Here is a 144179-nt window from a genome sequence, read left to right as displayed (position 1 = left end):
ATTGTGGGCAGGGGGAGGTTTGCAGACAGCAGGGTGAGAGAGGGTGTTTATTGGTGTTTATTTGAGGGCCCCCCTACACAAGGCTTCTCAGAAGCCTAGCAGAGGTTTTCACATGTCTTACAGCACACAAGGTCATCCGCTGCACTCACAGGAATGCCATTTAACTTTGCCTTTCCCTAACCCAGGTGCCACTCCTAATAAAGGCCACAGCCTTGGAATCAGGATGAAGCTGGAGGCTGAAGGAGCCAGGCACACTCAGGAGAGGGCAAGTAGCCGCCTTGGTGGGATTTGGCCCACATAACTCTGGACTCACACTTTGGTTTTGGTTTTCTTCATTGTAGCTGACCGAGAGGCTGACAGGCCATCACGGGGCCCTCTGAGGCAGACTCATTTCAGGTGCAACGTGGATTCCCATCACCGATCATGCAAAAGATAAGTTGGGGGCGACAGCCTGGAGATGGGAGAGTAGCAGATTGGGAGTTCCTGGGGCAGATTTAAGGATTAGCAGAGGGAAAGGCAATCTTCTCCAAGGGCCTCTTAGGACGGCTAAAGGGAGAGGCTCTACTTTTGATGGCAGCTTTCAGGCGGGCAGTGCAGAACAGCTCTGGTCTGTGTCTTGTTGTCCGGTGTGCTGTGTTCCCTGGTGTGTCTTTGGGATCCCTGTGGTCAGAGATCTCTGCCTTCTCCCCTTGAGGCCCTCACCACAAGCATGATGTGTTGTGTTTCGTGTCCCCCTGTTTGTCACGTTCTGTGTCACGGGTGTCTGCACACATTTGTGCCGGAGCTGTTTTGCCCTGCTGCATGGCCTGCTGCAATGGGACGAGTCCTGGGAACTGCAGTTTGTGGGGTGTTGGCAGGCTCTAGATGATATTCCTAGATAGACACAAGGTGTTTGGAGCTGTGAAGTTATCCTGCAGCCCTTTGACTTTTCTCCTCACTTTCTTTCAGACACAGAAGGATAAAATCCAGGGCAAAATCCCTCCACCCATCCCGGGTGAAGAGGTTCCCCCTAGCAGGTCAGTCACTGTTTGTCTCTGCACGGGGAGTGTGAAGTGTGACTCTGTTACAGCACTGTTGTTTTTCTTTTTAGGAAATAAAGCTGGATATCAGCAGTCAAGATGAGGTGGGCAAGGTGAGCATTGAGTAGGGTACAGAAGCAGTGCTATTGTTCGAGGCTCACTTTCCAGTGCAACTCTAAGCATCTGTTCCTGTTTCTGTGCTTTAGGCAATCCACTCAGAGCGCGCCAAGCCCCAGTCACTGACCGGCCGACGCCCCGGGTTCGTGCTCTCCCGAGGCCTGCGGAAGTATCACAGGACTCAGCAATGAAGCCTCTGCCTTTTCTATTTAAAGGTGTCACCAGGATAGCCTTGGGCAACTGCCGAGGAGTTGCGGTGAGTCGGGGCAGCAGGGCGGAGGAGCGAGGGTCTGCTCAGGTTTCAGCCCTGGGAAATCACCTCATCTGCTCCTAACCTAGACGTCCCCTGTGACGACGGCGTCGGTCTCTGAGTGTGCCCGAAGCGTGCGGTCCGAGCAGCCGGGCATTCCTGGGAGCACGGTGAGTAGCAGACTGGTGGGGTTTGGCTGATGTGGTGCCAAGACCAGGCACTGATGTTTGGTTTTGTTTAATACAGCTGTCTGAGAGACACCAGCCCGGTGCCAGCAGGACCTTCCCAGCTGACGAGGTGGCCTTTCTTTGCACCTGACACGGACTGGCATCCCCAGATGTCTGCGAGATAAGTAGAGGGCTGTGACCCACAAAGGGGATGAAAGCGGGGTGCTGGTTTGGGAATTACTGGGAGGGGTTTTTGAGTCCACTTAGGAGGTGGGGGGTGTCCATGAAGTGGCCCCTTAGGCCCCATAAAAGCAAGGTCTCACTTTTGATCACAGTGCGGACGTGCACAGGGCAGAGCAGTCCCAGTGTGTCTCGTGTCGCGTGTCTGTTGTGCATTATGTGTTGTTTGTGTATCTCATGTCTTTTACCTTAGCCCTTTCCAGGGGTCTGTCAGAAACCTTGGCATCATTCTTAGCATCTGTGATCTCTGCATTCCTTGGTCCGGCCCCCAGGCCATAGATGCGATTCTGATACCTGTCTCAGCTCCCCAGTCAAAAGCTCTCTCTTTGGAAGCATCCAGTCAGATGTCTTGTCAGGTCTTGTTCTGAGCTGTATGGACAGCTCTGACCCACCTGGATCCATTGTGGTGGATTAGAACTTGAAAGAATGTGAGGGCAGGGAGAGGATTCTGACTGTAGGATTGCTAGGCATCCATCTTTGCTGTTCTTGGAATAAATCATTCAGTTAGCATCTTCTTTCTCCAGGATTCTCTGAGCCTCATCAGCTCACCATCGGTCTCAGCTTGGTCATCTCCTTTTGCATTCTCTCAGTCCTTGCAGCCATTTTCCTTGCCAAGAGGTTTGTGTCTGTGTTGTGTCCCCATTGTCTGTCACGTCCTGTCCTGTGTCACGGGTGTCTGCACACATTTGTGCTGGAGCTGCTCTGCCCTGCTGCCATAGCCTGGTGAAATAGGAGAGAGCCCGGGGACTTGGAATTTGTAATGTGGGGTGTAGTTGGACTCTAGATGGGTTTTGTTGATGGACCCAGGATATCTGGAGCTCTTACCTTATCCTGCAACAGTGTGGCTCTTGTCGTAACTTTTTTCAGATTCAGATGGATTAAATCTGTGCCTGAGGGCCCCATCCCGGGTGAGGGGATTCCCCTTAGCAGGTGAGGCTGCATTTGTCTCTGCAGCAGAAGTGTGTATGGTGACTCTGTTACAGCTCTGTTCTTTGTCTTTCTTTTTAGGAAGTCAATCTGGATACCAGCAGCCAAGGTGAGCAGTGGAGAGAAGTGGTTGTTATTGCTCAGCTCTCAAGCAAAACAATTTTTCAGCAGATTCATCATGTCACAAGAGGCATGTGCCCAGTGTGAAGGATGATGTTTGAGATAGAGGCTTCAGGTGAGTTGAGGATTGTGACTGGGAGAGGGAGGGTGAGCAGGTATCCAGTTAGGAGTTATTGTGGGCAGGGGGAGGTTTGCAGGCAGCAGGGTGAGAGAGGGTGTTTATTTGTTTATTTGAGTGCCCCCCTACACAAGGCTTCTCAGAAGCCTAGCAGAGGTTTTCACGTGTCTTACAGCACACAAGGTCATCCACTGCACTCACAGGAATGCCATTTAACTTTGCCTTTCCCTAACCCAGGTGCCACTCCTAATAAAGGCCACAGCCTTGGAATCAGGATGAAGCTGGAGGCTGAGGGAGCCAGGCACACTCAGGAGAGGGCAAGTAGCCGCCTTGGTGGGATTTGGCCCACATAACTCTGGACTCACACTTTGGTTTTGGTTTTCGTCATTGTAGCTGACCGAGAGGCTGACAGGCCATCACGGGGCCCTCCGAGGCAGACTCATTTCAGGTGCAACGTGGATTCCCATCACCGATCATGCAAAAGATAAGTTGGGGGCGACAGCCTGGAGATGGGAGAATAGCAGATTGGGAGTTCCTGGGGCAGATTTAAGGATTAGCAGAGGGAAAAGCCTTCTTCTCCAAGGGTCTGCTAGGACAGCTAAAGGGAGAGGCTCTACTTTTGATGGCAGCTTTCAGGCGGGCAGTGCAGAACAGCTCTGGTCTGTGTCTTATTGTCCGGTGTGCCATGTTACCTGGTGTGTCTTTGGGGTCCCTTTTGCCTTCTCCCCTTGAGTCTCTCACCACAAGCATGATGTGTCGTGTTTTGTGTCCCCCTGTTTGTCACGTTCTGTGTCACGGGTGTCTGCACATATTTGTGCCAGAGCTGTTTTGCCCTGCCGCATGGCCTGCTGCAATGGGACAGGCCTGGGGAGTTGAAATTTGTAATGTGGGGTGTACATGGGCTCTAGATGCTATTCCTAGATTGACATAAGGTGTTTGCAGCTTGTGAGTTGTCCTGGTGGTGTTTGACATGTGTTCTAACTTTCTTTCAGGTGCAGATGCATTGCATCCATGGCAGAGAGTCAGGGTTAGGAGGTGTTGGGCCTTCCTAGGAGCGCGGTGAGTAGCAGAGTGGTGGGGATTTGGCCGATGCGGTGCCAAGACCAGACACTGATATTTGGTTTTGTTTAATATAGCTGTTTGAGAGACACCAGCCCTGTGCCAGCAGGACCTTCCCAGCTGACGAGGTGGCCTTTCTTTGCACCTGACATGGACCAGCATCCCCAGATGTCTGAGAGGTAAGTAGAGGGCCATGACACACAGAGGGCATGAAAGTAGGGTGCTGGGTCAGGACTCCCTGGGAGGGGAGTGTTTTGAGTTGGCTCTGGAGATGAGGGTAGCCAAGAGGGCCCCTTAGGCCTCATAAAAGCCAAGTCCCGCTTTTGATCCCAGTGCTGAGGTGCGCAGGGCAGAGCAGTTCCGGTGTGTCTCGTGTCACTTGTCTGTTGTCCATTATGTGTTGTTTGTGTATCTCATGTCCTTTACCTTAGCCCTTTGAGAGGCCTGTCAGAAACCTTGGCACCATTCTTAGCATCCGTTATCTCAGTATTCCTTGGCCTGGCACGCGTGCCATGGAACTTTTGACTCGGGAGCTCGGACAGGCATCAGAAATGCATCTCTCTTTGGAAGCATCCAGTCAGATGTCTTGTCAGGTCTTGTTCTGAGCTGTATGGACAGCTATGCCCCGCCAGGATCCATTGTGGCTGATTAGGACTTGTAAGAATGTGAGGGCAGGTAGAGGCTTCTGAGTGTAGGATTCTTGGGCATCCACCTTTGCTGTTCTTGGAACAAATCATTCAGTCTAGCATCTTCTTCCTCCAGGGTTCTCTGAGCCTCATCAGCTCACCATTGGTCTCACCTCAGTAATCTCCTTTTGCGTCCTCTCAGTCCTTGCAGCCCTTTCCCTTGCCAAGAGATTTCTGTCTGTGTCTTGTGCCCATTGTTTGTCCTGTCCTGTGTCACGGGTGTCTGCACACATTTGTGCCGGGGCTGCTCTGCCCTGCCGCGTAGCCAGGTGCAATAGGAGAGGGCCCGGGGATGTGGAATTTGTAATGTGGGGTGTAGTTGGACTCTAGATGGGTTTTGTTGATGGACCCAGGATATCTGGAGCTCTTACCTTATCCTGCAACAGTGTGACTCTTGCCCTAACTTTTTTTTTTCAGATTCAGATGGATTAAATCTGTGCCTGAGGGCCCCATCCTTGGTGAGGGGATTGTCCCGAGCAGGTGAGGCTGCATTTGTCTCTGCAGCAGAAGTGTGTATGGTGACTGTGTTACAGCTCTGTTCTTTGTCTTTCTTTTTAGGAAGTCAATCTGGATACCAGCAGCCAAGGTGAGCAGTGGAGAGAAGTGGTTGTTATTACTCAGCTCTCAAGCACAACAATTTTTCAGCAGATTCATCATGTCACAAGAGGGATCTGCCCAGTGTGAAGGATGATGTTTGAGATTGAGGTTTCAGGTGAGTTGAGGATTGTGACTGGGAGAGGGAGGGTGAGCAGGTATCCAGTTAGGAGTTATTGTGGGCAGGGGGAGGTTTGCAGACAGCAGGATGAGAGAGGGTGTTTATTTGTTTATTTGAGGGCCCCCCTACACAAGGCTTCTCAGAAGCCTAGCAGAGGTTTTCACATGTCTTACAGCACACAAGGTCATCCACTGCACTCACAGGAATGCCATTTAACTTTGCCTTTCCCTAACCCAGGTGCCACTCCTAATAAAGGCCACAGCCTTGGAATCAGGATGAAGCTGGAGGCTGAGGGAGCCAGGCACACTCAGGAGAGGGCAAGTAGCCGCCTTGGTGGGATTTGGCCCACATAACTCTGGACTCACACTTTGGTTTTGGTTTTCTTCATTGTAGCTGACCGAGAGGCTGACAGGCCATCACGGGGCCCTCCGAGGCAGACTCATTTCAGGTGCAACGTGGATTCCCATCACCGATCATGCAAAAGATAAGTTGGGGGCGACAGCCTGGAGATAGGAGAGTAGCAGATTGGGAGTTCCTGGGGCAGATTTAAGGATTAGCAGAGGGAAAGGCAATCTTCTCCAAGGGCCTCTTAGGACGGCTAAAGGGAGAGGCTCTACTTTTGATGGCAGCTTTCAGGCGGGCAGTGCAGAACAGCTCTGGTCTGTGTCATGTTGTCCGGTGTGCTGTGTTCCCTGGTGTGTCTTTGGGATCCCTGTGGTCAGAGATCTCTGCCTTCTCCCCTCGAGGCCCTCACCACAAGCATGATGTGTTGTGTTTCGTGTCCCCCTGTTTGTCACGTTCTGTGTCACGGGTGTCTGCACACATTTGTGCCGGAGCTGTTTTGCCCTGCTGCATGGCCTGCTGCAATGGGACAAGTCCTGGGAACTGCAGTTTGTGGGGTGTTGGCAGGCTCTAGATGATATTCCTAGATAGACACAAGGTGTTTGGAGCTGTGAAGTTATCCTGCAGCCCTTTGGCTTTTCTCCTCACTTTCTTTCAGACACAGAAGGATAAAATCCAGGGCAAAATCCCTCCACCCATCCCGGGTGAAGAGGTTCCCCCTAGCAGGTCAGTCACTGTTTGTCTCTGCACGGGGAGTGTGAAGTGTGACTCTGTTGCAGCACTGTTGTTTTTCTTTTTAGGAAATAAAGCTGGATATCAGCAGTCAAGATGAGGTGGGCAAGGTGAGCATTGAGTAGGGTACAGAAGCAGTGCTATTGTTCGAGGCTCACTTTCCAGTGCAACTCTAAGCATCTGTTCCTGTTTCTGTGCTTTAGGCAATCCACTCAGAGCGCGCCAAGCCCCAGTCACTGACCGGCCGACGCCCCGGGTTCGTGCTCTCCCGAGGCCTGCGGAAGTATCACAGGACTCAGCAATGAAGCCTCTGCCCTTTCTATTTAAAGGTGTCACCAGGATAGCCTTGGGCAACTGCCGAGGAGTTGCGGTGAGTCGGGGCAGCAGGGCGGAGGAGCGAGGGTCTGCTCAGGTTTCAGCCCTGGGAAATCACCTCATCTGCTCCTAACCTAGACGTCTCCTGTGACGACGGCGTCGGTCTCTGAGTGTGCCCGAAGCGTGCGGTCCGAGCAGCCGGGCATTCCTGGGAGCACGGTGAGTAGCAGACTGGTGGGGTTTGGCTGATGTGGTGCCAAGACCAGGCACTGATGTTTGGTTTTGTTTAATACAGCTGTCTGAGAGACACCAGCCCGGTGCCAGCAGGACCTTCCCAGCTGACCAGGTGGCCTTTCTTTGCACCTGACACGGACTGGCATCCCCAGATGTCTGCGAGATAAGTAGAGGGCTGTGACCCACAAAGGGGATGAAAGCAGGGTGCTGGTTTGGGAATTACTGGGAGGGGTTTTTGAGTCCACTTAGGAGGTGGGGGGTGTCCATGAAGTGGCCCCTTAGGCCCCATAAAAGCAAGGTCTCACTTTTGATCACAGTGCTGACGTGCACAGGGCAGAGCAGTCCCAGTGTGTCTCGTGTCGCGTGTCTGTTGTGCATTATGTGTTGTTTGTGTATCTCATGTCTTTTACCTTAGCCCTTTCCAGGGGTCTGTCAGAAACCTTGGCATCATTCTTAGCATCTGTGATCTCTGCATTCCTTGGCCTGGCACCCAGGGCATAGATGTGTTCCGGATACCTGTCTCAGCTCCCCAGTCAAAAGCTCTCTCTTTGGAAGCATCCAGTCAGATGTCTTGTCAGGTCTTGTTCTGAGCTGTATGGACAGCTATGCCCCGCCAGGATCCATTGTGGTGGATTAGAACTTGAAAGAATGTGAGGGCAGGCAGAGCACTCTGACAGTAGGATTCCTAGGCATCCATCTTTGCTGTTCTTGGAATAAATCATTCAGTTAGCATCTTCTTTCTCCAGGATTCTCTGAGCCTCATCAGCTCACCATCGGTCTCAGCTTGGTCATCTCCTTTTGCATTCTCTCAGTCCTTGCAGCCATTTTCCTTGCCAAGAGGTTTCTGTCTGTGTTGTGTCCCCATTGTCTGTCACGTCCTGTCCTGTGTCACGGGTGTCTGCACACATTTGTGCCGGGGCTGCTCTGCCCTGCCGCGTAGCCAGGTGCAATAGGAGAGGGCCCGGGGACTTGGAATTTGTAATGTGGGGTGTAGTTGGACTCTAGATGGGTTTTGTTGATGGACCCAGGATATCTGGAGCTCTTACCTTATCCTGCAACAGTGTGACTCTTGCCCTAACTTTTTTTTTTCAGATTCAGATGGATTAAATCAGTGCCAGAGGGCCCCATCCTTGGTGAGGGGATTCCCCTTAGCAGGTGAGGCTGCATTTGTCTCTGCAGCAGAAGTGTGTATGGTGACTCTGTTACAGCTCTGTTCTTTGTCTTTCTTTTTAGGAAGTCAATCTGGATACCAGCAGCCAAGGTGAGCGGTGGAGAGAAGTAGTTCTTATTACTTGGCTCTCAAGCAAAACAATTTTTCAGCGGATTCATCATGTCACAAGAGGCATGTGCCCAGTGTGAAGGATGATGTTTGAGATAGAGGCTTCAGGTGAGTTGAGGATTGTGACTGGGAGAGGGAGGGTGAGCAGGTATCCAGTTAGGAGTTATTGTGGGCAGGGGGAGGTTTGCAGACAGCAGGGTGAGAGAGGGTGTTTATTTGTTTATTTGAGTGCCCCCCTACACAAGGCTTCTCAGAAGCCTAGCAGAGGTTTTCACGTGTCTTACAGCACACAAGGTCATCCACTGCACTCACAGGAATGCCATTTAACTTTGCCTTTCCCTAACCCAGGTGCCACTCCTAATAAAGGCCACAGCCTTGGAATCAGGATGAAGCTGGAGGCTGAGGGAGCCAGGCACACTCAGGAGAGGGCAAGTAGCTGCCTTGGTGGGATTTGGCCCACATAACTCTGGACTCACACTTTGGTTTTGGTTTTCTTCATTGTAGCTGACCGAGAGGCTGACAGGCCATCACGAGGCCCTCCGAGGCAGACTCATTTCAGGTGCAACGTGGATTCCCATCACCGATCATGCAAAAGATAAGTCGGGGGCCACGGCCTGGAGATGGGATGATGGGAGAGTAGTGGGTTGGGGTTTCTTGGGGCAGATTTCAAAATTAGCAGAGGGAAAAGCATTCTTCTCCAAGGGCCTCTTAGGACAGCTAAAGGGAGAGGCTCTACTTTTGATGGCAGCTTTCAGGCGGGCAGTGCAGAACAGCTCTGGTCTGTCGTGTTGTCCGGTGTGCTGTGTTCCCTGGTGTGTCTTTGAGGGCCCTTTTGCCTTTTCCCCTCGAGGTCCTCACCACAAGCATGATGTGTCGTGTTTGATGTCCCCCTGTTTGTCACGTTCTGTGTCACGGGTGTCTGCACGTATTTATGCCAGAGCTGTTCTGCCCTGCTGCATGGCCTGCTGCAATGGGACCAACCTGGGGAGTTGGAATTTGTAATGTGGGGTGTACATGGGCTCTAGATGCTGTTCCTTGATTGACATAAGGTGTTTGCAGCTTGTGAGTTACCCTGGTGGTGTTTGACTTATGTTCTCACTTTCTTTCAGGTGCAGATGCATTCCATGTGTGGCAGAGGGTCAGGGTTAGGAGGTGCCGGGCCTTCTTAGGAGCGCGGTGAGTAGCAGAGTGCTGGGGTTTTTGCTGATGTGGTGCCAAGCTCAGGCACTGATGTTTGGTTATGTTTAATCTAGCTGTCTGAGAGACACCAGTGTGGTGCCAGCAGGACCTTCCCAGCTGGAGGTGTGGCCTTTCTTTGCACCTGAGACCGACTGGCATCCCCAGATGTCTGAGAGATAAGTAGAGGGTTGCAACCCACAGAGGGGATGAAAGCGGGGTGCTGGGTCAGGACTCCCTGACGTGGGTGGGGGGTTTGAGTTGGCTCTGGAAATGAGGGTAGCCAAGATGTGGCCCATTTGGCCCCATAAAAGCAAAGTCTCACTTTTGGTCGCAGTGCTGAGGTGTGCAGCAGGGCAGAGCAATCCGGGTGTGTCTCGTGTCGCATGTCTGTTGTGCATTAGGTGTTGTTTGTGTATCTCATGTCTTTTACCTTAGGGGGGAGCCTGTCAGAAACCCTGGCATCATTGTTAGCATCTGTGATCTCTGCATTCCTTGGCCTGGAACACAGGCCATAGATGCAATTCTGATAGCTGTCTGAGCTCCCCAGTCAAAATTGTTCTCTTTAGAAGCGTCCAGTCAGATGTCTTGTCAGGTCATATTCCGGGCTGTATTGGACAGCTATGCCCCACCTGGATCCATTGTGGTGGATTAGGACTTGAAAGAATGTGAGGTTAGGTAGAGGCTTCTGACTGTAGGATTCTTGGACATCCATCTTTACAGTTCTTGGAATAAACCATTCAGTTTAGCATCTTCTTTGTCCAGGATTCTCTGAGCCTCATCAGCTCACCATCGGTCTCAGCTTGGTCATCTCCTTTTGCATTCTCTCAGTCCTTGCAGCCATTTTCCTTGCCAAGAGGTTTCTGTCTGTGTTGTGTCCCTATTGTCTGTCACGTCCTGTCCTGTGTCACGGGTGTCTGCACACATTTGTGCCGGGGCTGCTCTGCCCTGCCGCGTAGCCAGGTGCAATAGGAGAGGGCCCGGGGACTTGGAATTTGTAATGTGGGGTGTAGTTGGACTCTAGATGGGATTTGTTGATGGACCCAGGATATCTGGAGCTCTTACCTTATCCTGCAACAGTGTGACTCTTGCCCTAACTTTTTTTTTCAGATTCAGATGGATTAAATCAGTGCCAGAGGGCCCCATCCTTAGTGAGGGGATTCCCCTTAGCAGGTGAGGCTGCATTTGTCTCTGCAGCAGAGGTGTGTATGGTGACTGTGTTACAGCTCTGTTCTTTGTCTTTCTTTTTAGGAAGTCAATCTGCATACCAGCAGCCAAGGTCATCAGTGGAGAGAAGTAGTTCTTATTACTCAGCTCTCAAGCAAAACAATTTTTCAGCAGATTCATCATGTCACAAGAGGGATCTGCCCAGTGTGAAGGATGATGTTTGAGATAGAGGCTTCAGGTGAGTTGAGGATTGTGACTGGGAGAGGGAGGGTGAGCAGGTATCCAGTTAGGAGTTATTGTGGGCAGGGGGAGGTTTGCAGACAGCAGGGTGAGAGAGGGTGTTTATTTGTTTATTTGAGGGCCCCCCCTCCCAAGGCTTCTCAGAAGCCTAGCAGAGTTTTTCACATGTCTTACAGCACACAAGGTCATCCACTGCAGTCACAGGAATGCCATTTAACTTTGCCTTTCCCTAACCCAGGTGCCACTCCTAATAAAGGCCACAGCCTTGGAATCAGGATGAAGCTGGAGGCTGAAGGAGCCCGGCACACTCAGGAAAGGGCAAGTAGCTGCCTTGGTGGGATTTGTCCCACATAACTCTGGACTCACACTTTGGTTTTGGTTTTCATCATTGTAGCTGACTGAGAGGCTGACAGGCCATCACGAGGCCCTCCGAGGCAGACTCATTTCACGTGCAACGTGGATTCCCATCACCGATCATGCAAAAGATAAGTTGGGGGCCATGGCCTGGAGATGGGATGCGGGGAGAGTAGTGGGTTGGGAGTTTTTGGGGCAGATTTCAAAATTAGCAGAGGGAAAAGCAATCTTCTCCAAGGGCCTGTTAGGACAGCTAAAGGGAGAGGCTCTACTTTTGATGGCAGCTTTCAGGCGGGCAGTGCAGAACAGCTCTGGTCTGTGTCTTATTGTCCGGTGTGCCATGTTACCTGGTGTGTCTTTGGGGTCCCTTTTGCCTTCTCCCCTTGAGTCTCTCACCACAAGCATGATGTGTCGTGTTTTGTGTCCCCCTGTTTGTCACGTTCTGTGTCACGGGTGTCTGCACATATTTGTGCCAGAGCTGTTTTGCCCTGCCGCATGGCCTGCTGCAATAGGACAGGCCTGGGGAGTTGAATTAGTAATGTGGGCTGTACTTGGGCTTTAGATGCTGTTCCTAGGTTGACATAAGGTGTTTGCGGCTTGTGAGTTACCCTGGTGGTGTTTGACATAAGCTCTAACTTTCTTTCAGGTGCAGATGCATTCCATGTGAGGCAGAGGGTCAGGGTTAGGAGGTGCCGGGCCGTCTTAGGAGCGCGGTGAGTAGCAGAGTGGTGGGGTTTTGGCCGATGTGGTGCCAGGCTCAGGCACTTATGTTTGGTTTTGTTTAATATAGCTGTTTGAGAGACACCAGCCCTGTGCCAGCAGGACCTTCCCAGCCGATGAGGTGGCCTTTCTTTGCACCTGACACAGACTGGCATCCCCAGATGTCTGAGAGATAAGTAGAGGGCTACGACCCACAGTGGGGATGAAGGCATGGTGCTGGTTTGGGAATTACTGGGAGGGGTTTTTGAGTCCACTTAGGAGGTGGGTGTTTTTCATGAAGTGGCCCCTTAGGCCCCATAAAAGCAAAGTCTCACTTTTGATCACAGTGCTGAGGTGTGGAGCAGGGCAGAGCAGTCCCGGTGTGTCTCATGTCACTTGTCTTTTGTGTATCTCATGTCTTATTCCTTAGCCCTTTGAGGGGTCTGTCAGAAATCTTGGCATCATTGTTAGCATCTGTGATCTCTGCATTCCTTGGCCTGGCACCCAGGCCATAGAACTTTTGACACGGGAGCTCAGACAGGTATCAGACTTCCATCTCTCTTTGGAAGCATCCAGTCAGATGTCTTGTCAGGTCTTGTTCTGAGCTGTATGGACAGCTATGCCCCACCTGGATCCATTATGGTGGACTAGGACTTGTAAGAATCTGAGGTTAGGCAGAGGATTCTGACCATAGGATTGCTAGGCATCAAGCTTTGCAGTTCTTGGAAAAGATCTTTCAGTTAGCATCTTCTTCCTCCAGGGTTCTCTGAGCCTCATCAGCTCACCATCGGTCTCGGCTCGGTCATCTCCTTTTGCATTCTCTCAGTCCTGGCAGCCGTTTTCCTTGCCAAGAGATTTCTGTCTGTGTCTTGTGCCCTTTGTTTGTCACATCCTGTCTGTCCTGTGTCACAGGTGTCAGCACACATTTGTGCTGGGGCTGCTCTGCCCTGCTGCATAGCCTGGTGCAATAGGAGAAGTCCAGGGGACTTGGAATTTGTAATGTGGGGTGCAGGTGGGCTCTAGATGGGATTTGTAGATGGACGCAGGATATCTGGAGCCCATAAGGTATCCTGCCGCCCTTTGACTTTCATCCTGACTTTCTTTTAGTTGCAGAAGGATAAAATCCAGGGCAGAGCCACCCATCCTGGGTGAGGGGATTCCCCCGTGCAGGTCAGTCACTGTTTGTCTCTGTAGAGGAAGCATAAATGGTGGCTGTTTCAGCTCTGCTCTTTGTCTTTATTTGAGTCAAGGCAGAGAGCAGGTGTCAAGGCTGAGTGGGCAAGGTGAGCATTGAGTAGGGTACCGAAGCTATTGTTATTTCTGAGGTCTCAGTTTTTGGTGCTGCTCTAAGTATGTATTATTCCTATTTTTATTTTAGATTTTCTGCTTGCCATCTATCCTAGCCCAGCATGCCCATGCCAGGTGGGTGCAAGCTTAAGGTATTGGTGTGGCATACTTGTCAGGGTTGGGAGGTTGTGTTTTCACAGTATCTGAGCATGCTTTTCTGCTTTGTTTCTTTGCAGGTGCTGTCGCTGCCCTAGGCATGCCAAGGAACAGAGGAGGGCAGGTGACTCGGGGTTTATGCAGGCTGACTCATAGGCGAGCGTTATGCAGCAGCATGCTGGGCGTGTCCGTTTTCTTTTTGCAGGTACCTTCTGGGCAGCCTCTGGAGTCAAATCAAGACTTGAGGTGAGCTGGGGCAGTGATGCAGAGGACTCCCGGGGATTACTGTTTTTGAGGGCAGTAGTCACCTTTTCTGTTTTGTCTTAGGTACCCTGGGGAGGCTCGTAGCCACAGCTTGGAAGCGGCAGCACCGAAGCACACACGTTGAGAACATCTCAATGTCCCTGTCTGACCGATGATGGCTTTTGTCCGCTCGTCTTCCAAAAGCTAAATGTCAGGGCCAGTGGTTGGGAGAAGGGGAGAAGCCTTTCCTATCACAGGAGGCAATCTGATGTCAGCTTAGCGGAGAGGCCTGTAGTGGGACAGGCTCCCTGGAAGTAAAGGGAGAGGGTTTCTCCTCAGCCTCACCAGAGCCTTTGCTGGGCAGGGCAGTTCCGACCCATCTCCACATTCTCATGAACTTTGCGTCATCTGCCTTCCTCGACTCGATGTCGTCACGGCTCTTTCCCCCGAGGAGCTCGCCTTCAGGTCCGGAGCTATAGCCGCGGTCACCCGGCAGTCCGCTTCCTTCTCTAGGCTTGCTGAGCCTCTTGGGCATTCTCTTAACTGCTTTGGCCCTAACTTCCTTTAATGAGTTACATTTCATCATCACGTGGTGTCATCATACGGCTTCCTTTCCCTTGGCCTCTGGCTTGTCTTGTGCTAGGACTCTCGGGTCCCTAAGGGGAAAGTGCCAAGCAGTAGCAACTTGTCTCTGTGTTATGTCATCTGTGTCTATGTTATGGTGTCTGTGTTACATAGTCTGTGTCCATTGTCTTCCACGTCACAGGCCTTTGTTACATCTCGATGCTTTATCGGCACTCTTCTGTGCCATATAGGCCGTGTTCTACTCACATTCCTTTCCAGATATCCCTTATTCCAGCATCTTTACATTTTTATTCGTTGAGACAGGAATGTCTCACAGGGACAAGATGTTCTCATCCATCTTCCTTCTCACTACCAGCTTTGGTAGTGCCTTTTTTTCCATTTTCTTGGACTTCTAGAGGGAGCATCTTACACCCTCCTCACGTGACTGCAGTAGTTCTATAGGTTCCATCTTCTCCAAGGGTATAGGGCTCAATCAGTCATCTTCTAGAGAGTTACCTTAAGTTGTGGTTTATATTGTATGTTCCTATGTTGGCTTATACTGTATGTACTTATATTGCATGTACCTGTGTTGGTTTATATTGTGTGTACCTATGTTGGCTTATACTGTATGTACTTACATTGCATGTACCTATGCTGGCTTATACTGTATGTAAGTGCATTGCCTTATATTGTCTGTACTTACACTGTATGTAAGCATGTCGCCTTATATTGTGTGTACTTACACTCTATGTACACTTGCACTGTATGCGTCAGCTTATATTGTGTGTACTTACACTGTACCACTTCTGATCGGAGCTGGCCTGCCCTGGCCTGTAGTCACAGTTAGGTGGAACAGTTATAACAACTTTACTGTTCATCTGTGTTTTGTGGGATTTTGGGTAGAAAATTTATCAGTCCAGAGTGGGGACAAGTCCTAGCTGTCAGATAGCCACTTGTTGATCCTTCCTGTCGTATAAGGTCCCCGAGGCTGCTGATTTCCCCAGGATCTGCCATTTACCTCAAGGAGCGGCAGCCAGAAGATGAGTCAAAGCACCTTCTTCAGCATCTCAGGTAAGGGCCGCAGCGAGCATGTAAGTGGAAGGAGTGTGTGAGTGTGTGTGAGAGCACGTGGCTGTGTCTATCTGCTCATCTCTGCGTGTGTGAGTGCATGCTCACTGGATTTAACCTTGTGTATATGACTTTTGCTTTTCAAGTTTTGCAACTTGTTGTTAAATTGAGAATAAAAAATCCCCAGCTGCCTCCCACCCTGGCTGTTGTTTTTATATTTTTTTTGGTCCCGGCCTAGTAAAAACCCAGAAAAATACCCCAAGATAAGCTAGAAAAGACCCAAAAAACTCAGTAAAAAAGCCCGTGATGGGCAAGAAAAACCCAGAAAAAATGCAGGAAAAACCCCAAGATGGGCAACAAAAAAACCCCACAAAAACCCAGGAAAAAAACTTCAAGATGGGCAAGAAAAATTCAAGAGAAAACCCAGAACAATCCCAGGGAAAAAACCTCAAGAGGAGCTAGAGGAAACCCAGGAAAAAAAGCTAAAAAACCCCAAGACGGGCAAGAAAAATCCAAAAAAAAACAAGGAAAAAAACCCAACATGGGCAAGAAAACCCAGGGAAAAAAAAAACAAGATGGGCAAGAGAAAGACTCAGGAAAAAAAAAACAAGATGGGCAAGGAAAAGATAAACAAGAAACCCAGAAAAATCACCGAAAAAAACTCCAAGATGGGCAAGAAAAAACTCGGAACACACCCAACGAAAGCCAAGGAAAAAAACCCCAAGATGGGCAAGAAGAATCCCAGAAAAAAACACAGGAAAAAACCTCAAGATGGGCAAGAAAAACCTGTCGTAAAAGGTGCCGTAAAGCGCGACTGTCGTAAAACCGGCCGTAAAGCGCGACTGTCGTAAAAGGTGCCGTGAAGCGCGACTGTCGTTAAAGGTGCCGCAAAGCGCGACTGTCGTAAAAGGTGTCGTAAAGCGCGACTGTCGTAAAACCGGCCGTAAAGCGCGACTGTCGTAAAAGGTGCCGTAAAGCCCGACTGTCGTAAAAGGTGTCGTAAAGCGCGACTGTCGTAAAAGATGCCGTAAAGCGCGACTGTCGTAAAACCGGCCGTAAAGCGCGACTGCCGTAAAAGGTGTCGTAAAGCGCGACTGTCGTAAAACCGGCCGTAAAGCGCGACTGTCGTAAAAGGTGTCGTAAAACGCGACTGTCGTAAAACCGGCCGTAAAGCGCGACTGTCGTAAAACCGGCCGTAAAGCGCGACAGTCGTAAAAGGTGCCGTAAATCGCGACTGTCGTAAAGCGGCCGTAAAGCGCGACTGTCGTAACAGCTGCCATAAAGCGCGACTGTCGTAAAAGGTGTCGTAAAGCGCGACTGTCGTAACAGCTGCCGTAAAGCGCGACTGTCGTCAAAGGTGTCGTAAAACGCGACTGTTGTAAAAGGTGTCGTAAAGCGCGACTGTCGTAAAACCGGCCGTAAAGCGCGACTGTCGTAAAAGGTGCCGTAAAGCGCGACTGTCGTAAAACCGGTCGTAAAGCGCGACTGTCGTAACAGCTGCCGTAAAGCGCGACTGTCGTAAAAGGTGTCGTAAAGCGCGACTGTCGTAACAGCTGCCGTAAAGTGCGACTGTCGTAAAACCGGCCGTAAAGCGCGACTGTCGTAAAAGGTGCCGTAAAGCGCGACTGTCGTAAAACCGGTCGTAAAGCGCGACTGTCGTAACAGCTGCCGTAAAGCCCGACTGTCGTAAAAGGTGTCGTAAAGCGCGACTGTCGTAAAACCGGCCGTAAAGCGCGACTGTCGTAAAAGGTGTCGTAAAGCGCGACTGTCGTAAAACCGGCCGTAAAGCGCGACTGTCGTAAAAGGTGTCGTAAATCGCGACTGTCATAAACCCGGCCGTAAAGCGCGACTGTCGTAAAAGGTGTCGTAAAGCGCGACTGTCGTAAAAGGTGCCGTAAATCGCGACTGTCGTAAACCGGCCGTAAAGCGCGACTGTCGTAAAAGGTGCCGTCAAGCCCGACTGTCGTAAAACCGGTCGTAAAGCGCGACTGTCGTAAAAGGTGTCGTAAAGCGCGACTGTCGTAAAAGGTGTCGTAAAGCGCGACTGTCGTAACAGCTGCCGTAAAGCCCGACTGTCGTAAAAGGTGTCGTAAAGCGCGACTGTCGTAAAACCGGCCGTAAAGCGCGACTGTCGTAAAAGGTGCCGTAAAGCCCGACTGTCGTAAAAGGTGTCGTAAAGCGCGACTGTCGTAAAAGGTGTCGTAAAGCGCGACTGTCGTAAAACCGGCCGTAAAGCGCGACTGTCGTAAAAGGTGCCGTAAAGCGCGACTTTCGTAAAACCGGTCGTAAAGCGCGACTGTCGTAACAGCTGCCGTAAAGCCCGACTGTCGTAAAAGGTGTCGTAAATTGCGACTGTCGTAAAACCGGCCGTAAAGCCCGACTGTCGTAAAAGGTGCCGTAAAGCCCGAGTGTCGTAAAAGGTGCCGTAAAGCCCGACTGTCGTAAACCCTGTCGTAAAGCGCGACTGTCGTAAAAGGTGCCGTAAAGCGCGAGTGTCGTCAAAGGTGGCGTAAAGCGCGACTGTCGTAAAACCGGCCGTAAAGCGCGACTGTCGTGAAAGGTGTCGTAAAGCGCGACTGTCGTAAAACCGGCCGTAAAGTGCGACTGTCGTAAAACCGGCCGTAAAGCGCGACTGTCGTAAAAGGTGCCGTAAAGCGCGACTGTCGTAAACCCGGCCGTAAAGTGCGACTTTCGTAAAAGTTGTCGTACAGCGCGACTGTCGTAAAAGGTGCCGTAAAGCGCGACTGTCGTAAAAGGTGTCGTAAAGCGCGACCGTCGTATAACCGGTCGTAAAGCGCGACTGTCGTAAAAGGTGCCGTAAAGCGCGACTGTCGTAAAACCGGCCGCAAAGCCCGACTGTCGTAAAACCGGCCGTAAAGTGCGACTGTCGTAAAAGGTGTCGTAAAGCGCGACTGTCGTAAAACCGGCCGTAAAGCGCGGCTGTCGTAAAAGGTGCCGTAAAGCGCGACTGTCGTAAAACCGGCCGTAAAGCGCGACTGTTGTAAAACCGGCCGTAAAGTTCGACTGTCGTAAAAGGTGCCGTAAAGCGCGACTGTCGTAAAACCGGCCGTAAAGCGCGACTGTCGTAAAAGGTGCCGTAAAGCGCGACTGTCGTAAAACCGGCCGTAAAGCGCGACTGTCGTAAAAGGTGCCGTAAAGCACGACTGTCGTAAAAGTTTCTAGACTGCGTTCTAGGTAGGTTCTAGACTGCCTTCTAGGTATGTTCTAGACTGCGTTCTAGGTATGTTCTAGTCTGCATTCCAGGTGCGTTCTAGACTACGTTCTCGGTATGTTCTGGCCTACGTTCTAGGTATGTTCTAGACTGCGTTCTAGGCTACGTTCTAGGTGCGTTCTAGACTAGGTTCTAGGTGCGTTCTGGATTATGTTCTGTGTGTGTTCTGGATACATTTCTAGGTATTTTCCAGCTGTGTTCTAGATACAGTTCTAGGTACGTTCCAGAATGTTCTAGATAAATTCCATATATAGTTCTATGTATGTTCTGTATATGTTCTGTATATGTGTTAAGTATGGTTCTGAATACACTTCTAGGTATGGTTCTATTTTATATAGAATTATGTATAATATATATTCATAGTATATAATAGATAAAATATATAATTCTATATAATATATATAATACTATATATAAAGTATATATTCTATTTACAAATATTAATTGGGTTCACTCCAAGGATGAATTGAATTTGGCTGCTCAGTCATGCCACAAGCCGGTCCTTCACCTGAATGGATGTGCTTGCTTGAATGCTGGCCAGTGCCTGATGGCTGGAAGGCAAATGAAACTTTCCCTCACAAAACTGTGCAGTGGTATCATGGGTTGGCTGGGAAAAAATAATGTAATTTCCTATGCCCGTTTGAGTTACTGATGATTATTTTCAGATTCAGAATAGAAGCATAAATTGTCAAAGCAAAATACCAGCTGAGAATTCTCTGAGGAAGAAGGAAAAGCCAGGCGTTTTTATCATCCCTAAAAGTTTGTGTTTTGAAGAATCCAAACATAAACTTAACTTTTGAGCATTTATGTTTATACAATTCATTGTACTCACAGGAAACAACATTAGGAATTGATTACCTTCATAGCTGTGTGGACTAAGTTGATTCCAGTCATGTACAGAGCTTGTGGCATTTTACTTCTACAATTTTAATTGTTATCCCAACCTCAATTTGAACCTGAAATGTCACCAGACAATCCTTTTTAGGTTAAAATAGAAAATAAAATATTGGAGCCTTTTGACTTCAGTAGTCTAACTCTGCTGAGTTTTCAGGATCCATCTGTAAATTAGTTTGGCTTTCAGCTTCCACTGTCCATAACATGTTCACTGTTCATGATTTTAACTTCAGACAGGGAACTGATGTTCAGGCAAAAATGGATGGTTTAACACATAGCTCTAGATATAGCTCTAGATATAGCTCTAGATATATAGAATTAGATATAATATATATTAATAATATATAATATATAAAATATGTGATTATATATAATAATAGATATAATATTATATGTAAAGTATATATTCTATATAACATATATTTCTATGTATACTATATATTTCTATACATATTTTCAACTGCTTCTCAGATGAAAATGATTCAAGAACACTCCTCTTTCCAGACCAGTGACAAAATTGGATTTTCAGCAGAACAAAACACATGTGAGCTCTCAGGTGGGGAGCTCCTGAGTCCTGAGCCCCCAGCTGATTCCAGTGCTGCCTTCTGTCTAATCCCAGCCTGTGTTGGCAACCTGCCCTCCCATTTCAGCAGAAATTCAGAGAGGTGAGCTGGAATCACTGGGCACAGCACAGTGGCTGGAGCTCATCAGCCTGTTCCATACAGAAACCAGCTCTAGCAGAGTTATTCTGCTCCTGTGGTGTGCTCAGCTGGCCTGAGGTGAATCAGTCTGTTTGAATGGATTGCCTGGGAGCATCATGCAGTAATAGTCTCAAAGTGCATTGTCACCATATCCTTACCTGCTCAAGGAAAATTCCCTGGAGCTTTGAGTGCTAAGAACATGGAGTTCATGGAGGAATGGTTTCCTTCAGGCTCTCTGGTTTCCCCATATGTTTTTGGTGGCAACTGGTTCATGGAGAGGATGAGAAACAAGTATGATGTTCTGTAGAAAAAGGTTAATTAGTTCTGTTGGTCTCTGACTATATTTCTGTTATTAATCTGTTTTAGTTAGTAATTGGGCAGGTCACCTGTGCATAGGACTGGGAGTTGTTATAACTCCTCTAGGTGAGGCTGTAGCATGTTTCTTCAATCCTTGGCATAGAGAGGAGTCAATACCATGTTATTTAATGGAGGCTGAAGAGTGTTTGTGCTCCTAAAATATTTGAGACAAGGAAGATCCTATCCATAGTGATTTGATAAAGGACAGGGATCCTGCCCTTTCTGTCTGTCAGTGCTGACTCGCATGTGTTTGCTATTTGCACCATACCACTGCCTGTGTAGCTCTTAAGACCCCCTTAGGCATCCAGACACAGTCTGTATCTCAAACAGCCTAAAAATTCAATGATGGGATGAATTCTTTTGGAGAATATTTTTCTCTTATTAGGTTCCTATCTCAAGTGAACAAACTGCTTGATTTACAGCACTGTTGTTTGAGAGGTTCCCTTTTGTAGCTGAAGATTCGTGTAATTGCTACTTTGCAGCAAATAAAAAAAATTTCTCTGGTTCAAACTGCAATTTGACTATTTCTGCTGTGTAGAGCCCATTATCAGAGCCTTGATGAGGCGCAGAACAGATTTGGATGAAAATGATGAGATTTGGATGAAATGGCCCTCCATCAGGGCAGGCTACAAAGATCCTCCTCTTTGAGGTATTGGCCCTTTTGATGCATAAAATGCATGAAAATTTGCTTGAAAAGTGCAAGTTGATGAGTAAAAGAGAATTCACAGTAATTGTAGTGAAATGAAAAAAGAAAACAAGGCAAAAGCATTGGAAAGAATATGTTTAATTGCATGTAATTACTTGATGTGGGTTTCAGTCAGGGAAAAAAGGAGAAAGGAACGTGCTAAATAGCGCTGGTGTGGCAATTACTCTTTGATGATTTTCTCAAATGACTGAATTTTGTGTATTATTTAAAAAAATAAAGATACAGCAACAACAAAAAAAACCAGGAAAACCACACACACTACTTTATGTCGTAAGAACTTTGCTGTATCAGTCAAAATGCTCTGCCACGTCTTTCACCTCATGATTTTTGCATGTGTAGACAAAATGAACTTTGTTTCCTGGTAATGCTGTGTCAACATGCTAGGTGGGATGCAAGTTTAATAATTTTAACTATCAGGGTGTGAGTAAAACATTGCCTGGGTTATCTGATAGCCTAAGCACTTTGAGATGGAACTTCTCAGTTGAACAATTTTTTGACATGCCAGGTTTGCTGACAAACAAATCTGAACGAGTTGCAGTCTGGTGAAATAAAAACACAAGAGAAGCAGAAATAGAGGTCCAATAGAAGTGGGACAAGGTTCCTAGCACTAATTCAAATGGTTTTGTCTCTAAACAAGTAATCAGACTGTGGTGGTGTTTGAGGGTCCCCAGGACAAGGAAAGCAATGACATCTGATAATGCCTCATCTTCCCTGAGGAGGCTTCCAGTAAGGAAAGGACAAATGTGGGAGTCTCGGGCTTCCCTTCTGGGAAATTGAAAATCGAGGAAGAAAACTAGATAGGGACAAAGAAAACTGATGCTATCCTTCTGATAACAGAACTGAACTCATAAATGAATTTAGGACTGGTCCTCAGCATCTTTTAGGATTCTGTCAATGCACCTGTGACTGAGACTGGCAGTGATTGCTGTGCTGGGCAAGAAAACTGGAAGTGAATTCCAAAATGTTGAGGAACCAATCCAAGACTTTTTAACATGTGAATAAAGGAGGTATTTCCCTTCTCTATCAGAATAGTTTCTTTGACTATACTTATTAGAGTTTTCCCAGGTACAAAAATACAACTTCATTTCAATGTGAAGGATTAGTCAAGGTCCAGCTGTATTTTGCTTGGAAAAAAATTCTGCCTGCTATATCTGCCCCAGAACAGGCTTATTGGTGGAATTCTCTTCTGCAGATGTGGCAATTTTGGGGGGGGCTGGTTTTGGTCCTAATCTGGATTATTTCTTCTGGGTTTTGTGATAACTTTCACAGATAGGCAGGTAACTGGTAGTATTCTCCCAGTCTAAGTAGGTTTCTAGGAAAATGGAGTAGTAATAAAAATGTAGGCATAGCAAGCTAAGGAAAGAAAAGACCTGTGCTGCATCTTTGTAGCCTTTTTTTTTTATTTCACTGTGATGGAACACCACTCAGCTGAGTAGGGAAATATTGTCCAGTTCAGACTGTAATTGAGTAGAATCTGACTTATTTGGGGCTGAACACAAAAGTGAGGATAAATCAAGGAATTAACAAGACCAAGACAACAGACTCTACTTTCCAAATCCCAGAGTGCTAGTGCTGGAAAGTTTATTGTAATGGAATTTCAAGCCGGGATTTCCAGGCTCAGGAGGTTTAGTTATTTTGGATGCATTTCAGATCAGCAGTGCCTACTTGGCATGCTGTCTGCTCCTGTTGCAGCATTCAGTTTTGTGACAGGTTCTGTGTGAGAAACAAGAATGGCCCATATCAGCACACCTTGGCAGCTTTATTTCAGCTGTAGCATTTTCAAGGAGAAGTTCCACAGCTGTTATTCCTTGTAACCCTGGGCCGGTGTCTTTGCTTGGAGTGGTTGAAAAGGACGTGCAAACTGAAGGCTCTTCCCCATAGAAAGGTGTCAGCTCAGCTGCTCTCGCTCCCAACGTGTGCAGAGTTACAAACACAGAGCCCTGGGGCAGCAATGCCATCAGCTGGCAGTTCAGCAGTTATAGTTTACCACAGGGGATGGAATGGTTTTTTTGTGAGGGTTATCTTATCAAGGCGCTCGCTGGGGGACCCATCTGTTTCTGCTCATGTGCTTCCAAGGGTGACGTTTGCTAGCAGGGCCAAAACCCCCCAGGGAAACTGCATGTGAGCACAGTTCTCAGGCGTAACCCATTGTAACTGCATTTGCTCCTGTCTGTGGTCTGCAGAACTCATCTGATAGGGAGTTTCTTTCCCAGTACTTTGGGTGAGTAGACTCACTCTAAATCCTGCTTCCTCTGTTTCTGCACTAGGGTTCATCCAGCACTGAGTACTGTGGGAATGTGTAAAATCAGAGGGGTTTGGGAAAGCTGCAAAAGGCAGGCCTCAGAGACAGCAGAACTGTGATCAGAGCTGAGCAGCAGCCATGAGATTGGTCAGCAGAAAAACTATTTAAACTGTGGAAAAGCAAGGACAAATAGAACAATGGTCTGTGTATTAACACTCGCCTAGAATAACTCCCTAAGCTACAGGAAGTTTATCTAGCAAGATATTAGGAAGTTCTAGGCTTAATACTGGAGCTCTGTGCATTGTGTTTAAGGCTCACAAGCAGGTATTGTATTTGAAATAAGCAAGCATTGTTTAAGCAAAGGTACCTGTGCTTACAGTGGTTGGATAGAGCTACTGTCAATGTGCTTTTGCTTTGTGTGATTGGGCAAAAAACTGATAAAGTGAGTTGTGACATTGAGTTCTTGGTCTGCTGCCTGGGATGTGAGCTGGTGGCATCTTCCCATTGCTATAACCATGGAATGAGGCTGATGCTGGAAAATCAAACGGCTCAAGGATGTTCCCAGCAGCCCTGCCCTGTTTGTGATTTGTGCACGGACCCCTGCCAGTGTCAAGTACTTGGCACAGAGCTATGGTGAGAGGCACTGTGAAACTCCTGATCTCCTGCCTTCCTGCTTCCTCCCCATGTCCCTGATCCCTGAAAGCGTTTAGCCGTGACAGCACTTCTCTTCACTTTAGCCATGACAGCACTGCACTTCATGTCCTAACAAGTGTTGGTTGCACAGAGGTAGTGCTGAAACTGTTGATGGTGCTGTTATTAGATGACCCCTGACACTCACCAACTAACTGAGAAACTGGAGACCATGAATTTCCCATTTCTCCTGAAGTCACTTTCTTTCAGAAACTGCTGCACAGTCTTCCACACAACGCATTACTTAAAGGCGGAGATGAGAATTCAGGGAGTGGGGTCTGACTTCCAGCTGAGGTAATTGTGCAAGGCTACTGCCAGGGAAGAAGCGAGGCAATCCTGGCTGGATTGAAAGCTGCCTCACTGTGAGCAGCCCCTGAACCTGGAGAGAACATCTGGGTGCTCGTTAGGCTGCTGAGAGGTGGGTCTGACAGCTGCTCCTTGTGTGCATAAAGACACAGAAAGCACACAGTCCTGAGGAAGGGAAAGCTGGATGTTAATTGGCTCCGAGTGACTTCTGGTGCCAGGAATGCTCAGCATGGGATGATGCTGGGGATGTAAATGGCAGGAGAGAATTAATTGCATATTGTGAGTGAGGAAGGACTGTGGTGCTCAGAAATGAGTTTAGCTCGTTTTGTTGGTTTTCTGGTAATTTTTCTACTTTGGGTTAATTTTGTGGTAGTGATTACGCCTAAATATTTTTCCAAGTCTGAAATTAGTACTGTGGTTATCTGTTGAAAAAGTTCTTAGTCTCTTATCAGATTGTTTTTGTATATATATTTGTATATATTTATTTAATTTAAATAAATATAAGTAAAAAAATATATAATACAGAAAATATATATCTATTATTATATTAGAAGGTATTCTCTCTAATATATATAATATCTATGAATAAAATAAATAAAAATATCCATATAAATATCATTATAATTTTGAAAAATAAATTTACTTCCTAAATTTTAAATCTGGTTCAAATAAAGGGGTGTCCTTGGTTTTTATTTGGTTAGAGGCAGGAGTTTTATTTTAAGTAATATAAGTAATATAGAAATGTGGATTTTAAGATAGAAATATATAATAAATATATAAAGAGAAATTGCTAAAGTATGAATATAAATTTATATATAAATATATGTAAGTAATATGAAGAGTTGTAGTATAGAATATATATAACATTATACGGCAATATAAATTATAAATGGGAATATAAATATCAAAATATGTAAATATAGTTTAAAAGAAATGGAATGTTTTGGCTTTTACTTAAGTAGAGGCAGGGGTTTTATTTTGAATAATATATGTCTTCCAGAAGTAAAAATCTTGACGCAGAAACATTTAATCAAATATAAAAAATATGAATAAAAATATATAAAAAATATAAATAACTACTCCCATCAGATGTAATATAGAATATAAATTTATTTCTAACTTGACATTGGTAAAGATAAATGTATAAGTAAGCAATATACATTAATATACATTATAAATACAAATATGAACATAAACATTGAACATTAGGATAAAATCTATTTAAATATTGTTTAAAACAAAGGGTTGTGGGTTTTTTTATTCTTATTGTGTTAGAGGCAGGGTTTTTATTTTAAATAATACGAATGTAGATATTATTGTCATATATTTCTAAATATTGAGATATACAATCAAGATCTAAATATATATATAAACACAAAATATAAAGAAAAACAAATAATAGGATGAGATGTAATGAAGAATGCAAATAACAGTATACATAAGTATACATTTTAAATGTAAATGTGAATATGAACCTGAAAAATAGAATTTTAAAAAATATTTAAATACAGTTGAGAAGAAAAGGGTTGTTTTTGGCTTTAATTTGGATGGAGGCAAAGGTTTTATTTTAAATAATCCAAGTGTTACAGGAGTAAAAATCGTAACAGAAATATATACTTATTATGTAAAAATATGTATAAAAATACACAAATAAATTTAAGTTTTAGGGATATATGCAATATGGAATAGAAATGTATTTATAAAAAGAAATGTATAAATGGACAGTGTACATCAATATACATTGTAAATAGAAATGTGAATATTAATATGAAAAAATATTTTAAAAAATACCTAAATATTTTTTAAAAGAAATTGTTTGGGTTTTTTTTTTTTTTTTTTGTTGTGTTTTGTTTTGTTTTGTCTTTTATCCTATTAGATTAGAGGCAGAAGTTTATTTTTCCTCTTCCCCGTTGTTTTGGGGCATTTATTTCAGAGCAGTTTTCGGCGGGGGCCGCCCCTGTTCTTTTTCGCCGCCTTCCCTGCCCGCAGCCCCGAGGCGCGCTGCGCCCCCGGCTGGGGCGTGCGGCAGTGCTGCCGCCTTGTGGGCAGAGCGCGGTACTGCAGCCCTGCACCGAGAGGCCGCCACCTTGGGAGTGGCGCGTCGCGGATGTCGCGGACTTTTAATTGACCTTCTCAGCATGGCGGCGAAAAGGGCGGGGAAGTGGAGGACCGGGATGGGTGTAACTGGACTGCCTGCATGGAATACCGACGTCATGGCGGCCCCGACGGATTTTTCTGTGGCATTTCATGTGTACCCGACACATGCTGTGGGCTCAGTGGCACCGCGGGCGGGCGTATTTTGGCGGGTTTGTGCCAGGCATCTGGGTTAAACGCCTCGCTGTGCCGGGGTCCTCTGACGGCCGCCTTCCCGCCCTGAGGGAGCCGAGCCGGGCCGAATTGTTCCTAAGAGCCGAAGAGCCGAGTGTGGCCGGAAACAGCCGAGTTTACCCGAAGAGCCGAGGGTGGCCGAAAACAGCCGACTTGAACCGAAGAGCCCAGGGCGGCCCAAAATAGCCCAGTTTACACCAAGAGACCATGATAGCCGACTGGAACCGATAGCCGAGTGTAGCCGGCACTGGCCGCATTTAGACCAATGTGCCCAATATGACCGAGTTTAGCCGAACCATGCCGAGTTCGGCCGAAGAGCCGAACCGAAACGACTTTAGACCAAGAGCCGAACCAAGCCGAATTCAGCCGAGTTTCATTCAACAGAACCGAACAACGCCGCAGCGCTGTGCCTGCAGTGCGCCTGTGCAGGCGGCAGGGATCGCTGTGCCTGCAGTGCGCCTGTGCAGGCGGCAGGGATCGCTGTGCCTGAAGTGCTCCGGGACAGACGGCAGGGGGCGCTGTATAAAGAAAGTAGAAAATATCAACTCTCTATAAGAAGAATTAAAAGCTCTATGTCATGTGCAGCAGTAGAAAATTTCAGGCTCCCAGGGAATAAATAGTTTTCTTTAAATCAGTTTCGTTTTGGAGTTTTTTTTACTCCCAGGTAGCCTGAAAGTTACTACTGCTGCTTTTTTATTCTAAAGCTAGAAAGGAAAACCAAGATTAGAAATACAGGGAAAGAAAGAAAGAAAGTAAGAAAGAAAAAGAAAAAAAGAAAATAAGGAAAGGAACTGAAAGGAAGAAAGAAGGAAGGACAGGAAGGGAGGAAGGAAGGAAGACAGACAAAAAAAAAATCAAAAACCAGGAGGGCAAGGAGAAACCAAGGGAAAAAAAAAAAAAGATAAAGAAAAAAAAAAACCAACAAAAAACAAACCCACAGAAAAAAAACTCGAGATGGGTGAGAAAACCCCCCCCAAAAAAAACCAAGATGGGCAAGAAAAATCCCAGAAATACCACAGAAAAAGAAAAAAAACAGGAAAAAAAAACCAAAACCAAAAACAAACAAACAAAAAAACCCAAACAACAACAACAACACGATGGGCAAGAAAACGCCCAGAAGAGAACCCCAAGATGGGCAAGAAAAATCCCTGAAAACAGACCAGGGAAAAACCCCAAGATGGGCAAGAAATAAAATCAGAACAAAAAACCAAGATGGGGAAGAAAAAATCCAGAAAAAAAAAAAAACAAAAAGAAAAAATAAACCCAAGGAGGGGGCAAGATAAAACCAGAAAAAACACCAAGATGGGCAAGAAGAAACAAAGAAAAAACCCAAGAAATGCCAGAAAAAAATCAAGGAAAAAGGGAGTAAAAGACCCAAGAAACAAGGCAAGAAAGAGAGGCAATAAAGGCCACAAAAACTCAAGAAAAAAAAACAAGAAATGCCAGAAAAAGGTACGAAAACGGTTCTGCCAGGTGCGATCAAGGTGAGCGGGTTCAGTTTCAGGTCCAGGAGATGAACAAGTGTCAGATTCGCTTGGGGCACTGCTGTGCAATGCAGCTGTGACAGGATTTATGTTTAAATACAGTTTAAATAAATTGGGGATTGTTTGGCTTTTATTGGGGTATAGGCTGGAGATTTAATAAAAAATATAAAAATAGAAATCCAAATATATCATATATATGTCGATATCAATAAATATGTAATATATATAAATATAAGTTAAAAATATATTGTGTCAAAAGAATATATCTATTATTATATAAAAAGGTATTCTCTCCAATATATAAAATATCTATAAATAAAACAAATGAAAATTACAAATATAGATGTGAATAGAATTATGACAAACAAAATTAATTTTAAAATTTTAAATGGGGTTTAAATAAAGGGGTGCCTTTGCTTTTTATTTCGTTAGAGGCAGGGGTTTTATTTTAAATAATATAAGTACTATAGAAATGTAAATCGACATACAGAAATATATAATAAATATATAGAGATATAAAGATATAATATCAAACTATGAATAGAAATAGAAATCTATGTAAGTAACATGAAGAGATGCAATATACAATATAATTTTTATTGTACAGTAATATAAATTCTAAATATAAATGCGAATATAAATATGAAAAATAGGGGGCTCAGAGCAGCCCAGGTGTGAGTGTGAGGATGATGGGGGCTCGGAGCAGCCCAGGTGTGAGTGTGAGGATGATGGGGGCTCGGAGCAGCCCAGGTGTGAGCTGTGAGGATGATGGGGGCCCGCTCCTGCTGGGGCGAGGCTGTTTTAGGGGGAGGCTTTGCCTCAGCTCCCTTTTGCATGGAGCTGCTGAGTGGAGGGGTTTGTGGGGCGCTCCCGGCGCTGTCTCATGGAAGGACTGCGAGAGCTTCTCACAGGGTCGGGGGGAACGCCTGGATCCGCGCTTGGATACGTGGAGCATCGCTTAAAGGAGGCGCCGAGGGACGAATCTTGGTGCCGGGGAGCAGCGGCTGAACAGGTGAGCCCGTGTGGGTTTGGAGCGGGGAATTTTCTCCTTCCCCTTTGCAATTTCATCTCGCCAGTCCCTCCCCGGATCCCCAGGAAAAAAAATGGGGCTTATGAGCACAAAAGGAATTAAGGAGAAGGAAGCAGCTACTCTTCTTTTATTGTCTGCGTTTGAGCTGAGGGGATCCCTCTTCACTTGGGGTTTTAAGGGTGTTGATTGCAGGAAAAGCTGCCTTTTCCAGGCTGTTACGGGTATCCCGGGGGTGACAGGGAATCCCTGCGTTCTATTTTAAGGGGAATGGGAAAAGTATTCTTGTGGTGTTATGGGTTTGATTTGAAGGCAGCCACCCCATTTTCATCACCCTCGGGTTTAAATGGAGGGGGCAGCCCTGGTGTCCCTCCTTTTCAAGGGTTGGAATGGAGGTCGAAATCGCCCTTTCCCATCAGTCGAAGGCTTTCATTTGAGGAGCGCCCCTTCTTTTCTGCTCTCGTAGGGGACGAAACTGAAGGGGAGAAGGCATTTCTTTGCCCTTGTTGAAGTGAGGTGAGCCCCGCCGGCGGCGTCAGTTTCGGGGTTCGGCTGCGGGAAGCCGCAGCTCTGGCAGCGTTTGCAGGGCTGCAATGGGGCTGTGCCGCTGCATCGGAGGGCGCTGCTCATGCCCGCGGCCCGGCCCGGAACGTTCTCGCTCGGGAGCGCCGCTGGCACGGCCCGGGCAGCTGCCGGGGCGCACGGGGGATTTGGCGCGGCCGGGCCGGCCGAGGGCGGCAGTGGCGGAGCCGTGCGGAGCCGAGGGGAGCCGGGCCGGGCCGGCCGAGGGCGGCAGAGGCGGCGCGGGCGCTGCTGCGCCGGCCCGGGCGGTGCCGGCCGCTCCGTCCGCTCCGGGCTCGGGCGCCGCCGGTAGCCCCGGGCCCGGTGCCGGCCCCGGCGGGCAGAGGCAGCGGGCGGGGCTCTCCGGCGTGCAATGCTTTTTACGGGTCGTAGCGTGAAGCAGCGGTTCGCATTTTAATTCTGTTGCGGCGGCTTTTATTAGCGTGAGTGTGTAGTGTTTGTTTTGGGGGGCTTGAGCCGTGTCGTTCATACCAGCGGGTTTTAAGTCTTGATAATTGCCTGTGTGTTTATCGTCTTCCAGAGCTTTTATTTATTTGATTTGTTTGATTGTAGTGTATGTTTTATGGTTACGGGTAATTTGGGAGACATTGTTTATGGTTACGTTTGTCTTTAGGCTTTGTGTTTGTTTCTAGGTGGTATTTTTATTTTGATAGCTTGAGGCACTATTGGTTTATTCAGTTGGGAGTAATTTTTTTGTTGTAAATTTAAGTTTATTTGGTTTTGGTTTTGGTGGGGTTTTTTTTGTTTTTGTTGTTGGTTTTTTTTTTTTTTTTTTGTCCTTTGATGTATTTGATTGCAGTTTATTAGTTTAATTTTTGGGAACGTGGGTATTTATATGGTGGGTCTCTTTAAATAGTTTTTTTATTTGGGTAGGAATTTTCTTAGTTTTTAGTGGTTAAGATTTTTTTCCACTTCGTTAATTAGTTCGGTTTTTAAAATTATTTCTACGGAGTATTGGTTCTTCTTTGAGTTAGTGTAGAGGTTGTGTTTTAGTTGTTTTTTTTAAATAATGTTCAGGGTCAGTGGAACTCTTTGGAGTTTAGTAAATTGGTTTGATTTTTTTTCTAAGTAGTTTTTGTGATTTGCTGTGCGTGTTTCTATAGGGTTTTCTTTTATTTTGGTTCCATTTTTCTGATGTGATTAGGACTGTTATGGAAAAGAGCATTGTGTGGTTTTTTAGCTTGATGTTTTTGAAGATATTGGTGGCAATTCGATGCTGTTTGTTTCGTCATTTTATTTAGGAATTGGACTTTAAATGTAAAATTATAACTATAATCAAACAAAACAAAGATATGTATAGAAATCGGAATAAAAACTTAAAATTGAATAGAGACCGAATACATATATAAAAAATCCATGTAGTGTAAATCATTATATATTACACTAGGATATAGTATTTTTAAATACAGGGTAGGGTATTATATTTGTTTATAGATATACAAAAATAGAGATTATAAATAGAAACGAAACCACAATCAAAATATAAAGACAGAAATGTATGACAAATATATGCAGACATATATAGAAATAGAAAATATTCATAATTATAGAAAAATAAAAATTGATACAATGATTAATACAAGTAATACTGTATATATAGTATTCAATGATTAATACAAGTAATACTGTATATATAGTATTATAACATGTTATAGGAAATATGTATAAAATATTTATAAATACAGCAGAACAATATGTTATCATATACTATTTAAAAAACGATTACATCCATATGAAAATTATAAAAATAAAGATATTTTTAAAATACTCAAAAAAAGCAGGTTTTATATTTGCCAAAAGCCAGGGGTTTACTATAAAAATAATGAATATTAAAAAAATAAAGGTAGAAGTTTAAGTATAAAAAATGTGATAAATACAGACAGATATATAAAATTTAGGAATATAAGAAAAGATTAGTTGCAACGGTGGATATAATAAATGATTTAAATAATCATTTAAATATAAATTTAGAATATTATCTATATTCTAAATAATTAATAATAGAATAAGTCAAAAGAAACATGAAATAAAAATATGAATATAATTATAAAAAGTATAAATTAAAAATGACAGTATCTTTAAAAAGAAGGGGGCGGGTTTATTTTTATGTTATTAGAGAGAAATGCAAAATATAATTTCCTTTCGGGAAGGGAAAAGGAACCTTGCGATTTCAATGGGGACCAACAGAGGAATCCTTGGTGCCTGTCCCTGCCCTTGATGGCATGCCATGCCTTTTGATGGCTTTGACTTTGGGAAAGATTTTGTTCTTTTTTTGTTGTTTTATGGAGTGTCCATGCCATGTCCCTCATATCTTGCCCCCTAAGTTGTGTCTTCCTCCTTGACTTTCTCCCCTGCTTTTGCAACATCTGGGAGCTTCGTTTAAGCATGTTTTGATCCTTTGCAATGCAGCTGATTTCCTCACAACCTATTTTTTGAAGACACTAAAACTCCTGATTTTTTGGTTTTTTTGAGGTTTTTTTTCAATTGCATTTTATTTGATCCTATCTCCTTTCCAGAGTGTTTGTAAGCCTTTCTTTTTAGGCTTGCAAGATTCCTTTTCCTTTCCCGAAAGGAAATGAAATTTCATTTTCTTAAGAGAAAAGGGATCTTGCGATTTCACTCCGGACCAATAGACGAATCCTTGGTGCCTGTCCCTGGCCTTGATGGCATGCCATGCCTTTTGATGGCTTTGACTTTGGGAAAGATTTTTTTCTTTTTCTTTTTTTTTAAATTATCCATGCCATGTGCCTCATATCTTCCCCTCCAATTTTTGTCTTCCTCCTCGTCTTTTTCCCCTGCTTTTGCAACATCTGTGAGCTTAGTTTTAGCAAGTTTTGGTCCTTTGCAATGCAGCTCGTTTTCTAGCAGCCTGTTTTTTGAATACACTAAAACTGAAGATATGAGGGAAAATAGAATTTCAGATATTGTGTATATTAAGGGGTGTCTTTGGTTTTTATTTGGTTAGAGGCAGGGTTTTTTGTTGAAATATTTTAAGTATTATAAAATTGTGAATCTTAATATAGAAATGAATAATATATATATATAGACAGTTTACTAATCTATGAATAGAAATTTAATTATAAATATATGTGAGTAAAATTCAGAATTGTAATATGGACTATAAATAACATTGTATGGCAATATGAATTATAAATGAGAATATAAATATAAAAATAGGTAGATATATTTTAAAGGAAAGGGAATTTTTTGACTTTTATTTAAGTAGAGGCAGGGTTTTTATTTTAAATAATACAACTGTTACAGATGTAAAAATCTTAACACAGAAATATATAACCAATATATAAAAATATGTATAAAAATATATAAATAAGTGCTTGGAGTAGATGCAATATAGAATATAAATTTCTTTATAACTTGACATTGATAAAGATAAATGTTTAAGTAAGCAATATACATTATTATATATTTTAAATATAAATGTGAATATAAATATGAAAACATAAGGATATATATATTTAAACATTGTTTAAAAGAAAGAGCCTGACGGCTCCCAAACCCGCCAATCACGGCCCGCCTTTCTCCGTCGGCCCTGTCCAATCACAGCCGCCCTTTCAAACCGGAAGCGGTCCCGCCAATCTCAGCCCGCTCAGTCGCGGCTGGACCCCTCAGACTGGCCCCGCTCGCCCGTACGTCTGAGGCGCCGCTCCCGCCACCGCCGCTTTGGGAGCCGGCGGAGCAGCGTCCCCGCTGCCGCTGCCTCGGCAGGAGCTGTTGCGGACGGGAAGGGCGGCCGGGAGCTTCCAGTTCAGGTCCTGGTCGGGGTCAGGTTCTGGTCCAGGGAAACGGGCAGGCGGCGGGGAGCGGACGGACGCGGCCACTGCAATGGCGGCGGCGGGAGCAGCGCTTGAGGGGACCGCGGGGAGTCGCGGGGCCGAGCGCGGCGGGAATGGGCGGGCTGGGATTGGTGGAGCCGGCAGGCGCTGCCTCGGGTTGTGATTGGCTGGCTGTCCGCCCGCGGGGCATAAATAGCGTGCGTTGGTGCAGCAATGGCGTCAGTTGGGCGGTGAAGCGGGGAGCGACGGGAGCTGCGGATGCGCGATCCGAGGAGCGGCGCTGCGCCAGGACGGGCCCCCCGCGGCAGCTGATCCGGGGAGCGCCGGTGAGCACGGACGCGGCGCCTGCGGCGGTGTCTGGGGGCCGGCCGTGTCCAGTTCTTTCTGCCGCGCCCTGCGTGGCTCGGGTAGCTGGCGGCTGATGTGGGGCCTGGAGTGGCGCGGGGGGGGGGCGGGGGACGGACGGACCGCCTGCTGTCACTGGGGGCTGGGAAGTAGCCGCTTCGCCGTTTCTGGATTTAAAGAAATGTTCAGAATACGCAGAATAAAGCTTGCTTTTTGTTTTTTATTACTTTATTTTGGTTTTAGTTGTGATGTTTTTTTTCTTAATTGTGTTATTTTATTATTGCCCGTTTTAATACATCTTTTTGGTTTGATTTGTTTTCTTTACTAGATGTCTCATGTTAACTCGGTAAGGGTTGTGGGACTGGGGCTGAAACACCAGTTGTGAGAGCAGTGGGGATATAAAACCCCAGGGTGTGGAATAATGATTTTGGCATGAGTCAGGCCCAAAACCGTGTGGAGTGGTGGAAATACTGAGGCTAGATAAATGCCATGGGAGGAAGGCATGGAGCTGCAGCACAGGGCCTGCAGGTTATGCCTGGGGGTTCCCAGCCCCTGCCCCGTGGTGCCAACGAGGGGCTGAGGGTGTGGGGGCTCAGAGGGTTCTAGGGCCCGAGAACCAGCCCGACAGTGCCTTTTGGGATGGGGGGCAGGAGTCCAGTGGCTATTCCCAGCCCCTGGAGCTGCCTGAGGGGAGGTGAGGGGGCCCTTGTGCAGGTGCTGGGCTGAGAGCCAGGGTGAGGGGCAAGGTGGATGTTGAGCTTCAGGCCTCCAGTGTCCCCAGAGTTGGGATGCCACTTAGGGTTGCCACTTAGGGGTGGGTGGGTGGATGGGACAGCTTCTAGAGATATTGAAATTGAAGGGATGGCAGTAACTGATTTGTGGCCTTGTCAACAGCCCCAAGGTGCAGTGAAAAGCATGAGCAGCTTTTAGCTGCAGCCAGTAGGAAGCTGAGGAGCTGGAGCTGAGGCAGCAGAGCTGGAGGAGACAGAAATATGGTAGGGTTTGGTGTAAAACTCCTGTGGAGCTGGGATAGGGATTGTGGAGCGGGGAGGTGAACTGCATGGTTGGAATTGAAATTGCTGTAAGGGCTGTGATCTGAGCGCAAGAACCAGAGCTAAAACAAAGATCCAGTCCTGAGAAGCAGAAGTAGTATTGTGTGGCACTACTGTGCAGATGTGGAGCAGGAAGTGCAAGAGAAGAGCTGGCAGGTAAATAAAGCTTGTGGGACTGGAGCTGAAATCACTGGGGACGGGGTGGGGACTGCAGTGCTGCAGAAACAGTCACTGCTATAAGGGATTCTCACTGTGGATCTGAGGACAAATCGCAGAATGGGACACAGAGCTGGAAGAAGAGAGCTGGCAGTGAAATAAAGCTTGTGGGTCCAGAGCTGAAAGAGCTGAAATCACTGCGCCTGGAGTTTTCATCAATGCGGGTCAGGGATCGGGGCTGCGCACAACATAGGAGCTATAGGGCTGGCACAGAGATGGTGAAATAAAGCTTGTGGGTCAAGAGCTGAAAGAGCTGAAATCACTGGGCCTGGGCTTGTTATCATTATGGGATTGGAGTTGCGGCTTAACACATCACAGCAACCTTGGGGTTGGTAAAGGGATGGATGGTGGGGCGGGCTTCCAGAGGCTCGTGCGGGAGCTGAATTGTTGCCGACCTGGAGCCAAGGGAAGATGCTGCCATTTCAAGCTGGAGAAACACAGAGCTGGAACTGGAAGAAGAGAGCTGGCAGTGAAATAAAGCTTGTGGGTCAAGATCTGAAAAGGCTGAAATCACTGGGCCTGATCTTGTAATTTATGTGGGACTAGAGTTGCGGCTTAACACATCACAGCGACCTTAAGGCTGGTAAAGGGACTGGAGTGTTCTTGCGCCGAGATCACTGTAGGCCTTGACATGGATGCAGGGGCTGGGTATTGCGACTAACAGTAGAACAGGATGTGTGGAGTGGGAAAAGGGGGCTGCAAGCTTGTGACTGAATACCCCGTTGATGCTAGAATATTGCCTGCGCCTGTCATGGCAACTCTTGGGGCGCAGCTGATATCACTGTGGGGCTGGGAAGTGGACTGGCGCTTTGAATTAAAATGGCAAAGGCATTTGATGGGGGCTCGGAATAGCACCAGGTGTGAGTGTGAGGATGATGAGGGCTCGGAGCAGCCCAGGTGTGAGTGTGAGGATGGTGGGGGCTCGGAGCAGCCCAGGTGTGAGTGTGAGGATGATGAGGGGCCCGCTCCTGCCGGGGCGAGGCTGTTTTAGGGGGAGGCTTTGCCTCAGCTCCCTTTAGCGTGGAGCTGCTGAGTGGAGGGGTTTATGGGGCGCTCCCGGCGCTGTCTCATGGAAGGACTGCGGGAGCTTCTCACAGGGTCGGGGGGAACACCTGGATCCGCGCTTGGATACGTGGAGCAGCGCTTAAAGGAGGCGCCGAGGGACGAATCTTTGTGCCGGGGAGCAGCAGCCGAACAGGTGAGCCCGTGTGGGTTTGGAGCGGGGAATTTTCTCCTTCCCCTTTGCAATTTCATCTCGCCAGTCCCTCCCCGGATCCCCAGGAACAAAAGTGGACCTTATGAGGACAAAAGGAATTAAGGAGAAGGAAGCAGCTACTCTTCTTTTATTGTCTGAGTTTGAGCTGAGGGGATCCCTCTTCACTTGTGGTTTTAAGGGTGTTGATTGCAGGAAAAGCTGCCTTTTCCAGGCTGTTACGGGTATCCCGGGGGTGACAGGGAATCCCTGCGTTCTATTTTAAGGGGAATGGGAAAAGTATTCTTGTGGTATTATGGGTTGGATTTGAAGGCAGCCACCCCATTTTCATCACCCTCGGGTTTAAATGGAGGGGGCAGCCCTGGTGTCCCTCCTTTTCAAGGGTTGGAATGGAGGTCGAAATCCCCCTTTCCCATCAGTCGAAGGCTTTCATTTGAGGAGCGCCCCTTCTTTTCTGCTCTCGTAGGGGACGAAACTGAAGGGGAGAAGGCATTTCTTTGCCCTTGTTGAAGTGAGGTGAGCCCCGCCGGCGGCGTCAGTTTCGGGGTTCGGCTGCGGGAAGCCGCAGCTCTGGCAGCGTTTGCAGGGCTGCAATGGGGCTGTGCCGCTGCATCGGAGGGCGCTGCTCATGCCCGCGGCCCGGCCCGGAACGTTCTCGCTCGGGAGCGCCGCTGGCACGGCCCGGGCAGCTGCCGGGGCGCACGGGGGATTTGGCGCGGCCGGGCCGGCCGAGGGCGGCAGTGGCGGAGCCGCGCCGGTGCGAGCCGAGGGGAGCCGTGCCGGGCCGGCCGAGGGCGGCAGAGGCGGCGCGGGCGCTGCTGCGCCGGCCCGGGCGGTGCCGGCCGCTCCGTCCGGTCTGGGCGCGGGCTCGGGCGCCGCCGGTAGCCCCGGGCCCGGTGCCGGCCCCGGCGGGCAGGGGCAGCGGGCGGGGCTCCCCGGAACGGCGCCGCGTGCCGGAGGCGCCACCGGAGGAGCCGCTTGCCTGCCGGGAGCCGCGCTCCGTCCGGGGCCGGCAGCGAGTGCGGCGTTCGGCCGCTCACAGTTCGGCGGTGCCGTGGTTCGGAGACGCTTTGTAGGCATTGATTGCATCGTTGTGTTCAGTTTGCAGCGGCTGTACGCTAAGGGATACGGTGTTCTTCCTGAGTGGTACGGTTCTCGGTGCTGGTAGGGATGATAAAGGTTTGTTTTGGATTCAGTTTTGTAGTCGGATTTTGGGTGGTGTGTTTTTTTGGTTTTTCTTTTGTTTTGTTTTTTGTTTTTTTTTTTTTTTTTGCCGGGGTATTGTGTTTTCAAAGGCGCGCAATGGTTTTTACGGGTCGTAGCGTGAAGCAGCGGTTCGGATTTTAATTCTGTTGCGGCAGCTTTTATTAGCGTGAGGGTGTAGTGTTTGTTTTGTGGGGCTTGAGGTAGCGTCGTGTCGTTCATAGCGGCGGGTTTTTAATCTCGATAATTGCATGTGTGTTTATCGTCTTCCAGGGCTTTTATTTATTCGGTTTGTTTGATTGGAGTGTATGTTTTATGGTTACGGATCACTTGGGAGACATTGTTTATGGTTACGTTTGTCTTTAGTCTTTGTATTTGTTTCTAGGTGGTATTTTTATTTTGATAGCTTGAGGCACTATGGGTTTATTCAGTTGGGAATAATTTTTTTGTGTCAGATTTAAGTTTACTTGCATTTTGTGATTATTCTTATTGTTGGTTTCCTTATTTTCTTTTTTTTGTTGTTGTTGCCTTTTAATGTATTTGAGTATTGTTTATCAGGGGTTTTTTTTTTGGGAACATGGGTATTTATATGGTGGGTTTTTAAAGTATGTATTTATTTGGGTAGTTATTTTCTTAGTTTTTAGTGGTTAAATTTTTTTCCATTTCGTTAATTAGTTCGGTTTTTAAAGTTATTTTTACAGTGGATTGGTTATTCTTTGAGTTAGTGGAAAGGTAGAATTTTGGTTTTTTTTTTGTTTTTTGTTTTTTTTTGTAGTAACGTTCAGGATCTGTGGCACTGTTTGGAGTTTAGTAAATTGGTTTGACTTTTTTTTAGTACTTTTTGTAATTTGCTGTGTGTGTCTCTATAGGGTTTCCTTTTATTTTGGTTCCATTTTCCTGTCGTGATGAGAATTGTTACCAAAAAGAGTGTTGTGTGGTTTTTTCGCTGGCAGTTGCTTGGCTCTTGGAGGTATCTTGACGGTTTTGGAACATATTGGTGGGAATTCGGTGCTGTTTGTTTTGTCATTTTATTTAGGAATTGGATTATAAATGTACAATTAGGACTATAACGATAATTAAACAAAACAAATATATGTATAGAAATAGGAATAAAAAACTTAAAATTTAAATATAGATCAAATATGTAAAAAAAATCCATGTTACATAAATCATTATATATTACCATATGATATATTTTTTAATACAGGGTATTATATATGTTTTTAGCTATATAAAAGTATAGATTATAAATAGAAACGAAACCCCAATCCAAATATAAATATAGAAATGCATGACAAATATATGCAGACTTGTATAAAGAAAATATTCATAAATATAGAAAAATAAAAATTGATACAATACATAATACAAGTAATACTGTATATGTAGTATTTTAATATAATACTATATAAAAAATGTTTTGAATTACAGTACATCAATATGTTATCATATAATATTTAACACATTATAAACATACTTATGAAGATAATAAATAGAAATATTTTTATAAAAATAGTTAAAGCAGATTTTTTATTTGCCAGTTGGCAAGGTTTTGACTATAAAAATTATAAATACAAACAGTATAAAGGTGGAAATGTAAGTACAGAAATATGTCTTAAATACTTACAGATATATTTAAAATTTAAAGCTCTAAGAAAAAAATTAGTTGCAGCAGTAGATGTGGTAAATAATTTAAGTAATCATTTAATTATGTTTTTCGAGTTTCATATATCTTGTATATAAATATTAATATAATGCGTCAAAAGAAACAATATATATAAATATGAAAGTAATTTTACAAAGTATAAATAAAAATATTTCTATGTCGTTTAAAGGAAAGGAGGTTTTTGTATTTATTTGTTTAGAGACGGGGTTTTTATCTGGAATAATAGAAGTGGTATATAAATATAAATCTAAGTATAGAAATATGCAGTCGATATATAAAGATATTTATGAAAACAGAAAAGATAAACAAATATCAATAATAGGAATAGACGTAATATACTATATCAATTGCCTAACACATCCATATCCGGTATCAATATGCATGTAAATGTAAATATGAAAAATAGAAATATAAAATATATTTCAATATGGTTTTAAAGGAAGGGGGCTTGTTTGGTTCTTGTTGAGTAAGAGGCAGGCGTTTGGCATTTATTTTAGAGGCTTTTTGAGGGCATCGCAGCTGGTTTTCTGCCCGCCTTCCCCGCCCGCCACAGAGCGCGGCAGCAGCCGGGGGGCGGCGGCCATGACGCGTCTCTGCCGCGGCGCAGGCGCGATCGCGACCTCGGGAGCGGCTCGGCCGGGACGCGCTTGGCCTTGACCCCTTCTCGAGATGGCGGCAACGGGGGCGGGAGAAAGGAGCCGCGCGGTCCGTGCCCCAGACTGGCTGTTGGGCACCCCGAGGCCGCAGCGGGATTTTCCGTGAGGTACGCAGTGCCGAGCACGCGGGCTGCGGGCTCAGCGGCGCCGCGGGCGGGCGGGTGTTGGGCGGGCGCCGACAGGCCGTGGCAGAGCCGCCTCACTCTGCCGAGGAGTTGCAGCCGCCGCCGTCTCGGGAGTGGCTCGGGTGACCTTCCCAAGACGGCGACAAAGAGGGCCGGGAACTCGAGGCTCGCGGTCCGCTTGCGGCGCTGCCCGCACGGCGCCCCGATGGCGGCGCCGCCCCGGCGGGGTTTTCCGCGGTGTTTCCGGTGCGGGGCTCCCGGGCTGTGGGCTCGGGGGGGCTGGCGGGTTCGGGGGGGCCGCTGACGGGCATTGGCGGGGGCGCTTCTCTTGGCCGAGCTACTCGTGGTACGTGCTCTGCTGCTGGAGAGGGGTTTTGTACTGGAAAAGCTCATTTTATTTGTCCGAATGAAAATAAGCTGCCCAGTATGGCCAAGCAGACAGCAGTAAGACACTTGCTTTGGTAGAGAATTTAGTGCTTCAAAGTAGGAGGTTTATTTCATTTTAGCGTGGATGACTTAATAGTCGTGACAATGTCAACATTATAGCCAACGTTATCAGACAGATGTGGGGGAAAAAAATACACTGATATTCCTGTGCTGGCACACATCTGTAGCTGGGAAACAGCAGAGGAGCTGCAGTGTACAGCTGTTAGCAGAAAATTGGGGAAGAACTGCTCTGGTGAATTTGGGGTTCAGGTTGAGGATTCATCAGTGGTGCTGTTAACACAGTCAGAATGGCTCAGTGACTCTGTGCCAGGCTGGTGTGGCCTCAAAGGCTGCCCCTGCTGCTGGCAGCGTGTGTGAAGCGTCTGCTGAGCGGGCAGCGGCATCCCCCCGAACACCTTCTCGCAGCAGGGACGGAGACGGACCCAGCCCAGCGCGTGGAAATGGATCTCTCCAGCTGAACGCTCAGGTGAAGCGAGCAGGGAGCGTGCTCAGCATGAACCAGGTGAGCTGCACGTCTCCAGGGTAATGATTCTTGCACCTTCAGAGCCACAGTGTCGCTGAGCTTTTTTTTTCCCCAGGCTTTCCATCACCTCTCAAACAGACGAATGCTCCCCTTGGAGGCTGCTGTGCCCTGGGGAGCCTGGCAGGTGGCCCCGTTGGTGAGAGGAGGGCAGCTGCAGGCAGGCAGCCCCCAGGAAAACACGGGAGTTTCAGTGGTTTCTGATGCCTGAGGAACGGGGAGATGGCGTGAGCTGAGCAGGAGTTAAGCACGGTCGTACAGAGGCCTGGCTGTTATGATTTAAGATGGCTTATTGAATATCTGTAGTTTCTATAGATATTTGTATATCTGTCCAAGTAGGATATAGAGCCTTGTGCAGGAGAAAAAGAACTCTTGATGTAAGATATGACCTGGGGGGGCATCATGCCAGGCTATCCCTTCCAGATTTGGACGGCTTCAGTGTCTTGTGTGGCATGATGGGAAGTTCTGAAAATTAAGATTTCCTCTTTGGTGCGGGTCAGATGGGTGACGCCTGGCAGCTCGTGCACTGCCACTGTGCTAACCTGTGTGCCTCTCCTTCCCTCCCTGCTCCACAGGCAGCGCAACACGGGAGCAGCAGGGAGAGCTGGCTTTGTCCTGGAGGATCCAGGAGCTCGCGGTGGATATCTGAGCCTGCAGCTCCAGGCTGCCGCAGGACGCAAGGGCTGCACACACCCAGAGCGTACAGGTACTGTCACAAACGTGGGCTGTCGTGGCTGAGCCCTCAGGAGCTGGCGGTGCCAGCTGGGAGAAGAACAGTAGCTTCCAGCCTTTTCTTTTGTCTGCGTTTCCCCGTGTTCAGTCAGTCTGATTACTTCTGGGCATTGCCCAGCAGGGTGTGAAATGCTTCAAGGGCTAAAGGGGGAAAAAAAGGGAAACACAAACTATAATCCAAACCTCAGGAGGGAGAAGACATCTGTCAGGACAAACGCTTAAGAGAAATGGGATGAAGAATACTTGTTTATTCAGTCTTTGGTGTCTGTAGCTAGTTCAAAGAGGTCTCCCAGTCCTTCCCATTAGCAGAGCAAAGGAAGAGCAGCAAAGCCCTCAGGCTAAGCCATTAAAAGCAGCAGCAGCAGCTTTGTGTGCTGGAGTGTGGCAGGCATTCCTAGGTTTGCTTTTTGGTTTTGCATCTAGCACTGGTAGAGGAAAGTTCTTTGCAAGGTGATAGTTTCAGTTAATAAATCAGCAGGAAAAATCACCCTCATTAAAAAAATAATGGAGAAGGCAAAAGGCTTCAAGCCTAACAAAGATGCACAATTGGAGTTTAAGTGTTCATTGATTATTATCCACTGTTTTTCAGGCTGTGTGCCTGCACGGGCGTGCAGATGTTACCAGCTGGAGATGCTCTTTAAATTAGCATTTCACATCCGCTTCTCCAGGCACCAAGATCTTTTCAAACAAAGATGGAAATCCAAGGCCAGTCAGTTTTAAACTCAGTTCAGGTGAGCAGGAAAAGTCACCGAGGTGCCAAAACTCTGAACTCTTGGTCCTTCAGCTGTTCTGACAGAGTTCACATTATTGTGCAGAGAGGGCACATATATAACCTCAAAACTGATTTTTGAAATCACAGTGGTGAATGTTTGGGTTTATTTGGTTTTCCTGAGTCAGCAGGAAGAAGTAGATTTATTCTTGCGCCCACTCGGGGAACAAATTCTGCTTCAAGGAAATGATAATCTAATTTAAACATGAAATGAGTTCCTCACCATTGACAATTCGGTTTTCTGTTTGTCCATGACCAAAGAATATTCACATAAACCAGGTTGATTTAATTGCAGTTCAGTAATGCCATTCAGCTTTCTGTACTGATAGAATGAATCAAGTCACTGAAATAGAAACAGGTGTTTCAAAGCCAGCAAGAAGATATGAATATGAAAGCTCTGCTATTAGAAAGCTAAAAGCTCATTTTCTCTGTATTTAAACTCACTTTGTGGTGGTTGCTGTGCTACCGTCTCTGCACCTACTTTATGGAGCTTTGAACTATAGCAAAAGAAGTCTTTGAAAATGACAGACCTGAGCTAAACTGAAACCCAATGGGAGACCATTGTCTGAAGTTTTTATAGTGGATAGAACTTTGTATTTAGCAATATTGAAATTGGTTACTCTGAGGATTCAGCTAGCCTTTTCTTCCAAACCTACTGAACTTTTTTTGTTTTTCCAACATGTTTTGGTGAGTTTTATCTGTTCCTAAGCTTATACTACCAGCATTAACAGTGTTAGTTTCAGGGTATGTGTAAGTTGCAGCTACTGATAAGAGCACTAGCTGTTACCCTCTTTAATGAACATGGAAATGGATCAAACTTTCAGTAAGAAATATATTTCCATAATGTGAAAAAGTAGCCTGCATTCAGCTGATCCATCAGAAAACTGCTAGGCAGGTGCTCTGGTGTTCAGGAGGCAGAAAGGTGATGCCAGGTAAAGGGTCTGAAGATATTGAAAAGCTGTAACAAGGAGATTGGTGAGAGAAGGAACATGGTAAAAAGTTTTCTCTTTGGAAAACCAGGAAATGCAGTCAGCTGTGAGTGTAAAATGTTGTGGTAGATTTCTTTCAAGATGACATCTGCGAAGCCCTTTTAGGGAAAGCACAGGTACCATTACACCAGGAGGAAGCAGGGCCGCGTTTGGATGGTGAATTCCACCTCAGGGAAGTGGTGGTGGATAACTTGGGTGCTGCAGCTGGAGCAGACCTAGAGGGAAAGGGGATGCAGCTCCTGCCGGGCACTGGCAGGTCTCTGCTCCTGGTCCAGCCAGTGAGGAAGCGTGGCATGGCTAAACCTCAGGTGCTGATGCAGGCAAGCAAGGAGAGCCTGTTGTGTAAGGCTTGGGCAGCTAAATTCAGGGAACAGGAGGCTTTATTCTGCTGGGCCTAATGGCAGAGAGATGGATGGGATCCCCTCATGTGCCTTATTTCACTCCCAGAGTGATAGTTTCTGTGAAGAGGAAATAAATGAAATTGTATCCCAGCAGATCCATCTGACTGCTCTGAAAGCACCTGAGGAGAGCCATTCCTGCAGGAGGAATGTTGGTCATGCAGCAAATGGCTGCTCTCTTGGCTTCTGCCTTGGCACACCCGTGTGTGCACACATGCTGCCACTGGGGATTGGCAATTCCTCTTGGTGGCTCTGAAAGGCTCCCACGTGGTTCCTCAGCTTGGCTGTTTGTCACAGGGCTGTCACTTGTGTGCCTCCATGCTGGAGCAGAGAGGGAGGGATGTGCTTGTGTATGAATACCTGCACTGTAGGGACTCTCAAGGTGCTGAGGAATTATTGGGTATTGAAAAGATGTAATGGACGGAAACCAGAACAAAGGAAGTTCTTTTTATGCATTAGGAGAAAAAGGCCCTCTAGAGGGAAGGTCAGTCTGACAATAACCTAGGTAGGGAAAGTTCACTGTGAATGTAGAGGTGATGATGTGAGTAGTTGATAAGGTCCAGGAAAAAGCAGAGAGGCATAGAGAAGTAAATAGGAAGTAGACTGTTGTATGAAATAGCTTGTAGAAAATGTTAATGCACTAATGAGCAGCTGGAGGGGAGAGGCTGGCATTCCTTCCCCATCCTGGGCTGTTTAGGGTTCTGCTCCAGTGGCAGCAGCAGCTGTTCATGGCCAGGGGAAGGGAGGCACACCAGGATGATCCAGGAGGCCCCTCTCAGCTTTAACATGCCCAGGATTCATTTGGTTCCCTCTTGGCACAGGAGTGCACTCACCCTACTCCGATTTATATATCCAGAGTTTTCATTTTAATGCTCTTGCACGGAGGAGAAAAATATTACAGCCTTGACAGCAACTTGAAAAAGTTACTTGCCATGGGAAGAAGTGCATTTCTGCTGTTGTCACCAGAGATTGCTCATTTTCTGCCCACTAGCCACAAGTGCATTAAAGGCTCAGGAATGGTAGCACCAGTAATAAATAATTATCCTAAGCTGCAATATGTGCTGTGCAGAGACTTTCAGCCATCATAAAGATTCCTTTCTGTACTGCCAGATTTCTGTACTGTGGAATTACAAGGGTTTATTTTACTGCAAAGAAAAAGCTGTCTGCTGATAAGATCACATATCAAAAATATGCAAAAATATTCCCTTTCCATTGGCTAAGGCAGGGGCTGCATCCTTCTTTTGCATCCTAATTTGGAGACCCAGAAAGTGTAGTGCTAATATTGAGTGTCTCAGCAGTGTTTTCCCTCCGTTCAACCACACAGCACCCCTATCTCATTCCTCCATTCAGGAAGTACCAGGAGAAGGGGGGGTTGTTCTGTAGGAGCAGATTGCAATCTCTGTAAGGCTGCTGTGCAGTCCTGGGTGCTCGCTCCTCTCTGGAACATCAGGAAGGAATAGAACTCAGCCTCTTTCCTTACTGAGGTGCACAGAGAGCCCAGTGCAGCAGGGAGGGAGGTGGGGAGCATGTGGTGCATCCCTCTGCCTTTCCTTGAACAGCTGGAGGTACCTGTTCTCACTCAGACTTCAGCAATATGAATGGAGTAGACAATTTCCTTGCTCTTTTTACGATGGCCGTATCTGGGAAAAGCTGAGCTTTGGTCACTGGAGGAGGCATCTCATCAGGGGTTCTGAGTGATCACAGCTTTGTTGAGTACACTCCATGAAAAGGAGGGGAATGCTCTGAGGGTTATGATCTCCCTCCCCTGCTTTCCTGGCTTTCCCCTAGGATGGTAAACAGCAATTATTTGTCCAGGGTGGGCAGATGCATCCAAGATGTTCAATTTCCACCAACTGCAAGGCAGCAGGTGGGGATAATTTTTTTTTTATTACTTGATTTCAGTCTTTTTTATTCCCAGAAGAACTTGGTTTTGTGTTTTGATTTCCTCAGTGATACACAGCATTTGGGAGCTTTGTCTGTACAAATCAGACTGGAGTCTATTCCATATTGCAACTTGAGTGAGCTTCTCTTCCTTTTAGAACTGAGATAGCCAAGAAAGCACCCAATACAGAGTTGGCAAGGTCCTTGCACAGTGACCTTTATGTCTTAACTCTTCATCCACCCCTCTGTAGTTTCTAAACTCTCTGCTGTTGAGTTGCTTTACTGCATGTTCCTTTCAAGTCTGTGCAGGCTGCTCAGACTTCCTCCCAAGCATTCTGTAGAAAAGCACAGGCAAATACTCGCAGTCTTCATGTCTTGCATCACTGACTAAGTGTTCATACTTGGGACTATTTTATGATTTTTGCCTTTTCCCCTGCTTTTGAGCCTGGGTTTTAGGGCTGCTGCATTTCAGGTGACCTGGCTGCTTTCTGAACTCCCAGTCCCCATCTTTGAACCTTCCCTTCCTCTTGCAAAGGCCTTAGTATTGATGGATTCAGGCAGGAGATCCCATGACACCTGGACATAATTTATCCTGAGGTTTCTCTGCAAACAGGGCTCCTGTTTGTTTGGTGCTCTCGGTGACAGCACCTTCGTGCCCAGAGCCATGCCCAGGTAAATAATTCCAGCAGTCTGCTGCCAGGGAGGGATGCTGCTGGGCTGTGCTGAGGAGGTCACTCCCAAGCAAGCTCCTCCTCTGTCAGTCCTGCTCCTCTCAGCTGATGAGTAGGATTGGAGAAATGGTGGAACAATTGAACACCAAAGAGGGATGAGTGAGGCAGAGGCCAAGTCTGCATTGCAGGAGGAGAAGCAGAGACGCTGTCAGCCTTTGCAGTGAGATGCACGTTGGAAGGCAGGGCAGGTTCACTGAATTGCTTTTGTAATCCGTTCATTTTACGGGATTTGAAAAGTCTTCGTTTTCTGAATTAGTCAAGTTTCAAAGCCTTCATTTTATACCAAGTTCCTCTAGCCCAGCATCTTGCTTGCAAGTTGGAGTTCAGATCCGAAATGAGCTGGTGCTTCTTTCAAGATTTTCCTTCTGCTCACTCCTCAGAGCCCTTGCCAGCCTGCCTTCAGCAGTAACAGGTATGACAAGGGTTTGATTTTTTCTTCTTAGGCCCTACTTCACTTATTCCACGTTGCATGAAAGAGTCCCAGGTCAGGCCCAGGAGTCAGGAAAATCCTTCTGAATCTCTGGGGTTTGTTCCCATTTTTCTTTGTAACATCTTTCAGTCAATTAGAACGAAATTGTCAAATGAAGTAAAAATCTGGTCTTCATTATAATGACCTCAGCAAGGAGCAGCAAACAGAGAAGGAAAAATCTCCAGCCCTGTGGGAGCATCCTGCAGCACCTGTGATCTTGCCTTTGATGAGTACAGAGAGACTGTGAGGTGCTAATGATACACTGGACACAGAAAACAGGTGCCAGCAGGGGATTTTTTTTATCTGTGTTATTCCCACAGAGCTTTTGAAAATAATTATGCCTTTTTATACTATTTCAATAGCTCCTCATGCCTACTGTATTCCAATTGCACAATTCCAACTATGAAATCACTAATTAAAATATATTCACAGCAACGTCATTTATTGCAGTGAAATAGTTGGGGTGGACACAGAAGAGTCTTGAGACTGAATTAGCCTTTTACCTATCAACAAAGCACAATGAAGAGACAGGGGGGAAAAAAGAAAATAAAAACAAGGGATCTCTGTTCCAAATACTTCTACTTTACTTGCATGTTTGAGGAGTGACAGGTGAGAGAAGTGTGGTTGATTGCTATCCAGCAAAATTATTTAATGATATTTCACTTTTCCAGTAGCCAACAGGAGTCCTGTTTGTACTGGAAATCTCACAGTGCAGGAAGGGTAGATGGGAAAATGGTAGAAGCAGAGTTGAAAAGCTGTTAAGCAGAGCAGCTGCTGCTGTCCCAGCCATGAGACAGAGCAGCTCCCAGTGCAGAAGGACAGCTCAGATGGTGCCTTCCCTGTGGGAGCAGAAGGTGCTCCCAAGGGGGAACCAGAGTGAGGGGAAATGCAGGGGGGGCACTGCAGGGGAGATGAGCCTGTCCTCGGAGCTGTGGGAGGGGATTTCCTGTGCCAGCCCTGGTGCCTGTGGCCCTTGGACTTGGATTGTAGAGACTTGGTCATTCTTTCATCCCTTTTGTGTTTTATTTCATCTCACAGTGTTGCAGCTGCTTTTAGCAGAGAACGTTCCAGTGACCTGTTTCAGAAAGAAAATGTTTTAATTTTCTAAGTCTTTCCTATTATAACTTTTCCCGTTAAATACCTGACACTCAGAGATAACCTGCGCCCACTTTAGTCTGGTATCAGGGCTCTTTGCTTGCTACTGCTCTTATGCAATAAGCTGTGCTTGAGCAAAATTTTACTTAGTCATGCTGATCCTCCTGATATTTCAGTACAGCAGAAGATTGCAATGAAATGAAACTAAAAAATGGCTGATTTCATTATGCTGTGCCTTTACCTGGGGGTAACTGCCACATGATAACCTCCCTGGCTGGAACCATTTCCAGGAGGTAACAGATGGACCAAATAAAAGCTGTTGCAGAGGTGTGCTCATGGTCTAGCAGTCTGGGCTAGTTTTCTCTAGGTACAGCACAGTTTGGTGTTTCTGTAATTATATTTCAGTCACATGTATCAAATCAATCCTGCAGACTTGAAATGACTTGCTGCTTTTGGTTCATCACGTAGGGGCACATTTTAATTCTCCAGGATGGTTAATAGCTTCATGCATTCATTATTTGAGTAATTCCTTAAATCCTCAATGCTTACATTGAGTGGCTTATATTTTCTTTTATTGAAATATGTTGCAGGAAATACCTTAGAGCTACTTCATGAAGTTGCATCGTAAAATGCTGTGTGCCTCAGGAAGAAATACTCATCCATTTGTAATTATTGCTCCTTAATTGCTTCCTCAGGGGTCAGTGCAATACCAGGATTACAGTGAAGTCAGTTAAGGAAATGTTGATTCATTGGTGTTTTCACCTCAGGTTGGGATAATGCTACTCACAGCCTGGGTGAAACAAAAATCCCCTTTTCCCCCCAGGAATTAGATTTTTCTTATTATTATTTTGAGTGTACAGAGATGGAAGTGCAGAGTGACAGAGCTGAGATCCAAATGGGACTCTAAGGAGTGTGGAAGCTGTTTGGGAAAAACTATTTGAAATGGCCCTGTGGGTTCATGATAAATAGAATTGCTTTCCCCGGTGGTGATTGGGTTTGATTCCTTTTGCTCCAGCTGGTTTAGTGCAATACATTAGATGGTGATGCTGGGTGATGCACCCCAGTGACAATGTATTGATTTTCTGCAAAGTCCATTTTTTGAAGTGTCCTTACACTGTTTTTACATACATTTGCTTGTGACTTAGTTGCTGTAAGCTGCTGCACCGTCCTGCTGATGTAGCTTAAGGAGCCATGTAAAGCTAGTGCAAAGGTTGAAGAGATCCTTCTGGAGTAAAGAAGGAATTCAAGTTTTTTGTAAGTTAAATTCCTCAGGATTTATGTCAGCTTGTTGCTTATGCACTGCTGACACCTCACCTGAAGTATCTGTTGAGTTCACATTTAAGGGCCTGTGCCACTAAAGGACTGAGCTCAGGGGGTCACATGGTGCACATTGGGGCATTTAAAGACTTTTCACAGCTGAAGGAAAAACACCAAGAGCAGCTTCATGTCTGTTTTAAAGCTGTTAAACCTGCAGAGATTCCTGAAGTACAAAATGGAAACATCCCTGCTTGCTGTGCCCCTGAGGGAGCTGTGTGATGGAGCATTGCCATCAGGGAAGGGAAGGGAGGCAGTGTGAGCAGGGGAGAGCACAGAGGACAGCAGTGATGGTCATTGTGGGAGAGGGGATCACAGCAACTGCTGATGCCCTGGGTGCTTTCTGGGATGTGAGTGGAAATGCCTCCATGGATTCTCCCAGCCTGTGGCACTCAGAAGCACTGCCCAGTACCTCCCCTTGCACAGAGTTTATCTCAATCCCGTTATTCATTTCACTCTTGAAAATAGGCTTTATATGATGCTGCCTAAAGAAATGGAAGGGTGTTCTCAGTTCTCAGCTCACTGGTAATAAACAAGGCCTGTGCACCTTGGTGCTCAACTCATCCCTGAGGATTAGGATTTAACCCACATGAAGTTATTTTGTTTGTTTGTATTTTTAATCTGCACTGGGTACTGCTGTTGGTACTCAGGTTTCTTTCTTTTCTTTGTGGGTTTGTTTGTTTGCTCTCTAGTGCCTTTAATATCTCCCACGTGATTGATTGTTGAAGCCCTCCCCAGTTCACGAGCACAGCAGCTCCCAGATGAACTGGGATGAGCTTGCAGAGTCAGCTGGCAGGAGGAGGAGAGGACTGGTGTGTGGCAGCAGCACTTTGGAGTCACTGGGGCTCAAGGTGGGCAGGACCCAGCCTTTGTCACCTGCTGTTTGTTCTGCTGTCCCCTGCTGCTCCAGGAGAGCCAGTGGGGGCTGGTTGGATGGAGCTGTCACTGTCACTGTGTGTGTGTGGGGCAGCTGCAGAGGTTTGTGCAGTGATCCTTGGAGCTGCCTTCAGCCAGGAGGTTTCCCACAGGGGGCCGTGCCCGGGTGCTCTGAGCACGCTCTGCTTGCCCAGGGTCGTGAGGGGACAAATGTCCCTTTGCTGTCCCCCTGGCCACGTGCCAAGGCAGCCAGGCCGGTGCACGCTCAGAGGCACCTCAGGGTGATGTCAGGGATGGAGCTGGGTGTGCGGGTGTTTGGTGGGAAGCAGTCGGGGCTCAGTGCCAAACCCGCAGGGATTCAGAGCGTGGGCGGGAGGGCAAGGCCTGCTGAAGCAGCAGGAGTGGCTTTGGCTGCCAGCACAAACCCAGATGAATCCCACGGTACCTTTGGGACCAGGTGCCTGTGCAGCCCCTGGCAGGGCTGGAACATTGGTGCACACTCACAGTTTAGGATCACACGGCTTTTCTTTTTTGGCCTTTTTTTCCTTAGCCTTGCTGTTCAAGACAAACTGTAGCAAAATGGGACAGCATTTTGATTGCTGTAATCAGACCCACCACACTTCAGTGCTCTGGAGTGGTTTTCATCTCCTGATTTTCAGCTCTCAGTAGCATTTATGACCCACTTTGCCTCCTCTTGAAATCCCAGCTTCTGAAACAGAGCACCCACTGTAAGAGGCTGTCAGCAGCCTCAGCAGCTCTGAACTCCTGTTTCTCAGCCCCTCAACAATGTGTTTTGTCCCTGGATCCCAGGAAATTCTCTTGGATCGTGACTGCTCTTTGTCCTTTCCTGATGATCCTAAAATTTCAAGGGAAACATTAAAAAAGCCCTAGAAATTATTGATCTGCTTCCCTCCTTAGTTTAATGGGCTCTAACTACTAATTGCCTGTGAAAAACCTAGCCTAAGCTATTAATTTTTTCATATCCTCCTTTATTTTATCAAAAAAATTGATAATTTAATTTAAAAATTTAATTAAACTGAAAAAAATTTAATCAAACTGAAAAATTAAAAATTTAATTAAACTGAAAAATTAAATTAAACTGACCAGAAAAGAACCCAAAATGAGTACAAGTTATTGAATTTTTGGCAGATATGAATGTGCTAATTAGCTTTCAATTCAGCACAAAAACATCTCTACTGTTTTTTATTAGAAGTAAAGAATTAGAAAAATGCTACTTGTCCAAGAACAAATAATAAAGCTTTCAGTATATTGAGACAATATTGGTAAATCTTACTGGTATGCTGTTTATAAAAGAAATCCAGTGCTGAAATTCTAATGAGATTCTGCACTCTTGAGTCTCCCTCTAGTTTTGAGAACAAGGCAATGTATAGTCCTTCCTAGAGCAATTGAAATGGTTTCCTTTCTGTTGTATGGTTTTGCACTAACGTTTCAAGTTGTGCTTTCGTGGGCCTCCTTTCTCCTTGCTCCTTACTGAAGTGCTGAGGATCATTTGAGTCAAACCCATTAACTCTGCCATGGTTTTCAATCAAGACCTTTGCAAAATGCCCAGTTCCACAATGGCTTTAATGGAAGATATAGATTGCTTTATATTTGATTTAGATCTCACCCCTGAGCTTGTTTGCTTTTTTCTCCCCTCAGGTTATCAAGTTTTGCCATGATTTTTCTCAGTCTTTTCTTACCATAAGCATGTAAGCTGGACACCTGCTCTGCCTCTAATTATTTCTGCCCTGCACTGAAAGTCATTAATGTTATTTCTGGTGATTGCAGCTGAAAATGAAAACATTCAATGGAAAATCCAGGGTCTGCTGGAGTTAAGGAAAAACTCCTCTTGAGTGAGCATTTTTTCCTGCCCATCTGGGCCTACAGGTCAAAATATTATTAATAATTAGATCCTGGTGTGTCTCCAGCCCGTCTCCATTGGAAACATCGATAATCTCTAACTGCAATAGGAACAGCAGCTAAACCACGAGCAAGGGACAGGTTGGTGTGGAGGGGCAGGATGGGCTTTTCCTGCAGAAGAGGTAATTGCTGCTTGTGTCCCTTGCAGGTGTGTCACTGCTGGAAGGAAGGATACACAGAGTCCAGAGGCAGGAGGTGCCTGTGGAGATGGGATTGCTCTCCCAAAGAGATTTGGCTGCTGCTGCAGGTGGAAGGGAGCTTTGCCCTTCTGCAGCCGCCTGACAGCCCCTGGAGGAGTGAAGGTGATGGGCTCGGGGTTTTTCCCCAGGCTTGTGCAGAATGTGACAAACACTGAGCCTGCATCCCTGGGGCCTTTGTGAGACCATGGGAACAGTGTCCCTTGTGTCCCAGCTGTGTCCCAGCTGTACTGCCAACAGGCCTGCACGGCAGTGGGCAGGGCTGGAGATGGGACTGATCCAGGGATCTGTTTCACGTGTGGTGAGGTTTGGGAGGGCAGTTTTTGTGTGTCATTGATGGAAGTGTGCTTTTTACTCACTGAGAATGTGCCTCCCAGCTCCAGCAGCTCTAGAGCACAGCTGCACTTCTCAGCCTGCCTGCATCCCAGCACAGAGCTTGCACGCTGTAGGGACTCAGGAGAGGGGGGATAGGAAATATTGTCTGCTAGAAGAGAATTAAAGAGGAAAAAAAGAGGAAACTAATCCAGTGTGGCTCAGGGCTCCCTCATGTTTTACAGAAGGCTTCTTCCATAGGCTCTGCTTGTGATTCTTTTGCTTCATTTTGGCCTCCTGTGTTTGTCAGTCACCTTTTAAATTTTGGCCTGAGAGCCTCCTCAGTGCAGAATGGATAATGGACAATGCTCAGAAGGGTGGTAACTGGAGACAGCCTCAGTAGGAAAGCCCTCGTTCCATCACTTCCCAGTTTGTGCTGGATGGGGATTTTTATTGTATTTCTCTTTCTGCTCATACCATATTTCAGAGACGTGACCAGCTTAGCTTCTTGGGTTTTCAGCAATGTGGGCTGTTGGTTTTGTTGGTTTCTTTCATTTCCCTGGTGAAAAATCTGATGTCACCAGTGCACTCAGAGTGTACACAAACCTTGAGAGAAAAGAGCAGATTTGTTTATTGAAGAACATCCCCATGTTACTTCTGGTGGTAGGGAAGGTGTAAAGGCAGAAAATGATTCAAACCCCCTGTGTCCTTCCTGACTGCAAAGCGAGTTTTTAGGAATATGGAGCACAGTAAGCCAGCAGACTCACTAGATGGCTTTTTCTCTTTCTGGTTTATTTCATCATTTCCATTTGATGCTGTTTGCAAGGCACAGGTCTCCCCAGGTTCTCCAAGGTGAGCCTGTGGGCAGTAATGGATATCACAGCTGTGTCTCAATATCCAGCTGCTCTTTGTGTGCCAGTGGGGAATGGCTGCAGGGCTGGCTGGGGTGCCCTGGGTGAACCTGCTGCTCACACAGAAATATTTCTGAGTAATGGCACTCAGTGGCCATTTAGTTTGGGCAGTTGCTGATCCTTGGCACAGACTGTTGGGAGGGTGGGACAGCAGAGAGAAAGCAGATGGAATTAATGGAAGCATGGAAACTGTTCAGAGGGGAGGAAAGCCTGCTCACTCTTTGTTCTCTGCCTCTGTAGATGGAGGATTGGGGTCACAAAAGCTCCATGTGGGTTAGGATCCTTGAGAATGTCAGGAACAGAGAAATGGAGTGACTGGGAGAGAGTGTGGATGCAGCTCTTCCATCCCTGCCCTCAGTGAATGAAATTCTCTGCTCTCTGCATTCCAACCTGCCAGAGCCTTTTCCTTTCAGCCTGGATGGTTTCACCTCTGTGCCAGGCAGCAGCCCCAGTGCTGAGGCACAGCTAACTGGAGCCAATCACTGCAGCCCTCCTGGAGGCTCTGCATTGTGCATGCACCAGCTCTAGAAATGGACAATTAGAAAGACACCTCTTTGAGAAAGTGCTCTTGTGGTCAGTACAACAAAATGATTTCTTCAGGTTCCAGTGCAGAATGGGCGGCTGCACAGCACGTGCACGGATTTCTGGAGACACAATACAAGGGAGATGGCAATAATAACCTTTTTCTGTCACCAGAGAGTCTGCACAAAGATTCCAGCAGCATTTTGCACAGTGTGATAAAAAATGTGTGAAACCCTCAGCATCAGTGCAGGTTCAAAGTGAAACAGAGTCAAGCAGAGTAAGGCACCCATAGAGAACAGAAATAGCTGAATGATATTAAGGAAGCCAAGATAACTGGAAATATTAACAGCACCATGGCTTATAGAGCCTGCTTCTGCTAACAAAGGCAATCTTTAGCACCCAGGGTCTCCATCCACTCTGAAAAGACTGGAATGACCAAAATAAGAAAAGTTTGGGTTTACAATGGTAATTTGAATTCAAGGTACTGGAACTCTGACCTCTCCATGCAAAGAGAGGCTTCCAGTCTCTGCCACCAAAGTGGGAGCCACTTGCAAGGGAAACAGGGAAACTCCCTCAGCATCAGCCGGGGCCTGGAAGCACAGGTGGGAGAACAAAGTGTTACCAATCTGTCAGCCTAGGAAAGGCAAAAATCAGAGAACTATTGATTTTTTAACATCATTGGAATCAGTAATGGGTCACTTCCTTGTGAGAAATGACCTGTCCTGGTCCTTTCCAATCCTGTTGCTTTTGTAAGGAGTTTTTATTAGGTAACCTATTTCTGTAAATTATAGCTCAGATTTCTCAACAGATGGCAAATCATCCTCTCAGTAAGAATACCTGTTTAATTTCTTATTTCCACTTGAGAAAAATGTACTTTGCAGTGAAGTAAGAGTTGTAAGGGAAGTGATATTTAAAACAGAATTACGGATATAAAAATGTTCTTTGCAAACCTTGGTTAGGTTTTCTTCCTTGTGGTACAAATTGTTCAACTTAAACCTATTCTCTAATCTTCCCCATTTAGGACTGGATGGCAAAGTGCACTGGTGAGGTGGTGAAGAGACATGACTGGGTTTGATTCTGTCTCTGAGGCTGCTGGGTTTTAGCTGCCTGTGATTGTCTCTGCATTCCTTTGTGTCTTCCTATGATTTTATGAGAAATATATAAGACATCCACTGGATTTCTCATTGTGGGTGGAGGTGTTACCTTGAATACTTTTGGCTGTTTTTGTTCTGCCTGGTCAAATACTTCACTAAACCTCTGTTTTCTGGTCCTTTCTGGGTAGCCATCAGAGCACTGTGAACTGTTCTGCTCAAAATTCCAGCATTAGCCATACCTGACAGAAGGACAACTTCTAAAAGAGTGACATCAGAGGGATTTGTTCTCAGCCTCTCTCTACCCTAAAAAAACCCTTTTTGCTGTTCTCCAAATAATTCTGGCATTACACACAAAAGTGGTCACATAAAAAGTTGTGTTTTCCCAAAGGTGCAGCATCTTGTTATGAGATTAATGTGCAGTTTAAGGAGAGAGCCTGCAATAGGATCAGCCCCATTAGTTTGTAGAGCTGTGTTCTGTACATTGTCAGCTCTGGCAGAGAAGTAGAACAGGTTTAGAGCTGATCTTTCACCTGCACACCAGATCCCTTGGGCTTAGTTCTGGTATGAATAACAAAAGGTTTGGTTAATGAAAAACAAAAGGTTTTAGCTGTTGTTTTCAATCAACTATTTCCTATACCCTGATTACAAGGAATATTTGGAGTTATACAGAAACCTTCATACACCACCTTCTCTCAATGCCTCAGAGCTTGGGATTTCATTCTTTCTGTTCTTCCTATTATATGTGTAAGGGGAATCGTGCAAATGGTGAGTTCAGCTTCGATCCATATTGGCTGTGGCATCAACATCTCCTTCCCTCAGTTCCCCATTTCAGCTCATCCAACTGAAAATGTTCATTCCCCAGCAGAGCAGAGTGACCAAAGCCCTCTGATCTGTGCAGGCACAGCTGGCTTGGTACCTCTGCCCTGGGCTCAGATATTTTGGGCTGTGTTAATGTTTTATGGTGTTAAAACAATTTCTTTATCTGATGGGATTCCTGTAGGATATCCTGCAGGATAATAATTAGGCTGGGTAGTTCCATCCAGCCACTGCAGGGCTAAAGAAGAAAAGAAGAGAGGATGCAGTTACTGAGCAAGGCTCCATCCTGGGCAGTGCTTGTGGATGGCTCCAGGAGCATGGCAGGATTCAAGGGCCCACGGCAGCAAAAAATGAAGCATGCCACTGAAATCTTATTCCAGGTTTCTGTAGGGTTTTGGCACAGCTTTAATGTTTTAATTGAAAGGAGACCCTAAGTGTGACACAGGGAATTGCTGCTGCTGAATTTTCATGTTATCCAGAGGGTGCCAACAAGGGATATGGAACAGATGCAGTGTTCTCAGAGTAGATGAACCAAGAGAGTAAAGCTTTATTCAATGAAAGACCTAAAATATTTTGTATAACAAAGCTGGTTTCGTGCAGTTAGGAAGTCCCTCTAATTCCCACTACTGAGAGGCTGAGGAAGAATTACCATGTGAACAGCCAGTTCTCAGTGTGAGAGAGTTCTGGGGTTTGTGTATGTGCACCCACTCCTGTGACCTCTCTGATGAGATGCAGAAACCCCCATGCACCAAAGGGGTTTGGTGCTGCTCTGTCCTGCCCTGCCCTGCCCCTTCCTCTCCCCTGTCCTGTCCTGCCCTCCTTAGGGCAGGAGCTGCCCCTTAAACGCTGCCCAGGGGGATTTGATCCTAAGGATCCCTCATGCCCAAGAGCAGGGAGAGGAGAGTTCCAGCCTTGAATGAAGTCACGGGGGAGCAACTGTGCAGGGGGACTCTGCCGTGGCTTTAGAAGAGAGCAGGATTGTTGGAGGTGACCTTGACAAAATGGACACTGGGATGGAATTCAGGGGGAGCTGCCAAGGGCAGTGCAGCTCAAAGGGTGACCCTGGCCCATGGCTGAGGGAGGGAGGGTCAGGCAAGAGCTCCCTGAGCAAGTGAAGGGGGAGATGTGATGGCAGAGGATGAGAAAGGTCAAAATAATGCAAAACTTGAGTCCATGGCTGCCTGTGCTGAAAGAACAGTGCCTGGTCCTGTGCCCATGGATATTCAGAGCAGGGATTTGGTGCAGCTGCTGGGAGAAGCTGGCACTGCCCTGGGATTGCTCTGCCTCGCTGCAGGAATGGTCCTCACACGGCCTCCCAGGCTGGCTGCAAGCTGAGCACTGTCCCCTCAGGCTGAGAGGTGAGGAACAGCAGAGAGTCCCCTCTGTGCCCCCTGTGGGCAGCACCCCTGATCCCCAGCACAGGAGCTCAGGCTCCAAGCTGAGCACTGTCCCCTCAGGCTGAGAGGTGAGGAACAGCAGAGAGTCCCCTCTGTGCCCCCTGTGGGCAGCACCCCTGATCCCCAGCACAGGAGCTCAGGCTCCAAGCTGAGCACTGTCCCCTCAGGCTGAGAGGTGAGGAACAGCAGAGAGTCCCCTCTGTGCCCCCTGTGGGCAGCACCCCTGATCCCCAGCACAGGAGCTCAGGCTCCAAGCTGAGCACTGTCCCCTCAGGCTGAGAGGTGAGGAACAGCAGAGAGTCCCCTCTGTGCCCCCTGTGGGCAGCACCCCTGATCCCCAGCACAGGAGCTCAGGCTCCAAGGTGAGCACTGTCCCCTCAGGCTGAGAGGTGAGGAACAGCAGAGAGTCCCCTCTGTGCCCCCTGTGGGCAGCACCCCTGATCCCCAGCACAGGAGCTCAGGCTCCAAGCTGAGCACTGTCCCCTCAGGCTGAGAGGTGAGGAACAGCAGAGAGTCCCCTCTGTGCCCCCTGTGGGCAGCACCCCTGATCCCCAGCACAGGAGCTCAGGCTCTGCTGCCAGCTCTGCCGCTGGGAGTTTCCCTCAAAGGCTGCAGCTGCCTCAGAATTCCTCGCTGGAAAGGGACTGCAGGGTAATGCAGCAGCTCTGCTGCTCTGTAGTTTTGGTTAGCACCACGTGTTTTGATATCCCATCCTAACAAGATAAAAGAGGTTATGGATGAGCAAAGAGAACAACCTAGAGGGGTTTATGTAGCAGTTGTTAAAGTTAGTGCTCCTACTTCACAGAAATTGGTAACAACCATTTTCTGTGTGTTCCACGTTACACTTCTTTTTCCCCCTCTCTTTTGTACACCGCAAAGCAACAAACGCTCCTTTCCTCTTGCCATTTATCTTCTCCTTCCTTTTTCTTAAGGGATGGAAGAGAAAATGCAAAAAAGATTCATGAAAAGCAGAACATCCTTTGAACATTGTGCGTTCCATTAAACCCGACAGAACCAGAAAAAAATCCAAAATATTGTCAGTCCTGAGGTATCAGCCCATCTTCCTTTTTGAATTAAAAGACTTATCCAGATCTACTATCTCTCCTTTTAGCAGAGCTAAAACTTGGGAGAAAATGTATTGAACCACGAGGTCTCAGGGAAATCTACAGATTTCAAAGCCCTCATCTCTCAGGAGTTTGTGCCTGAACCCATCACACAATTTGGTCTTATTTTTGCCAAAGGACTTGAGAAATTTTAGATTACAAGCTTGATGATTTATATCCTGATATTTTTTTTCTCCAACAGCATCAATTGCTTCAAGTTTCTGAACCTGACAGAGCAACTGAGTAATTTATTTTTAAACATAAATAGGGAGAAAGTGTTTTTTAGCATTTCTGTTTTCTTCTCCAAAAGGCATGTAACATCAGCACATCTGGACAAATGCAAATCGTTTCCATGTGAGCACAAGCTGGAATCTGGCTTACTCAGGCAGATGACATTTATCCATCAGCATTCACATACTGCCTTATCAACACTGTAGGCACTCCTGGTTTGGAAAAGCTTCATTTATCACTTGTTGAATGCTTGAAGCTGAGCTGCTCTTGCTGAAGAAATTGTTTCTTACATTGACAGATTCTGAGGGCGACTTTAAAATCCAGTAATGAAAAAACCCTGAGCCACCTGTGTGTGCCTGCTGTGCCCCACAGACCCTGGCAGTGGCCTAGAAGCAGCAGGGTGGTGCATTGCAAGTATTCAGAGTTTACACTGGTCATCACATACTGAGGTTGTGTATGAAGCACATTAGGAATTAATACTGAAAGTTTCCTGTTTAGCGAAAATTGTAGTTACTCAACAGGCAGATTTTGTTTCCTGTTGGTTTTACAATTAGCTGGTTTGTTCCTGAGAAGAATTGCTGCTTTATTTGCAGAAGTCTGTGTATCTTTTTTAATCGGCCAACACACGTATTTGTCTTACAGACAAATGCATTACGTGCTACATATTTCATCACTGAGTGGCTGCCAGAGATGCATTTCCATATCTCCTCCTCATGAATCAGCAGAACACCTCTATAAATCTTCACTCCCTATAAAACTTTTTGAATAGCGGTGTATCCTCATTCTGATGTTCTATAATCAGCTTTGTCAGAGACACTGTGGGCCCTCTTTCCTTAAAATATTGGCTTACTAAAGATTTCAACCACTACTTATAAGCAAGAGAGGGAATCCACATCTTCTATCTACAATGACTAAAGGCTAGACAGACATTCATGGGTGGGAAATTCTGGCAGAAGAATGACTCCTTTGCAGCAGCCCATGTAATTAAAGAGAGGATGAACATTGGTAAAAACATCATATCCTTCCTGTCCTCTCCCACTCAGGGCAGGAGAGTGAGGAGTTCTCACAGCTGGCAAAGCTGTATTTCCTGTCAGCTACAAGGAACCAGAACCTTGAGCCCTGAGCACCACAGCCAAGTGATTCATTTCTCAATGGTGCTGAAAAGAGAGGGGGGTGCTTGAATAAATCAGTGGTGATCTTAATAAACTGGGAGCTTCTAGGTACTAAATCTGTCTGCATCTGATCTGAATTGCTATTGCCTGTCAGAAAGTCATCCACCATTGCAAGTTGCAGACAAGCTTCCTGGTAGCAGATGTTTCAGGGAAGCTGTTTGATGTGGGAAGTTCATTGTTTGGTGTGCAGCATGCCCAGGAACAAAAGCCAAACCAGAAAACATTTCCCAGGTAACAGCAATAACTTCTGTGCCACACCAAAGCCGAGTTTATTGGTGAATGTAATTTGTAAATGTGGATTTCCAGCATGAATCAGTCAGCGAAGCACTATCATAATTCAGCCCATCTCAAAGAGATGCAGTAATTCAGTATTTGTGTCCTTGTGACAGCAGTGCTGTTTCTACTCACTTTAAATTCAGCATTATTGAATCCCCTCTGGGGCTACAGCACAAACTGAGGCTCGGTTTGGTGCCTGCCAAACAAGCGTGGTGTGTTCCAGCAGCCGGGCTCTGGGGAGAGCTCCAAGGGATTTGGAGCCCAAAGGAATGTGTCACACTCCCTCAGGGCTGTGGGCAGCAGCTCTGGGGCCACCCGTGCCATCCACGTCTCTCACACCAAAACCCAGAAGAAACTGGGGAGGGAAAATATTTGCCTGCCCCCTGATATGGGTTCATTGACTTGGTGTCATAAGAGAAAGGGCTGGGGGTGGGCTGTGTGAAGGATTTCAGTTCAGGGTAGCCAAACTGCAGTGTTTCACTGACACCCTCCCACCATCTGACACGTGGCTGTCCCTTCTGTGGCAGGAAGGCAGCACAGTGAACATTTCTCTGCAGCCATCAGAGATTGTCACACACCTCTGCTCTTTCTCACCTCAGCGTGCACCTTGAAAATGACCTCTGGGGACAGGCTGGACACGTTGTGAGAAGATTGCTGTCCCAGCCAAATAATACCCCAGAAGCTGTTCCACTGTCGCCTCTATCAAACTCTCCATTCTCTTTGCAGTTATAACAGCAGAGTCCAGTGCTCTTTTCAATTTCCATTATATCAGGAGTTTCCTTGGTACATTTTCCTCCTCTCTGTGGTACTTTAGATCCGTGTTTCATGAAAAGCTGTTCCTAGCATAACTGGGAGCAGTTCCCTTGTGAAGTAACTGCTGACAGATGGATCCATTTATCTCCTAGGCATGGTGTGCTGGGCTCCTTACCTTGTCACCTGTGCCTGCTGTTTGAGGATCCATCCTTTGTGTGGGTGGCTCAGGGAGCCCCGGCCTGAGGAGCTGCACCAAGGGGGTCATTCCCAGCTCTGGACGACGGATGGCTGCCAAAGGTTTGGAAAAATCCTCCTGCTTTGCCCTACTCCTCTCATCCATCAGTGTCCAGTGGCACTGGGGTAACATTTTCTGCAGAAATCAGGGGATATTTGCTTATTGTTTATCCTCTCTTCTCCTTCATTTCCCTGCTCTTTATCTCCTTCTGTTATTTAGCTTGGTAGGGCCGTGGGTACTTTGTGCACATCGCTTCTCAGGCCTGGGACAGGAGATTGTGTCCCCTCCAAGGGGTTTAGTGGCTCAGCCCTGGCTCCAGGGCCATCTGTGCGTGCCCCTGTGCCAAAGGCACGGAGGACAGCCCCAGCACAGGGGATGGATGGCCAGCTGCTGTCCCAGGGTGTGCAGGGGTGCCCAGGTCCTTCCCTGGGTCCCATGTGAGAGGTAATGAGCGGGGAGTGAAGGACAGAGAACCTTTAAGGTGAGGATGAGTGAATTTCACCTACTGCAGTGGAGAAGCTGGAGCTAGCAAAGGGAAAAGAGAAGAAGTGAATGGCGTGGAAAATGGTGCTGGCAGGACACTGCACCACGAGCAGAGGGAAAGATCATTGGTATCGAGGCCTGGGTGCAGCAGGCGCTGCAAGTGGAGGGTGTGTCCCTAAGCCTGACCCTTTCCTCTCTGTACCTCTGGGAAAGGCTGCATTGTAGGACCATGGAAAGGAGAACTCACATTTAGCCCCAGGAGCGGGTGCCTGGGGCTGAAGGTGCTGTGGGCTGCAGGTGCCCCTGTGCTCCCAGGGCCAGCTGCCACCCCAGGGCCCCGTTTGCTGGGACCGGCCCCGTGTCCCTCTGGGGTGGGGATGGAGCCCTGGCACAGCCGGGGCACTCGTGGCTGTGGAGGCTGCTCGCCCTGGGCAGCACAGGGTGCCAGCCCCAGCCACACACCGTCAGACTTGGTGATCAGGAGCCAATTGCTTGGAGCTGGAATTGTTCCCACTGGCTGTTTTTGATTCCATTTTCCTGTGGAAAGGTTATTGAGAAAGCTGTTCCAGGTACTCGGATCACGCGTTCCAATAAGTTTCAAATTTAAACTTGTTCTGAGAGAGGATCACGTGTGTTTCAGGCCTGCATGCACCCCATATTTTAATGTTGCTAAGGCAGCTGTGACCTGAGCACAGAAATGCCGTGAGATGGAATGGCAGAAGCCAGACAGGGAGTAAAGCTTAAAGAAGCCTCATTAAAATGTATTCTGCTCAGTTTGGAAAAATAATGAGAAGCAGCCCTTGATCCATTTTCCTGAAAGCAGGGATGAAATGCTTTAGAGGCCAGTTTCATTCTCATTAATAGTTTTTTCATTAAGAAGGATGAAAACTATCTAATGTGATAACTGTGAAGGAATGCAGAGTCACTTTCATTATGACCATGAACATTTGTTTGTGGCATAAAATCACCCTTAGGCAGGAAAGCCCTCTACTCTTGCACACACACACTTGGTTCTTTCAGCTGGTGCTGTAAGGAAACGCCTCCTTCAGGTGCCTCACTAAACAAGTCCAAATGCCACAGACCAACACGGTGGGATCGTGTTTCTGTCAGTGTCCATTGTAAACTCCTTTCGTTGGAGACAGCAAATGTGCACTTGAGTCATTCCAAGGAATGCCAGCCCTTCCACCTCCTTAAATTCCATATTGATATCTGCAGAAAGCAATTGAATCCATCTTTCCTTCGCAGCCCACACAATGAAAAGACAAAAGTCCCAGGTCTTCCTAAAGATAAATAATGTTGCCTGCGGGTTTACATTAGGGATTAAGTGTCTGCACTCTGAATAACTCTGGCAATAAATTAGAGGAAGGGAGGCATAGCCTTTAGCTCTTCTTCTGGGGCTTTGTTTCACACTGATTTTTACACAGCACTTTTGTTCCACTTATGTTTGAGGACAAAATACAAAATGGTTTCAGAAGATATCTTCCCTTGCTCTTCCCTTTTCCATTTTCTTAATCTAAACATGAACCTTTTATTTTCCAGCTCCCTCAGAAGGGTGAGGCTGGGCAGTGGTATTCCACATGGAGCTGCTGCTTTGTGGCTCTCCCTGGGGCTCCCAGCTGTGCACAGATCCATCCCCTGTGCTGTGGTGAGATCCTGGTTGGGGCTGCAGCCAGGATGGTCCCTCCTGCCTCGGGAGAGTATCCACAGCCTAATTGTCAGCTCTGTGCTCAAGGTATGAATGTTCCTTTCTAAGGGTGGGGCTCTGAAGATCTACCAGCATATTCCCATTTTTCTTACACAAAGGGTTGAATGGATACTGGCAAGAAGAAGCTGTATTTAATTTTTGGACAGTAGTGTGGGTTCTACTTGTAAAGCGCTTTGGACCCGCAGATCTCCATGTGGTCTTGCAGAGCTCCAGACTGCATCAGGAAAGGAGGGCACACTGTGAAGCAAGGAAATGTCTCCTCCCACACTGTTTAACCAGAGCAGGCAGCTGTTTGCTTACATGAGGTATATTTTTACCCTTTGGTTTTGTGTCCTCTCCTAAAATTAGCAAGGCTGAGGACTGATCACAACTATTTCACTCCCTGTTGGCTTGGACATGTCTTTTTTTTCCCTCCCCTCTGACTTTCCTTGGGTTTAGATGTTTGATTGGAATTATCCCTGTTTTGCTCCACGTTGTGACTAATTAGGCTTTTAATATAAACACCTGAGCACAAAAAATCAAGATTAAGAAACTGTTCCACTTGAATGAAAGCATTATGGCTCCTGAAATGGGATACCTGAGGTCTGGGATACCTCAGCTGTAGGAATCAGGTTCTGATAATTACAAATCCTATAGGAAATTTCAAAATTAATTGTTTCTTCTCAGTGAGGGCTGTGTAGCGTTGCCTGCCTATGTCATTGAGCTGAGGCTGCTCCTAGGGCCCATGAGCCATTCAAAACAAGGGACAGCAGCAAAGAAACAGTAAAAAAATACTTTGTGTGATTTACCAGCCTACGTGGAAACAGAGAGCAGGATTCTGTTTAGCTTTATGGCAGAGGAAGAGACTTGGGTTTTGGTCTTTGACAATATATATGGCTCTGATTGAGCATTCAAGGTAATGAGCAGCCCTGGCTGTAGGAAAGGGTGTTTGTAGGATATCTTTTCCTGGGTGTTTGAAATGGAAGCCAGGTCAGTACCACTGGGGAGGTGCCAGCAGATTGCTCCCAGCCAGGCCTTCTCCCAGAGGCACTGGGGCAGATTTCCCTGCGGGAGGGGACACTGAGGGGCAGCAGGGGCTGCTGCTGGCACTGCTGGGGGCATTGCTGCCCAGCAGGGTGTGGGAACAGCTGCTGCTGCTGCTGCTCCCTGCGTGTCTCAGTGCATTCCTGCAGTGCCATGGGCGTGGAAAAGGGACTGTGGGCTCAGAAGGAGCATCCCCTCAGACTGATCCCTTCAGGCTGGGCAGTGACAGCTGCCAAGGGAGAGCAGAAGGACTGAATAATGCAGAAATCACTTGGGCACACCTGGGAAAAACACCTCCGAGTTTCTTTCCCTAAATGCTGCAAACAGCTGGGAACTGCAGCTGTCTGACAAACTTCATCTGGTTTCCATAAAGAATTTTGATTGTTTTTTTAGATAATTCCCAAAGTGAGATTTTTCAGCTTTGAGGCGGTTCTGATTTGCAACAAACGCTGTTTAAAAGTCAGAGGTACGGACACTGTAAAGGATAAAAAACTCCCTGCAAGCAGAGTTTGCTGCAAAGTGCCCAGAATTAAGGTGGGACCACACCCTGACAGAGAGAGCCTTGCAGCAGCACTTTCCAGCACCTCCCTTGGCCGATGTGCCACAGAGCTGGGGACTGGCACCCTTCACTTGGAAGGGCACAGTCACTTCAGTGCTCGTGGTGTCATGGGATCAGGAGGGGACTGTCCCCTGGCTCCCCATGGGTGCTGCCTGTCTTGGGGCTGAAGCTGCGTGAGTCTCTCTGCTCTGTGCTTGTAACCACAGACTGTGGATTCATCTTGAGTTGAGTCTTAAAGTTCTTAAAACAGTGCACCCATGTGGAGATAAATGACTTTAAATGCACCCTGAGGCAGTTGTGGAAATTTATGTGCAAAGAACTTATTTGTATGAAATTGTTACTCATGTGAAATTGTGATAAAGCTCTGAACATAAACTGGAATTTGGAAACCTTGGCTTTTGGCTGCCTTTCAGGAAAGGCATTTTATTTTCACCCTGCCCTTGGTAATCCAGAACGAAAATCTAAGTGAGATGGAAGGGTAGCTGCCATGTGCCACCTTGCATTGGTTGAGGACGTTATTTTACATAGTTCTGGGAATTCTGGCACAAGTTGGCATCATCTTTTCAGGCTCTCATTTGTGAAACCTTGCCCGGTAAGGTGGCATTGGGTAGATCCTGAGAGCAGTGCCCGAGGGAGCTCGTTGTGGCAGGAGCACAGGCTGGATGGGCAGGGCTGTTTGCAGAGCTGCTGCCCTCATGGGTTTGCCTCTTCTCCCTCAGTTCTGCCTTCATCCCCTCTCCTTGAACTGTCTGCCCTTGGGCAGTCTGTGCTGTGCTGCCTGTGCACAGAGCAGGTTGCAGACTGACAGGGAGAAGCAAACACCCCTGGGGATCAGTGCTCAGTCAGTCCTTGGCCTCAGGGCTGGCTCTGTTGCCCTGTGCCCCAGCCAGCCCCGCAGCTGGCACTGGAAATGATTCCCTGCCAGCCTGCAGGGAGGTGCCACGCCTGGGCCGTGCCCCTGAGCATGGCTGTCTCTGGGCTGTGCCCCCTGGCAGTTCAGACTGGCATTAAAATCAGAGACAAACAAAGTGCACGGAGGGGCTGGGGGAAAAACTCCCCCTTTCACATTGCCGTGGTGGGCAAGTGAGTTTGTGTCTTTGAGCTTTTGGGCTAAGGATAAATGGATAATTGCCTCCCTTCCTTGCTTTTCCTCCAAACAAGGACAAAAAATTGCTCCCCTGAATTCCAGTTCAAATGAATGGAAGTCTGGGGGAGAGGAAACAGACAAACCAACGAGGAAGTGTTTTATATTTGGGGTTTTCTTTGCATCTCGTGGCAGGTGGGTTTGGTGTGTTGCACAGCTGCCTTCTGAAACGAGTCTGTGACTTTGGCATTCCTTTGTAAGAGAGCAGCAGTGCTGAATCTTTATCATATTGATCGTTCCCCAGGCTTCCATCTGGGGCCTGGGATAATGCACAGTGTTGTCATTGCCTTGTTATTGTTCATGTGTGTCCTATTGATTTGCTGCCAGGAACTCACAGGTCAATTTGCAAAAAGATAGGCTATGATTTATCATATCTAGAAGATGATGCCACGATGGGAATGCTTTTCCCAGGCTGGCAGGGCTTCAGGTTTGCTCTGTCTCCTCTCAGGAGTGCAGCACAGTCCCAGATGGGTGGGATCCCACCTGGATTCCCCCCTGGAGTCTCTGTGACTCTGATGGAGCTCAGGGGGTGAGTGGCTGGACAGGAGCCCGTGCTTCAGCTGGAACTGCACTCCCAGGGAATGGCTCCTCCCTCACTGCTCTCTGTGCAGCTCAGAGGTCACAGAGTCAGTGCAGCTGCATTGCTGTCACAGGGAGGGAGGAGGGGAGGAGACGCTTGGTGCACAAGGAGCCACCGAGGTTGGGCATCCCCGGGTGGCAGGTGCTGAAAACAGACGTGGAAAGTTATTTCTGCTGGATATTTTTGTTTGCTCTGCTAACATCAGCTCACTACCAAGGAGTAGCAGCCCGGTTCCCAACAACTCTGTGCACAGGAGGCCCATCTTGGAAACAAAACAAGGACTCAAATTCTCCTCATCTTCCTGGGACTTAGTGCTGTCAGATTGTAGCTACTGGGAAAGCAAGGATTATAAAAGTGTGTGAAACTGCACTTTAATTCCTGCGGTACAAAACTCCTGCTGCATAATGTACCAGGGGCTGGTTTTTAATTACTCCACACAAGATGTGCCAAGTGCAGCAGGCTGGTGTATCCATACACTGGCTTGTGTGCTGTTATTTTTCCCTGGAACCCATCCAGGTAAACCGAACTCGCAGTGGGGGACTCCCAGTCCGTGTTCTGTTTACACTGCATTGAATTTTCCTGGCTTCCTTTCAGCAGGAGCCATTTGACAAGGGAATTTTTTTATAGCACAGAACCCTTTTGCTGCCAGTGGAGATTTTCAGTTTTGGGCCTGGGGTGATGTGTCCTCCTGGTCTGTGGCAGGGAATTGGATGCTGATGTTAAACCGTCCTCTCACCAGCACAGGTCACTGGAATCACCTTTCCAGTCTGGGAGGTTTTGTTCTGAATTACAGATCATCCACGGAGCTCCAGGTGAGACACAGCCCAAACCAATCCCTCACTCACAACGCCTTCCATGGCAAGGCAATTATCAGGCAGCTGAACTGCTGCCCTTATCCTACAGGGCTATTGCAAAGAATGTCTTTGTTTGTTTTCCTTTCCTGCTTATCCAGGTTTTCCCTCCCATTTTGACACCGTTGGGATATAACTGTGTTAGACAGGAGTGAGGTCAAATGAGATTTCCCGCTTTGAGTGGAGGTGTGGGGTCACAAAATGTGCTGTGGCTGGCTGCTGAATGCCTGTGAAATCTGGCACAGCAGCACACACACACACACACACACATATATACACACCTATAAATACTTCAGTATGTATTTATCCTAATATCTGAGGAAAAAGATTGCCGTGTTCCCAGACTACTGGAAACTCTTAAGCACTGTTGTGCACTGAAGTGCTATTGACAGACACCAGAAAACATTCCTTCTGCAGAGAATTCGCGACTGCTTGAGTTGAGATTTTTTTTTTTTAACTGGAGAATTAACAAAAAATGCCAGATCCTTTCAGTAGTTACTGAGGGATCTTTGATTGTTACATGCTTTTATATAAAAATGTTCCTGAATATTAGATGTAGAACATCTAAGTTGTCGTTTCAAGATCTGTTCTCCTTTAGAAGCATCGAAAGTGTTACAAAATGGTCAAAATCTTCTGTTTCAGTAGAGCTCAGCTCAGTAGAGTCAGAATTTTTCCATCTGACAGCTCAACAAACACAAGGAGTTTCATGTTCTGCTTTAATGTTAAATATTGCTTTGTAAATCACAGTAACTGCTTCCCACCAAACCTGACTTGTGCTTTATTTCAGAGACCTGCCAAAGGAAAGCCTTGCACCTGTCAGTGACTTGTGAAGAGCCATTCCTCATTTCTGAGATCCCTGCCAGGAATGGGAGAGTTACCAAGAGTTTCTGAGTTCCTCAGACAATCAGAAAACGCCCCAAGCCCCTTCTGCAATCGTGAGTACGGATATTTATTTCTCAGCTTGGGTTCACTGACGGACTGAGGCATTCTGGCTGCTGCAGCGGCACTTGGGGAAGCTGGGCTGTTTGTAAGGAGCCAGTGAGCAGAACCTGAGGTGAGCTCAGAGCCAGTGCACAGCCTGCAGTCTGTGAGCAAACCCGTGCACAAACCCAGCACTTCAGAGCTTCTCTTCACACCTGGCAGCCAAACCAGATTTAGATTTGCCTCACTCCTTGTGGAAAAGGAAAACAGCAGTGAAACATGAGTTAGGTTAGTGTCTGCTGTACAAATTCTTCCTGGGTGATAAAGGATGGATCGCATTAATGGCTGTTTGCTCCCAGCACTGTTCCCCAGTGCCCTGGTCTGTAAAACCCTCCTTTCTTTCTGCACTCATGGAAGTACAACCCAGAGCTCTGCAAGCCCCCCCTTTGGCACAGTTCCAGAAGAGCTGCCCCAGCAGATCCAGCTCCAGGGCGTCACTGCAGCGCCAGGGATGTGGGCTGGGCTCTGGGCAGCAGCAAACATGAAAACAATCAGATTCATGGAAATTCAGCCTGTGTCTCAATCCTAAAATTGCATTAAAATTAAACTCCCTGTTTCTAATTCTCATTCAGTGGAGCTAAGATGAACCTCAGGGTTTTGGGGTTGCCACGATGGAGTTACGGGAATTGATTTTGTTGCAACGTGAAGTTCCAAAAATGGGAAATAGTGGCAGGTTTGGGGGCTCTTTCTGCTTTCTTTCCTTTCTATTCCTGTCTATCCAACGTGGCAAAAATGCAATCTAATTGAGCAGCAGGAAGGCGACCTCCATGAAGTTAGCAAGTGAGGGAAAACAAGGTAACCTTTCAGGCTTTGAAGGAGCTGATACCAGGAGAAAAACCGTGCCTGCAGTACAAAGCCAGAAGTTATCACCTATCCCGAGAGATGTTTTCACAAATCAACAAAGAGCACAAGCCAGGAGAAAGAAAAGAGTATTGCTGTGCTCTGTGTCCCTAGGATGGGAAACTGAAAAGCTGTGAGCACAGAGCAGGTAGGAGCTGGCTGTCAGAGGAGTGGCAGCTTCCAGCAGAGCAGGGATAACTCAGGAGCCTCGGGATGAGTCTCTGCTGCCCTGCACGCTGTGCAGTGTTTCAGTCAGAGCCCAGAGGGAGCAGAGTTTGCAGGCAGCCACAGAACACCACGCCAGGCCGTGCAGAAAGAGGATTGCAGCAGAAATGGGGCTCCTCCAGATCCGCCTGAGACCCAGAACTGACGCTGGATGAGGCTCAGCCGCAATAATTGTCTTAGTTCCTTCTTTGGTCCTCTCACCCCAAATATGTTCAGCTTGTGTTTTGCTTCAGCATGCTTCTATAAATTTTCAGAGGATCCATCTGGGAAGCATTTCCAGGATGGAAATGCTCTGACCTTTAGATGTTGACAGGTGAGGTGCATATTCTCATGTTCTGTATTATTGACAGTAATGGCAGTGCTTCCTTTTTTTTCTGTGAACAGTGTAAGTTTTACGTGTTTGTATGACTTCAGTATGTAGTTACCCTCCTACAAAACAGAGTTTATGTGCCAGTGCTTTTATTCCAGGGACGTAGGTGCAGTCCCACACCTGGATAAGCCCATGACTCCATTCAGGCCGTGTGTGCAGTGGCACCCATCCAAGTGCTCCGCAGCACGAGGCCGTGGATGTGCCCGCAGAGGCGGGAGCCCGGGCACGGCAGGGCTGCTCAGGCAGCTCCTGTCTGCTGTGCTCAGGGGGATTCCTTTTCCAGAGCAGCTCTGTGCCACTCCTTGCTCCTGCAGACGTGCCTGGTGCCCCCTGATGTGTGGCAGCTTTTAAGGGCGCGTCTCCCCTGATGAGGGCTGCACAGCCCTGCCGCTCATCCCGCTCAGCACTGGGACAGAATGTAGGACTGAACCCCAGAGGTAGGAGCCAGTTCTTGGTTATTTCATTGTGGGAAACTTTTTCCTTGCAGCGTGTTTGGGGAAGGATGGGAGATAGATCTTTTTACCTTTCTGGTTTTGTCTCTTTCTGTGGTGCATCGTACCCATCCCTTCCATAGCTGAACCAGTGGGTCTGAACTTTCTGACAGGAATTCAACAGAAATCTTTTTCACTCTTTTGTCCCCCTAGAAGCAGCCCAAGTTTTTGGGGCAATCAGTCTCAAAACATTTCTGTAAAATTTCCTTTTAGTTCTTGATGCTGCTCAGACCCATCAGACCGACACAAAACCCCCTCAGTAATGTCCCCAGCCCCAGTGGAATGGCTGGGCTCTCTGAACTGCAGCCTTGCACTGTCACACCATAATTACATTGCAATTGTAGATGTAATTGTGGCAGGTTCTAGGCCACTGGCTCTGAATCCCCCTGAATCCTCAGGGCTGAGCGTGGCATTTGTCTGTACTTTGCTGTCACTGGGGCTGATCACTCCGTGCTTCCCAAGGGACCAAGCGCTCGCTCTGCGCAGCTCCTCGGAGCTGAGGGTGCCTGCCCGCACTGAGAGATGGCTGAGTCAACGACCCCGTAATGTTCAGGTTGGTTCGGCTTATCTAGTTCGGTTTTGCTTATCTAGTTCGGTTCGGCTGAACGCGGTTCTGTCCCGTTCCGTTCCTTTCACCTCAGTAAACTCGGATCGCTTCGGCAAATCCCGGCCAGCGTCGGCCCTTCGGGTACGCTCGGCTGTTGTCGGCCGCACTCGGCTGTTGTCGGCCGCACTCGGCTGTCGTCGGCCGCACTCGGCTGTTGTCGGCTCCACTCGGCCTCACTCGGCTGTTGTCGGCTCCACTCGGCCGCACTCGGCTCTTCGGCCGTCCCTGACTCTGCTCCGCGGTGCAATGGCGGCCGGTGGCGGGGCGCCGCTGCCCGGCCTGAGCCCCGTGAGGGGACAGAGCGCCGGCACAGCCGCCTCAGCCCGGGCCACCGTGTCCCTGCCCGGGCCCGCGTTCCCCGGAGCGCGCCCTGCAGCGCAGAACGCGGCCTCGGAGGCAGGAGCGGGGCCGATGCCCTCGGCTCGGCAGCGGCGGCGGGAGGCGGCGGGCGGTGCCCTCAGGTGAGCGGCCGGAGCGGGGGGAGCGGGGCCGGGGGCACCCACAGGGGGCCGGGGCGCCCACAGCGGGCCGGGGCTGCTTCGGGCGCTGCTGCTGCTGCTGCGGGGGACCCGCTGTGGGTGGGACGGGGCTGTCCCGGGCCCTGCGGCTCTCTGGGGTCGCGTTCCGTGGAATGAAGCTGGGGCTCGTCCCGGCTGCGGGGACAGCGCTTTGTTGTGTGGGAAACAAAGTTCACTCCTGAGAACTTTGACACGTTTGTTAAGGGATGAAGGGCAGCGCTGGGGTGCTGGGCTGTTTGCCAGGAGCAGCCGGTCACCTTAAACCGTGTTCTCGGTATTCTGTTCCATTGCAGCGGTGTGTGCGTGTTCATTGGAGTTTATACGTGTTCAAACAGTCCTTGGAGTTGAGATGTTCTTTTGCTTGGTTTTAACCTCCGTGCCATCTTGTGGATTTAGCCAATATACTTTATTTCTTCCTGTGGTGCCATCCTGTTTTATTTTCACTCCCTCGTTATTTGATAACGAGAGTCAATCATTTTTTCTTTTTTTTCGGTGCTCTTGTTTCTGTTTCTGTTATCTTGTGTTTCAGATAAGATTGTCCCCAGATGTGGCAAATCACCTAATTATCTTACACCATTGTCTGAGTTCCTTACATGTAAAAGCATTTTACCATTTCACGGTCTCTGTTATGCTACAGTCTAAGATAGCATCTGTTACCCTGCTGTTTATAAAAGCTCTGCAGTGCATACATGAGCTGACAGATTGTACTTTATCGAGAGCAGTAGTCACAGATTGTGCTCTCTCAGGGTGGTTGTGGTCAGTGATGCTGTGCCACAGCTCACACACGAGTGCCAGAGGCAATGACTGCATTGGTTGTGTTTCATTCAGGCCGGGCTGGGCTCTGTGTCCCGGGAAGCTCCGGGATGGGGGTCCCTGTGCCCCCCGGGGTCCCAGAGAGAAGCTGCTCCTGTGGCTGCAGCCGAGGGGCACTGGGAACCCTGAGCAGTCCTGATGGAAGCCCATGGCAAACCAGGCTTTGTTGGGTTTGGGATTTGCCATTTCCCCCGCTCCGTGTGTTTTGCCTTAGGAAACAGGAGCCGGGCACCGAGACATTTTGTTACCCTATGGGGACGAGTTTGTTTGTGTTTCTTTCCCGAGGCACCGGAACGGTTCGGGTCCCGGCTGGCACCGAGAGGCTCCTCTGTGTCCTGGGGGGCCGGTGGCGATCCAAGGGGTGAGGGCTGGGCAGGAGGGCGGGCAGAGGGGAGAGCGGTGGCTCTGTGGGGATGGCACCTGGGAAGGGCCCCGGGTTCCTGCTGGGAGCCCTGGGCACAGAGCTGGGAGTGCTGGGCAGCGGGGATGGGGCAGCCGAGTGCTGGCAGTGCCGGGGCTGCAGCGGCTGCTGCTGCTGCTCTGCTGCTGCCCCGTACCCGCTGCTGGGCCGGCACCCTCGGGGCAGGGCGGGTTGGAAATGCTGAAATGCTGCAGCAGCTCCCTCACACTGGGCGGGTGTGAGCGTGTCCGGCTCTTCCTCAGGGCTGGGGCATGGCCAGGGTGCAGAGCTCACGGTCAGTCTTGTTCAAACACTGGGAATGGCAAAACATTCCAAAGCAGAGACTTTGAGGAAATAACGCAGGCGAGTCTGTTGCAGGGACAGGTACGGGCTGTGCTTGTTAGAGATGCACACTCTGGGTGTGTGTCACACCCCTCTGGGGACAGCAGTGTCCCCGAGCTCCCTGAGCCCGTGTTCCCTGCTGCAGGGCAGGGTGTGCCCAGCCCCGGGGCTGTGTGGCCGCTCCTGCCCGGAGCAGGGACACCCGAGCTGAGCACAGAGCTGGGCCGGTGGAGCGGCCGGGGACGGCTCTGTGTGTGCCGGGCACTGCTGTGGCCGTGTCCCTGTCACGGCTGCGGGGCTCCCTGGCAGCGCCTGGGGCTCTGTGCCGGCAGGAGCGGCTCCGGGCCGGGCTCTCGGTGCCGTCGGTGCCATCGCGCGGCGTTGGCGCGGCTGCCGTGGCCTCTGCGCCGTGCCACCCTCGGTGCCAGGGCGGGAGCCGCGGGCAGGCCCCGTGCCCCGTGCCAGGGGCTGCCGGCAGCGCTGTGGGCACCGGGGGTGCCCGTGGAGCTCTCCCAGAGGGCACACGCTGTGCCCCGCAGCCCGGGCAGCGCAGCTGGCAGGGACTGCAGCCAGCTCTGGCCAGGGCAGGGCCGTCCCAGGGAGAGGGACCGAGCTCTGGCACAGCACAGGGACGGGCTCTGCCCTGGGGCTGGCACCGAGCGCTGCAGGTGGCCGTGGCAGGGCTGGGCTGGAGCTGTCCTGGAACAGCATCAGCTGTGAGGGCCGTCTGTGGGAAACAGCTGCTTGGTGCCCTGGCTGGCAGCAGCTCCTGGGCTCTTCTCCTCTGTAACCTGTTCCTAAGGGGAGCCCAGAACTGCAAAATCAAAAGGAAGGGGGATGTGGGGTGAAAGTTGCTTTTCATTTTTTAAGTGTTGCTGTGGATTTTGGTGTGCCAAGTGGCACTACCAGAGCAGCACTGGAATAACCAAACTTTGGGACTCTGCCCTTCATTCCTTTATGTGTTCGTGTGGGTGCAGGAAATGCCAAATCCCAGAGCAGTTCCATGTCTGTAACTCCAAGTGCAACATCTCTAAAACCAAGTGCTCATGGGGGCTTTCCACGTGGATGCAAATGGTCAAAGGCCTTTCTTGTGTCCCAGAAGCAAAAACCCTTTCTCTGTGAGGTTTTGAGGGGATTCTCTGTGGGATTTTTGTGATGCAGCATCCCAGGTGTCCCTGCCTTTGTGCCAAGTCCAGTGGTAAAGGAGGGAATGGCTGACACGTGGGGGCTGGGATAGAAATGGTTCTGTGAAATTGGGCAAAGAATGCGGTATGGAAAATGAGCTTCCTTTTAATGTCTGCAATAGTCAGGAATGAAAATGCTGGGAAAGGACAGGTTTGTGTTTGCATTGGTGTCACCTGCCATGGGTAAACCCCACAGGGAGCAATCAGGGCAGCAGTGGGAGTGTGACAGTGGGCACAGGGGTTTGCAGGTGAAGAGAGGCGAGAATGTTGATCCGTGTTCAGAAGGCTTGATTTATTAGTTTATGATACATATACTACATTGTAACTGTACTGAAAAGAAATAGAAGGAAAGTTCTCAGAAGGCTGGCTAAGCTGAGAATAGAAAAGAATGAATAACAGAGGAGCTCAGTCCGTGATTGGCCATTAATTATACATTAATTATACACATCCTACAGCCAATCACAGCTGCACCTGTTGCCTTCCTCAGCAGCAGAGAACCATTGTTTGCATTCTTTTTCTGGGGCCTCAGCTTCCCAGAAGGGAAAATGCTAAAGAAAGGATTTTAATGGAAAGATGTCTGTGACCGTGTGAGAGCTGGGATCCTTTGACTTCCTCAGTGGACTTAGTTTTCTTTTCCTCCTCTCTTTCAGGGCAGGCAAATCACCAGACTCCTCCCACCTTTGTTCCAGGCTGTCCTTGCCGGAGCACCCTGGTCCCTGCCATGCCCTGAGGCACAGGGGGAGGGAGCCCTGTCCCAGGTGGCTTTGGCACCTTGGCAGGGATGTGGCAGCAGCCCCAGAGCAGCCGGAGGTGAGAGCCGGGGGTGAGACTGAGCAGGGCTGATCTGGGGCTGGGGCAAGGGGAGGAGTTTCCATCCCCTGGAGCTTTCCTGCTGGCACGGGGCAGCACAGGGAGCAGAATCCATCGTGCCCCTCCCTGGGCACTGCTGCCCTTGGTGTCCCTGCCGTGCCACCAGACCGTGGCACTGTGCTGCCGTCACTGGCACCGCCAGCCCCGGGGCTGTGCCCTCCTGCCAGCCCCACAGGAGCTCCAGGGGGGCCCGTGTGCCCTGCTGGCAGCGTGTGCTGGCAATGTGCCTCATCCCTGGCAGTGTCCCTGTGGCCCTGGGCTGCCAGCCAGGGCTCTGGGCTCAGGCCCGGGGCTGGATTGCACAGGGAGGGTGGCAGAGAGGGGCTGGCAGAGCCCAGCTGGCAGCCTGTGCTGGTGCTGCAGGGGGGCTGGGGCACTGCAGGGAGTGACTGTCCCTTCCCTGAGCAGCCCTGCAGATCCCAGGGGCTCCTGGAGCAGCATTCCATCCCTCACCTCCCTTTGTGCACATTGAGTCTCCAAAGTGCCACCACGAGCCATTCTTTGGTTTCTCCAGGAGAAAGGCTCCCAGCAGAGACAGATGGCAGTGGAGGCCAGAGCTGTGTTTGGAGCAGGGAGTGCTGAGAGCTGAGTCTGCCCGTGCTGCCACAGCCTGGGCACAGCCTGGGAACAGGGACTGGGGCACTGCTGGTGCCAGGGAAAGAACACAGACTCACAGCCCTTCAGCCTGACAGTGCCTCCACTGAGAGCTCAGCACACATCCTCAGAGGTAAGCCCAGCATCTGAAGGAAAAAAAAAACACAGGAGAAAAAGGTGATTTGTTTTGCTTTAAAGTTATTTCAAGTTCTTATTAAAGCCCAACCAGCATTTGCTCTTGATTTTGGTTGGGTGAGTAAGGAGCAGTGGGCACAGATGATGCCATGCATGCAGCTGAAATCCTGGTGCAATCTAGAGGGGATACAAGAACTGTTTGTGTGGGAAAATGGAATGGGAGGGGATGTCAGGGGCAGTGAGGTGGCATTTGTGAGGGAATTGCTGAGGTCATTGAGGGGAGAGCAGCAGACAATTCCCCTGGGAAATCCGAGGGCCGCAGCCAGGCCTCTCCAGGGCTGAGGGGACAGCACTGGGACTCACTGTGCGCTCCTTCCTTGGCAGCAGCCAGCAGGGAGGGGACAAGAGGATCCCTGTGGGATGGGGCTGGAGAGAGCGAGCAGAGGAGCGGCCTCGGGCTGGGGAAGGGCAAAGGGACCAACGCGGGGTCACCAGGGCACCTGTGAGGAGCAGAAGGGACACTCGGAGGCCACATGGAGGTGAGGAGCGGATGGTTTGGGGCAAAGTGTGAGTTCATCTGCACAGAGATGAGTAAGGGCACGTTTAGGAGGGAAAAGCTGAGGCGAGGAGCTCACCCACCCTGGCACAAGGTGTGTTTGCACAGCCTGGGGCCAGAGGTGAAGGTCAATCCAAAGCCAGCCCTGCTCAACCTCTGAATGCCAGGAGAAGTTGTACAGGCTGCCCACTGAGGGATTAAAACCACATGAAAATGAAACCAGGAGCATGAATGAGATTCCTGGGAATCCCATTAGCTTGTTGTCACAACTCCTAACACAGCTCTGAGCTTTGATGACAAGAATGCGTTTCTTTATTTGGGTTATTCACTGTGTGGGATGTGGGGTTTATTTGGGTTTTAAAGCCCTCGTGGTGGCCCTGACACTGCTCAGGAGCTGGAGGAAAAGCAGAGCCAGAGCTCCTGGCAGGCCCAGAGTGTTTTCCCCCATAGAGGATGGAGGAGGAATTGTCTGGGACCTGGATTGTCCCTCTGGGTGATGCCGCTTGCTGTGCTTTGTGTAATTCCGTATATTTAATTCCCAAAGCTTCCCAGCCCAGGGGTTTGAGCTGACGGGGCAGGACAAGGATTGTTCTCTGTGCGGTGCCCAGATTTGGGGTTCCCTGTCAGCTGTGCTGGCTGTGCTGAATCACACCCAGAGCCCCAAATTCCCTGCTCCATTCCCGCTGCAGTGACCTCCCAGTGCCCCATGGAGCTGGGCATTGCCATGCAGGGCTGCTGCCTTGGACAGCGGCTGTGCCAGGAGCAGCAGAGCTTCCAAGGGAGCCCAGCAGCAGCACGGGGACAAGGACAGGGTTCTGTGGCACAGAACTGGCATTTATACCCCTCACCCCGGTGATGTCCCTGGGGGCACTGGACAGAGCTGCCTGGAACTGAGCTGGTGTCACCCCCTGAGCTCCAGGATGGAGAACATCCCGGTGGTGTTTAAAGCAGGAGAAGGCAGTGGCCAGATGTGCTCCCAGCCCGTGCTGGGGCAGCCCCTGTGCCCAGGGGGGACATCTCTCCCTGCAGGAGCTCAGCTCCTCTCAGAGCCTCAGCAGTGGCCTCTACAAATTCTTTTCCCTCAGGAAAGGGATGCACATCCCTGTCTTCAGCACACCTCCAGTGGGACCCACCTGTGAGAGCTTTCCATCACTTGTGCACTTGCAGCTGGATCCTGAACACTCCAGACTCCATCCCGCTGATTTTCGGGTGTCTCTGAGGGCTCCTGCCTGGGGTTCAGTATCTGTGGGGGAAGATTGCCTTGGCTTTAACGCTGCTGAGGGACGATGGCCTCAGGCTGGGGAGGAGGGAAGGGATGTGGGGTGGCTGGGACGTACCTGCAGCCGTGTGGGAGCTCTGAACCGGGCATTGCTGTGCCAGCCCCCGTGCAGACGGGCCGTGCCTCCGGTGCCAGGTGATGCCAGCTGCTCCTTGGGCTCCTCCCGGGCTCCGGGTGCTCCGTGTGGGCCGGAGCATTTCCACGGGCCTGCTCAGAGCAGCCCCTGGCCCGGGAGCCGCGGTGCAGGCACAGCTCCTGCTGCAGATCCCACAGACACGAGGGGCCGCTGCCTTCAGGAGCCTCTGGCTCCTCCTGCCCCGCGCTCCCGGCCAGCCGGGACACCCCGAGGGAACAGCAGGGAGCGCGGCTGGCAGCGAGCAGGAGGCACCGACGCCTCTGGGCCAGGGGAGCAGCCCCGGCCTCGGCAGCCACCGTGGCTCTGAGCTGGCAGCACTCACCTGCAGGAAACGCCCCCTGCCGCTCTCCAGAGGAGCCCTCAGCACTCGTCTGGTTCGCTTCTTCCTGGGGAAACAAAGGGACATGGTGGGAGCACATTCACAGCTGCTGGGGAAATCCTGGAAAGGGCAGAACAATCAGGGTCATGGGGAAGGGCTCGGTGCTGCCAGGTTGAGTGCCAGCCGGTTCTGCCCTGCAGCCATTGCAGGGGCCGGTGTGCAAAGCAGCACTCACAGAAGGGAAGGAGCTGCGTTTGTAGGGGAGCTCTCTTACTGGCAGCGGTCATTGCCATCCCAGCAGGGCTTTGGAACAGCCCTGGCATCGGCCCAGGTGTTTGGAGCAGGGCGCTGGCAAGGCCAAAAGTCTGTGATCGATGGGCGGCCGGGCCGGTCGCTGCTCAGCGTTTGCCTCGATGATCCTCGCGGCTCTGCAAATAAAGAGCAAAGAGTTTTCACTGTTTTTCCCCAGCGTTTCCCTGGGCTCCGGTCCCAGCCCAGGCACAGCGGGAGCGGCAGCAGCAACGCCTCGGCCCCAGCGGCCGTCCCAGAGCGGCTGCTCCCGGCCGGGGCTGCAGCCCCCGGGGCGCGGGCACGGAGAGGGGGCTGCGGGGGAGCGCGGGGCTCGTGGGGATACCGGGCCGGGGGAGGGGCTCGGTGTCCCCCCGGGGTTACCGGGCCGGGGGAGGGGCTCGGTGTCCCCCGGGATTACCGGGCCGGGGGAGGGGGCTCGGTGTCCCCCCGGGGTTACCGGGCCGGGGGAGGGGGCTCGGTGTCCCCCCGGGGTTACCGGGCTGGGGAAGGGGGCTCGGTGTCCCTCCGGGGTTACCGGGCCGGGAGAAGGGCTCGGTGTCCCCCCGGGGTTACCGGGCCGGGAGAGGGGCTCGGTGTCCCCCCGGGGTTACCGGGCCGGGGGAGGGGGCTCGGTGTCCCCCCGGGGTTACCGGGCCGGGACGGGCAGCGGCGCTGAGCGAGCGGCGATGCCGATGGGGTCTCGGGGCCGGTACGGGCGGTCTCCGTGTCCTTCCCGCTGCGATCCAGCGGCCGCTCCCGGGCAGCGTCGTTCTCCTGGCGGGCGCGGCAGCGGCACAGCACCGGCTCCCTGCCGCCGCAGCCGGAGCGTGCCCGGAGGCCCGGCGGGACCCAGCCCCGCGCCGGCCGCAGCCAGAGCGGCGCCGCCTGTCCCGGAGCGGCTCTTCCCGCCCGCGGTGATGCCGGTCCCGATCCAGCCCCGATCCCCCCTCGATCCTCCGGCCCCGGCACCCCGGGTAACTACCCCAGTGCCCTGCCCGCCGGGGAAAAAGCGGCTCGGCCCGGCTCCCACAGGGAATACCGGCGGGACCGGGACCCGAATCCCCGAGCCCAGATCCCGATCCCGGTCCTACCTGAGCGCCTCGGTCCCCGCGCAGCAGCCGCCGCAGCAGCAGCAGCAGCCCCGGATCCGGATCTCCGCACCGCGCTCCGACCGCCGCTCCCGCCGCATCCCGAGCCGAGATGCCCCGCAGAAAGCGGGACCGGCGCGGCCCCGGCGGCTTTTATGGGCGGGAGGGGGGCGGGGGGGAGGCGGGGCCCGGGGGCGGGGCCGGCACAGGTGCGAGGGGCAGGGCGTGCGCAGGTGTGAGCGATCCCAGTGCGCCTGCGCGGGGCGGGGCCTTGGGGTATTTAAGGCGCGGGGGGGCGGCCGGCGGAGCCATTTGCTCCTCGGCGTTCGGTGGGGTAGGTTGCTGTCGGTCGGGGCTCTATATCTCTGTTTCTCTTTGTTTTCTTCTGCGTTTCTTTTCTTTAGTATTCCTGTTTCTCTACACCTCTCCTTCCCACCCTCCCTTCCTCCCCTCCCCCACCCCCCACACCCACCCCCCCCCCAAACCCCCCCCCCTCCCTCTCCCCCCTAGCCCTCCCCTCCCTCCCCCCCTACGGCCGCCCCCCGCCCCTCCCTCCCATCCCACCTCCCTATTCCCTCACCCATCCCTACCCTACTCATCCCTACCTAACCCTACCCTATTCCTCCATCCTCTCCCCTCCCTCGCCACCCTGCCTTCCCCTCCGCCCCGTCCCTTGCCGCCCTGCACACCCCGACCTCTCCCCCGCTCCCCTATTCTCGTTCTGTATTCCCCGCTCTCCTCCTTCCCTCGCACCGCGGGGCGCGGGGTGCCGGGCAATAATAAAGCCCCGAGGGCCGGAGCCCGGCGCCCCCGCCCTCGCTGGGGTCCCCACACGGGGCCGGAGCCGCTCCGCGGGTCCCCCCATTGCAGTTCAAGCACCGCCCCACACCGCCGGGGTTCCGGCTGTCCCTACATCACACTGGGGGGGTCCTGGGGCGGGGGGTGCGGGTTACAGCGGCCCCCTCGTTAGGAGGGGGTCGGGGGGGTGGCGGGGGGGTTAGGAAGGGCCCCCTCATTAGGAGGGGGTCCTGTGGGGGGGGTGGGTAGGTAGGTAGGGCCCCCTCCGGAGGAGGGGGTCCCGGGGGGGGGGCGGGGCGGGCCCCCTCCGGGGGAGGGGGCCCGGGGAGGGGGGCGGGGCGGAGGGGGGGCATTCCCCCCTCCTGGCCCCGCCCCCCTCCCCCGGGCTCCCTTCTCCGGACGGGGTCCGGGCCCCGCCCCCTCCCGGGGACCCCCTCCTCCGGACGGGGCCCTGGGGGGGCGGGTGGGGTGGGTGGGAGGGGGAGGGGGGGCGGGTGGGGAGGGGGGGTCCGGAGGGGGAGGGCAATTCGTGTGTGTGTGTGGTTTTTTTTGTTTTTTTTACACGTGTACATGTGTTTGTGTTTCACGGCGCGGAGTGACGCGCCCCCCTCTGCTTCCCCCCCCACCCCACCCGCCCCCCCCCCTCCCTCCCACCCCACCCGCCCCCCCCTCCCCCCCCGGGCCCCGTCCGGAGGAGGGGGTCCCCGGGAGGGGGCAGGGCCGGGACCCCGTCCGGGGGAGGGGGCCCGCCCCGCCCCCCCCGGGACCCCCTCCTCCGGAGGGGGCCCTACCTACCCCCCCCCCCCCCCAAGGACCCCCTCCTAATGAGGGGGCCCTTCCTAATCCCCCCCCCCTCCCCCAAGGGCCCCCTCCTAATGAGGGGGCCCCTTCCTAACCCCCCCCTCAGGACCCCCTCCTAATGAGGGGGCCCCCCACCCCGGGACCCCCTCCAAACAAGGGGGTCCTCAAACCCGACCCCCCATCCCGGGACCCCCTCCAAACGAGGGGCCCCCGTGGGATGGGGGAAGCGGAGCCCCGGCGGCGCCCCCTGCGTTCAACCACGGAACTGCATGGGGACACCAGCGGGGCTCCAGCGGGGCCGGGGGCGCCGGACTCCGGGCCTCTGGCCTTTATTATTGCCCGGCAGCCCCAGCCCCGCGGTGCGAGGGAAGGAGAAGAGAGGAGGACGGGGAGACAGGAGAGATGGGGGTGCTGAGGACGGGAATGGAGAGGGGTCGGAGTGAGGAGGGAAGCGGGAGAGGAAGGGAAAGGCCGAGAGGGGAGAAGAGGGACGGTGGAGAGAGGAGGAACAGAAGGGAGAAGCGGAGAAGGGACAGGACAGGAAGAAGTGGGGGGCGGTCGGGTTTGGGAGGAGAGGAAAGGAGAGTTTCAGGGCGAGAGGAAAGGGGCAGAAAGAAAGGGGAATACGCGGAGAAGGAAGGAGGGCTAGAGAGAGGAGCAGAAGGGGAGGCCTAAACCTCCGCGCCTTACCTGCGGAGCCCACACAGGGAGCTCCGTACGCACCGAGCTCTGGGTGAGCAAATGGCGGCTGCGGCGATTTCCGGGGTCTAAATAACCTCGGCCCCGCCCCGCGCAGCCGCACTGGGGCCCCGCACACCTGAGCTGGGCCCGCCCTGCACACCTGTGACGGCCGCGCACGCGCTCTGCTGTCCCGAACTGCGCACGCGCTCCACTGTCCCAAACTGCGCACGCGCTCTGCTGTCCCGAACTGCGCACGCGCTCCACTGTCCCAAACTGCGCACGCGCTCTGCTGTCCCGAACTGCGCACGCGCTCCGCTGTCCCAAACTGCGCACGCGCTCTGCTGTCCCGAACTGCGCACGCGCTCCGCTGTCCCAAACTGCGCACGCGCTCTCTGGCACGGCCTCCTGCTCTGTGGCCCCGCCCCTCACACCTGTGCTGGCCCCGCCCCCGCACCGCTGTCCCCGGCCACGCGGGGGCGCCGCGCTCGCACCGCGCTCCGTGTCCGCCAGAGGGCGCCCTGCGGGGTCCCGGCCCTACACGGGGGCTCCGCGCCCGCACCGGGGAACGGCCGCGATCCCGCAGCCGGCAGCGCCCCGTGCCCGCGGCCATCCCGGGCCCCAATCCGATCCCCGGCCCGGTGCCGCTTCCATCCGCCCGGCGGGGCAGAGGCGGCACGGCCCGGCACACCCCAGCGGCGCTCTGCCCCCCGGCCCGGGCACGGTGGCGGTGGCCCCGCCGCGGCGCCCCCTGCCCGCGCTCCGTGGCCCCGCCCCTCGCACCTGTGCCGGCCCCGCCCCCCTGTCCCTGCCGGTCCCGGGGCCTTCGCTCGGGAGCCTCGCTCGGCGCCGTGCGAGCCCCGCCCGACGGCCGCTCCCGCGGGGACCGCTCGGAGCCCGGGGCGCTGCGGCGGGGCCGTGACCGTGGCCCGGGGGCCGAGCGCCGCCTGGGTCTGCCGGGGGTCCCGGGCGGTGCCGCCTGTCGCCCGTCGGTATCGGGACCGGGACGGGAGGAGCCTGGCTTTCCTGAGCCCGCAGAGCCCCGTCCCGGTGTCTCCCCCGCGTCCCGGTGTCACCTTCCGCGTCCCGGCGCCGCGGGCGGGAGAGGCGGACAGGGAGCGAGAACCGCCGGCCCCGCGTTCCCGTCCCGCTCCGTCGGGCCCCGGCCCGCCTGCCCGCACCAGGGTCCCCGAGCAGCGGCCGGGACCGCCCAGGCCCGGGGACACCGCGGCTCCCGCCCCGCCTCCTGCCCCCGGCACCTCCCCGGGAACGGCCCCGGGGCCTCCGGAGCCCGAGAGCGCGGCGGGGGCCCGGCCCGAGCCCCCGAACGCCGCGCTCCCGGCTCGTCACCCGCCGCCCATCGGCGCCGGGGAGAGGCCCCGCCGGTGTCCCGGCTCCGGGAAGAGCCCCGGGCCGGGGCTCCCGTTCCGAGCGCTCGCACGCAGGATTCGGGCTCTGTCCCCGGGCCCAAAATGCAGCGCTTGGCCTCTGTGCTCAGGCCTGGGCCAGCCTCGCTCTGCACTCCCCAAACACAGGGCTCGAGTCCCCGCTTCACAGCCCTGGGCCCGGCCAGATGGGGCTGGGCCCAAGTGCCGGCAGCGGAGACTGTGTCCCTGAGCCCTCCTCACCTTCACCACCACAAAAAAAACAACAACCCACAGGACTTAAGACTCCGATTCTGAGACCAGAAAAATGCCCGATTTATTAGTCTCAGTTCACAGGGTCGTGGAATTGACTGCGGACATCGCCACAGACGGTGGCGGGGAATGGAGCTCTCACACGTTTGATTCTGTTGTGGGAACTGCTTCAGGCTGGCAGAAAACCACGGGTGGGATCAGAAGGCCGGGAGCCTCCCCTGACAGGACGCCACAGAACGCAGCCCATCTGCAATACCGCGTTATCCCAGCAGTGCCATATCCCGTTATCCCAGCCGAATTTGCTGTGCCGCCTCCGGCTCACGGAGCGATGCCGCTCGCGGCTCCCGGCGCTCCCGCGGCGCAGGAGCAGCCCCGGATCCGCTCGGCCCGCGGGAACCGGAGCGGTGCCCGGTGCCCGGGCCGGAGCGGCAGCAGCGGGTGACGATCCGGGCGCTCCCGCCCGGGCCCTGAGCTCGGGCCGAGGGAGCTCCCAGCTGCGGCTCCCCAAGGACGGCCGCGCTCCCGTGCCACGGCAGCCGCCCCGCCTCTCTCGGGGACAGCGGCAGCTCCGGGAGAGGAACCGGAGCCCCGGCGGGCGGGGCTGGGCAGCGCCGGCACTGAGCCCCCCGCGGTCTCTGCTCGGGCTCCGCCAGGAGGAGGAGGCGGACGGGAGTGCCCGGGAGGAGCCGGCACTGCCGGCCGACAGCGCTGGGCCCGAGGGGAGAACTTGCTCTGTCTGTGCTCCTTGAGCGGGACTAAGGGACGGCCAGAAGCTTTAATATTCATTTTACAGACTATCGCACACCGACCGACAGCAACGTGCGTGATGCAAAACAGCCACGATGTCTGCGGGCTTCAAAACAAAGACAAACAACGCTGTTCTCCTTTCCTTCTTTATGCGATTGCACATAGCTAAGATTAATAACACCTGATGCCATTTGCTTTTTAAAACTCTGGCCAATACCGTGCCACTGACTAGGTTTCAGAAGCAGAAAGATGACAGCCATAAATTAAACCTGATGCCAGATCTTTGCATATTTAGCTTTCCATTACAGAAATCCCAGGATGGATCCACGTGCTCCTCTGCTCCTATTCTCTCGGATTTTGTCTCACTCTAATCTCATTAGGGTGCCCTAACTCCAACCAGTTCTGCTTCTCAGACCAGAGCCTGCTGCCACCTCTGCTCGTGACGTTCGCAGGGCACACATTGCTCCCACGCTGACAATGGCAAAACCAATTGCCTCTCCCTCTTCCTGCAATAAACAGTTCAGCTTCTGGGGAGCTGCAGCTGTGACACTCACGAGCAGCTCTCACATGATCCGAACGTGGAGCTGCTCTTTTTCAAGTCTTCCCCTGTAGAAAACACACCTTGCTGTAAAATGTCACCAAAGCAGGAATTGCTGCTGAAGCTCTCTCAGCGCACAAGGGAAGAGCCATTCGCGGGGCTAAAAGTGCCTCATTCCCACTTTCCACTGCTCCTGGATCAACCTGTGTGCTCATTTCCATCTTCCTGATGACTCTTGATTTTTTGTAGTGGACTCAAAGCAAAGCAGAGGTGAGCAAAACCCCGCCTGTTGACACGATCCTTCCAGCTGCTTTTATTTATGCTGTTCCAGCTGTATTTATTTCACGAATAAAAGGCAAATTCGAGAGTCTTTTAATCTCCACGGTTTCTGTTGTCTTTTGCTTGCTTGGACTTTTGCTCTCTGCCCTTTGCCAGTCTGGGCACGCTCACCTTTCAGGATTCCCATCCTGTGCCCTGCCCGGGCTGCCTCTGGCTCGGCTCCCTCGGCAGCCGCCGCTTTCCCCGGAGCTCTTTGCCTTCAGCTCGCGTCCCCGTCCATCGGCCGCGCCTCCCAGCTGCTCCAGCCCGGAATTCCCGCCTGGGAACGAGCAGGGATTCCCTCCCCTGGCCCAGGGAAGCCTCACCCCCGCACACATTGCCGAGGCTCAGGGGGCCGCTCCAACCTTGGGTGTCCCAGAGCTCCGGCTCAGTCCCAGGGCAGAGCCGGGAGCCTGTCCCAAGGGCCGGGAGTGCCGCACGCGGGGAGCGCAGAGTCCCCATGGAGATCGGATCCGGCCGAGGCAGCCCAGCCCGTTCCTGCCCACAGAGAGCTCCGGCACTGCAGCCCGTTCCTGCCCACAGAGAGCTCCGGCACTGCGGCCCGTTCCTGCCCGCAGAGAGCTCCGGCACTGCAGCCCGCTGAGGCTGGCACACAAATCCCCGCTCTGGGCACAGCAGCGACTGCAGCGCGTTCAGGAGAAGGCACACGCAGCGATCGTGGCTCAGTCCTGAGGCTGCGATCGACATTCATTGTCAGTAATTTCAAACAATGATTTCACCCCGCTGCTCGGTTCTTTCTACAGCCGGGACTCCAATAAGAGGAGAAAGGAGGCAGTTTACTGGAGCCCCTTTCCTGCCGAACACTGAGGCTCATTCAGGTGCTGAGAGAAATCGCAGCCAGGGAGAGCTGCCCCTGCTCTGCTGGGATCGCACCCTGCACTCACCAGGGAGAGGCGTCTCTGTGAAAATCGGTCTCAGCATTTTTATGCCTCCTGGTTCCCACTGAAATGATTTTGACCAGAACTGAGACTGCTGAGCATCAGTGAGCAGCCAAGGAGACTTTCAGCAATCCCCGTGACCTGGCAGAAGTTACTGCTGCTGACGGCCTGAGCCCTGGGCTGAGAGTTACAGCGGCAGCAGCAGCGACAGCCACGCTGGCACTCCCCAGAAACAGGAGAAACTGCCCCTGCCCTTCGTGGGGACAATGTCTGTTGTGCCTCTGCAGTCACAGCCTCAGCACTCACTTGGCTCCTACAGACATTAATTCCTCAGGCCTCCCTCACAAGGCATCCCCGCTATTCCATCGTCTGCCTGCCGGGCAATGCTCCCCTCCTTATTTCAAAGGGGAGAGCGAGGAACTTGGCAATTGCCCCTCACTGAGCTCCTCTCACATCATCTCCCACTCCTTTCATTTCCTTACCAGCAAGGAGAAACATTAAAGGGGGAAAAAAGTGTGCTGTGGTCTATGCAAGGCCAGAAAGTGGCCTGAAGAGACAGATTTTGGATTAACTCTGGCTGTATAAAACCAAAGTCAATTAGGATTTCCCCAAAAAGAAAAAAAAAAAAAAGAAGGAGTGGCTAATTAAAACTATTTATAGAGTCAGATTAAGGTCTGTTCCTCAAGGTTTTGGCTTTTGGCACTTCTGTAAGCAACACGACAGACCGTGGGCAACTGTGCCAGACCGCACAGAGGAGGACTCGGAGGAGGAATTCATTCCCTCATCCAAATCAACCGAATTGACTCGGACAGGAATTCCCTCTGGAGCGTCAGTGCTGCCCAGGTACCGGCAGGGTGACTGGCACTGCCACCCTCGGCACCCCTGCGCTCGGCGGGCACGGCCGCGGGGCTGCGGGGCCTCTCTGAGCTCGCTGCTCTGAAGGGAAACTCTGCGGCACTGCTGAGATGGTGCCCTGCCCTATTTCCCTGTGCCCGTGTCCCAGAGCAGCCCCTGCTGCTCCACAGGGCCCTGCCGGGGCTGTGAGCAGCAGAGCAGAGCCCTCACTGACTGACTGACTGACTGACTGACTGACAGACTGACTGACAGACTGACTGACTCACTCCCTCCCTCACGCCCTCCCTCACTCCCTCCCTCCCTCACTCCCTCACTCACTCCCTCACTCCCTCCCTCACTCCCTCCCTCCCTCCCTCCCTCACTCTCTCCCTCACTCCCTCCCTCCCTCACTCCCTCCCTCCCTCCCTCCCTCCCTCCCTCACTCCCTCCCTCCCTCACTCTCTCCCTCACTCTCTCCCTCACTCCCTCCCTCCCTCCCTCACTCTCTCCCTCACTCTCTCCCTCACTCCCTCCCTCACTCGCTCCCTCACTCCCTCCCTCCCTCACTCCCTCACTCCCTCCCTCCCTCCCCCGCTCCCCGCAGCTCCCGTGCCCTGCCCATGTCCCATCCCAGGCCTGGCCGGGCAGTGGCACCGGGCAATGACAATGCCCTGCCCGGTGTCCCCGCAGCTCCGGCACAGCTCTGCGGCCAGGGCACAGCAGCCCGGTCCCCGGGGGCTCTGACACCGCGGGCATTCGCTGCCACAGCACCGTGGTGTCACCTCGCCAGCAGAGGGACTCCACGGAGCCCACCCAGCGCTTTCGGAGCTCTGCCTGAGGGCTCTGGGCACCGGGGCACGGCTCTGACCGAACTGCCCCTGAACGCTCTGCTACAGGAGGGAATTCCGATGGATGCCTGGTTTGCTGGAGCATCACCTATCGAGTGGCCAGTTAGGATTTTCTGTGTGCCAGTTTCAGATTGAACCTTTGCAGGGTTAGATTCGTGCTTTGTACGGGATGATGTGTCACATCACTCCTGGGCTGGGCTCACCTTTGAACAGTCCCAAGCGCACGGCGCTGCCCAGACCCAAGGCAATCGTTCCTTTGGGACGATCCAAGCCCATTCAGAATTTCACCACTGGACCCAGTGATCATAAGGGGTTTTTCCAACCTAAATGATGCTATGATTCCACATTCCCAAACTCAGAGGAGTCCACACAAACAGATGTCATGTAGAGAAAGTACCTTTCAGGGGTGTTGATGTAAATTACAATTATTTTTCCCCCAACAGATGGACTATTTTCTGCTCAATATAAAAGGCATGTGTGTTCCTACCCAAAAGCTGTAATTTACCTGACATCTTCTACCATCCTAAACCAGAGCAGTAAGGAACAGCCACAAGAAGCATGGAAAACCACCGGCGCCTGCCCAGAGCAAAGCCCATCACTGACCGTGCCTGGCACAAACCAAAGCCCATCACTGACCGTGCCGGGCACAAACCAAAGCCCATCACTGACCGTGCCGGGCACAAACCAAAGCCCATCACTGACCGTGCCGGGCACAAACCAAAGCCCATCACTGACCGTGCCTGGCACAAAGCAAAGCCCATCACTGACCGTGCCCGGGCACAAACCAAAGCCCATCACTGACCGTGCCCGGGCACAAACCAAAGCCCATCACTGACCGTGCCGGGCACAAACCAAAGCCCATCACTGACCGTGCCGGGCACAAACCAAAGCCCATCACTGACCGTGCCGGGCACAAACCAAAGCCCATCACTGACCGTGCCGGGCACAAACCAAAGCCCATCACTGACCGTGCCGGGCACAAACCAAAGCCCATCACTGACCGTGCCTGGCACAAAGCAAAGCCCATCACTGACCGTGCCAGGCACAAACCAAAGCCCATCACTGACCGTGCCGGGCACAAACCAAAGCCCATCACTGACCGTGCCAGGCACAAACCAAAGCCCATCACTGACCGTGCCCGGGCACAAACCAAAGCCCATCACTGACCGTGCCCTGGCACAAACCAAAGCCCATCACTGACCGTGCCAGGCACAAACCAAAGCCCATCACTGACCGTGCCCTGGCACAAACCAAAGCCCATCACTGACCGTGCCCGGGCACAAAGCAAAGCCCATCACTGACCGTGCCGGGCACAAACCAAAGCCCATCACTGACCGTGCCCTGGCACAAACCAAAGCCCATCACTGACCGTGCCGGGCACAAACCAAAGCCCATCACTGACCGTGCCGGGCACAAACCAAAGCCCATCACTGACCGTGCCCTGGCACAAACCAAAGCCCATCACTGACCGTGCCCGGGCACAAAGCAAAGCCCATCACTGACCGTGCCGGGCACAAACCAAAGCCCATCACTGACCGTGCCAGGCACAAACCAAAGCCCATCACTGACCGTGCCTGGCACAAAGCAAAGCCCATCACTGACCGTGCCAGGCACAAACCAAAGCCCATCACTGACCGTGCCGGGCACAAACCAAAGCCCATCACTGACCGTGCCAGGCACAAACCAAAGCCCATCACTGACCGTGCCCGGGCACAAACCAAAGCCCATCACTGACCGTGCCCTGGCACAAACCAAAGCCCATCACTGACCGTGCCTGGCACAAAGCAAAGCCCATCACTGACCGTGCCCTGGCACAAACCAAAGCCCATCACTGACCGTGCCGGGCACAAACCAAAGCCCATCACTGACCGTGCCTGGCACAAAGCAAAGCCCATCACTGACCGTGCCCGGGCACAAACCAAAGCCCATCACTGACCGTGCCCTGGCACAAACCAAAGCCCATCACTGACCGTGCCAGGCACAAACCAAAGCCCATCACTGACCGTGCCCTGGCACAAACCAAAGCCCATCACTGACCGTGCCAGGCACAAACCAAAGCCCATCACTGACCGTGCCTGGCACAAACCAAAGCCCATCACTGACCGTGCCCGGGCACAAACCAAAGCCCATCACTGACCGTGCCAGGCACAAACCAAAGCCCATCACTGACCGTGCCAGGCACAAAGCAAAGCCCATCACTGACCGTGCCAGGCACAAACCAAAGCCCATCACTGACCGTGCCCTGGCACAAACCAAAGCCCATCACTGACCGTGCCAGGCACAAACCAAAGCCCATCACTGACCGTGCCAGGCACAAACCAAAGCCCATCACTGACCGTGCCAGGCACAAAGCAAAGCCCATCACTGACCGTGCCAGGCACAAACCAAAGCCCATCACTGACCGTGCCAGGCACAAACCAAAGCCCATCACTGACCGTGCCTGGCACAAACCAAAGCCCATCACTGACCGTGCCCGGGCACAAACCAAAGCCCATCACTGACCGTGCCGGGCACAAAGCAAAGCCCATCACTGACCGTGCCCGGGCACAAACCAAAGCCCATCACTGACCGTGCCCGGGCACAAACCAAAGCCCATCACTGACCGTGCCCTGGCACAAACCAAAGCCCATCACTGACCGTGCCAGGCACAAACCAAAGCCCATCACTGACCGTGCCCTGGCACAAACCAAAGCCCATCACTGACCGTGCCCGGGCACAAAGCAAAGCCCATCACTGACCGTGCCAGGCACAAAGCAAAGCCCATCACTGACCGTGCCAGGCACAAAGCAAAGCCCATCACTGACCGTGCCCGGGCACAAACCAAAGCCCATCACTGACCGTGCCAGGCACAAAGCAAAGCCCATCACTGACCGTGCCAGGCACAAACCAGAGCCCATCACTGACCGTGCCAGGCACAAAGCAAAGCCTGAGTGCTCGGGTTCCTCTCCCCTGTGCCGGAGCCCGTTCTGCCCCTGGGTACAACGCGGGGCCCAAAGCCATCGCAGCCCTCTCTGTTCATCTCTTCCTTACTCGGTCAAAAAAAGAACATCCATGATTGCAGTTTTCAAATAAGTTTCCTTCTTCGAATTATTTCTTCAGATTTGGCACCAACTCCCTCAATGCAATAATTAATTTTAATTGGTTCACTGACTGAGGATTTAGCTGTACTTTTCCTATTAAATCCAAACAGTTTCAGTAGAATGTGTTCCCAGCCATTTTTCTTTTCTATCCCTTGCATCATGACTTGCCTCTTCACTTTATTATACTCTATTTTATATTTCAGATTTCAAGCTGAAGAAAAACCCCTCTCTCTGAAGAAGATTTTCCCATCAAGTGAGCCATATATATTTTTAATAGGGATATCAAACCCAGCCTGACGGCACAAACACCTTGAGACACCTTCTGGACACGAATGTCTCTTTAAAAATATTAAAGCTCTAAAGGTTAAATTGTTTGCAGGTTTATCTGAACCGAAAGAATAAGAGATGTTGCAATAGGACAAAATGATGACTCGAGTCTCTAGGACACAATCGGTTTTGGAGGATTTCTCCAGCAGCCCTCGTCCATAGGGGTTTGCACTCCTGTTCACCCATTTAACATAGAAAATATGTACACTTAACAAAGGGTTACCAAACTATAACACCCTTTCTTTAATCCATTAACAAAAGCTAAATGAGATACTTGGGAAAATCCTAACGCAAAGAAATATTTTGAGGATAGCATTTTACTATTCAATAAGCCCTTATCCTCTTAGCCAAATTACTGGGGTGGAATCTGGCCTTTAGTTTACATTTTGAACACTAATATTGTAAAATGGGACAAGAGGACCTTTAGTTCCAGCTGCCTGTGCTGGTTCCTGCTGACCCTATATTGACACCAAATAAACACGGTGCTGGGGGTACATACAAATTGCTGCAGCATAAAGAGAACTTCAGTTGTTTCTTCAGAAAGAGTCCCCTGCAACACCATCAAATTTCTTCCCAAGCCAAGGCATTATTAGGTTGTGGGCTCTCTTTTCTACTTCTTCACTTTAAACCGTGATTCCAAGAAGAAAACACTTGTAGATGTTGCTGCTTTTACAAGAAAGGTGATGTGTGGGGACACAGAATATCACGGCTCTCTCTTTCCCAGGAGTATTTTGGCAGCCAGCGGGGAAACCCTGGGAGAAGCAATGCCAGGCAGAAGATGCAGGACAGCCCTAAATCCACCAATGCACTGCATTTATGGCAAGGCAGGGGCTGGATTGAACACGAGGATGGTGCAGGGAGACAAGGAAGGAGAGAGGAGGAGCAGATGTCAGTGTGCCACTGACATTCATTTCCAAAAAGCCACTGAAGAAGTTTGCCTGGATGTGCAGAAATGTCTGGGCACGGCTTTGTGGGCCAGGAAGAAACAGGGGGAAAGGACCTGACCCATCAGCCTGGGAGCTTCATCTTGAGACACCTCATCCATCCCCACAGATGTTCAGGAACAGAGATCTCAAAGCTCCTTTAAGCAGACATTGCAGGGCTCATGTGCAAAGTCTGTGCTCACACAAAGATGTTCACTTCAGGTTTGCTGGAACTAAGTACTTCAAATCTGGAGCTTTTATTTAAAAGTGCTCTGTTAAAAGAGTGGCACTTTTCAAGCTGCCAGTATAAATTCAGAAATGAATTTTTAATATCTCTAATGGCATGTTTTCCTATACATTACTAAAACCATAGCCAAAGGGAACCATTATTATCCACATGAGTCCAGGGCATCAGACAGCTAATTAATAGCAGATCACTCTTCTCCCAGTTCCATGTTTTTTTAAATGTGAGGATCTCCATAATTGAATGTCATACAAAACATAATGCAAAGCATCCAGCTTTTTCCAAGGTCCAGCAGGAGCTGAGTGCCATGGAGAGGATGTGCCAGCACAGAGCCAGAGGAGCTCTGATGTTTACTCATTGAAAAGCTACAAATGCGGATCACAGCAGGACTCAGAGTGGAGCCTGAGGGAATGTGAGAATAACTGGAGCCCAGCTGGAATGAAAAATCCTCTGGAGCAACAAATTCAATATGCCAAGAAAAAAAAAAATAGGTCTGAATGCAATAAAGTCTTGCAAGCAAACTGGCAAACACGGCAGCAAAAGCTGTGCTCAGAGATGGAAACCAAAATGTAAAGGGGGAGGTTGCCATGGTGGGAACGGAGACCTGAAGCACATTAATTAATTGCATTCTCCCAAATTAAAACAAGGACACTGCCATCCCTAAACTCCTGCATGGAACCAAGCGCCTCAGCCTTCTGTCGTCCGTGCACAACCAAGCTTCCTCTGTGCCTTCCTAATGAAATGTGTGCAATACCCAATTACCAATCAGCTGCCAATTAAAACCCTATTTCCCAATAATATCATCCTGCTAACTGGATTTCCACGCAGCCCTTGGCACCCTGGCTCGTGAGCAGCTCTGCCATCCATCAGTTCTCGTGCTGCCAGGTCTGGGATGTGCTGAGCACACGGCCAAGGATGCCGCCCGCATTCCAACTGCTGCTCTCCGCACAGGCAGAGGCGGAGGGGCGGCACAAACATTTCCACGTGGAACTCGAGTAAAAGTGACCGCGCGGTGTCCCTGTTGCTCCAGAGAAATTCAGCAGCCGGGGGATTTTCCTGGGCATGAGCTGGGACGGGCAGCGGGGACTGACTCCAGTGGGGATGTACCCACAGGAGCTCTCGCTGCTTTTCCTCCCTTTCCCAAACTCCACACGTGCCCACGCCTCTAAAGAGAAATCCAACAGCACCGCCTGCCCAAATGCCCCCGGACACAGGGCCCAGTAAACAGTGAGCTCTCCTACAAGGTTTACCTGCTGTATTAAAAACCACAAAGGCCACCTGAGTCACCTCAAAGACACGGGAACCTTCTCTTTTCTAAAGGGAACAATGACCCACGGATGCTGCACAGAAATTGCTCATTATCCAGGGGAGGCCTTTCCCTACCACGTTACAGAATCATTCCCTTCTATTTCAGAGCTCCCTTTCCCCCAGGTGCTCTCCAGCGTGCTGATATGAATTATTTGTGACAGTTAACATTTACTGAACAGCACTGGAATACCCTGCCAGCCGTGGGGAAAGGGAGCCAGGACCTCAGGCAAACACAAAGGGCCTTTCCCTATGGAAAACCAGCTGTGCAGTGTGAGGATCACTGATTTCAGCAGGGCTGGCTGCTCCACACCAGCCCTGGCCCAGGCAGGGCTGCCTGCAGGAATCTCAAAGGAGCAGTTCCTTACACGTGATATCCACACACACATCGCAAATTGGCATTACAAAATCCTGACCATCAGAAGCAACTTGGGATTCCCAGTGAGTTTTTCTGCCCAGAAATCTTAAATCCAAAAACTCTTAAAAGCAAACAAGTGGGAGTTAAGTGTTGCTAACAGACTTGGTAACATTACTCATGACTTGGTTTGAAACACACACACAAATAGGAAAAAAATAACCCTGTCACTAAGACAGTTCTGAGTTGTCCCAGCTGATTAAAAAGCCCAGCCCAGCTGTCACATCAATCTCCAGGTTTTATACTTGGTGCCACAGAAAGCGGTTTTGCTGCATTTGCCATGAAGGCACGTGCCACAGTGTTTAACCACATCCTTTATTTGAGACGGAGCAGCAGAGATCCTACACGTCTCTCTAACCTGGAACTGGGTTTCAGTTTGGGCTGCTCGTACCAATCTAATCCCAGAGAAGTGTCAGCAAAGTCAGAAGCCATCAGAATTTCAGCTTCAGTCTGGAACAGAAGCAGCAAGGGCCCTGCCTTTCCTCTCCCTACAATTTCAGAGTTCCAGCACTTGCCAAATATCCTACTTGGGATGCACCTAAACAATCTGAATCCTCAAATAACACCATTCCCTGGGCAATAAAATGGAATTTGTGTAGGTTGTTTAGGATCTCCAGAGAGTACAGGGCAGGGGGAGGGAGGGGAAGCCCTGTGAATGGGAATACAGAGTGAAATTGGAACTGAGGCATTTCGGGAACATTGCTGAGCTGAATGGCAACTCAAAGAGCCCTCACTAAGCCATGGATAAAAGCCCCAAACCCGCTTTATTTTAGGCTTGGCTGCACAGGGAACTGTGTGCTAATAAACTGAATAATCAAAAATAAATTGTTTCCATGTTCATTTCTTTAGAATGAACACCTGCACCACGGTTCCACCACATTCATTAAAGCTTGTGCTCTGACATTGCACAGGACAAGTTTGGAGGAACTGTGCTCTCTGTGCAGAACTGGGCTGCTTGCTTTTCCACAGGGAAAGCTTTCCTCTCCCAGAGCAGCAGCTACCCACAATGATGGGGTTTCATTAGGGACAGCTTTGTGTGCAGTGCTCAGCTGCAGGGGAAGAATTCTGAGAGGACACCGAGGAATCCAGGCACATAATGCCATTAGCTGAAATACTGAGGGGCATTGCTGAATTCCTTTAAAATAAACCAAAATTTACTGGCTAATGGTACTCGCACCTCGGTAACTGTTAGAGGCTCCAACTAAGCCAAAGTCCTGTTTGAGCAGCCCTGGCACAGCAGAGGAGAGGGGAAAGGCGAACATCACAAATGTGAAGCTCCTTCAGCACCAGCCGTGTGCACAGCCCGGAGGTGACAGTCACTGCTCCCAGCAAACGGGACCGGGAGGAAGGCACCTTCCTCCTCCTCCTCGCTGCGCACAGCGCCGAGCCCGGCCCCAGCCCTCCGTGCCAGCCCCACACGGCGCTCCGTGCCACGGGCACTGCGGGCGGCACGGCCGGCACAGCCGTGAGGGCGCTGCGGCTGCCCCGCCCCAGCCCCGAGCCCCGGCTGCAGGGGCCGATCATCGGCTCGGCCACAGCCACGGGGGGCTTCTGGTTTGGTTTTGTTTGGGCAAGCCCAGCTCTAAGCGCCTTTCAGTCGGAATTTCACAGCATATCGAACAAGTGGTGGCTATTAAAAATGCTTTTTAAAAGGTGGCACACACAGAAATAAACATCCCACGCCTCAGGCTGCCGTGCTGCCCGTCCAAGGCCATCGCCGAGAGCCGAGCACGCCGTGCCTGAAGCGCTGCTGAGGGACACGAACTCCCCGTGAGCATTAATGGTCCCCAGGGCAGGGCAGTGCCAGCCTGGGCCGCGCTGAACAAAGAGCCCTCGTCACACTGGTGTGATCGATATCTGCCCTGCGCCGCTGCCATCATCCACGGGCTCGGTACGGGACTGACCTGGATGCAAACGGCAGAACTGGCCCCAGAGAAAAGAGGAATGGATGTGGGCAGGGCAGCCTTTCAGGGCACTACAAAGAGATGCACGGGGAAATGCCACTCCTCACAACTCATCATTTTGCCATTCTCCTTCAAATGAAAAAAAACAAGAGGAGATTCACATTTTTGCATACAGAGTTTATACAGTAACTTTTTGAATAGCCTTCTGAAAGTTTTAAATGGGACATTTTTAAAGTGCACCCATAAAGCCATGATCTGTATTGGCTGGGATATGAAAAAAATGGTAACGAACATTTAGCCAGAAGCCCTTTTCTGAACAACAATAAACAAGAAGATTATTGGAATAATACTTCAGTTTGTTGTCACTTGCTAGAGAGTGGGGATAAAAATCAAGCAGAGAGCTGGAACTTCCTGAACTGCTGAGTTCTGATTTCTGGAGCGCTCAAAGGACATGAAACTGTACACAGAGGGCACATATCAAATATCTGGGACACCTCTCCTTTCTCTCCTGCAGTTTCAGCCCTGCACTGACCCGAACCGACAGCGCCCAGCGCGTCCTCAGTGCATTTCATCTCCCAGCTGCCCTGGGCACAGCACCTTGGGGAGAGGGCAGGGGAGGGCATTTCCTACCCCTCACCTTCAGGGCGCAGAAACTGCACAGTGAGGGGAGCCATTAGCAATTGTTAGGCTCATGTTTCATGTTCATGAAACCCCATGGAAGAGGTTTCAGAATCGGGTCTAGCTTTAGCTAAGATACATGAACGCTGTGTGGGCAGCTGAAAAACAGGTGATGTCCTCAAGTATTTACCTCTGTGCTCCGCAGGGCTTGGGAGGGAATGCACACTGCCACAAGGAGGACACGGTGCAGGGAGGAGTTAATAAACAAAAGGAAACAGAACCTCTCGGGTTTCACTATGAATGCACCTTGCAAAGGGAAGTCCCCAGGCTGCTCCTGTGAGCAAACTGACTGATGAACGTGGTTAATGCACACACAAATGACAAAGGCAATGCAATCACTGCAATGGCATCTCCCTCGCATCCTGGAATTGCTGATGAAGGATGAGTGACACTCTTGGAAAGGCAAGAACACGAACAGTGGTGCCTTGATTTGTTCTGCAGCACCAGGGGAGTCTGCCAATTTCCCAGCAGGCACTGATCTGCACTTCAGGATAACATTACACAGATTTGCACTGCTCTTATCTCAAACTCCAATAACTCCTGGAACCACAGAGCAAACAGTTCTGGGGGTGCATTTCCACCAGCCTGATCAGGAGGCCTGAAAAATGAGTCCTCCAGTCAGGGCATGGTGGCTGCTCAGCTCGTGCTGCTGCCACTTCCAGCTCTGCTGCTGCAAGCCCCACTTGAGCATCGCCTGACCCATTTCTTTACATTCTGACACATAAATCTCTAAACCTCCATCCTTTCAGCTATCTATCTAACCAAAATACCATCCGATTTTAAAAAAAGAAAAACAAAAATTGACATTTAGTGTTGAAAGCAAAAGGCCCACAAAACTAAGACTCTGCAATGACTAACCAATAACTGAGGTATTCTGAAAGTCTCAAGCCCTCTGTGGCAGTTCCAACCAGAAAGAGAACCACAGGACTAATGCCAAACCCAAAGCCACATCAGTGCCATCACAGCACAAGAGGACAGGAAAAGCCTTTTTGCTCTCTGAAGTGGCTTCTTCAGAGCCGTGCCAGAAAATCTTCAGGCCATTCAGAAACTAAATTATGGCCACTGAATGCAGTAACCCTTCAACTGAACAAAAGCAGATTTAGCTCTCCACATATATTTATTACACAATAACAGAGACAGAAGTCTTTTTGAAAAAAGGTCTCATCTGAAATTTCATAAAAACGTGTGAGTTACAGAAATGTGCTACAAGGACAGCAGGAGTCTTCATGCATCCCAAGACAGCAGCAATGGTGATGCACGCTTTGAATATCTGAATTTCTGTCCATACTGCAAAAAGCAGTTAAAGAGATGTGAGCTGGTGATAACAGCAAAACAAATAAAGCTTATGACAAAATACATTTTCCCCATATTGAACTGCCTGAAGAATTCTGGCATCTCTAGAACTGAAATGCAGTAACAATTCCCTTCTGAACAAGATACTCAAAATTCATCCAGTCCAGTGAGCTGCTGAGCTCCAAGGAGGACACAGTGAATGTCAGCACATAATTCCCTCGATCAGACCCTCAAAAGCTGCCCTGTCCCACGAGTGCCAGCTCCCAGAAACAGCCTTTGCCAGCCAGACTCGGCTCCTGCACTCTCCTGCTCACGTGTGCAGACAGCCAGGGCTGCCCCTGTGAGCAGCCCCTGCACACAAACCCTCCCTCCTCACCCTCAGCGCTGGGAGAGGGCACAGCACGGCAGGAACGCGGTCTCTGATAACCCAGCTCAAAGAGATGCGCCAGCATTTCCTGCTGTACAACAAAGTCAAGTATTAACTGAAGTGACAACGGGAATCCACATCTTTCCCTTGTCTCACAGATCTCTGACTGCAGCATTAAACCCCCAAGCATTAAAAGAGCTGATTTATGTTGGGGGGTTTGTGACTGTGCAATATTCAGGCTGATTTCAGCAATCAATAATCAAACCAGCCCTAGAGAGTCAGGAGATGCTGATTATCTCCAGCTTGCAAATGAATTCCTGAGACAACGCAGAGCTGTGAAGAGCAGCGGGGTCCTGATGTGGTAGGAGGGGACAGAAAAGATGGGACCAAATCAAACTGACATTGCTTGTATGACACAGTGCCTGAAATCCTGCTGCCCAAATAAATGAACCAGCAAAATAATAAGTGGAGGAGCTCTTAATTGGCTTAGCTAACCAACCATTTAAAAAGAAATCCAGCTTGATGGACTTAATGTTGATTTCTCCAGCCAGAACCCTTTTGTTTCTGTTATGATTGTTGTGATTAACACAACTCTGCCCAGGCTCCCCAGGCCATTTATTACCCCTAGCAGGGATAAAACTGAGCAAGGGGAATGCAAATTACAGAGGTGAGAGCCCTGTACAGCACAAAGCTTTGCAGCCAGAGGTCAGCTCCCATCCTTCATGCAACATCCATCAGCAGTGGCAGCGCACCAGCTCCACTCCCAGCAGCAGCTGGAGAACACAGACTCCCCAAACAATTCCCCTGCCTTGAGCTGGGCCAGGTGAAACCCAATTCAAACAGCCAGGGGATGAGCAGATCTGAAACTCCCACAGTTTCACTCTGGGGTTTAACTCAGCCTGCAAAGATCTGCAGGAATGCCTTGTCACCATCCGTCCCCAGGTACGTGGTACCAGGACACAGCACAAGGACTGGGCTGCATTTTCTGTTCTCTCTGTGTGGGGCTGGTGCCTGAATGCACAGACTGGATTCACCTTTCCTTCTCTTTAGACAGAGGCTTCTTTGCTCACTTTCTTAACTGTCTGCTCCTTTTGCCACCTTTAATCATTTGAAGACTCAGAGTTTAAACTATAAAATAGTTATTAAGTAGACATTCAGAAGAATAAAGATGCTTTGGGGCTGGAGATGCTGGTAACTCCTGAATAATTCAAGCCCTGTTTTTCAGGGGAACACCTCAGGTAAGGCAGCAGCCACCAACACCCAGGTGCTCTGCTCCTGCTGCTGTTCCAGCTCCTTCTCATCTCCACTGCCCTAAACAGGCTTCATTTACCTCAGGTTCCCTCTCATCTGCCTCATTTGCAAAAGAGTTTCAGATGAATAAATAACACAGAGGATGAGGTAAATGCACACAGGCAAAGCTGACAGTTGTCAAGCTTCCACCGGCACCTCACATTAATGTTCTACACCTCTTTAATGTGTTCCTTTAATGTGAAAAGGCCACTGCAGGGAAGGCAAAGAAATGTTCAAATGCTCAGCAGTGATGGAAAACCTGCACATTCTATGTTCTATCTTCAACTCAGGCTTTCAATTAAAAAGAAAGAGAGGAAGAAAATTTAAAACTGAGAATCCAAAACCATACTAGCACTGCCTGCTAAGCCCAGCTGAAACACTGCCCCAATGCCGTCATTAACCAAAGGAGTGACATTCCTTAGAACAGTGACAAAGCCATTTAACTGCTAAGGAGAGCTCTGGAAATGTGTGAGCTGCCTTGGAAAGATCTGGCATGTGATGACAGGGGCTCTCACCACAGGGCTGCAGATGCAGCTGGAGGGTTTAGAAACCCAGGTTTGGATCTGGAGATCATCAATCACACTTTAAACTTATTTAACAGCACAGGAAACATGCAGAGAGACAGACTGGGCTATTTTAAACCTAGATGACACCCTTGTAGGGCTGTGTGTGTGTGTGCAGATGGACTGTCAGCAGCACACTGAGTCTGCTCTGCCCCTCTGTCCCTCACAAGCGCTGCTCTGTAAGGGCAGCTCAGAGCCAGCCCCGAGCAGCCCCCCAGGCTGTGCTCCTGGGATCAGGGACACACACACCAGGCTGTGCTCCTGGGATCAGGGACACGCACACCAGGCTGTGCTCCTGGGATCAGGGACACACACACCAGGCTGTGCTCCTGGGATCAGGGACACCAGGCTGTGCTCCTGGGATCAGGGACACACACACCAGGCTGTGCTCCTGGGATCAGGGACACACACACCAGGCTGTGCTCCTGGGATCAGGGACACGCACACCAGGCTGTGCTCCTGGGATCAGGGACACACAGGCTGTGCTCCTGGGATCAGGGTCACACACACCAGGCTGTGCTCCTGGGATCAGGGACACACACACCAGGCTGTGCTCCTGGGATCAGGGACACGCAGCTGCCCTGTCCCATGGCTCGGTGTCACTGAGGCTGTGCCAGCACCAGGCACCACTCTCAGGCCTGCACAGCTCTTCTTTGGGCCCTCAGCACAGCAGGGCTCTCTCATGGCAAATACCAACATTTCACCCACTCCCACCGGTCTGCCAGGTGTCCTACAAAACCGGTGAGCCCTGTTTCCCTCTCCAAATTCAATTTCAGGAAGTTGAACATCATGTGCCACATCAGTGGGGTCCCATTTCCTAACTCAGAAAACAGAATCAAAATGATGGGTAGCCAGCATAAGCCTGGGAGGTACTCCTGACGTTCTCCTGCCATGCTGAAGTAGCTGCAATTGATATTCATTATTTCCTTTAACCTGAGAAACAATTAGCTATCACATGTCCTTCCATGGACACATCCAGAATGGAGTCATAATGTAGTCCATGAATAAACACAGCAGCTGTTCACCAGCATGACAGTCTGATGTTCCACAAATCAAAAAAAAAGAACAAACAACCTAAAAAGGTTGTGTGATTATTTTAAAACTAGAATGAATTATATGTGTAAATAGATTAGCACCAGCTCTGGACAAGCAATTAGACAGCTCATTACAGGGAAAATGCAACCGAAGGCTCCAACAACGACTGCCCATCTGCTCCCCAGCCCAGGTGATGGAGAACTCTCAGGTTGGTTTGTTTGTTTAGCTTTAAAAAAATCTGTTCATGTAACTCAGACACAGCCACCAAGTGCAACACACAGAAGTGAGAGAGAAACTCAGCTCTCCCACAAACAGTTCCCTTCTCCTGTGTCCCACCGCTGCTGCCAGCCAAGGAACAGCTCCTGTACCACCAAAGCACAGAAACTTACTCGAGAGCTCTGCTCCCTTTCTCCCCTCATAAAACCACTTTGCTGTTGGAAACCAAAGGCTGTGATCCTTTACATGGGAACGTGCCATTTTTTCCTGGCTTACTGCAGTTCTTCTAAGATGTGCTGCTTTCCCTCACTAAACACAATATTTGAGAAGGGATGTTTTTCAGTAATTTATTCCCTCAAGAGAAATTTACAGCAACTCAACTGATTAGGCATGAGTCTAAGTAAACATGGAAATGCTGAAATGCTTCCAAGTGCCTGCACCACTCTGTGAGCATCCATGGGGTGTGGGGGAGCCCCGTGGGGAGCCCGGACCCACTGGGGGCTCTGTGAGCATCCCTGGGGTGTGGGGGAGCCCCGTGGGGAGCCCGGACCCACTGGGGGCTCTGTGAGCATCCCTGGGGTGTGGGGGAGCCCCGTGGGGAGCCCGGACCCACTGGGGGCTCTGTGAGCATCCCTGGGGTGTGGGGGAGCCCCGTGGGGAGCCCGGACCCACTGGGGGCTCTGTGAGCATCCCTGGGGTGTGGGGGAGCCCCGTGGGGAGCCCGGACCCACTGGGGGCTCTGTGAGCATCCCTGGGGTGTGGGGGAGCCCCGTGGGGAGCCCGGACCCACTGGGGGCTCTGTGAGCATCCCTGGGGTGTGGGGGAGCCCCGTGGGGAGCCCGGACCCACTGGGGGCTCTGTGAGCATCCCTCGGGGGTGCCTGCACAGCCCCAGCCCCACTGGGGGCTCTGTGCCCACGCCCACAGCTGCGGCCCAGCTTCTCCTCTGCCCTCATTCTAAGGAAATGCCACAAAGTTCTCTGTACCAACAAGTGAAACTGGCATTCTGTAACTCAGGAATCCCAGCTCTGCTGCTCCACATTTTTCACAGTTTCACAGACAAACAGAAAAGCATCACTTAGCTGAATACCTCTAAATATCTCTTTTACAAAGATATGTAACACAAAGTCAAGAAATGCAGCCGCAAAAGAAAATAAAACCAAATATTTTTGCTAGTTATTTTCCTTTCAACTGTATTAAAAAGCCCACAAAGGTGCTCCTGAGGACACAAAAACATTGAATTTCTTACCTGAGAGATGTGCAGAGTCACGAATCAGGTGCTTTCCTCCTTGCCGAAGCCCTCCCTCATGGTTGGATTCTTTGGCAGGTTTCCAGTTAATTTTAAATACAACTTCTTACCCGTGCTCACCTCTTTTTGCCAACTATTAGCTGGCACTAGTGCTAACACACCATACACACCCACTGCATACAACCTTCAATCCCAAAGGGTAAGATTTCACTCTGCAAGTATAAGTTCTTTAGGGAAAAATGACCTCTCCTTTCTTCTACCTTCTAATCATGTTCTCAGAACAGCCCCTAAATGCCAATCATTTCCATAATGATTCCATGTTGTTCCAGCCTGTGACTCTCAGCCTTGCCAGGAGAGATGGTGGATCCCAACCACTGGCTCTCAGCAGGGACCACTGTGTGCACAACAGCGACATACTAAGGGCAGAGCAAGCATTTACACAATAAAGCTCAATTTAAAATCTTCCCTTCTCAAAGTATAAGTGTTATCTGGAAACACTTGGTTTAAACATTAACATCAATTCTAGGGGGAAGAAAAAAGATCTCTTGATATTTTTGAAAGGGGAACGCTGTTTCTCAGTCAGCCTTGTTTAAATTGTAGTTTACACTGGCTGTTTGCTGGAGATTAAGGGATGGGAGACAATGTAGCAATTAAAGCCTAAGACATTTTCTAGCTACCTGAAGTTCACATTCCATGAATTAGACAAAAACCTTGCGCTTAAAGGATAAGCTGCTGAGAGCACCTGAAGGCTGCAAGTTACCATCGCCCTCAGCCTCCCTCAAACCCTCCCACACCAAATGGAGACATAATATTGAAACACTTTCATAAAAGCTTTTCTATTACTGAAAAATAGTTATCATGTAGATCACACAAACCCATCAGAACTATTACAGACCAGAAAAATTCCAATAAACTTTTGAAGTTTGAGCGTATTTACAATTGCTTCCTTTCTCAGCTGTTGCCAATCTATAATTAACACTATAAAAACAAAGTACCTTTAAAAAACGCAGCACACACCCGGTCACGGTACCACAGTCCCGGCTCCAGCAGAAGGCAGAGGATGAGGAACGCTGGTGCGGGATATCATTGTCCTTAGCACCTTCACCCCTTCGGTCTATCCAAAGCATTTCTATCAGTTTTCCAGTCACGTTTCGGTGACAGATACAAATAAAGTCACAGAATCTACAAACTCAGTGGGATTTCAGGAACAGTCCTCGGCCGGGGCTCCTGCCTTCCCCTCACGCACACACTGCGTGTCTTTAAAGCTTGCTGATGATTCAGGCAGAAATCATTGAGTCCATCCACATTTAATGACTTCTTCAAGGGCTGTTTTACCACTTTTCCAGCTATAAACTCAATTACGTATATTTTTTCTCCACGCTTGACGAGGAAATTCCCGCTCTGGAGCGGGGCTGTAACACTGACCGCAGCTGACGGGGCTGCGGTGATGGCGGCGATCCCGAGGCAGGGCCGGACGGGCTCGGGGCGGTCTGAAGGGCAGCCAGGGCTTCCACAGGATCCTGGGATCCCCCACATCCACAGCAATGAGGTTTCCAGGGAGGCAGCCCGGGAGCAGAGCGGCCAGGGACGGCAGCTCCCACCCCTCGCTCCCGTTTTCACACGGACACCGGGAGGGGCTTTTGCCCTCGAGGCTGAGGCGGCTCCGAGCCGGGCCCAGGGCTCGGCTCTTTCCAGCCACAGCAGCTCCCACCGCCTTAGAATCCAAGCTTTCAGCAAGCAGCACTGAAATTTGCTGGGGTTTTTCAACTTCCTTCATCAAGACTCCCAAGTTTGAAGTGGAAAACACGAGATTCTGAGCAGTGTCACAGAGCCACCTCTCTGCCGGCTGGGCTGAGCCCTCAGCGACGCCCATCAGGCCTCAGAGCCACCCAGCCCCTCAAACAGCAGAAACTGCTCTTTCTGTGTCCCTGAAACAAGTTTTTAAAATTTGTTTTTCTCCAAAGCTTGGCATTTATGTTCCTGATCATCCTGAAGTAGAAGGCAGTATGTGTAGGCCTCCCATATACCAGCATTTGCTCACTGCATTTGGACTGACACTTTTAGTGTTTTTTTTTTCTTAAAAAAAAAATCCTAATTGAAAGTCCCCCAGAGAAGCTGTCAAGTTAAATTTCTGACAAAGGTAGCTGCTTCTGCAGGTCAGTTTTCAAATCCATGGCTTGACGTATGACTGACAGAGTGACACATGGTGACAAGAAAAGAGCTCCTTTGGAAGAACTTTGAAAAATTAGTGTTTTTATAATTGAGCTGAAGTTCAGGAAATAGGAAGACAAAGACGCTTTGCTGGTTTTCCATGCACTTAGAGGCCGTGTTTCAGAAAATGAGTTTCTCAGGAAAATGTCTCTAAGGGCAGCATTTCAGGATACGTTTAAGTCCCACAGAGATCCAGCAACACTGCAGGCTGAGTACAGATGTAAATGCTGCTAAAAGGGTTGATTTTCCTGACAGGCTTTCAGATCCACTGTGAAGGGAATATGCATTTAAAAAGGGGCTCATACCCCTAAGCTGTGCCAGTGTTGCTGGCAATAATAAAGTACTGGTATGCAGGCATTTCTGAACCTCAAAGTTCCAAAATTTCTTCTTAGCTGCACTTTAGTCCTTTTTTTTCTGTCCGAAACCTTCTTTCCTTCCAATACTCATGTTAACTGAAGTTGGTAGATTAGTATATTTTATCAACTGCTGCAGTTCCACCTTTGACTGTAATTAACTTTAGGTCAGGTCCTGAAAAAAAAAGTCAATAAATGACTTTTAAAAGTCTTAATATCTTCAAAGTATTATGGAACAGTTCTTTAAATGTATATTCAACCACCTTTTTTTATAATTATTCTAAACAGAAGGTCTGGTTTTCCTTGTTTTCAAATGAAATCACTAATTCTGGAGAATTTTCTTACAGAGATCAAACTTGCCCTTAAAACAATGTCTTTGTATTTTGGGATTGTTTTATTGTCTTTTTTTTTTTCTTTCTGGATGTCTTTAAACACTGACCAAAACGCCACTTCTACTTGCAAAACATTTATTTTCAAAAGTTTCCTTAACTTTAATCAACACGTGTATTTTCTCCAGAGCCTTTCAGAACACTCCATAACAATCAGAACTTTAATTCAAAATGAAAAAACCCCAAAACAGGTAGATAGAAAAGGGAAGGGCCGACAGAGGAAGAAAATAAGCCTTGACAAAATGCAGGTTCTTTCAGCTGTTACTTGAACATGGCAAACAAGTTTTCTCTTTTCCCAGTGCCAGGAAAGGTTTCAGCACTGCTGGATCCTCAGGCACAGCCTGGTGCTGCTGGAGAATTGTTTCTAAATCCCAGTCTGTGGCTGGAGGGTCACAGCAGGCCCACAGCCTTGCTAAATGTGTTCACCAAGTGTGGCTGTTCAGCTGCAGCAGAGGTGCACCCTGCACTCTGGGATGGGGTCACAGAGGGGAAAACCACAGGGATGGTGGCAACAGGAGGTGACATCCTCGTACCTGGTACCAGAGTGTGTCTGAGCCCTGGGTCACTGACAGGGGTGATCATCCTGGCCTTGGGGGCAAGGAGCTGTGCTCCTTTGGCAGCTTTCCCAAACAGAAACAATTGGCTCTTTTCTCCAAGACACAAGGCCTTGTTGCATCGACTGGAATGGTGAAAAATTCAGGTACCTGGACAAGTGTGAAAGAGAAATATGGATTAAAAAGCAGAGCTATTCTAATCCCCAAACTATTAACTGTAAATATTTCTGTTTATTCATTATACACAGGATGTATCTCCAGAATATATTTATATGCCTGTAAACAATGAACATAACTGAAATTAGATGTAAGGATATAAAACCACGAGGGCTGTGTTTATAGATGAAGGTCAGGCAAATGTAAGTCACTGGTGTTGTGCCTGTGTTGCAGCAGAGTAAGGTGAAAAGCAGAGATCCAGGTTTCCACTCCCGTGCTGTGCTTCCTCCCAGAAGAGCACAGAGTAATCCATTTATTTATCAGAGCAAAAAATTGCTGAAATTTTACTGTTTCCTTCCTATTGATTCCTGCTCACTGACGAGCTTTGTAGGGCCCTGATTTACATCACATCCAGTTCATGTCAACAGTTCATTTATGGCCTACACCCAGAGCAGCTCCTGACTCACATGTGGATGGGGACAGAAGCACTGATAAATACAATGAGCTGTTTCTGAAGCTCAGGCACTGATTATTGAAACTGGGCTGCTGAAAGGTGCCTTTATCTGCACAGTGTTGCGGACAGACGAGTCTCATCTGTTAAGCTTCAAAACTCAATCCAGGGGTTCCAATCACAAACTAAATCTTCTTTTCCCAGACCAAAAGAAAGGGGAAAAAAATAAATACAGGTGCATGAAGGCCTGTTGTTCCTAAGAAGTAACAAGCACCTTTGGATGCTGCAATGGGCTGCTTTGTTTATTTAAGAATTCCTCCTTCCTGCTTGACTTCTGCCAAGAAACTGCTGTTGAGGCAGTTCCTTGGGTTGGAATTCTCAAGCTAATCCCAGCTCCATTTTGTCTTATCTTTGTCATGAAATAAACACCATTGGTATCTGAAGCAGAGCCACAAACAGCTGTGCTAATTATACTAGAACAGCACCTTTATTTAAGCTCCTTCTTTAGCACTACTAACTAAATAGTAAATTGAGTATTTACACAACATATTAAAAAATGCAGATTACACCTACCAAAAAACTCTGCGCCTGTCTGGAAACCATTACAACCCATGAACTGTGCAATTGATAAAAAAATGCAGTTAAGGCAGCCCGGTAGTGGAAGTACCTGACCAATGTTCTCTCTCAAAATGGACAAAAGTTACATGAAACCAAAGGGATTTGCAGTGCTCCTGACAGAGGCTGCTGCCAATTGTAACCCTCCAACCCAAAAGCACAGAAGCTGGGGACAGCACAGCCACCCGGCCACAAACCACATCTGGTACCCATGGATATCAGCAGCCATGAGGAATGGGTCACAGGGAACCAGCACAGAGCAGCAGCACCTTTGGAAAACAAAACCAAGGCACAACAAGTCAGCCTCAGCAAACAGGGACAAGTTTGTCCTGTTTTGCCTTAAAGCCAAGTGTTCTGACAGTCATGAAAGAAAATCTGTGATCTGCACACACCATCCATGTCCAAGTTCTACTCCTCATTAACATGAATAAGATCTTAAATTTCTAATTGATATTTTTATCTCATTTACAGGAGAGGAATATTTTCATCTTGGAAGTATTGAATTGGGTGTTGAACATCCTACATTATTCTAAGGTACAAATGCTTCCCAGACTGTTCTGCTGTCAGCTCATCAGGCACGTGAGGCACATTTACAGAAGTGGTTTCCATGATGCGATGATAATAAGGGAAATCACGGATTAGAATGCATTTCATTTCACTATTGTTCATTTTATTGAGTCCCATTTAATGGATTTATTTCTCTTGGCAGTGTTATCTTAGTGCTTCACAATACAGTACAAACTCTGGATTTAATTAATAATGTAATTAATATTCCTTTTGCCTTTTCACAGGATTGTTAAGAAAAACAGAAATACAAGATCTAGGAGTTGATCATGAGGTACCAGAATGAGGCCACTTCCTGAGAAAAGTGTTCCTTGCTGCTTTTGTTTCATTCTGTTGCTCGCTTAATTGGTTTCATTCCCTTTTGTGCATTGTGTAAAATTACTGTACACTTAGGGTATTTGCTACAGAATAAATTAATATTGCCAGAATCCAAGTGGGAATAAATTAAGTATGCCCTCGAACAGCTAATATCAGCGATTTCCTAATTTTTGAGGCACTGACTGCTGATATGGGTTTAATTGAATCCATTTGGATAATACATATATTTCTTGTACACAGACATGCTTTTCTGAATTATCTTAATATGGGTTATACCAACTATCACTGTGTCTACACAGGGAAAATGTATTACTAAAGTTGTTACTTAATAATTAATCAGATATTAATCACAGTTTTTTGTGTTTCCAGCCAGCTCAGGCATTAGCGTTTTTTCATTATTTACCAATAAGTGACATTTTTATATAGAAATAATTTTTTCCAGTAGATGGAAGTGTTGAAAATATATACAGACAAAATCCCTTTATTTCTCACCATTCTACTCAGTAATTCTCTCTTCATTTTTGCACTGCATAAAATCTGTTGGTTTAATGAGCACTTCCAAGGATATATAGCTATATCTATATGGCTTAGAACATACAACTCTCATCAAAATCTGGGTTTTCATTTCAGAGTACAATTCACACTTGCCCTTTTAAATGGCAGCTCCTGTTTTCAGGCCTCCAATTAGCTTTAAATCCCTTTAACCCCACTACCTCAGAAGAGGGGATTTCCCCCCTTCTTCTTCCCCTCATCATAACTTGTACAATTTCTTTGATTTCCCCAGGCCTGGCTTGCCCAGGCAGCTGCAGTGGATGCTGACTCCATTATCCTGGTGCTGTGCCTGCCTGAAAATTGGCAGAATTAGCGAAGTGGAACGGGAGGAGATCAATAAAACACCTCTCTGTGTTGTGAGCAAAGTACCTCATGTGCTGTGCTCGTGTGCTGCACAAAGAGCAGCGCTGTCAAAGCTGGAAATAACCTCCCAATTGTCTCAAACAGACATTAATCACCTGCTTTAATATCATTATTTGTACCTGACACAAGACCAGCCAGGAGCCAGTGCACAGCCAAGACACAGAGAAAGGTGGATGCACATTATAAATATTAACTAACACATTTCAGGCTATAAACTCGCTTTGGATCCCTCTCTTCCTGAAGGATTTATTCTCCAGCACAGTGACCGTGTACATCCTGTCCCATCATGGCTCTCCTTTCAGACAGCTCTTTCCTCCCTTCCTGGTATCTCTTCCCGAGCTCCTCCCTGAATCTCACCCAGAGCAATGCTATGTGCCCATAATGGCAACAGTATTTCAGAATATTTTTGGAAGCCCACTGAAACAGCCAATTCATCTCATTTTTTTTTCCCTGAACATTTCAGCAGTTTACAGAACTGTGGGGTGAACGCTGGACCACAGTGCAAACAGGTGTCATGTCTGGGGCTGACCTTTTTGCTAAATCAATCACAAGGAAACAGCCATCCTCCCGAGGCTGGTGGCATTACCCTGCTGCTGGATGGTGGCCATGGGTTAAAAGGTCTCCCGTGGGTCTGAGCTGAGCAGGAACATCTGTTTTTCCCTCTGTACATGGAGAAGAGGAGTGTCTGCACACCCAGAGTAAGTCACCTGTGAATGCAACCCATCAGCTTTGCTTCTCTAGTTTGCTGTTCTGGGTTAGGCTGAGATCCTGTTTGAAGGCAGAACATTTCAGTAAATCTTACACAGAACAAGAGAATTTCTGTCCCCAGCTTAGGAAGTGTAAGCACTATTTGGGGAAGGCATCCCAGCAAGACAGACCAAATGAATCTGATTTAAATGAAGCAGAAAAAGCTGGCCTAGAACTACTTCCTGGTAATGCTTTTGCTGCCCAACTTGGCACACACATGTTTGTGTCTTTGCAAGAAATTTACTGAATAGAAGAAGTAAACACACCCCCTCATTTATAATTCCTTGTTTAAATGAAATTTTGACATATTTAGGAATAACCTGGATACAGCTAAATACAAATAAAACTTCATAGTGCACATTAGAATGAATTACTTCAGGTCTTCTTTCTAAGTGAAGCAGCAGCACTTGACAGTATCATTAAATACTATCAATACTACCTATCATCAACCCACAATTTCAGGGAAAACAAACAAGGAGAACAATTTTTCCCTAAAAAGGGACAGACTTGTACTAAAGACAAAACCAAGCTACTTCTGGTAATTTATCACTACAGGAAATAACACTATTAATTGTATCTTAATTCATCTAACTCCAGTAATGACTAGATTAGCAGTACTGTTGCTTTATATTTAAAAAATCTATTAAAAATCTATTTATTAAAACTGGAATCTGAGAAATGGGATTCAGCAAGGTATTGGCTTTTTAGCTTTGTCATACCAGCTATGAAGTAGCTTTTTATGCCAAGTCTTTGGATTTTTCTGAATTCGCCAAGCTGATTCCCATTCCCTCAGTGGGTCAAAGTCTTGTCTGAATTAATGGACTTTCCCCAGACAAATTTTGTGGAAAAATGAAGCAAGAAATCTCCTCCATCTAATTTCTCTCACAAACCCTTTTATCATTCATGCTCTCATTCATCATGTTCCATGGGCATCCAAGACTGAAATAACAATAGATGGCAATTAATAATTTAAGTACCCGGTCACATTTAATAGGAAATTAACTTCCATTTTATCTCAGACTTTTCTACCTCCCTGATGCAGTTTTTGGATTTCTTAGTTTCCCCCTTGCTCTTTTTGCTTATGGAAGTCAAGAATCCTGATAAAATGCTGAAGTCACTGATATGCCTGTTAAAGCAGTTCCCTGGAAAGCATGCCATGCCAATTGATTTGCTGAAGTAAACATACTAATTTATTTTAGGTATATAGGAATAAATCAAATGTTTGCCAGAGGAGCCTAAGCAGATATGATGGAAACAAGCCAAAGCTGCCCACCTGCTGCAATTGTTTGAGAGGGAGGATTCATTTCACTAAAAGAGCACATTTTATGTTCCTGAGATTAATCCTATGACTCTTTGGCTGGAATCCCAATGCTCTCCCATTTAGTGGACAGCACATTTCATCATATTTTCATACAGCTCACAAAGCAGATGAAGTCTTTTCTGTGCATGTCACCAAGCCCTGTGTTGCCACAGCTCCCTGTACTGGAGATGGAAGGTGCTGCTTTGGAGCAAAAGCATTTTCCAGGGGCCAGAAGGTTCAGTCTGTGGCATGTGACAAACCTTGCTCTCCTCTGGGGCTCCTGGCACGGATGATCCCAGTGCTGTAAGGCACCACAGAGAGAGAAACATTTCCACAGACTGAACAACAGAACAAGGGGAAAAGGGGGTGAGGGGAAGACACCAATGGAAGCTCTAAAAGCCCACCTAGAAAAGGCACCAATAGATTTCATATGATGGCAGCTGCAGGAAATGAATTCATAACCCAAGGGAACAGCAGCATAAACCCTTCACACACGTACAAAGACATTCAAACCATTGAACCACCAAAGGGGAGGAGCCCTTGCTCAGAGCTCTGGGTGTGAGCCAAGGGCACGTTGGTTTGTATCAGTAACAGAGCAGGAACTATTCATTGTGGCTGCTCGTGGTGATACCTGAGCTCACTCCTGGCCATATGTCAGGAACAGAATCTGATTTTCCATGTCTGCCTGAGCTGTTTTCTACTTCACTTATGCTGCATCAGGCTGTGGGCACACAGATGTCAAAACAGAAGAGATAACAGAGATGGAGAATGAATTGATCAAGGCAGACCTGCAAGAGATTGGCACAGGAAGAACCAACTGGGAGAGGACTGCGATATTTCAAGAGCTGAACTCCAAGAAAGAATGCAAATTTAAATGAATGTTCGCTTTCCACAGTGCTTTGTGTCTTCAGGCAATCACTAGCAACACTCAGCAGCACTTCCAGAAGAGGCAGACATCTAAGGCAGGAAAACAGCAGCCAGTGCTCCAGTGGGCTCCAGGCAGCTGCAGGCAATGCCAATCCCTGAGTGACAAGGTACTGACTATGGGCTGGGCTGGGAAGGAAATTCCAGCCTCTTTTTGCTGAATTCTGCATCTTTTTGTTCAACAGGCCGGGGACCAGAGATGTTTTTATTCCCTCTCCTCTGCAATGGAGGCACGGAGCCCTGCCCTCAGCTGGGTTATCTGCACCTCTGGTGCTCCTCACACAGGGAATGGACACTGGCCTGCTCTGGGCCAGGGCTCTGTGCCCCTGCCCTGCTGAACAAAGATCATTCCTGGCCCTGTTCCCGCAGCAATGCCCAGCTTGGTTCCTCCATCAGCAACTCCCAAGCAACAGCAAAGCTGAACTGCAGAGCAGCTCCCAGAACCCTCATTTCCCCATCTCCACTAAAGACTCATCTAGAATTAATTCAGTACTGGCACAGCCATGTAAAAGAAGCATATTTTTCTTAATAAATATAAGATGTAGTACATTTAAAAAGCAAGTTTCTGAATTACAATTTAGGTAGGATTTTCAATTAAAAAACACCTATCAAAATAAAGACAAAGTTTGTCCCGCTGCACTATAGTCTCTGAAACTGTTCTGATCCATAAATGTTTTAATCAAGATTCATCTACCAGACCTTATTTCCACTGGATGATTCCATCATTGATTTGATACATGAAGCAATTTACATTAATAACCACAATATTACATCAATTATTTCTTTTATAATCAAAGCAGAAAAATATCAAAACCTTGCCAGAAAATGATAGTAAAGGGTTTCTAAAGCCTCATATTTAAATAGCTGTAAAATAGTTTAACTGTACATATTTGGTAAAGCAAATCTAATGGTTTCAGAGGAATTCTCAGATCGTGTAAATTAAGCCAGGCTTTAGGAAATCTAACCATAAAGCATTTTCACCCCTGCATCATTAGGAATTGTGAGGATACTTCTCTGAGCTGGTAGGCACAAAATATAAAAAGACAACATATGCCATCACTTTCTTCTGCTTAATTTTTATGTCACAACTTATGTACAGTTTCATAGACCATATTGCTGGGCTCTATTAAAGTTTAATTCCTGTGTGCAAGTAAAAGAAGTACAAGTACTCCATGGAAACAGTGGATCCAGGAGTGAAACCTTGCAAGGCAAAGAGAACAGCTAAACCACAAGATTTAAAAAAACAGTAAAAAGAGAATGAGCTAATTAACATTCCAAGGATTAATTTAGCCACAGAACATCTGTTTCCACATGTCCCTCTGCTGAGATCCACCGTGAGGGCTTGTGTGGGTTGGCTTTGAAGCTGTATGTTATTATCCAAGAAGAGGTTTTGAGTACAGCTTTTGAGAGGGATTATGGATATCTTAGTAACAGAGGGACCCCTGGGCCCCTTCTAACTACTCTCACTTCCTTGATTTCCACTTGACTTGTATCCATACAGCATTCTCTACTCCTGGTTGAAAAATTCTCCACTGGGCACATTTACAGCTTATGTTCTATTTTAACAACATGACATTTCCATCCCTCATCTGCTTTCCCACAAAACAGGGCATTTTAATTCTCCTGTCCTGGATATTTTGCTATACAGCCAGCTAGTTACCTAGAACTCAGACAAAGCCCTTACCCATTTCTTTAATTCTTCTGCACTTGCTATTCCCCTAATTTAACAGCTGTTTTCTAATAAGTGTCTTTCCAATCATGTTCATACAGGTCCAAATAAGATCCCAGGGTTCTAACAATAAAGGAACCATCTGCAGCACTGTAAGAAATATCTTTTAATCTGGAAAGTCTCTAAGTCCCCTGCTTGCCCTCCCGATTATAAAAATGAAACATAAACTATTTTAAATCCAGACAAATGTTCCTGGTGGCGCTCTTTGTGGACAAGGCCGATGGATTTCTATCAGAGAATACTCGTGCAGAAATGTAAGGCTTTTAACACAGCAAATCTGATCAATCCACACTGACCAGGGTAATTAAACAACTCAGACTGAGACATCAGCAGCCATAATTCACGCACACACAGAGCTGGCCCTGTAAATCAGGGCTCGGGCAATTCGGTGGGCTCTCAGCAATGGTGGCACTGAGGTTTTTTAACTGCACCCATTCCATGTGCAACAGATTGCTCAGGCTTTCAGCACTGGCCTACCCAGACCTCTTTATGAACAAAGAGTTATTTTCCTGAATGAATTGAACTAATCCCACCACAATTAGCAAGTGGCTCGTTTTCCTATCTGCAGGTAACACAAACCTGCAGGTCAGTAACTCCTCTCCCACTAGATAAAGTCATTAACACATGCAATAATGATGTTTTCCATTGCTCTGTGTTATTTCACTGAGCATCACGACTACAAGATAAAGCGCTGGATTGACAGCAAAGTCATTTCAACTCACCCACCCCCAGCTAAACATTAATCAGTCTCTAACTTGGTCATCACATCCACATCATCTCCCAGGAAAAAAATGCTAAACTTGTTGACTGCTGAACAAATTGAAGCAGGAAAGAGCCTTTTGTATTTTTAAAGGAATAATTGATTCAGCTCTGTGGCTGCTGGTCAATACCACAGTAATTGGAATCACGGTGACTAATGCCCAGACCATTTTACAGGCCTCTCTTATTAGCATGAACATTCCTCAGCTCACCTCTGGTGTGCTGGGCCAGGATGTTGCCCCCATTCTTGGGAGAATCGGCTGTTAAGCTGCATATGGAGATCTTATTAGGCAGAGCAAAACAATTCTATGGATGCTTCAGTTTATTAAAAGCAGAACTGGACTTGCTACTAAGGTACTGTTCTGAGTGGGTGTGTCTAATTACAAGGGCCCACACAGGGAAACAAAATCCCTTCTGTTCCATCTTGGGTGTATTATCAGCCTTGATTGCCATTTTATATCAAAAAATAAGGATTTTCAAAATACCGAGCACCTTCTTCTTATTCCCCTTTTGGAAGTGCCAGTTTGGAGCTCTGGCATCTCACTGCTCCCTTTTGGAGAACATGAAAATAAAGGCCAGTGCACCCTGTCCTTGTCAGACACAGACATTTTCCCACTTCCTGCATAAATCCTGTGCTCCTCCAGCATCTTCTGAAAGGTTTTCATATATTTATTAGCAGACAAATTATCCGTTCCTTAAAGACTTTAATGCATTCCCTTGCCCTCGACTTGTACCTGCAAAGCAATTGTGATTCCAGCTGTGTCACTGTTAAATATGCCATTAATTACCTCAGGAAGGCATTAGCCCATACTCAGAACAGACTGTAAACATTTTATGTCATTAGGTAAGGCACTGGAGCTGTTTCTAATGCCACAACAGCTCAATTTATATACTGTGCTGCATAATTAGCTACTAATGAGGCTCTAACTTTCACTGCTGTAAGGCCTAGATAGCTGTTCCTCTCTCAACGAATTCATTTTTGCTGTCTCATTAACACACGAAAAACCCTGCAAATTGTATTTTAATTAAAAGCTAAACTACCTCTGTCTGGAGACACTAATGAACAGATCCACTCCAAGGGAGAGGCAAGAACGTTGCCAGGCAAGAGGACAAACACCTTGCCAGAAGAGCAACACAAAAAGATAACACAGCTCACTGTCTCATTTTCAAGGGCAGGCTCTTCTTCACTTCCTCCCCTTTTTTTCTCCTTACTTTTCTCCTTTTGTACCCTCAGCAAGGCTGCTTACCCTCAAACAGACAAACTGCAAGCCAGACCCTAAGGAACAGCAAGACTGCCTTACAACCACGAGGGGTGTGTATTTTGAATCTTCCTGATGCTTGCTATTGCCATCAGTCTTCTGTGTCACATTTCCTGGCTTTTTCCTGTAGCTGCAAGGGCTGAAAACACAGCCGCAGAAACTCATCCCACTCCATGACTTCACAAGCTCTGCAATAAATCTGAGCACTGACCACAGTGCCTCCTTTCCTGACTGCTGAGGGCCCCTCATGCAATTCATCACGGAGCATTGTCCAACACAGCGAGTCACCAGGAGCAAACAGGGTTTGAAATGCACCGGGGAAGGAAGAGCATCCCGCTGATCCTAAAACACACCAGAGGCAATTGATTGTGCAGTGTTCCCATGGCAGAAACAGACACTCCGGGTGTTTAAAAAGACCTCTTAAGGCAACATAAAAAATAAACCGGAAAATGACATTCAGAACTAATGTTCCACGCTGTATTAAAGCACTCTGAACACATCCATCTGCAAGGGAATAACCCAGGAGCAGGACAGAATAAACAACAATTAGCACAGGAGAGAAGGAAGCAGCCCTTTGAAACAATGCAGACAGTTCCAGGAATGCTCAGGAAGAAGCTCCCCCAAGACCCTACAATTAGTGACAAAGACAGGACTGCACTGTTCTTCCTGGACATTGCTGACAGGAGCTGCATCAGAGAAACAGAGCGGAGGGAAGGTCACCACGGAAAGGTTTCTGGATTAACTGCCTGCTTCCCTTGCAAACACAGGATCCTGCCCTTGCTGCTCTGCCTCACTTCATGGGATAACTGGGAGTTCACTTCCTGGGGTGACTGGGAGCTCACCTTGTAGATTACACCAGACCCCTAAATTAGTCCTAAATTCAGGTACTTCCTGAATCCCCATCTCCCTCACCTGAGGAGTTCCTTAATCTCTTGTGAAGGGTTTTCCTAATATTCAACTAAGTGGCAGATATTAGGAATGCTTAGCAGCCTATTCTCCCTAAAGATGAAAATCCAAAGTAAGCCAACTTAATTATGAATTAATTCCCTTTAAATCACAGCCCAAATTTCTCTCGCTGATCAATTATTTGCAGCATGAAATGATTGACAGGACACAGGGGCAGATTAATTTAGCTGACAAAAGTGATTTCAACTCTCATCAGAAATTTTCCATACTGTTTTTTAAAAATTCACCTTGAAAGGTAAGTTTTGGCCTGCTTACAAGGCTCTGTGTTTTGACTTTGATATTGCTTCACACACAGAGCCCCAGTGCCACTTTCATTCTATTACAATCCCTTCTTTCCTCTTGCTAATACTTTACTTTTTTTAAGAAATAAGTCTTTCTGACAAAAAAGCAAATAATAAAAGCAGAACCTTCTTTCTCATGATCAACTATGAAGGCTGAGCAAATAGGATTAGAGCAGCAAGCTGGTCTTGAGCAAAAAAACTTTCAAAAGTATTTGAATGTATTGCAGATATCATTAGAGAAGGATATGGGACAGCCTTCAGCCCAGACTTATGGAGAACAAAGTCACTTAAGAGGATCTATAGCTTTACTCTTCAAATATTCTCTTGAATTATGTACCACATGGCACAAATCTGATCTATTACAAAAGCAACAAAATTGCTTTAGGAAGCATTTCCCTCTCTCCTGTTGATGAGGGTTATCTGTTTACAAATTCCAGGATGAGGAGCTGACATATTTCACCGAGTGCTTCTCATCAGTCCCAGGAATCCTGTCCAACACACTGCCAGGTGACGAGTTTGAAATGCTCAGGAGAGTTTTCATTTCAAACATGTGTGTGTTTTAATGAGCCACACAAACAATGATGCAAGCAGGATGCTGTGTGTGAGCAAGAGCAGCTCAGAGAGCAACAGCTGCATGAAAGCATGGCTAGAAAAACCAGAAAACATTTGAAATATGGAATAAAACAAGCAATAAAGGCCAGGGCTCTGCATCCACATTTAGGTCATCAATAGGTTTATGCAGTGCTGATAAAGGAACACAAGTGGTCTGAAACCAGCTGCAGTGCAGCAGTTAAACCACTCTTTTCCAGCCTGTGCTCCAGAGACCCTTGGATGTCCATGGATTGCCTGTGGAGTCCCAGAAAGGCTTTGCCCATAAAAACACGCATTATTTGTCCAGAGACTAAAACGAAACCACACGACTCCTCAAGCAAACCAGTAGGAGATGGCTGGAATTTCCCAAAGTCTGCTGTGCAGCACTGAACACTGGAACAGCAAATTGCATGAAAAGAACCATCATCAGCAAATACTTCAACAAAGAAGGATGGAGTTGGTATTTTTCACATGAGTAATTCTTATACCTGTCCCAATGTCATCTGATTATGCTTGAAAAATATCATTAATCAATGGCACTTCTTGTGTGAATAAGGATAACTCTCCTGAGAAGCTGAAGAATTAATTCCTTGATAGTTCATTCTAATATACAACATTTCAAATGGCCTATTTACACAATTTTAATCTGAATAAAATAGGAAATGTCGCCTCAATGCTAACACAACATTCCTGTAAATTATGCACATTTTAAAAGCTAATGAATCTGTCATTATCTCATTAAAATTTGTCACAGCAGTTATTTTTAAGTTATTATTGTGACTTTTAAAATATTTTGCCATTAAATGACTTTAATTCATTTGTATTACTTGTAGGCTTGTATGAAAATTTTTTTTATCACGCCGATTAGGATGAATGAGAGCAACGTGCTTTATTACACCTGTTCGTGTGGCTGCCTTCACTCCCTACATCAATGTGGAGTCTTTCAATCCTGCTCTCAGTGAAAGCAGAAACTAAACTTCAGTTGATTTCACTGGAAGCAGGTCTAAATAATGAACTTATGCAGCCAGGAATAAGGATCAGAAATTACATTTAACTCTGGTTTTCAATAATTTACTATGTATGGAACAAAAAGATCACAAACACACTGGTGTTAATTTAATTTAACTGGGTAAATGTAGCTCAGGCCTTAGCCAGTGTAAGACACATCTCTTCATTTGAAGCCTTGATGTGTCCCTTTATTCCAGTGCAGACTGTCTGCAGGTACAGCAGGAGCCCCCAAGCACAGGATCAGGGTGTGTGGCTGCTGGGGACCACAGTGACAGCAGTACAAAGTAATCCCCTGGGAAAGCCTGCTAATGATAATTGCACTCATTGCCACAAGTGCCCTTTTCCCTGCACACCCCTGCAGTGCACTCCTGGCCCTGTGCCCAGCACAGACACCACCTGGCACGGGCCCACGCAAAGGCAGGTGAGCCTTCTCCATGACACAAATGGCACCTTCAGGGGGCTGAAGGTGACGCTGCCAGCGCCTCACTGTGCCCCAGCAGGACCCAAAGCCACATTCCCATCCCGGCTGCAGCAGGGTCCCTCAGCTCTGACTGCACACTCCAGTCCTGCCAGTGCTGGGAGTCACAGCAACGCTCCTCCCACTGAGACCTGACACACAAATTCCTGTTTCTGCAGAAAATGTGGGAAACACTGTACTCCTCTCACAGGCAGTGCTGGATTGGGCAGCCCCAAGGGATGTTCTGGCTCTGTCCTGAGGCTGTTGTGCTGTTTGCTTCAGATCCAGGCAGCTTCTCAGCACAGACCTACGAGTGCCGTTTGTGCAACCAGCACAGAGAGCTGGAAGAGTCCCCTGGATAATGGGGAGCTTTCAGCCCCAGAAAGACTGAGGCAGCAATTCAGGATTCACGTGCAACTAAAGGAGAAAAAGGCCTGCCATTAATCAGATGCTTCAGGAATGCCTAAACATTTTTCCTGTGATTCTGCTTTCCTCAAGAATGTGTAAATGAGACTTCAAAAATACACTTAATAATTTTTTCTTTGTAATGAAGATAAAAATTCTGCTGCTAAAATGAGAGACACTCTCGTAAGGAAATGAAAGTGCAGCTGGAAGGTGTGGTGGTATTTGCTGTGTCACCATGCATTTATTAGCATGGCAGCTGCCACTCATCAGACAGAGGAAGAAAGCTGAGTAAAAAACATCTGCTGATTTCATCACTCATTTAATATTCTGATAAGAACTCAGCTAAATCACTGTCCAGTAACTCTGCTTATAAAACAGGACTTATGGAGAGTTTTATGGGAATAACACTAGATTAAAAAAGCTCTTTGCAGGCTTTGTATCCTTCAATAAAGATCTAGGATAAGAAGCACATTTCTTCATTATCTTCCAAGAACTTGGAATAAACTGCTCCTGTTTGCCAGGGGGGTAGGATTCCTGCAGGCTGCCCTCCCCCAAAAATACCCTATCCCTCCATTAATATGAAATATTTGGATTGTCTAGTGGGACATAAAATGTAGAACATTTCTGTAGATAAACAAGGGAAAGAACTTCACAGGTTAGGGAGAAAAGAGACACTCATTTCTGCAGGTGATACAGATTCTCAGAGTGACAAAGACAATTACATTTTACAGAGTTTTTCTCTGCAGTTTCAGAAGTAGAACAGAAGGAATTTTCCATTGGGGTACAAGTATCTTATCATATCATTATCTCAAGCTTATTTCCTCATTTGGAAAAGTTACTTTTCTATTACAGGCTCTTCAAAAATGGAATTAAGATGAGCAAATAAATATTATGAAATCAATTATAGTCTTAATGGTGTTTTCCAGTGGCAGACCAGAGAACAGCATCATTTCATTTAGCTTGTCTGTTATACTGATACTAACTTATCTGAACACAGAAAATACACTGTACATTGCAGGAAATAAACAAGGATGGATGGAATGGATGGAATGAAGAGAGTGACATATTTTCCTCATTCCCTTAAAAAATTGCCTATCTCTTATTAAGTATAATCCCTGATTCCCACAGGCTCCTGGGGAATTGTTGCTATTAGTCCTTTTAGGATGAAACCCACAGTAGGTGCTACACACATCAATGATTTGTAGCTGACATTTAGATACTCAGCACCAAATGACCATGGCCAGTCAGCTCAGTTCACAGGAATCCACTAAAACACAGTGACCTGGGGGAGCTGCCCACACATCCAGGGGGTTATGGTGCATGCCCCACCCTTTCAGAACAAAGGGCAATCCCCTCATGTACACCTCTGACTGATCCTTCTCTGACATGACACAAATGAGATTAATGGACTCAATACAGCCCTACTGTATTAGACTGCCCTTCATAATTACTCTGAATAACCTTTGTTTTACATCCACCAGGTCATTTATGACAAGTCCTCGTGTATATCCTTCAAGATATTCAAGTGCTGCTGAAAGGGGCTTCACTTCTTAAATTATGGCTATATATGTAATTTTTTTTGTCTTCACAGAAGGTACTTCTTACCACATTAAAACAGACATAAATCTACATTGCTGACTCACCTCCATGGCTTGTACTAATTCAGATTTCATTCACATGCCATGAGTGGTCATATATTTTAATGAAGCTTTTTGCAGTAAATACAACCCATGTCAGAAACTTTAAAAAACAAAAATAAAAATTAGAACTGGATTGCTATGTATGATTGGGAATATTAATTCATCAGGTTAGTACCCATTTACTCAGGGGCCTTAAACTACCCCTGTAACTCCTGCTCTGCATTTTCAGGTGTCGCTGTTGGACAGAGAGCTGTGGAATGTTCACTCAAAGTCAGCCTGTGCCGGCACCTTGGAAAAGTCCAGCTGTAAGCACTGATCCAGCTGTAAACACTGATCCAGCCTAATCACAGCAGTCTGGCTCTTACTGACATCAGACCTCCCCTCCTGCCTCACCAGTGCCTTTGGAAGGCTCCAAGCAGCTTCCCCTTACCTGGGAAAGCAGCCCATGGCAGCCCCTTGGCAGAACAGACAATGCTTGGCCAGGGATGGCACATTAGAAACAGCAGGGGGAAAGTGTTGATTTTTCCATCAGAAACACCATGAGAGAGTCCTCCTCTGAAATATCTCTGTCTGACATCCCAAACCCAAAAACACCATGGCAAATGATTAGCTGAAGAGCAGAGAGAGGAATAATTATTCTCCAGAACAGCAGACATGTTCCTTACCCTTTGTTCAGTGGTCCCAGCAGATGTTGTTCCCTGAACTGGACTCCCCCACTCCTCTGGGTTTGTGGTTTCACTGAAGAGCAAAGTCCCACAGGATGACCCTGTTGATTGAATTGACAGGTAAGTGGTGATCTGAACTAAACCCAGGTTAAATCAGCTGATGATCTCCTGGGTCTCAAAATAAAGAAATGATACAATATTGGTGCAGGTAGGTTTTCATTAAAACATTTTAGAATAAAAGCTTTGTCAAATTCAAGCTTCGCACAATTTGTAGATCTGATCTTGTATCAATTGAACCTTTAGCACTTGCTTTAAAATATGCCTGTGCTATTTTTTTTCATACTGTGAAATCTTCCAAGAAATCATAAACAAATTATCATTCAGCAAAAGCACTGATAACAAATCTGACCTGCCTGAAGGCCTAGGGACAGGTTGCCATGGCCAGCTCTACAGGGTGCCAAAAAAAGAGGCAGAAGGAAAACAGACATTAAGGAGGAGCTTTCCCTATCCTAGAAAAATCCCAACAGGAGAGGCAGCACCCTGCCATCAGCTGAAGGCAGACCTGTGCTTTATCACCCTTCTTTCCAAGGTCTGGTTTGGTCTCCATCCCATGGATCTTAAGGAAGGATGGATTGAGCTGCTGCCTTTACAAGGGGAGATGAATGCAGCAGCTGCACCAGAGACAGATTCTCAGAGATAGGGAAGTGTCTGGGGCCTGAGCAGGAGGCCCCTGGGAGGTTTCCTTGCTCTGAGGCTAGATTTCCATGTAGGAAAACCGGAGAAGAGAATTCACTCAAGAAGAGCTGCTGGCTGGAGAGCCTCCCTTGGAGGTGCACTCAGCAAGGCAGACACTGTGACAGAAATCAGCTCCTGTCTCTGTGGGCACTCAGCCTCCAGCCTTTACAGCCCATCTGTCCCTTCCAAAAGCAAGCACAGTTTTAGGGAATTTGTGTGACAAAAGCCTGCAAGGAAACTCCTGTCTCTTTTCATCTCTCTGTTCCTTCTTCCAGCCCTGCTAGACTTCCCCCATCTAATCTAATCTAATCTAATCTAATCTAATCTAATCTAATCATCTATTAACAAAGACTTTTTTTTTAAATTCCCCCCAGAGCATGTAGTTCTCAGCCTCTGAGAGTGGCAGCTGATCCCTAAAGCTGCCTGCTGCTCCCTGAGCAAAGGGCAGGCTGATCCCTCACCCACCTGGGCAGGCTTCCTGCTGTGAGAGGATCTCCCTGGAGCAGAGAGCAAAGAGCACCCGGGCCTTTGTACACAGCAGTGACCTTGGGGCTGGGCACAGTGACCTGACCCAGGAGCAGCCTCAGGGGCGCCCTGCATCTCAGGCAGCTGTGGGAAGTGTCCATGAGTAAATAAATAAAGCACAAAAGGCTTACACCCTGACTCCTGTGCCTGCTGTCCCAGGCTGACAGCAGCTCCCCCATTTCCCCCCAGACAGGAGTGGGGCAGTCCCTGCTGTCTGCAGGAAATGCTCTGAGCCCTCCTGCCCTCTGCCACCAGCCCAAATGTCCCACCCACACCACAGAGCTGCTCTGGAGTCAGAGCTGCCCTGGGGCCAGGCTCTGCATATCCAACAGGGGCGTGGAATATTTCTGAGGGATGAAGAGCCCTTGGCCAGCCAACTTTTGTACCACTGGGTATTAACTGATTCTCCATAAAACTTCATTTGTTTCCTGTCTAATTCTGCCTAGCACAAACAGTTTTAAACAATCTACTGCAACTTCTCTACTTGCTTGCCTTTCATTTTCTCCAGAAATTAAATACATTACAGCAGCATATCCTTAACGATTATTATAGAATAAATGACTTATTCAGACATAAAAATACTAGCCCTGTTGTGATACGTACAACGGTGTAATAGATAACCCAAATGCAGACAGCAAATGTGATGCCAGAAAACAGCAATACATATTTTATTGGGAGAAACTTGTGCTCTTCAGATGTGGCTTTGATTTAATATCTCTTTGGGCACTGTAGTTCAGCTGATTTAACTTTTAGTCAAGAAGATGAGTAATAAGGATTTAAACTACATGGTTTTCAAACTGCGAATTAGTTATCTGACTGGTTTTCACTTACAACAATGTCAAATTACTGTAGTATTTAATTTACTGGTATAGCAAACAATGCCTTAATCAATTTAAATTTCTTCTTCTCTTTTCATTCTTTCAGTAGATTAACAGATTTGTATAAACTGAATACAGTTCATTCTACTTTGACTGAGCTTTTAGACTGAAGGAAAGGAGGTGACCACTCAATGTAAATGGGAGGGGAAAAATTCTTTCTCAAATTAGGATCTCTTCACAGATCCTGATCTGGTTTGTACTGTTGCTGAAATCAAGCCTTTGTAGACCAAGAACATTGTGATCACAAGATGAACTTCTGAGAAGATAGCAAAATTAAGGCGTGCATATCAAAAATAATGCATCAGGTATGTCTTTCAGAATGAAGATAATGGATGAAACCTACAGTGATCATTGGGAAACCTCAATGAAATAAGAATATTTTCATACTGGAGCAACACATTTCTAATTTGATATTACTTTCTCAGTAACCTTGACTAAACATTACAGACTGCAAGGTGGACATCCCCAAACATTTGCCTGTAATATGGAGAACAGACTGTGCCCATTGGAGGAGCTGAATCAGTGCAAGATCCTTTCCATTAGAAGCACATCTGGCATTCCCCACGGCTGCCAAGCAGATGTTTTAAGGAAGTCACCTTAAGGAAGGGTGAGAGGATCCATTTTGGCAATGGGAGCCCTGCCCAAAGGGTCAGTGAGCTGCTGGGCAGCCCTGGGCACACACACACACACACTGCTGAGCTCTGCACACTCAGGCCCTGCCAAGCCCTGGCACCAGCCCAGGTGAAGGAGCCCCTGCTCCATCCTGCCCTGGCGATGGATGCAGGCACACACAGGGGCACAGAGGGGAGAGCCAACAGCCCCAGAGCTGCATTCATCCAACATCCAAGCACAATTCAACTCTGCATTCCCTGCCTTGTTCCCAGCTGAGCTGCTGTGGCTGTAAATCCATGGGCATGGCTGATTCCCCAGGAACTGAAATAAATGGCTGCTCCTTTCCTGCCCTGCCAGGGCTGCACAGCCAAAGGAGTCCTAGAAAAGGGAGCTGCTTTCAGTTCTGGCTTACCAGCACTGCATCAGCTCAGCTCTCCCTGCAAAACCTTCATGGTTGACGAGGCAGAGAGCAGCAAAGGCAGAGCTTTGGCTTTCAGACCACAGATGAAGCTTCCAAAGGTTTCTTCTCTTTCTTTTGCCTGACAATTAAAAATAGATTAAAGCAGAGTCACTGTAAGCAGCACATCTGCAAGCACAAACCATCTTTATGCTGCACACAGGCAGAATCCCACTTGGAGGTGGAGCACTGAGACCCAGAGTCCCTTCTCACAGCCTGTGCATTTCAGAGAAGTGTTTTAGAGAGCTCTCTCCACCCCACTGACGGCATCTCTGACGTGGCATCCACGGCCACAGCCTGCTTTCCCGCTGCTCTCCCTCTGCTGTGTCTGACAGCATTTTTAGCATTTCACTGACCTAAAAATGGCTTCTGCCTGTTCCTGAAAATGCAAAAAAAGGTTCCACTAAAAACAGCACTTAGGGGGAAATGAGGATTAAAGAGCAGGCAGCACTTGAGCCATGTAAATGTGAGTGATGTCAAGCTGACTGCAGTGACAGAGCTCAAGAGCAATCTAATGGTGCTTTCTGCCCTTTCAAGTGAAGCACTCAAACACTGCCATGTAAGGCTGTTTAAAATGCACATTCTGTGACACTTCATTCAAGCTACAGCAGTGGTTTGATAAATCCCCTATTTCTGACTGGCACACAGCAAAAGATCTCCCACATCTCTGTGTGTTGAGTCCTGTAAATTTAACAGCATTTTTTTTTTACACTGTGTATCCTGCAACATTTCTGTGCTGGAAAACCTCAACTTATAAAATCAGCGTCTCTAAAATTTTTGCTGTACCCTGCAGCCAGACCGTAACATGTGGCACATTTGAAGGCCTAAAATTTGCAGCTTTAAAATTTTTCTGACTGGAATAATTAGATACTGCCCTGTATGCCTGCTACAATGTTTTGCACATAAATTACTTATAAACCACTGTGAGATTCAAACACGAATTTGACAGGGAAAAATAGGTATTAACTCCTGTGAGTAATTTAGGCATGTCAAAACTATAAATTGTTGCCTTACTTTTTTCTTTTTATGACTTGTGACACAAGAATGGATTACCTTACTGTTTTCTACTTAGGTTATGATTTTTGTCATTCAAACAAAGGCAGAGCAAGAAAGAATGAAAATAAATTATTACGATTCAATGTAAACTATTTGCTGATAGTCTTAAAAAGGAAATTAATAGAAAAAATATATTCCTAAATTTCAATTCTAGTAATGAGAACTGTAACCTTAAGGGAAAAATCATGTAAAATGAACTAATGTATATCTAGTTTTGGTGCAATTATTTAATTCTCCATGCTGCAACATCTGACAGCAAGTCAGATACGATGAAGTTCTAAAAATAATGACTAAAATTTTTATCTTTCCTCTCCATTGTTACAGTTCAGTGTCACTACAATTCACTCACCTGGTGCCATTTTCCCAGTTGGTTGTAATTCTTGTCACAGAAATGAAGAATTTGAAACCTTTCCCAGATCACTTTTAGCATTCTGCATTTGGTTCCATTGCTAAATTCTATCCCCACATTCATCCACAGGCACAATCTCTGAACACATTTTGTAAGGGTTCACTGAGCCAACCAAGTGAAATACGGAATAATAACAAAATGAAACTTCTCTTTCCTTGCTGAATGGTGTGTTACCACAAATCACTAGAAGACATCCCAATTCTTATAAATCACGCTGCACCAGGCATAAGAAAGGGGAATGACTCAGGAGAAAAGGAAAATATCATTGGTGTGCTCCTGATGTCAGAGTCACTGGTAGATGCCTGCCAGTGTGCCTGCACTGTGACATGCAGGTGTATTTCACTGGCTGTGCAAGAGCATCAGGTGCTCTGTTTAACAGCAGAATGATGCACTCCAGTAACTCTGCATCCCCATTCTGAGCCTGACTCCAAATCCATCAGAAAGGCAGCATTCCATGGATTCTGTTGTACAAAGGGTCAGCAAACTCACCGTGCCAGTCACAGAGCCTGGTGAGATCTCCTGAGGTGACTTTTCCTTCAGGTACTGAGCAGTTTCAGGAGGAAGGTCACAGTGCTCTGGTTTGCCAGTGAATCTGTCCTTCAGCTCAGCCTCTCCTTGCAGAGGGGTTTCCTGCAGCACCAGCTGCCCCGTGCCCCTCTGTGCCTTGCAGAAGGTCCAAGTCTCTCAAAGCCCAAATCCCTCAGGGACAGAATCAATAACAGACTGCCAGCAATACCACAGCCCAGTTCCCATCCCCTTTCCCTCCAACACATCCTATCAAGGAATGAAACATGCTGCAAACACAAGCTGAGACACAGGAAAATGCACAATGTGGGGAGCCTGTGGTACCCTAAACACAAATTGAACTGCCTGGGGCAGCACTCTCTGAGTGGTTTGTGCTCAGCTCAGCACAGGGAGAGGTCAATGCTCAGATGAATTTTTCCAGGCCGGCAGAGCTCAGTGTCCTTCCCTGTGTCCAATGGGTGCCCCCAGGCTTCCTTCACTCCCCCTGTTCCCTCCCCTGAATGCAGAACCCAGAAGGATTCAGGGCCACTCAGCCACTCAAACAAACAAGGAGGTGCACATTGACATCTGGGGAAAAAACTCTCACAAGTGCCCCCCATCATTTTAGAGCAGGATTTTAACATGGGAAGCTTCCCTGAGAATTGAGTTGCCTCAAGACATTTTCTCCTATTTTAAAATGTTACCCATCTTTTGTGTAGAAGGACTTTTTTAACCCTGCTCATTTCTGGCTTCATTGGTAACTCTGGTGTGAGGGATTTGAGCAATGGTGTAATACTTGCCAACAGCCCTGTGGGTCCTGAACCCCACACAATTCTGCAATTCCAAAACTTCATGGACTCGTTTCAGTATTTTCCCACCATCCCTCTGTGCAGTGGTGCAAAGCACAGAGCATCTGAGAATTCAGTCACTCCAAGAGGAGTCATTTGTATCACAAACCAGGTTTCAATAGTGGAAAGGTTTCAATATTGTTATTCTTCCACTTAAAATGCTTCTGGTTTTATGTCTAACATGAGATGCTGCTTCAATAAGCCAGAGAAGCATTTGCAGTTTCTCTGCTGCATCAGGAACTTTTACATGTACACAGATCTGTCCATCCAGGCATCTCCAAACCTGATGTAACACCTCTGTCATTTCTCATTGCATCAGAGCTCCACTACTTATTCAAAGCAATGTTACAAAACTGTTTTCTACTTTCACTCTTACTAGATGGATAACTGCAGAAGGTAAACAATAGGAATTTAACTTTCTTTTTCTAACAGAAATAATATAGGCTGTTGTACTAAAACCTAAAAAACCAGATTTACTGATATTTGAGATGCACTTTAAGGACTGTTTTGCCATTAGCATCCAAATTCTGAAAATAAGAAATAGCAGATGCTTGGAAGCAGGGTCTAAAAACAGAACAGCATTTTACTGCAATAGGAGGCTGAAAAGGTACAGATTAGTGCTGAAACAAGAGAAACAACTTAAGGAATATTTTTACTTGATGTGATTTGCCAGGAACACTACAGAAATTCAGAACAGGTGTCAGGAGCTCAGTGGAAATGCACCTCTTAAATCCGCACTCACATCTGCCCTCTTGCTTTCACACACCAATGGTTCACGGGGAAAACCCTTCAATACACATCCCAGTGTCCTGGTCATTTCTCAAACAGACTTCCTCAGAATTGGGATCCACAGAGACTCTGATCTGGCAGCCACACACAGCAGCATCAGGAGGCTCTGCTGGTTCCACCTGGAACGAGTTCAAACATCCCCTCTGCAAACAGCATCCAAAGGAACGGGAGGATGCTTTTAATTAAGAGCTCTACAATTAAATATCAAACAGCACATCCCAGTCTCAGCCTGACCAGGGAGTGATGCTTGGGTCTCTCCTGACATCAGCTCTTTCCTCACCTTCTGCCTCTCCTGTCCTTGTCCTGCTCTCAGCCGCAGTGTCCCTCAGCTGATGCTGCACGCTGCAGTGTGCACAAGGGCAAACTGTGCTCCAAGGGAATTCAATAAAAAAGCTGTTCCCCTGCATTAAGGCACCACTATTAACCTTCTCCAATTCTTTTCAGGCACTCTTCTTTGATGAAGGATTTTTAAATTGTACTGTAATGTTAAATGCTCCCCATCTGTTCAGGAGGGTGGTGCCATTCTCCAGAGGCAAGAATGGACTGAGAAGGATTTGCTCTGGAGGTGACTTTTGGGGCTTTGCTGCTGCTGCTGCTGCTTCCATCACAAGCCCTGTATAAATATCACCAACTGTATGGGACACTTGGCAACAGATACAGGAATGGCTTTCACTGACTGGACCCTATGGATAATGTGTGAATGTCCTGGAATGAGACAGTCTGGTCTCTGAGGCAGTAAAAGCACCCCTCCCCAGTTTTATTTATTGTCTGCTCGAATTTTGTTATTTCAGTTTAACACATTTATGTCCCAAGTGTAATAGTGCTTTGAATTCATGCCCAGCTTACATCACAGAAATTCATTTGCTAAAAGGGCTTTCTTTTAGTATCTGGTGTCTTCTGCAAGGACAAATACAGCTCTGGCATTTCCCTTCTCTAATCATGTTACTGAAATACATAAAAAAGCTCTTTAGAGATTAATGTGATCTGGTTGCACATATATGATAGAGTTCTTACCACCTAGAACCTTCATTAAAAATCCACATAACAAAGGAGAATGACAGTTCTCCATAAATCCAGTTTGATATCTGAAACCTCCATGGCAAAAAAAAAAGCATCTATCACTAAGAAGCAACAAAAAAACCCTATTATTTTCACAGTATTTCAGATAATAATTTCAAAGATAAAAACCTGCTTCATACAGAAATATTGGCATGTCATCCTAGCCATTGCTTCAATTTGCATCATTAAATGCATTAACATATTCATAACACATAAAATGTGTGTCCATGGATTACAGGACCCAACAATTTTAAAGCTTCAAACTTTTGCTCTAAAATAATCAAACTGCATGCATCGCCTTCCCCCAAGTGTGGAAGTGCAGCTGACACTGGCAGTGCCTCCCTGACACCACAGGCAGCTGGTGAATGCAGCCAGCCCTGCACTCCCCAGTCACGTTCTGTGCCCTGGCTGCGCAGCCCTTGCTCTCTCTGGGCTGGCACTGGGTGTGCAGCTGGGCTGGCACAGCACAATCAGCTTTTCTCCTCCAGGCCGCGCCCCTGCTGCCCCGGGGGATTTCCCTGCCTGTCTGGATGCAGGGACTGGTGCCCCGGGCTGCACCCTCCCCAGGACTGATGATCCCAAATATCTCTGTTCTCCCTCTCCCCTGGGAGCTCACTGTTCACAGAAACTGCCCCAGGCCCCGTCCCCTGCACAGCAGCCCAAACCCAGCTGTGAACAGAAATTCCTCTTGGCAGCCTGCAGGGACTCCTCCTCTGCAGCCTCTGATCCATCGCTAGGGGGTTTCCACACCCTCTGAGCCGGCAGTCACTCTTAACATTTCTCTGCCTTATTTCTACTTCTTTTCATTCTGCTGCCGGCCTGACCTCTCTCTGCTCACCTTTGCTTCTCATGCTACAGTGGCCTGGCTGTTCTTTAACTCCTCCTTGCAGAGCCTGTCTCATTCCCCTCCAGTTTGCACCGAGGTGCCTCATCAGGCTCCATTTGGGAATGAGACCTTCTCCCTCTTCACACCGATGGCACTTGGAGTCCCTTGGTGCAGAGTTTAGCACAAGGATGTCAGTTCTGACAACTCCAATCCAGGCAGTTCATTTCTGATGCTCTAAATGAATCACTACAGATGAAATCTGGAAACCAAGCTGCTGGTTCAGAGGAAAGCTGTTACTGCTTCTGAGCAGAGCAAACAAAGAACTTAATACAAAAAATCAGATTTTTCTCCAAGAGATGATGTTACCTGTCACTCTGAGGAAGATCCTTTGAAATGTTAATAAACTGTATGGGATTAAGGTGTCCTGAAGACACCAGTGTGCCCATGAATTCCTGCAGTAAACAATAACAGAGTGAGGAAATGATACTAGGAATAAAGATGCTGAGTGAAGTCCAGCCGCAAAGGGATCAGAGATGAGGCATAAAGGTGCCCATTTAAAAGGGAAGCTGAAACATTTAGCTTATCTAGCTAAACATATTATGGCTATCTTAGCATTATTTTTATAATAGCAGAACCACATTTAGCTAATGCTCCACAAGCGGAACAAATGAAGCTGCATTTAAAGTATTTTATTTATAATTTATAATGGTCTATTTCCAGGAGATCAGACTAATGAGGCAAGTACTTAATTTTTGAAGTTATTTTTAAGAATTTGCATCAATTGGCATGGCTACAGAAACTTAACACTTCCCTGGAAGATCTAGACTGCTCTGTGTTGCTAATGAGTTAGAGGAGGTGTGGTAGGTGAGGGGGGCAAGCAAGCCTTTACCACACCCTGCTGATAAAACAGGAAAGGAGTTCCAGGGCTACCATCCAGCAAAAGTCTGTGCAGACAAAAAGCTAATTCAACTTGCAGAGAGAAATGGAAACCAAATTTTTCCTTTCACCTTACATTGCTGCTCTTCATCCCTTCCATCTGGTGGGATTTTTTTAATCACAGCACACATCCCATTGCTCACTAAATAAAACAACCTCTAACCTGGACTCTTGATATTACAAACAGAACAAAAAATACCAGTTGAAAGTAATGAACTCAGAGCATTTCCTGGAAGAAAAAAGGACAGCAGACCTTCAGGGCACTGGTTCGGGTCTCACACTGACACCTGCTCAGAACAGCTGAACCAGAGGGGCTCTGGCCGTGCCCTGTTCTGTGCTGCTCCCTCATTTCTGGGGCAAACCCTTGGGATTGGTGCACGTGCTCACATGGGTGAGCAGACTGAAGAACAGGGAGCACAAAGTCTGGGTAAAACCCCTTCTGCCCATTTCTGGCATTCAGGCCAGTATCTCCCTTCCTGAGGAGAGGCTCAGAGAAGGAACTGGAGCCATTCTAACTCCTGTCAGCACACACCTGGTGTTCAAAGCTGTCTCCAGCCACAGCACCTGCTCACAGAGCTGTGCTTCTGCTCGGCTTGTTAAAGCTGTGTCAACCTCAGAAGAAGATGAACAATATGCCAAAAGATACGTGAAAGCAAATTAATTAAATTTGACTAACCTAGCCTGCTAAGTCTGGTTTGCACTGAAAACGTCTGGCTGCCATTAGAAGACATATTTGTAAATTACCCACGCAAATTTTCACCAATATAATCTTCCTTTCCAATGTCTACTTTAAAGAACTCCAATTCTTTTCTAATTCAAATTCAGTAAAACCAAACAGACCCATTTAAAGCTTGTCAATACTGTCCCTCCTTTCAGGCAGCACAGTTTTAGACAACACAGATCCATCAGGTGTCGTCAGACAGAAATCTCCAATCAAGGTAATTTGTTTAAAGATCACAACCGTTTATTTAGAGGCCCTTGTTTAATCACAGAGCAGTTTCAGCAGCTATAAAGCACTTGCTAAGTTCTAAACTGGAGTAAAGCACCTTTGAAGAAATACGCTTAATGAAATTAACAGTTTCACCAAACACTCTTGCAGCAGAAATGAAATAAAAACACCCATTTGGTGGGACAGAATTATATAAATGTATTTTTAATTATGATTTTTTAATAGTTGAAAAGTCAAATTCACTGAAATTAGGACTGAACTTCCCCTAAAACTCAGTGACTCCCATACTGCCCACTAGAGAGGATCTGGAATTTCTTCTGAACTACTTTCAGGTACCAGTGCACATTCACTGAGTCTCTGCTGGTAAAAAACTTACCAAAATGAAGCCATTTTAAAGAAAAAACAGTTCCCACTCATCCAGTCACACCTTTTGCTACACTTGCAGTAATTTTTGCAAACCCTTATTGCTCACACCAAGAGTGAACATTGGGATTAATTTGGCTGGGCCTTGTACAGAGCAAAGTGCTCCAGAATCCTCACATGCTGGTTTTGGAAAGTTTTAAATGTTTTCTATTTTAAATTCACCACTGTAAAACTGTCACAAAAACCCTGCAAGATCACAGCTAACAGGAATTACAGCTGGTATGCCTAGATCTGATATGTAGGGAGTTTGTTAAATTTGCAAGAATTTTATCATTTCATTGCATTATTTTCTAATTCTCCAGTAAAGCTTTTCTGCAATGTTCAGTCTCACAAAGAAGTTTAATCTGTTAAATGCCTGACAATCTTCCAGAACTCTTCTGCTAAAGCTTTCATTCAGAACTATATTGAAAAGAGAAGCTGAGTAAAAGAGAATAGAACTGGGAGTGCTTTGAGGCATTTCCCCAGTATTTCTGTGTTTATCCACATCTTCCACAAGACATAAATCAGTGGTAAAATTGCAGCTGCCTGGTGCTCTTGGCCAAATGAACAGGCTCTAACCTTTGCTATTACCAGTGAGAAATCTTTCTCACATCCTTTTCTATTTTGTTGCTGAAAAAAAAGAAAAAACAAATGTCAAGGAGTCATTAAAACTTGTCAGGCTGGCAAGGTATCACAGGAGGAGAGAAAACATGCTGTGAGCAGCACAGTCTATTTCTCACAGTCAGGAATGAGGGTCAGTTGGAGGGAAAAGAACTGTGAGCTCCAGGAAAGATCTAGATGGAACTAAGTCAGGCATTTTATCATTTTACTCTTTTCTCTGCATGCTTTGAGCTTTGGGGGAATGGAGGGGACAGGCAGAAGTGTTTGAAGATGCTGGTTCAGAGTCAATTTAATCAACTTCACAGTTCTGAGACTTAAAGCACTCACAGGTACCAGTTTCAGCTGGATGGATGCTGTGAGCCCAAACTGATAAAAGACCCGGTGCTAGAACAAGCAGGTCACATCACGTCACCCTCGGCGAGATGCCAAACGCCAGCCCCATCCCTGGAGGCCAGGAGGAGCACTGAGCACCGAGCACACACGGAATTGCCCTTTCCTGCTCTCAGCCCCATCCCTGGAGGCCAGGAGGAGCACTGAGCACCGAGCACACACGGAATTGCCCTTTCCTGCTCTCAGCCCCATCCCTGGAGGCCAGGAGGAGCACTGAGCACCGAGCACACACGGAATGGCCCTTTCCTGCTCTCCAGGAGTCGGTGCAGCCGCCCGGGCTCAGTCCCAGACCCCGCAGGCGGAGCCGCCCCGCACAGCCCCGAGCTCCGGAGCGCTGCTGGGCTCGGCCGAGAGACAGAGCCCGCCCCGCCTGCTCTGCTTTGCCCGGCCCTCCCACAGCTCCTGCTCTGTGCCCCGGGAGCTGGAGAGTTCTGGCACCTTCCGAACCCAGATCCCCTCCGCCGCGGTCTGACACTCGCCCCTTTAAGGAAAGGCAAAGAAAAGGAATCGCTTTTCCTCCCCCATTTTTCTGGCTCAGACCTTTCCTTAGACCAAAGAGAGGCGGAGATCCTCGTTAGAGCAGCATGATCACCCCGATGAGTGAGAGTTGTTCGGGCAGCTGATTGCACAGCTTATTTAACCGCGGATAGATCCGAGTCATTCTCCTGACACAGCTCAACAGCCCGGCGCTGGAAAAAGCCCGGAGGGAGCGGAGCAAGGGCACACACCCCGATCCGGGAGCACAGCCCGATCTGCCCCGGGAGCTGAGGGGCACCCGAGGCTCGCTGGCCCGGGGCCGCTCCAGGGCCGCCATTGCAGCGCCGGCTGCAGCTGCAGCGAGTGCCGGAGCGCCTCACGCTGCGGATGGCCGGGAACGGCGGGGGCAGCCGCGTGGGGACATGAAATGGGGGATTGCTGATAACCCTGCTCCAGAGGCAGCAGAAATAACGCTGCTGCTTTCTTCCAGCTGCCCGCTAAGGCAGCTGAGCTCATAAACAAAAAGTTCATCATCTGACTGTAATAGATTTTGCTTCCTCAGGCAACACAGAGCTGTGAAAGTGTTTAAAATGGGCTTTTCTCTGTGTAATCAATAAAGCGTTTACAGAGACTGGTTCTGTTCCAAAGACTTTTTCAGCTGCTTGCACAGGACCCCCAAACACCAAATAAGCCTTTTATCGATTTCTATTTTATAACTTTCTCCTATTTCTTTATAATCCCTTCTCAAAGTACACAGAATGTAATGGCAAAAGATTTATTTAAATCATAATCTAAAAAAAAAAAAACAACTCATCATTTCTAACTGAGATTGTCACTATGTGCAACTTCAATTCTAGTGACAGAAAAAGTATTTGTATTTTGTAGTCCTCTCCTCTCTCTGCATTTGAACATATGTCCAGGTTCAGAACCTCCTAAGGGCTATTGAGTGGGTATCGGCTTTACATGGATTGCCACCAAAAATGGGAGGTTTAAATGGTTAACATCACCAAAATCAGGATATTCACCTTCTTATCAAAACAGATCGATTTACAAGGCTTTCTTTTTTTTCTCTTTATCATAAAATGTTACTTGTCACTGTAATCACATGGCAGAATTTTGACTGGGCACACCACACCTAAAATTGCAAAACCTCAATTTGGGCTTTTGTGTCCAGCACCTGTGCAATCAGTTCAGATGGAAATGCATTAGCCCTTCTCCCACAGCAGCGTTCACCCTCTCCCCACTGACCACAGGCTCTGGCACAAGTAATTCAGGGGCTGGGCATTTGCAATAAATAATGAGAATTTTTCTGTGTCTATTTCAGAATAGTTCATCTGACTTTCCAAGACTTGCCATGGCTTCTCTTGTGGTTGCAGAGGTCAAAACTGCACTGCTGGTCTGTGTACACCAGAACCAAAACCAGCTCTCGAATCACCCATCCTCACCCATTTTCCCAGCCCACATGGACTTTCTTCCCCCCTGGAATCAAGCTGAGTACACTGCCAGGCAGAGATTTTGCTCTCAAGGATTTCCTTCCTCTGCAGAAATCATTATCCTGAATTTCACCCAGAGAAAATGGTCCAGGGGAGAATTGAGTGGATGCCTTACCCTTCATTCCACAATGCTGAAACTGCCATGCCAAGCTGACTTCACTGCTTTTGCAATGAACAGCAAGGGAAGCTGGATAGTGCTAGGACTGCTTTATGTGTTCCTGTAACATTGGCTTCCCTCATATTCCAGCCATTTTCCCTAACAGAATTTCAGCAACAGGGACCCTGAGCATCCATTTCTCAAGAACTGGAGATTTCCTGCAGGTGCTGAGCGCCCCCAGCTCTCAGAGAGATCATCCACATCCTGAGATTTTAACCTGCTCTCATTCTTCTCTTGACTTCCCTTGCAGGAGTTTGCACAAATGAGGCACAAGGAACAAGACCAGACTGTCTGCAGATGGAAGCCATGGGGGGATAAATCAGGGAGGGAATTTCAAGTCTTGTAGTTGTTCTCCACTACCCCCCTGTGTGGCCACATTTAGTCCATACAAAAATATTCCTGGTGTGGGAATTACTGTGCCCACAGTGGAGCTACTGCAGAATTGCCACACGATGGGAACTGGGGCTGCTCCACATATTTTATAGCTGGACCCATGCACTAATTCCATTTTATTCTAGATAACAGGTTTCTTTCACCTCTAAGTAAATATTGGGCTTTTTTTCATCAGCAGCAGTCAATGAGTGGTTATCTCATATTTATGATCTCATATTTTTAACATCTGAGTGTCTTATTACCTTCCCCTGCCAAGCACAAGCTCTTGATCTACCACTTTGAACTCTGAGGGTCTCAGAAAAGATTTTTTTTTCTCTGATCTGTGGAGAAAGTACTAAAATGGTGAATAATCTGCTCTGAGAGGTGCCAGGGACTTGGAAAGCTCCAGGATTTTTTTCCCTCTGAGAAGATGTGGTCAGTGTTGTCGCAGGAGAAAAAACGGACAATGTTTGGAATCTGTAGAATTACCAAGGCTGAATATTTAGGCACTGAGAAACTAAAGTGACCTAGAGTAGCAGTTTCAGTTTATTTCAGCTGCTGATTTCCACATCCATTTCAACACTCAGGAGGTGCTGTCTGCAGCTGTGACAGCCTGGTAGCACATTTCTGAACTCTACCCTTCAGTGCCTCTGTCTCTCCTGTTCCAAATGTCACCATCAGCGTGTTCCTCTCCCTGAATTAACAGCCAAGGCCCTGAGCCCTGTGCAGTCTGCCAGGGTGATGAAAATGCAGCACTCAGGGCTGGCTGTATTCCCAGTGACAATCCAGTTACTTCAGATTCATTAAACAACCATGAAAAACTACCTTTGGATTGCTGGGCTGCCACAAAAATTCCCTATGATTCTGTGATACTCCCTGTGATATTCCCTGCCACAGAGAGCCATTTTGTTTTAGCCTTCCATTGCCTAATACATTTTATATGTACTCTTTAAAACAGGTCTTTTTTTCACAGTCCAGAAGATTGCAGCAATGCTAGTGACTGCTGAACCCAAAGCAAGTATTTATGAGCAGTGTGGGCCAAGGAACACTCCTAGCAAGACACAGTTATTAGAAGTTAAATCATAAACTGCTTGCAATTCACATCTAAGATGCTTACACAAAAAGGACAAATGCTGCCCATGATTATATTAACAATAACAGTTTGTCTCAAGCAGCACAATAATCCTCCTGCTCTGCTCAGCAATGCTCAGGCTTCAGCAGCAGCACTGATGGGATTCAGTTTGGGACAGGACATTTCAAAAAGACAAATTGAAATCCAAGCAGATGAGAACAACAGAGATGACAAAAAGGCTTAGAAAATAGGATTCAGAAGGGTTTATGCTTTGCATTCCTTCCACATGTATAAAGCAACTGGGACTTGAGAAATATCCCTCAGAGAAAGATGGAGTAAGAAAAAACTGCAGTTTAACTGAATGCTGAAATTGCTGTGTTTATCACTTTGTGTTTAATAATTTGGGTGAAGGCAAGAAAAATGAATGGGCAGACAAGTGAGGTGATTTTCCCATTTGCTGTGGCACAACACCACATGGGGGTGTCCCAGCTGTGCAGTGTGAGGAGGTGCAGGCTGAAGGTGCTCTGGCTGCAGGAGTATTTCCATGTCTGTGTCCTGGGGTGCTAGGTGAGCCCTTCTTCACTGTTTCATGACCTGCCCTCGCTCTGTGCCCAAACACAGGCCTGAACAAAAGGCCTTGTATTTCCTGAAAGGACACCATTTCTGTCCTAGCCATTCAAGTTCTTCCATCATGTTCAACACTACAATTGAAATGGTAGAGAAAATAAATTTCCTTAAAAATAAAACAAATAACAAAGCCAGAACACAATTTTGTTCTCCTCCTTCCTTTCCCTAGAAACATTTTGCCAAAGAAAAACAAAAAAGGAAAGGCATCCAAAGCTATCCAAACCAGACCCTGAATGTTTCACCTTGCAGTGCAGAATTGGTGACAGCAGGAGCAGCCAAGGTGGGTCACAGCCCCTGGGGTCCCACTCCCTGCAGGGGAACAGCTGCAGAGGGAAGGAGGCAAAACAGCAGCAGCTCACTCAGAGGCTGCATTTCTGGAGAAGGTTCAGTGCCCAGGGCATTTTCAGAGACTTCACCCACCAAAATCCACATGTTTCTAGTAAATGTCTGTAAAATGGGATTTTTCAGAGGCTGGTGACTTCATAGGCAAATTTCACAGAGACAGAAAGAACTCATCCCAGGCAAAGATTGTTCCTCTGATCTCAAGCCTTTCGCTCCACCGTGCAGAGGATATGAGATAATTTGCATTAAATGCTTATGTGGTTTTATTAGCATGGCTAGTAAGAATTTTTGCTCAATTCAGTTTCAGAAAATGGGATTTCAGCTGCAATAGCAGGGAGAAGATATCTGAAAGGAAACAGTGGCAGGGGAAGGAGGGAAGGTCACAGGCACTTGGAAGCTGCAAACCTACCTGAAAATAAGGTCTTACAGTAACATGTGCTGGGGGATGGTGACAGTAAGGGGCACTAACAAGCCCACCTTCCCTATCTATGGAATACCAATTACCTGATGTAAATACATAACCCTCACCATCTTCTTACACTCAAAGGCTGAAAGGAAACAGCCTAAACTGAGTGGAAATCTGACTGCAGTTTAGGAAGCATTGACCCAAGGCAGCAATATTCATTCCTGGTTTATTGGGAGGGTTGCTTGAGGTTTTATCAGAAATATACTTATGCAAAACTAATAAATGCATTTTGAAATTTTTTTTATTCCAATTTTCATGTTATTTATATGTGAACTGCCACAGAAAAAATGTTTTCAGGAAGAGAATTCAGACCTAATTTTGTAGTCACACATTGTCCCCCTCCTCACCCAGGTCCCCCCATACTGACACTTGAGCGATGTTCCCTTATTTACCTTCGGCTGCCAGAGGGGACAAGAACATTATGGGCTGCAAATGCTCAGGCTGACAGCAGCAACAGATGTTTATCGCTTCGGAGGAGTCTGCTCCCCCAGCACTAAATTAAGTGTTTTAAAATAAGCAGATAATAAACCAGCAACACCAGGCCATAGATCTGTCATACCTAAAACACTGTAACCACCTGGTAATTCCTGCATGTTTGTTCAGGGCTGACACTGCAAACAACCTGACGGTGAATGTTTGTATTCATGGTATCCAGAGCAGACGAGTAGCTCTGAGGCATCACAGAGTTTAATGAATACATGTCTGACTGCAGGGCCTGAAAATGAGTCTCACAAGATGAAAAGCTTAACTTTTGAGTCACTACTCATAAAAGGTTAAATTTATCTAGTGAGAGCAGCTAAACCAAGAAATTGACAATTACTTAGCAAAATATAAAACCTTTCAGTTACTGCAAACTTCAGACTTGGTCAATTTCTACAATTATTTCAATTGCTCTTTTTTGAGGACTGCTGCCAACTTTGCCACACTTAATGATCAGAAACCCACTTATAATTTTCAGAGTTGATTTACGCACAATTAGTTGAAAAACTGGTGCTTGTTCTAGTTGTTGAAAAACAGGGTGTTAGTTCTTCTGCCTCTAGTACCCACACTTCTGATGCAGTTTTAACACGCGTATAATATTGTCTGTCTGTCTCCCCTGTGTGCCAGCCTATCAAACACTGTTCTGCTCATTTTCCATTCCCTCCCTCTGCATCCCTCCAGCCCCAACCTTCCTGTGGGGGGGACTCAGACTGTACATGGCTTCCCAAGTCAGATCCCATCATTCTTTTCCAATAGTATCAATATTTTTCTGTAGGAATTACCTTGCTGGATGTGCGCGACAACCACATCTGCCTTTTCCTCACTGTTTTGGTGTGTACCTTCTGGCATTTATAGCTGGTCCTTCTCAATCTCTATCATTTCCTCCAGTTCATGTCTTCAGTTCTTGATGTAAATTCTTGTTACCTGTCATCAAGAAAATATTGCCTCATTTCATAAATCCCAGTATTTTAGTTTTGAAGATAATTCTGTTTTCTCTGAATGATTTGCTAATTTTTTCTTTGATAATGTCCCACATTTTATTCTCTTTTTATTTTATCTAGATTAGAATACACTTGTGTCTCAGTTTTGAGACAAAAGAGAGGACACTCTGCAATGAGTACTCTTCTCTGAAGAGTTTCAACAATTCCCTTCCACTGACAGAAAATGCTAATAAAGTGAGGGGAAAAAAACCAAACCCAAACCCAACAGTTGATTAAAACAGAATGCCAGAGAACACAGCAGATGTTGAAGAAATCTCCCTTCCGCACTTGTGATGCACCAGCTTTCCCTCTGAGGGAAGCGGCGCTTCCAGGGAGCTTCCCTTTTCCCTCTGAGGGAAATGGAGCTTGCACTGAGCTTCCCTTTTCCCTCTGAGGGAAATGGAGCTTCCAGGGAGCTTCCCTTTTCCATATGAGGGAAATGGAGCTTCCAGGGAGCTTCCCTTTTCCCTCTGAGGGAAATGGAGCTTGCACTGAGCTTCCCTTTTCCCTCTGAGGGAAATGGAGCTTCCAGGGAGCTTCCCTTTTCCCTCTGAGGGAAATGGAGCTTGCACTGAGCTTCCCTTTTCCCTCTGAGGGAAATGGAGCTTCCACGGAACTTCCCTTTCCACCCTGAGGGAAATGGAGCTTCCAGGGAGCTTCCCTTTTCCCTCTGAGGGAAATGGAGCTTGCACTGAGCTTCCCTTTTCCCTCTGAGGGAAATGGAGCTTCCATGGAGCTTCCCTTTCCACCCTGAGGGAAATGGAGCTTCCAGGGAGCTTCCCTTTTCCCTCTGAGGGAAATGGCGCTTGCACTGAGCTTCCCTTTTCCCTCTGAGGGAAGGGCAGCTCCAGCCCGAGCCCAGCACCTACCGGGGCTCTCAGCTCCTCTCCCGGCAGCCAGGGCGGGCGGAGCAGCGGGGCTGGAGCCTCTCCTTGTGTCTCTCCTGTCCCTCTCTCCCTCCCTGTGCTTTCCCTCCCCGGCTCGGCCCGGAGGCTGCTGGAAGATCGCTGCTGCAGCTCCTGCGAGCCGGGAAGGGAGAAGCTTTTTGCTGGGCTCAATAAAACCGAGCTGGCCGAGCCAAACCGCAGCCCCCGCTGGGCCCTGAGGCGCCCAAAGCTCCACCGAGAGAGCCCAAAGGCCCCGGGCCCGGCCCCTCACACACGGCCCGGGCCTTAAGGATCAGCAGCCGCTGGGGGCAGAAAGCTGAGGATCCTGGAGCTGGCTGCCATCAGAATCGCTCCAAAACAACTTTAAAACACGTTTTAATAATCTTTGTAAAATCAGACTTTGTTTCACTTTTGTCAAATCTGGTTTTAGCCCTGTGTTTCTTGATCTCCAAAACTTTGCTCCTTGCATTAAAAAGCAGCTTCATTTTCCTGGTGACACTGCTGGGCCTATTTATCCAAGTACCCTTCTCACCATTAACAGGTTATTCTTCTTCCATGTTGCCATGCAGAAATATTTCCTATTGTCAGAAACAAGCACAAAAATCAGTAACAGCTTTTCCCCATTGCCAGCCTTTATCTCCAAACAGAGCACACACCCCTCAGCCCTGTGCCGGGGTTTTTCCCAAAGCTGACATCCAGTCACACAAACAGGGACCTGGGGCCAGGCAGGAGCACAGAGCTGGAGGCTCAGCAATGCATTGATCAGGCCAAAGTCACAGCTCAAAGTGGCATTTAGAAATAAACCAACAAACTTCAGGCTATTTCATCCAGAAAAAATTCCTCTTTTTGTTTACAGCTGAAGAACAATTTTATCTGTGAAAGAAAAAAGATTCTTTTTCACTAGAATTTAGAAAGCCAGTGAGAAGATCAGAGAAAAAGATATCAGCAACAAAGCAAAACTACACTGCACTAAGAGATTGTTAATGGCCTAGCCTGTGAACACATTAATCTCTGCACAGTTTTTCTGTTACCAGAGAAACAGCACTGTTAGGTTCCCTTACCACTAAATTCAGCTTGGACTGATTCTTTCTTAGCAATGTTGATAATAGAGTCTGGTCTGATCACTCAGTAAAACCTAACTTTTCCCCTTTAAAGGAAACAAATATATTTTTTTAAAAATTAGTACAACACAGTCCAGAAAAATATTGACTTTTTTTTTTTTTACACAAATGTTTAACACAGGCAAAGGAAATTTCTGCCAGTGCCAGATACTCTATTTTCATATACACACTGGGAGTAGAGAATTAAATTAAATTAAATTAGAACAGCAACAGCTGGAAAACATCAATGGATTTGCTTTCCTCTTTGATGTCCCCATGGTTTGAACTGTGTGTGCTGGTATTTTTCTCTGGTACTTTTTAAGTTCTCTCCTTATCATTACTGGGCTCTTTATTCATTCCCGTGTGCTGTCTCTTACCAGCTGCCTGCTGTGATGATCATCTTTGCAGTATCCATCTCTGCCATTTCCATCTTGAGATTATTGCAGCAAAATATGCAACAAAACATACAAAACTGGCCAAAGCAGCAAACAGGAATGAGACACATGCTAGAACCTCAGACTCATGAAAGAACATGCAGGATTTGATGGAAATCTGTTTTCTGTGACTCATAGAAAGCTACAAAAATGTGGTCACTTCTGTTTCAAAGGTCCTTTGGGAGAGATGTGACTTTATTTAACAACACAGCCTCCCCATTTCTGGACTTGGCATATCACCAGCCCCACTCTGCACTCCAGTCTGCCTCCAGTTTTGTTCTTTGCTCATTTCCCATCTCCTGTTCCCTCAATGTCAGTAAAAATCTCTTCACATGGACACATATCCATGTCCTACATACAAAGGAGAAACTGTTCCCTACTTCTGATACACTTCCTGAGATAAAGAAACTGGAACTGCACACGTGGTTCTAGATGTGGACATGTAATTTCATAATCTCTATTCCTTTCCAAATGACTTTTAGTGACAGATTTGCATTTTTACCTTTAACTGATGAAGGTGATCAAAGGAAACTAAAATCAAATTGCATGGAAGGCTTTTGTAACAGGAAATTTAAGAGAAGTGGGAAGCAGTCATTTCAAAATTGAACTCCTTAATCAAAATTCAAGACTCCAGAGCTATCAGCAGCCACAAATGTTTTTGCAATGGATGACAAGATGGTATACTATCAACAGATACTCTCCTCTATTGCAAAAACAAGTGTCATTCATTTCAGAGTGGCACAGCCAGCAGACTGAGCAAAGTTATTACAGACTCAAGGCAAAAGAAGCCAGGTGTGCTTTACTTGCTTGGCAGATTTTAAATTCTTTTGACAACAGAAGAGAAGCTGAGAATAGAACTCAATTTGTGGAGCTCATTGTAGCATTATTTACAAGCAAAGAAATAAAAGTGACTGATTATCTATACATCATCCCATAAATTTTCCAGCCTAACTGGGATACTGAAAAAGGGCAGAGCTCCTTTGGTTTAAAATCTTCACTATCCCAGGAATAATGAGTGATGCTGTTTCCATGGAGAAGAGTCCAGAACTTTGCCCAGCTCTGATTTCCTGTATAATGTGAACATTTTAAGGCAGCAGTGCAATTTTAGGGATTTAGACTGAATAGTGCTTCATAGATTAGGTAAGAAAATAGTGTGACTTTGTGTTATTCAAATGAATGTGAATAGGAAATGTCTTCCTATATATCCAGGTAAATTTTCTGGCAGATTAGAATAATTTGACTGCAAAAACCTTTAAAATTAAACTACAGTTACTCCTGCACTAATGAAAGAACTTCCTCTCCAGGGAAAGAGATAAAGAGATTTCCATTAAATTCTTATCTCATATAAATGAAGAAACACATTTTCCAATACAGAATGAGAGCTTCAGTGCCCAGAAATCCTGCTCAGTTTGACTA

Source organism: Melozone crissalis, unplaced genomic scaffold (genome assembly GCF_028551555.1).
Source record: "Melozone crissalis strain CALT ecotype California unplaced genomic scaffold, PUWL_Pcris_2 ptg000062l_1, whole genome shotgun sequence".
Taxonomy (NCBI): domain Eukaryota; kingdom Metazoa; phylum Chordata; class Aves; order Passeriformes; family Passerellidae; genus Melozone; species Melozone crissalis.
This window is presented reverse-complemented; position numbering follows the sequence as displayed.